Source organism: Muscardinus avellanarius, assembly GCF_963383645.1.
Source record: "Muscardinus avellanarius genome assembly, chromosome: 8".
NCBI classification, from domain to species: domain Eukaryota; kingdom Metazoa; phylum Chordata; class Mammalia; order Rodentia; family Gliridae; genus Muscardinus; species Muscardinus avellanarius.
The window spans coordinates 58,881,701-58,996,145 of NC_137794.1; the positions used below are offsets into that span (position 1 = coordinate 58,881,701).

At 36.6% G+C, this 114,445-nt stretch overlaps 1 protein-coding gene across 5 annotated transcripts; it reads right to left on the reverse strand.

The window, feature by feature from the left end:
* Window positions 1-22,197: 22,197 nt before the first annotated feature.
* On the reverse strand, window positions 22,198-114,173 carry HACE1 (HECT domain and ankyrin repeat containing E3 ubiquitin protein ligase 1; the record flags this gene model as incomplete). Of its 5 annotated transcripts, XM_080700199.1 has the most annotated exons (24): window positions 22,198-22,300; window positions 22,771-22,884; window positions 25,079-25,149; window positions 25,426-25,524; window positions 28,996-29,127; window positions 39,131-39,327; window positions 40,027-40,176; window positions 47,358-47,445; window positions 47,627-47,724; window positions 47,820-47,931; window positions 54,525-54,612; window positions 55,053-55,121; window positions 55,612-55,946; window positions 64,188-64,338; window positions 65,901-66,007; window positions 67,196-67,297; window positions 67,479-67,575; window positions 74,917-74,999; window positions 88,111-88,242; window positions 92,366-92,441; window positions 105,340-105,444; window positions 106,549-106,638; window positions 107,561-107,615; window positions 114,098-114,173. In XM_080700199.1, the coding sequence occupies 24 exons, from the start codon at window positions 114,171-114,173 to the stop codon at window positions 22,198-22,200; spliced, it is 2,730 nt and encodes a 909-aa protein (XP_080556325.1). The 5 variants fall into 5 exon arrangements, with proteins under 5 accessions (XP_080556325.1, XP_080556326.1, XP_080556327.1 ...); XM_080700200.1 differs by lacking the exon at window positions 88,111-88,242; XM_080700201.1 differs by lacking the exons at window positions 74,917-74,999; window positions 88,111-88,242; window positions 92,366-92,441.
* Between the last annotated feature and the right edge of the window lie 272 nt (window positions 114,174-114,445).

Consider the following 114,445-nt stretch of genomic DNA (forward strand, 5'->3'; position numbering starts at 1 on the left):
GGTAACATTACTACTCCTGGACCCTAAGCAGTTTTTAAAAAGACTACCTAGTCTTTATAAAAGCAAAAGTATTAGAAATCTAAATGTTCATCTTAGAGGCTAGATCAGACAAATGTGCCACCAAATATTTATAAATTTTTTTTCTTTTTTGTAGTACTGGGGATGGGACTCAGAGTCATTCTACCTCTGAGCTACACTCCTAGACCTAATTTTATTCTTTATTTTGAAACAAGGTCTCACTGAGTTGCAAAGGGCCTCACTAAGTAGCTGAGGCTGTCTGCGAACTGTGATTCTCCTGTGTCAGCCTCCTGAATGCTGGGATTATAAGTGTGCGCCACCACACCCAGCTATAAATAATTTTAATGACTTGAGGCATTTATTTTCTAATGGCATGAGAGATGTTTAGTATGTTGTTTGGCATAAACAATGTACTAAAATGCACCTAGGAATGGTGGCCCACACTTGTTAACCCAGCATTCGGGAGGCTGAGACTGGAGGATCTCAGTTCTCAAACAGCCTCAGCTACTTAGTGAAGCCCTTTGCAACTATGTGAGACCCTGTTTCAAAAACAAAAAGACTAAAAAATAGGGCTGGGGGGTATAATTCAGAGATACAATGCCCCTGGGTTCCATCCCCAGAATCTCAAAAAAATTGAAATATATAATTGTGTGTGTGTGTACACCAAAATACAAAAACATTCTATATATACAATAAAATGCTATGTTCTTTATGAACTCAACAATGCAAAATATGCATTGAGGGAGACTGAGTGCAGCTCATGGTAGAGCCCTTGCCTCCCTTGGGAAAGGCTCTGGGTTAGTTAGATCCTCAGCACGGCAAAAATAAAATAAAATAAAAAATAAAATAAAATAAAATAAAAAATAAGTCGAAATAAAAATATATCAGGAAAGATTAGAAGGATATATAATTGTTGGTTAGCAGAATAATTATTGCTTTTTCCTACTTAGTACACTAATTATGCTTCCCAGGTTTTCCCTATCAGTTAAGTACCACTTTTGTTTTTTAAAAAAGAAAAATTAGGAGGAAAAAAAGTGTTAATTCAAATAAGTCTCCAATTGGTAAGATTTTAGAAAGCTTGTTAAAGCAGTGCTAATTATCAGGCAATGTAGAAACAGAACTCTGTGGGCAAGGGAGCAACTCCATTTTTGACTGTTTACAAAAGACTTTAATTAGGAGAGTTATTTTAAGTGAACCACATTAATTTAATTAACTGATTAAACTTATAAAATTAAAAGCTTTGTGATTACAAAAATATTACTTATTACAGCTATGACATTTTATAGAGTCAGTGGAACCTATTCCTACCACTATTTTCCTGGATTAAAAATACTGGCTATTTTTCAATATATACATATTTTTTTCTATAATACAAAAAATAGTACAGATGTATGATTTAGAAAAAAAGTGGGGAAAAGCTATGTAGTGGAAAAGTCCATCCCATCTTACAACATTTTTTCCAAATATAGCAAGTCCATCTCCCCAGAAACTTTCCTTGCCCATACCCCCATGTATCCTATATTTCACACTAATAATTTCTACACACCTTGATTTATTGTACTTAATAAGCCTGAGAAACATTCACATATCAGCATACATTGATCCATTTCATTCTTTTTAAACATTAATTAATATCCTACTCTGTGGGTACATAACATATAATTAGCACTCTACAGAGGGACACTGAGATTATTCCCAGTTTTTCTTTATCGTAAACAAAGATCAACGGTTATGTACATGTTACAAATCTGGTATTGTCAAAATGCCTTCCAAAGAATTTCTGTCCATTTGTACTCCGGGGTGACATCTCTGATCAGATTGATTCCATAGGGCAGTCTGAGAAGCCTTCAATGACTAGAAAAGCAAGATGAATTAGAGAAGCAGGCTCAGGGGAGACAATGGCAAACCGGAGAGCACACTCATTCAAAGCAGCAGCTTTCACACAATTCCAGTAAATGATACTGCCCTGTAGTGCATACCCAATGTTGTCAGGTTGTCCAGCTTTTCAAAAGAAGTCAAAAACCTGCATGAAACTAGATTTGTTAGTGTTGGCCATTCACTCGTGACAAACAAAACACACTTGCTTAAATCCAAATCATTGCTTGAGCCTTCAACTTGTTGCCCAGGCTTTAACACTTGCTTGCTTCCCACCCCACCCAAAACCCTGTCACAGCACCAGGGGCTGCATTTGCCAGATTGTCTCAAAGCTCGGATTTCCTTGTGTTAGATTTTGGGTTTGGAATTATCTGATCTACATTAAATCTGGGAGAGATTTTATTAACCATGTGATCACTAGGCCCTCAAACTATTTGCATAATTTAATCTGTGCTTTCCCAGATATTTTAGTTAGTTGGTTTCCTACTGTATGCTCCCTTGTCTTCCAGGTTCAATCCTTGAGAGCACCCTGCATCTTTTTTCTTCCTTACATGCAACTGTCATGGTTTAGGAGTCCAGCCATTTTCCTACTACCCAATGGGGAAGAAAACTTTTCCAATCATTTTTCTATACTGTTGGGCCCAGTTTCTTTATCCCAGAGAGACCATCAAGGAGATGTCACCGTATGTAAAAAGCAAAGAGCCTTTATTCAAGCTTAAGCTTGGGTGCCTGACATAAACTGACACAGCGGTTCAGTACGGGAACCCTGAGCATACTTTGGTTTTCGTTTTTATACCCTTTTAGACAAAGAGCCTCTATAGATTGGACAGTTCTCATGACCTTAACCATGATTGGCTTAGAAGACATTTAGGTTTAGCTGTTCACTGGGGATTGGTTATGGTTACTCGCAGGCAGTTGTCCTTGTACAAGGGTCTATGTTTGAACATGTTTTCCTTAACTTCCTGGAATGTTAGGGAACCATTAGCCCACAGAATGTCATCTTGACCCTAGTCAGGGGGTCCATTAGGCAAGGCCTTAGGCAAGGACGTCCTGTTTTCCAGTTACTGCCCAGTTCCTTCAGCATTCCTTTTGCTTATCCAATTAATTGCCATCTCAATACCACCTTGCACTTGATGTACCCACCTACTTACAGAAGAAACTGTGTAGAGGGAATACATTCAAAAGACTTTCAGTGTCCAATTTAAATAGTATCTTTAATCCATGAAAAATCTTTTTTTTATTTTTTATTTTATTTATTTATTTATTTATTTATTTATTTATTTATTTATATGTTGGTGGTACTGGGGTTCCTGGAAGCCCTTCTACCTCTGGGATACACTCCTAGACCTATTTTTTACATTTTTTTTATTTGGAAACAGGGTCTCCTAAGCCAGCGCGCACGGCTGCCTTCGAACCTGCGCGATCCTCCTGTCTCTGCCTCCCAAGCGCGGGGATTACAAGCGTGCGCCACCACGCCCGACTCATGAAAAATCTTTTTATTTTAACTATGTTTTTCTAGTTATAGAAAGAATATATGAAAGAATAAATCCTAAAATTGACAGAATTATATTTTAAAATATTCAAATTCATGAGATATTCAGTATTTTATATTCTTTTCTACATAAATACTTGCATAGAAACCAATCTGACAATGCCAATATACAATATGCTTATAAGAAATAGATGTTGCTGGGCATGGTGGCACATGCTTATAATCCCAACATTTGGGAGGCTGAGACAGGGGGATCGTGGTTCAAAGACAGCCTCAGCTCCTACTTAGTGAGGCCCTTCGCAACTCAGTGAGACCCTGTTTCAAAATAAAGAATAATATATATATATATATATATATATATATATATATATATATATATATATATGGCTGGGAGTGTAGCTCGGAGGTAGAATGCCTCCAGGTTCCATCCTCAGTACCACAAAAAAAAAAAGCAGGTGTCTATAAACATCAAAATTATAGGCTATTGTTATCCATGTGAAAATACAGAGGCTGTTAAATTAAATCTAGCCAGGAAGACTGTACTTGGGCGCTAGGTAACTCAACTGAACACATAACTAACCAAAAGCCTAACTAAGGAGTATACTTTGGAATCAAAAGCTGCGTCCCAGCCAGGACAGCAGATGAGCTTCATTCAATTGCAGGTGGTCAAATGTTTGCACTGTTCAAATAAAACAAGCACTTACCTATAACCAATCAAGTTACCTCTTCTCTCCTTTCTGGTTTTGTCCATAATTCTTTCCAACTACATGGTCCACTGGAGCTCTCTGAACTTATTCTGGTCTTGAAAGCTGCCCTATTATAGAATTAAAAATAAAAGCAAGTTAATAGCTTTAAAACTGGATTTGTGTTAATGCTTTACCAGTGTGAATGTCCTGTTGTAACTGATGGGACCTTCAGGACCCACTGAGGAATAGAGGAAAGGTGTCACTGACTGCTCTTGAGGTCACTGTCTTCCTCACTGATCCCTGAGGTTGTTGTTATGGTTTGAACTGTTATGGTTTAGAAAACTGTCCCTGGAGACCTCTATTAGGCTCCCAGAGACTATTCCCATAAACCACGGGTCCTTGTCCAGACTAATGATAAATATGCAATAGTCTGGACTCTTGCTGAAAACTTAAATGAGTTTACTAGTACAAAGATGGAAATAAAGAAAACAGGTACAGCCCTATATTGTTACAGAATAATATAGGAGGGTGACCTGAAACAAAGTCACCGGAATACAAAATACACAACAGCTTTTATAGACATAAAGTCCTCCATCTTGCTCTCCTACATAATTCTATGACATAGGTCTAAGTCTGCTCCTTAATTTTTTCCACCTAACTATTGGTCTATGCCCAGTTTTCTTTGTTTAAACCAGAATGATAAGCCGGACGTGGTGGCGCACGCTTGTAATCCTCGTGCTTGGGAGGCTGAGACAGGAGGATCACACGAGTTCGAAGCCAGCCTCAGCTACTTAGTGAGGCTCTCAGCAACTTAGTGAGACCCTGTTTCCAAATAAAATATGAAAAAGGTCTGGGAGTATAGCCTGGAGGTAGAAAGCCTCTGGATTCCACCCCCAGTACCACCAAAATAAAAATAAAATAAAATAAAATAAAATAAAATAAAATAAAATAAAATAAAAACAGAATGATTCACAAGGTCAAGGGCCATGTGGTATCTGCTCTCCTTTCATGAAGGTCAATCCCTTCCTCCCATCCACTTGGGAATCCTTAGCCAGATATCCTTTATTATGCTAACCTGTCTTTAGAATGTGAAAGTCTGAAGTCCCACTCCACTATCTACTTGCTAATTACTTTTAGCCAAGGTACTTTTGCATGATAACAGCTACCTGACTCCTGGCAGTACTCATGCCCTACCAAGCCCTTCCCTTTTACACGTCTGCACTCCATTTTCTACAAACTGATATTTTTTTAATAACCAAAACTTCTTTTTCTAATCTTTTTAGGTCATTCCTAAAAATGGTACAGTTCTGATTATGTTCCCTGGCCTGGATGCTTGCTTTGCATTGAGCTCCCTGATTTTCAGGTTCCCAATTCAGGGTTACTTTGTACTTTGAGAGATCACATGTCTTGGGGTAAATACCAGGGGGTAGTTTGTGCTGTGGCACAGTATATGGTCTTTGGGGGTTTGCAGTGGCTGATGAGTTACTAGCAGGTCTCTGACTGGGTTAGACAAAATTAGCAGTACATGGCAGTTACTGCAGGAGGATTGTGTGGTCTACCTTCTGTTTCCTTTCCTTGCACACTTAGATACAGGAAGTTCCTTGGCCAAGTTAGTCAAAGGAATCTTAGAGCTAAAGATACAAGTTGACTGGAGGGTATGATTTGAGCATGTAAAAGCTATTAGACTCGCCACCACCAAAAAGTAAGATTCTCATGAAGAGAATAAGGTAGTCACAGATGGGTTAGTTGTCATTTGGTTAATGTCTGCAAGAAGATACACTGTGAAAGCATCGCAAGACCCTAACTTGTGGTGTTTCCCTCTTAAGTTATCAAGCTTTCAGGGACCCAAGACCTAGTGTAAAAACAAGGTCCTTTATTCCTAAAGATCCAAGCATTTTGCCTCTTGATAAATGTGTCTTTTTCATGTATAATAATTATGGCCTCTGGAGCTGCAAATATTTACAAAGGAGATAAAATCTTGAATAAAATTTAGAATTATGATAGCCAGTATATGGAATGTTCCAGAGAGTAACACTGAACTTTAAGAAGTACATTTTACAATGAGGGTGCCATGGTTTGAATGAACGCCCAAAGTTCATATGTTGAAAACTAAATCCCATTTCCCTATGTTAATGGTATCTGGAGGTGGAATCTCTGGAAGGTTATGAAGATTAGATGAGTTTCTAAGGGTGGGACCCCAAGATGTCATTAGTGGCATGTAAGTAGAAAATTCTGAGATAGCACACTTGCCACATGGTGCCCTCTACCATGTTATGATCCAACAAAACACTCACCAGACGCTGAGCTGATGTCAAAGCCATGCTTTTGTATATTCCAGCCTCCAGAACCAGGAGAAAAATAAGTTTCTATTTTTTATAAATTCACGGTCTCAGGTATTTTATTATAGTAACAGAAAACAGCCTAAGACACAGGGATCCTGAATTTATCTCACCCAAGGACACCTATTGATGTTCAGAAGCTTCCAAAAATATTACAAACTATGTATTGTCTCTTTTAAAAGACTCCTTATTAAAAGGCAAACAGATTAAATGATTAGAAAAATAGAATCTGCTAAACTTTTCACTTAGTTATTAAGATGAAAGAAAGCTAAAGTATATTTGGTTGTCTGTCAAGTAAGTTTGCTTCTTTGTAAGAGCCCAAGGCATAGAAAATGATTTCTGTGTCCTATTTATTAATGAGCACTGTCCTGAACTCAGTAATCTATCTAAAAATCAGAAATCAAATTGAAAAGACCATCCATGGAACTAAATTCCAAAATACAACTTTCTGGCATTTAGTTAGGTATTTTGAAAAGCTTTGTAAAACATCCACATCTATAAAGGATGTCTCCCTCTCTACACCATGAAGAGAAGGAGGATTAAGTCACTAGAAACTCTTACAATGGAGAAGGCATTCATTGGCTTAAATTTAACAAGCCTTACCTTGCTTAAGGCGCTTTTTCTAGCCATTTTGTCTTAACTAGGTAAATATCCTTTTCTTGCTTTGTACAAATTGAAATTTCAGCTCTATGCTTTTGAGATGTAAATTTTCTACATTGTTTCACCCTAGAGTCATTCCTTTGGAAATACAAATTTAAGACTGCCTGGCTAACAATTGCTTAGGGTAATGAAATAAGTAATTGAAAGACTGATAGTCTAAAAGGGGGAGAGAAACCATTTTTAAACTAACAAATGAAAAATTATAATGAAAGATTTTAAGATCTACTTCTATTTTTATTTATGTCTATGTTATTTATATATGCTATATATCTATTTTGGGTGATGATGCCGAGGTTCATAAAAAGCTCATAAGTGCTTATGCAAAGTATGGTTGTCCTCTCTTCTCCAAGGGCATAAACTCTGAGACCCACAGTGAAAACCTGAAGCCACAGATTGTAAACCTTATGTATTACTTGAACCCAGATGCTAAGAAAAGCAGGTGCCATTAGAAACAAACTCCTGCATCTATGGAGAAGAGAGAGCTGCCATTCTTTTAAAAGATTTAATGTACTTTCAAAGTTGTTCTTTCTTCTTCTTTTGGCTAAAACTAGCCAGAGGCGGTGGTATGTCCCAGCTCTTGGAAAGCTTAGGAAGAAATATCCTTTGAGTCCAGGAGTTTAAGACAAGATTGGAAAACATAGCAGGATCCTGTCTCAAATATAAATAGATCGCCGGGCGTGGTGGCGCACGCTTGCAATCCCCGCGCTTGGGAGTCGGAGACAGGAAGATCGCGCTGGTTCGAAGCCAGCCTTACTGGTTTAAGAGACTCTGTTTCCAAATAAAAAATATAAAATAGGCCTGGGAGTGTAGCCCAGAAGTAGAAAGGCTTCCAGGAACCCCAGTACCACAAAAAAATAATAATAAAATAAAATAGCCGGGCGTGGTGGCGCACGCTTGTAATCCCCGCGCTTGGGAGGCAGAGACAGAAGGATCACACAGGATCGAAGCCAGCCACGCGCGCTGGCTTAGGAGACCCTGTTTCCAAATAAAAAATATAAAAATAGGTCTGGGAGTGTAGCCCGGAGGTAGAAGGGCTTCCAGGAACCCCAGTACCACCAAAAATAAAAATAAAAATAAATAAATAAATAAATCTCTTTGGAAAGACTGCCAAGTCACTCTGACTCTCTTTCCGGAGACTTAATTATACATAGCCCATTATTTTTTTATATTTATTTATTTTTGCGGGTCTGGGAATGGAACCCAGGGACATTCGACCTTCAAGCTACACCCCCTGCCCTATTTTTTATTCTTTATTTTGAAATCGGGTCTCACTGAGTTGCAAAGGGCCTCACTAAGTAGCTGAGGCTGTCTGCGAACTGCGATCCTCCAGGTCTCAGCCTTCCAAATGCTGGGATTACAAGCGTGCGCCACCACGCCCGGCTTACTTAGCCCATTATAATACTGCTTTGGTCTTGCCTAGCAGCATTTTTCTGTTCTGAACACGCGCTCCACGACCTTGACCTGAGCATGCTCAGGAAAGGTCCCGCCCCTACATGCACTTTGCTGTACTAATACCTATATGCGCCTCAGTAAAATTCTTATGGCTTCTTTGTTCAGGGAACCAAAAAATAACCTCAGTGTGCTCCTTATTTGCTGTGAGTAATACAACTTTTTTCACTCCATCTCCTGGTTGGGCTTTTTGGCTTTGTACTCACCAATATGTGAACCCATTGTGCTGAATTACACAAAGACTGAAATACTGGGACAGTAGAATAGTAAAAGAAACTAGTAGATGGGTAACAAGGATGATTCATCTCCAGATGGGACGGAGCAGGATGGTGCAAGGTTTTGGAACAAAGCGTAATTTAAAACCTATACAATTTTTTTTTCCTGGAATTTCCAACTTAATATTTTCAGAGCAGGGTTGACCTCAGGGTAACTGAAACTATAGAAAACAATGCTATGGATAAGGAGGACTACACTATTATCTCAGGGGGAAAAAAAATAAATGAACCCACATATTTTTCTGGTTTATATGGGTTGGGTAAATCTTTGGTAAATAAGACTGCTTTAATATTGTTGGCTAATGAAAACAGCTTTCTTCTAAGTTGTCAGAAAGAAATAAAAATAAAAGATGTGTTTAGCTTTAGAGTTCTTGCTTTGATGATGACTGCCTGACATCTAGACACCGTAAAAATTGTTAACAGGGAAATAACCTGAGATGATGGCTACTTTGAATACTGTCCTCAGGACTATTCATGAGTAAATCAAGCAGTCATTAATAACAAGTAAATTAAATAAGATGTAAGTGGGGTAAAAGTTTATAAATAAACTTTTTTTTTTTTTTTTTTTTTGCAGTAGTGGGGATGGAACCCAGGAGCATTCTAACTTTGAGCTCCACCCTCAACCCTGTTTTTTATTCTTTATTTTGAAACAGCATCCTACTGAGTTGCAAAGGGCCATACTAGGTAGGTGACCACGACCTACAATCCTCCTGTCTCAGCCTCCCAAATGCTGAGATTACAAACATGCACCACCATGCCTAGCTAATAAATAAAATTTTAAACATGGATTACAGATTTTTTTTAGAGTTTTTTTTTTTTTTTGGTTTTGGTTTTGCACTGGTGATTGAAATCAGGGGCATTCTACCTCAATGCTATATACCCAACCCTATTTTGTTTTTTATTTCAAAACAGGGTTTCACTAAGTTGTGAGGCTAGCCTCAAACCTGTGATTTTCCTCTCTCCGCTTCCCAAGTACTGGGATTACAGGCATTTGTCACCATGCCTGGCAATGGGTTGTATTTTATATTTACCTAAAGCAAACCATTTTAGTAACTCATCCTTTAGAATTGTGTTAAGTTGAATGATTAACGCTTATTGACTATCCAGGTCATTTCCCAATAAGATAAAAAACTGAAATATTAATTGCTGATATTAATCTTATTTTACTTTTGGCTTCTTACATTTTATTGGAAGATAGAATATGTTTGGTCTGTTAGTAAATATATACTAGTCTACATGGAAAAACTAGAGCATGGGATGGGTAACTCAAAGTATTTGTCTAAAGCCGGGCATGGTGGCACACACTTGTAATCCCAGCGCTTGAGAGGCCGAGACAGGAGGATTGCACAGGTTTGAGGCCACCTCAGCTACTTAGTGAAGCCCTCAGCAACTTAATGAGATCCTGTTTCCAAATAAAATATAAAATAGATCTGAGAGTATAGGCCAGAGGTAGAAAAAGTCCCTGGGTTCCACCCACAGTAACACACACACACACACACACACACACACACACACACACACTTATTTTCTGGGGTTTTCACTAAAAATTAAGGTTACCAAGAATAAAAGTTCTAACTCATATATAGGAATTAAAACAACCCCTTCATTTATGTTCCTAGTAAGTGAAACTTAAATAAAAGATGTTTTTTTAAGAGAAAAAGAGTAACTTTTGTCCTGAAGTAGGATGACTGGTTGTTTCAAAATGACAAAGATGGAAAAGAGTGGCTAGGCATTGTGACACACCCTCATAATCTCTGTACTTAGGAGGCGGAGACAGGAGGATCCCAGGTTCATGGCCAGCCTCAGCTACTTAGTGAGACTCTCCATAACTTTGTGAGACTCTGTTTCAAAATAAAAAATAAAATAGGGCTGGGGATGTAGCTCGGAGGTAGAATGTGCCTCTGGATTCAATCCTCAGCACCACACACACACAAAAAAAGGAAAAGAGTAAAACAAATAACTAGAGGAATATGAAAAGGATGTTGAACATTGGTGGAAGATGAATTTTGTGGAATTAATTTTTTGTAATGTTCTTTTTCAGTAGTGCATTATAGTTTCACATTATAAGTTATGTTAAAAATGACATACATGCACACAGCATTTGGTGGGTACCCCCATCTCCCTATTTCCCCCCTTCTCCATATAGAGTTCTTGTAATGTTGGAATTGAGTTGGGGGTTGCAAAGGAGGCAAACACCAGTCAAGCTATTAAAGGCTTCTTTAATCAACTGGGACCTTCGAGCGGGATCTGCCAGCCATGGGCAGAGTCACGAGGTCAGCAGAGTTACATGGTCGGCAGAGTTATGCGGCAGAGAGGAAGTGAGGGTATCTATGTAGCTGGGGTCTTGGGGTGGAGCTAGTGGCGCAGGAATGCTGGTCCTCTCACGATATCTGGAGTCTCATGATGTCTGGAGTCTGCCCCATAATGTTGGGAGTCTCGTGGCATCTCTGTTCTGGCTTCTGGGGTTCCACCTCTGTCCACGCTGTGGGGTCCCATGGGGAAGGGAGAGACCCAACCTATCGTCCAGCCTTTTGGTGATATTGGGTGATGACCAAGTCCATAATGACTTCCTGCTGTCAGGGGGCATCGTAGGCGGCCCCTTGGGCAGGAGAGGTTAGGCCCTCTGGAAGTGGGCAGGTGGGAGTATGGCTGCAGTGGGAGTTAATTGGAGGTTCCCTGGATGGCTTGGTAATGCACGTTCAAATAAACCTTAACAGGAGAGGAGTTATGGCTGTATGGCATCCAGAGAGGGAGAGCACTGTACGATATAAACAGGTGGACCTGCTGAAATAAAAGCATTAAAGAGAATTATGCTGAGAAAAATGGAGCTTAGTGGGACCCAACACTGCACAGGAGAATCTGTCATGGGGCTGTTATAATGGAGCCCTTTTTTGCTGAGTAAGGTGATGCCAGTTGGGGTCTCCCAGCAGTTTGGCTGCAGAAGGTATGGTGAGGATCACTGTAAAAGGCCCAGTACACTGTGGTTGGAGATGTTTTGGTTGGAGCAACTTGAGGAGGACTTGTTCTCCTGGCTTAAAGGCCTTGGTTGCTGGGTGTGAAGCTGCTTCTTTAGTCCCAGGTTGGGAAAGATATTGGTCAGCATGTTCCCTAAGGAAGTGTCTGAGAAAAGATTAAGTAAGGGAGATAGGAAGACAAGGTAAGGGGATACAAAGGGAGAAAGTGATTAAGCAAAAAAGGCCATACAGCAATTCAAAGGTGTCCATGAAGGCAGAGTTTTGAGGGGTGGCCTGTATGCGGGCCAGAGCCAGTGGTATGAGTTCAGGCCACAACACCCGCAGCTCCAGGGAAAGTTTTATTAGATGGTTGTAAAGAATCCCATTCATTTTTTCTACTTTTCCTGATGACTGTGGTCAATATGGAATGTGGAGCTTCCAATAAATGCCAAGGGCTTGTGCCACCTGTTGAGTAACCTTAGAAATAAAAGCTGGTCCATTATCAGACTGTATGGAATTAGGGAGTCCAAACCAAGGGATGATGTCCGAGCATAGAGCATTGGCCACTCTGCTGGTTGTCTCATCCTTTGAGGGAAAAGCCTCTACCCAACCTGTTAGGGTGTTGCCTCTCATTTGGTGGGCAGGAAAGAGGGGCAAAGGCCTCCTTGGTAGAAACAGCAGTACAAGTAGAACAAGAGGGACTGACTTTACTAATCAGCTGTGGCAAAAAGGGAGAAGGCTGTTCCAGTGGCCTTCCTGGCTACACACTGGGCATGCTCTGGTTGGTGGGCGTGGCCTTGCCACACTTGAGGCAGTCTGCTGGAGGTAGTTGGTGTTGCTGTCCTCCACCCCTAGGTGGCAATCCAGAGGGCTGAGCTGCCACTGCTGTCCGCAAGGCAGCTACCAGGGATCTGCTTTTGGCAAAGTCGAAGTGTACACCCCATTTAAGCCTGTTCCTTCCTCTTGGGAATTAAAGACTTTAAATGCCGTATTCACCAAATCTCAGATAGGGGTCTGAGGGCCATCTGAGGGCATTTGACCTCCAAGCTACACACCCTGCCCTATTCTTTATTCTTTATTTTGAAACAGTGTCTCACTAAGTTGCAGAGGGCCTCACTAAGTAGCTGAGGCTGTCCTCGAACCCCAATCCTCCAGTCTCAGCCTCCCCAATGCTAGGATTACAAGTGTGTGCCACCACGCCCAGCTCTCTTCAGCCTTTCTCAATCTTTTGAAAAGCCTCCTGAAGCCAATTAAGAAAAACAGCAGGGTTTTCATCTGGACCTTGGGTGATTTCCTTAAGTATATTGTAATTAACAGCCTTATGGGAAGCAGCCCGCATGCCATCAAGAAGGCATAGTATCATATGATCTCTTATTTTTAATCCCTCACCCCTACCATTTGGAGCTGGCTGATACAAGCTGGTGACCATGCATTGCCACAATGGGGCGATCAAGATGGTGACTGTGACATCACCAGGTAGCAACTAGGAACCATCACAAAACGGCGGCTGATGGGGGAGAGTAGTTGAAGGAACAGAAGCCTGGACATAAAGCACTTCCGACCATTTACCAGACCCCTTACACGTTGCAGAGATCAGTCAGGGTATTAGAATCCAGAGTTCCATTTTCGGCCCACTGTGACCCATTATTTTGGAATTCTGGCTTCCCATGTCTGATCCACGGGTGAGAATGAAGAACAGAAAAAGGACCAACATTCAGAAACGGGGGGTCAAGAGGGTGGGAGCTACTCCCTTCTCAAGACTGGAGGATGACCTGGTCGTCCAGGAGGCCCTGACCCAAAGAGCCCAGTTGTCACTGAGTCTAACACATGAGTGGTCCCAGTGGACCAGAGGTCCCAGTGGACCGGAGGACAATGAGTCACCAAGCGCTTGGATTTTAGATCCCAGTGGACCAGCAGAAAGAGAGGACCCAAGTTCAGAAAGGAGACAAGAAGCTGGAACCTGCTGACCAGAGGAAAAGAAGGAACTTACCCTGTTTGAAAGTGGGAGTGGTCGGTCCAATTAAGGGTTGGAGAGTCCAGGTTTCTGGGAGTAAAGAGGAGGGCTCCCGAGGGACTCACGGAAGCTCAGGGAGGGGGGAAAAAGAGAGATAAATAAATAAATAAATAAATAAATAAATAATAAATAAATAAATAAATCCTCTTGGGTTTGGAGGGTTTCAGCACCAGATATAACATTGGAATTGAGTTGGAGGTCGCGAAGGAGGCAAACACCAGCCAAGCTATTAAAGGCTTCTTTAATCAACCTTCACCTTCGGCCGAGGTCTGCTGACCATGGGGGCAGAATCACATGGTCAGCAGAGTTGCATGGTCAGCAGAGTCACGTGTCAGAGAGGCAGTGAGGGTATCTATGTAGCCAGGGTCTTGGGGTAGAGCATGAAAATGCCGCCCTCTCGCAACATCTGAAGTCTCACGATGTCTGGAGTCTGCCCTGTGATGTCAGGAGTCTCGCATAATCTCCACTCTAGCTTCTGGGGTTCCACCTCCTGTCCCCGCTGTGGGGTCCCACCAGAAAGGAAGGAACCTTACCTATCATTTCTGAGATTGATGTTGGCATATACATATATGTACACAAAGTCAATGGTAGTATTGTGGAATGGATTTTTATGTGATCAAGCTGGCTAAAATTAGGACAGAATTAAAGTTTTCTAAAAATTGAACATTAATATAAAAAAGTTAAATGATAAACATTTGGTTCTCTGTCCAAACAATGTTTCCTTGGGGTACTGATCTGCTCTTAGCAGAAAATAGAAAAGGTTTTTCCTTTACCATTTAGGTGCTAACCTAGGAAACAAAAGTTATGTTTTATCAAGACGATTCCCAGCCAGGTGTGGTGGCCCTTGCCTATAAGCCCAATATTTGGGAGGCTGAGACAGGAAGATCACAGATTTGTGGCCAGGCTTAGCAATTTAGCAAGACCCTTTACAACCTAGTGAAAACCTGTTTCAAATATAAATAAAAAATAAAACAGGGCTGGGGGTTGTAGCTCAGAGGTAGAAAGTCCGTGGATTCAATCCCCAATACCACTATCAAAAATAAAAGAAAAAAGAGAGATAAATCCCTAGGTTTTATGTTATCTTTATTAAGTCTTTGATTACTTAAGAAAATTGAGTCTTCTCAATTATAACACTAAGGTTTTCTCTTTATCTGTGTTTGCTTTTAAATAAGGCTTTTAATTATCACCTTTGTTAGTGAATGACTATTGTTCATAATAACCTATGATCATATTTTGGCCAAATGTTTTAAACATTTGGTATTTTTTATAAATTTCCCAAAACCAAATTCTAAATTAATTTTTTTAACCTCAAATTAACTTTGGGATTATCTAGTTTGACTCCAGAACAAAGGACATACATAAGGCGAGACCTTTTAAAAGAAAGATACTAATTATGTTTGAAATGATAAATTATATGAAAAGCAGTGTCAAGTAGTAAGTACTGCTAAGCCTTCTTTGGGTTATACTTAAATGACTTCACTAATAGGCTTCAAAAATCATATGAAATTCATAGAAATATATTCTTGGTATAGCATTACTAGTCATAATTCTAATTATTTTTAAATGTTGTAAACAAAAGATGAATTTCCTTATTTTGTTATTCAGTCAGACTTTTTTTTATTGCTATGACCAAATTACCTAACAAGCACAACTTAAATGAAGAAAAGTTTATTCAAGGCTCGTGATTTCAGAGGTTTTAGAAAGTTCCGAAGTCAGATCATAGTCAGCTGGCTTGTGGTGGCAGCAGGGCTTTAGGGCATAGCAGAGGAACAGTGGGGCCAAGGAAGGACAAGAGACAGATGTAAGCCCAAGGCCACACCCCCAGTGACCTGCCCCCTCCTTCCAGACATGCCCTCCTCCTCAACCTGGCTGCATTATCTTAACTCATGAGGTTTGGGGGGACATTTTAAATCCAAAGCATAACATTATTGTAATCAATTCACCAGATCTTGAACAATGGCCACTTTAAGTCTTGTTGTCTACAATTAATTGCTTTATTTTCATATTTTCTGGAAGCTTTTTGCAGATAATGCTTAATTATCTTCAAGAAGATCATGGAAAGTATTATGATGATTATAGGATTCTGATAACTTTAAGATCATACAATTGGATGGAGTAATCTCCAGAACTCCAAAGAAAATGACTGGTTTTTGGTTTTTTTTTTTTTTTTTTTTTTTTTTTTTGGTGGTACTGGGTTCCTGGAAGCCCTTCTACCTCCGGGCTACACTCCCAGACCTATTTTCATATTTTTATTTGGAAACAGGGTCTCCTAAGCCAGCGTGCGCAGCTGGCTTTGAACCTGCGCGATCCTCCTGTCTCTGCCTCCCAAGCGCGGGGATTACAAGCGTGCGCCACCACGCCCGGCCTAGAAAATGACTGGTTTTTAAATTGCTAATCCAAAGTCAAGCAGAACAATACTTAATTAGATACCACTTTACCCAGATTTTTATGCTAAGTCAAGCAATACTAAAAGTGCTGTTACCCAATTTGAATGAACTTTGTTAAGGATAATCTAAGTCAAATTATCTATGGTAACCTATTTAAAAAATAGTGCTGCCAGGTGTGGTGGCGTACGTTTGTAATCCCAGCATTCGGGAGGCTGAGACAGGAAGATCACGGTTTGTGGACAGCCTCAGCTACTTAGTGAGGCACTCCATAACTGAGACCCTGTTTCAAAATAAAGAATAAAAAATAGGGCAGAGGGTGTAGCTTGGAGGTCAAATGCCCCTGGGTTCCATCCCCAGACCTGCAAAAAAGAAAAAAGTGGTATGCATTGTTTTCAAATTGAAGAAATAAAACTGATAGTTAAGAGGATATAAATTCAGGATTAGGTCAGGACTCATGGAGGGTTTGGACTCCTACCTGGTCTTTCCTGAGTCTTTAAAACTTTCATTTCTAAAAACTCTTCAGTCAATGACTTATGATAGGAAAGACAAAATGGCCCCAATTATGAAAATAATACTAGTATAACAACTTTTCTCGGTTATAAGCAATCATATTCACAGCCCAATTGTACCAGGACACTAGGTTATGTTGCAAGCAGGCCAAAGAAAGTGCTCAGAGACAGCATGTGAAACATAAATTGAGGAAAGCACACAAGAGATCAGTGACAGCTCCAAGGTACATTCAGTGTTGATAAGCTCAAGAGACAGCGCCTCTGTCCCTCAAGGCGCTTTGCCAAGCGGCCCCTCCTCTCCCTCACGGTGGCAGCCAGCTGGACTAGTGACATATATCCTTTCCATGGAGCTCTTAGTTCTAGGCCTGTTCCCACTCAGAGAGGGCACTTATATGTTAGGCTGCAAAAGCGTGACATAATCAGCATTAGTTCCTTAAGTTATATGATCAACATCTCAAAAAGAAACTGTCTGGCATACATGAGGGCAGCTTTCTATATGCAACAATAACTTGCCTTAGTTTCCAGCGTGTGTGAGAGAAAAACAGCATTCAAGATAATGTATATTTTTGGATTCTCCAGTCCAGGCTTGTTCTCATTGTCCCTTAACTTCACTAGGTTTTTGGGAATAGAAAAGGGGCACTTGGGGATGTGGTATTTTACTGTCACCCTTTTCTTTAGGGATGATAGTTTGTCAAACCCATAATCCTGGACAGACAAAACTGTAATACATTTCTGCTACCTGGTAAGTCATCTGAAAATTTATAGCAGGTTGTGGCATCATTCAACAGGCACTTTCAGTACATGGTTTCTGATTATATAGCAATTTTTCCATGTAGGAAGCCTGATGCTATAGCAGTAACTAAAAGTTTATTTAGAAATGTGTTTCTCTTGTGGGGAATTCTTGTTGAAATCAGTGATGTAGGTATTCATTTCACTGGATAAGTCGTAAAACAGTTAAATAAGACATTTCAGATACAATAGCTCTAGGCAAAGCTAACTCAATGAACTGGATTGGCTTGGTGAAAAGGTACTGTAGGTTGACCCATGGAAAACCGAAGTCAATCCCTTACAAAACATTCACTGAGAAATCTAAGTCCTGAATAATAAAATCTCATGAGTCCCCCACTCTCCTAAACTGACGTGACCAAATGATACAAGGCTTTAATGCATTATACCAAAGTGTACTTTCACCAGGAAAAGGGAGCTTTTCATTTCCCCAAATGAAGACAAGTTATTCGCGATCTAGAACCTGGAGACTGAGGCTCCCAAAAATATCAGAGAAAGACTGCCCTTGATCCCCACTGGAAGGAACCACACCAAAATTTTTCTCACCACCTGTACTGCAGCGAAAATACAGGGCCTCAAAGTTTATCTGAAACTTCAGAGCTCCCAAAGGCCTCCAGACTCTTGGAACTGTATACCTGGCAGAGACCTTAAGGTGATGCTGACCAAGGAAGTTTCTCCCCAGAAGCAGATGGCATTCCAGACAGGAACAGCTTTCCAAAAACACAGATTAAGGCTTCTGCCGTACCAGACGTCTTCTTCTTTTTCATTTTCTGCTGTCATAATTCTCTCCTTTTTCCCTACAGAAAATCCATGGAACCATAATTCATGTATGGCTCTTGTGAGAGCTTATACTCTAGCAAAAACCAAAGTAATCATCTCTTTCCTAGAGAGCTCACTCTTGAAACCAGCGGAGTATAAGAAGTATAAAGTTTAAAACTAACCCATGAATTGGTGAAAAATCTCAAATTTTTATGACCAACCAGATCTCCCAAAGTGACAAGTTAAGTCACCCTCCAAAAACCAGGTGTGATGATGCATGCCTGTAGCCTAAGCTATTCAGGAGGCCGAGGCAGGAGGATTACGGAGACTAGCCTAGGCAACTTATAGATCCCCATCCTGAAATGATTAAAAACATTTAAAAATTTGTTTAAAGTCACCCTCCAAAAAAAATGACAATTATATATGCATTTTAAAAATACTTATTTGGGTTAGGGAGGTTAAATGAGAGGTAAAACATGTACTTAGTATGCACAAGGCTATGGGTTTGATCTCCATCACCAAAACAGAAAACAAACAAACAAAAAAAACTAGTAAAACATCATGCGGCTTTCAACCTACTTTTTATTTGAGAGTTTATGTGTGGTATTGTACATTCCCCAGCTTTGCTACTATAAAAAAGCTGAATTAAAAAGGTAGCCGATAGGCCGGGCGTGGTGGCGCATACTTGTAATCCCCACGCTTGGGAGGCAGAGATAGGAGGATCGCGCTGGTTCAAAGCCAGCCTTGCTGGCTTAAAAGACCCTGTTTCCAAATAAAAATATAAAATAGGTCTGGGCGTGTAGCCCGGAGGTAGAAGGGTTTCCAGGAACCCCAGTACCACCCAAAAAAAAAAAAAAAAAGGTAGCTTATACCGTTTTATGAAACACCACCATCAAACACATTAAGGAAATTTTTCAAATAAATAGAATATGTGATGTGTTTACTAAAGCAGCTAAAAGTTGGTCTGCAAGCATTCTAAGTGGTAGAAGACAAGCCTGTTTTTCCCAAGGTTTTCTAACTTTTATGTTCTAGAAAGTCTCTAAGCTATATGACTTGTGTTGACATCTTTAAACCCAACCATTCTATCATGAATTACAGGTACTCAACCAACATCACACTCTGAACCAGACTATGACCAGCTGAATTCAAATACTATTGAACTGTCTATCGTGTCTAAGTTTAACTTTGATTGGTACAGTTTATAGGGGCTTTTGTTAAGGAGAACACTTCAGTTTTTGGGGATTATTCTTCTGGTTGTCATCATATAGTCCCTCTAGTGCACCTTAATTTAATATTAAAATCCTCTTAAATCTTTTATTTTTTTTTGTGTGTTTGTGGTACTGAGGCTGGAACCCAGGGTCATTCTACCTCTGAACTACACCTTCAGCTCTATTTTTTATTCCTTATTTTGAAGCAGGGTTCAACTGAGTTGCAAAGTTTCTCACTAAGTAGCTAAGGCTGTTCGTGAACCAAGATCCTCCTGTCTCAACCTCCCAAATGCTAAAATTATAAGCATGTGCCACTATGCCCGGCTTCCTCTCAAATCTTAAGTATTTGTACACAGTCATTCATTGAGTGTTGAATTTTACTTCAACTAGATTGGTAAAAATATATGGTGTGACTTGTGAATTTCAATATTGAGACCAAGTAAGGCCATTCACAATGGTGATAAAGAGTAGTGCCAAATGCCCAAAGTTTTGGTCAAACTCTCATAACTGAGAGGCTAACAAAAGGGAGAAATTGTTATATTTGGCCTGAGGAAGCCTCTGCAGTTGGACCCTTATTCAACAATCTACAAGCTTAATACACAAATTCACTGAAAGTCTAACCTAGGAATGCCCAATCAACTAAGTCCTGGTCAATACAGCAAATGAGCTTCAGTCAGTCTCACTTGACCAAATGTTTAAACCGTGATCAAATAGGCAAATGTCATCCAGGTGTTGTGGCGCATGCTGTAATCCCAGCATTCCCAGGCTGAAACAGAAGGGTCATGGTTTGAGGACAGCCTCAGCTACTTAGTGAGGCTGTGAGACCCTGTTTCAAAATAAAAAATAAATATAAGGCTAGGGGTGCAGCTGGGAGGTAGAATGCCTCTGGGTTCAATCCCAGTACTGAAAGAAAGAAACAAACAAAAAAAAACCCAAAAAACAAAACAAAAAAAAAAAAACAGGCAAATGTAACCAACAAGGCTGTCTCTGTACCCCATTTCCACTTTCTGTTAATAAATGCTTTTCAATTACATGGCAACCTGGAGTTCTTTGAACCTATCTGGTTTTAGAACTGCCTGATTCTAGAACCACAAAATAAAAGGCAATGAAGATCTGCAAAACTAAATTTGTTATAATTTTTGCTTTTTAGCAAGGTAATGACCTCTTTTATTATTAATTCTTTAAAAATTAAAACAAGTGTGGTGGCACACACTTGGAATCCCAGCATTCAGGAGGCTGAGACAGGAGGATCATGGTTAGAGGATAGCCTCAGCTACATAGTGAGGCCCTTTGCTACTCAGTGAGATGCTGTTTCAAAATAAAAAGTAAAAAAATAGGGCTGGGGGGTGTAGCTCCAAGGTAGAATGCCCCTGGGTTCCATCCCCAGTACCACACACACACACACACAAAATAAATAAAACAATATTAATTTCAGGTATTGTAAATAAGGCACCTGAATCTCAATTTTAGAGATCATAATTTTAAAGAATTCCTAATTTTTCATATAATCTATTGAGACATCTTTTAATATTAAAAAAAAGACAGAACCCAACACAATATAATAAAGAAACCTTTTTTATATTGTTTTGAGTCCTGTTTTGTTACTTTCAATGTGTATGTCTCTTGACAAGGTATCACTGGACAAATACACTGGCTGATCATATGAGAAAATCAGCACATGTAGTGCCAGGAGAAGTCCATCAACAGTAATGCTACTAGATCTACTGTTAATTTCTAGCAGCAACGTCCTTAACATTACAAATGCCTCCACTAGCATTTCTGTATCTGTGTGTTCCTACCTATTAAATACATGCCATAACTATTCGTCACACTGTAACAACTCCAGTATATCCTCTCCAAATTAATAAACTTATTAGTCCATCCAAAAATTCAAAAACCTAATGCTCTGTATTAGGAACACAATACTTGAACATATCATTGTAATAAAAAAATTAAAAATAAAACATTATATATTTAAATTATAATCTACACATCAGGTTTACTTCTTCAAATATATCATCAGAGCTCACAAATAAATGTAAAAAATATGATACAATATTCTATTTTAACTTTACCTTCATTATAAATTAAGGCATCAGAAAAACTTTAGAGATAATATATACATATGAAAACTGACCACTGAAAGATGCAAATAATTCATTTAATATAGTGTAAGCGTTAATATATAAATTAAATGTCATTTCATCAGCTGTTAGTCACATCAGTCTAAATTTTACATTATTTATTAAAATACTAAAAAGCTAAAAAAATCACTGCAATATAGATACAATATGGGAAAATACATATTTGTGGCTTTATACACAATCTAAATTAATCCATCCTGGAGAATAGTTTTCCAAATATAAATGGCACTTTACATGCAATAGAACATACCAGCTGGATGTCCTCATATAATTTAATATATAAGAAAATAAAGAGAAAGTACCCTTTTAACATGACCATTACATAATAGAAGTAGAAAGTAGAATAAGAGTCTGCCTTAACACAATCTTAGATAAGATTAAAGAAACAGGAAAAAGAACAGTTTCTGTTACTTAAAGATTCTTTAAAATGAAGTCAACTGTGATTTTATATTTTCTAATTGTATCACAAACAGAGAAAACATAAAAGGAAAAAGAGAGAAACAGAAAACCTGATCCTTTATGAATTTTAAACATCAGCCTGCCTATGGGTTGCATTTAGGCTGTTCTGCTGTTGACAGTTTCCTAAATTACTTCTGCCACTCTGAAGGTGCATCAGTAGTCAAATGAGTCTTCCAGACTTTACTATGCCATTGTGTAACCATAGCTGCCACAATGTAGCGCCACAAGAAGTCTGTCCTTCAGTATTTCTTTACTTGGGTATTCAGGTAGCTTGAGCATGTTGATGCTTTAAAAGAAAAATACAACACCATTAAACAGAAAATCTATGAAATTCTGATTGTTTTATCTAGCAGGGAAAACACTACTCATAACATAAAACCACTCTCAAATTTGCATTCAAATTGGAAAACCCTGAAGTAGTATTTAAAAAGAAGAAAAAAGCTGCTGCACTGCAGTTTCTTTCAGCATGCAAATGTAGCAGAATAATTACCTTTCAGCTTAAAATAAGTGACATAACAATCTAGTTCAAAGTAAGGTGTAACTCTGTTATACTTATGAGAGTGGAACTTCAGTGAAACTTGGACAATATTCAATTAAATTTTACATAGTTAGGGTTTCCCCAAATATTTTCCCTAACAATGATTGCAAAATTCTGAATAGAGATCATAGTTGAGGTTTTCCTTTTAACACAGCAATACAGTGCTTAAAAGTAACCGAGACAATTCACAAGCATTTAAACAAACTCATTAAACTTACCATGTACTTGAAGTTGGTAAAAGATTTGGGGTATATGGCACAGCAGCAATTGTAAAGTTTTGCAGTCCACTTCCACCCATGATATTAGCAAACCCACCATGCGGAACCCTGGAACTAAGGGTTTGAATCATAAGTTGCAATCATGAAAGGAAAATGTCTTTGTTTGACAGATAAATTTACAGTTCTAAGTTAGGTAAAAATACACTCAGCTCTAGAACAATGACTAGAATACATTTTTGAGTCTGCAGATCTCCAGCTCATTCCTATAGGTTGCCTTATGGCCAGTTACTCAAACTTTCATGAAGATACCCTTCCACAGGTCCATTAGCTGTGCTATACGTTAAAATAGCCACAGCACAAATCTCTATATGACATATTTATATCTGTATCCTTGGGGTTAGTAAAATGTCTTGCATGTAGTAGCCATTAATTATTTGCTAAATAAATGAATGTTTGTTTGATTGCTTCAAGCAAAAAAGGCTCTTACATGTTGCAATCCAAATGGTTTCCCTCTTGGTGAAAAAAACATATGGCCCAAAGCTATTTTTGTTCTGTTTCTCTAACAGTGGAAAAGCTAGAAAATTTTTTACGTTTCTCTTTTCAGACATTCAGAATGTAGTATTTTTTAAATTTCATTAAGAATAAGAAAACCACAGGATTCACAAAATTTGATGCATACTACATCACTAGAAATTTTTATCTTGGGTACATAGTGGTAGAGGATATAATTACAACTTTTCAAGTACTATATATTTGAAATTAGTATTTCAAATTCATCTGTGTATGTATCAGGATTAAAATGATTCTGGGAAAATCTTTTGTTGCTTTTTAAATGAGATACCATAGGCTCAGGAGGTAGCTCAGTGGCAGAGTACTTGCGTAGCAGGAGCAAAGTCCTGGGTTTCATCCCCTAGCACTACAAATTAAGTAAATGAAACAATAATAATAATGATAATACTAAGTAAAATGCTATATTTGTTTTTGGATAAATTAGAATGATAACAAAGAAAAAGAAATATTTATCACATAAGTACTAAATGTATACTTAAAGAAAGAAGTATGACTAGAATTGAAAGTGCTTTCTAACATACAATTAATACAAAACATAATTCAGTCTGCTTAAGAAAACTGAACTTCAAGCCAGGCGTGGTGGTACACACTTGTAATATCAGTACTTGGGAGGCTGAGACAGGAGGATCTGGGATTGCAGTCAGCCTCAGCAACTTAGTGAGCTGGTGTTTCAAAATAAAGAGTAAAAAATAGGGCTGGAGGTGTAGCCCGGAGGTACAATGCCCCTAGGTTCCATCCCAAGTACTGAAAAAAGAAAAGTTGAACTTCAAATAGCCAAAACAATCTTGAAAAAGGACAAAGGTTAGAAGTTCATATATCCTAGTTTCAAATGTATTACACAAGTTTAGAAATCAACACAGTGTAGTGCAGGCATAACAAAAGACATAGAAAACCAATGAATGGGCACAGAGCCCCCAAATAACGCCTCATATACACACTCAAGTCAATTTTAACAAAAATGTCAAAAACATCTGATGAGAAAAGAGCAAAAATGTGTTGGAAGAACTGGATACGAAAGAAAGAGAGGGAAGTAGATGGGCCCCATACTAATATAATCACTTGACTTTATGCTAAGGTTGTGATTCATTAGGCTATATGCATGTACAATAAAAATGAAATTATCTTTGGCTGTGCACTATGACACGTGATTATAGTGTAATATTATAACAAATAAAAAGGACATTCTGTCATCCCTCAATATCCAGGATACTTCCCCATAGCAAAACCTGTGGCTGCTCATGTCTTTCATTTAAAATGACACACTATTTGCATATATTCTATACAAGTTAAAAGACAAATGAAAAACTGGTAAACATGTTTTTTCAGAATGTACTAAAATATAGAGAACACTTAAAACCAAATTTTTAGCCAGGCATGGTAGTGCAGGCCTGTAATTCTAGCTACTGGGAAGGAAGGCAGGAGGATGGCAAGGCCAAAGCTAGCCGAGGCAACTTAGCAAAACCCTGTCTCAAATATTTTTTAAAAGGCTCAGAGGAAGCCACTCAAGAGGCCATGAGTTCAATCCCCAGTACCAAAATAATGGGCAAAAAATTAAAAAGCATTTACACTACTACAAAGAAACTATACACCTGATAAGAAATTTGACACCTTGTATTGATAAAAAAAATAACACTAAATCTTATCATTCCCCGCTGATATCAGTATTTCTGTGGTTGTTTTCTAAGCCATTAAAAATTAAATCTTTCTGTGTTATCATAAAAAACACTTCACTTCTTACCTGCCAGTAACAAACTGCAGTAGCAGAACTCTCTCTTCTTGAGTAATGTCTTCCACAACTTCCCAGAACCACTAACAAAAAAAAAAAACCTTAATTCAAATTTCAGAGTAAATGTATACTTATTAATAACAGAGAAATATGCAAAATTCATAAAACATTTTATTCGATGAAACTCATTTATCAAAGATGATTTCATACAAAGCTTCCATATGAAATATTCCCACAAGAAAAATTTAGAGGAAAACTTTACTTTGTTAATTAATGTAGGTTTTCATCCGATAATGCTAAAAAGTTTACAAAATTAAATGGCAAATTTAACTTCATTCTAAGCTCTAGAGAGACCTTACCTGAATAACAGGATCTTCTCTTTCATAGCCACTTGTGTATTCTGTGTTTTTTATCCAATCACTCACATCAATTTCTGGCATGCCAGAAAGCAGCAGCTCCTTTGGGGAAGGAGAAAAATATTTCATTAATCTTCTTTGGAAAAGAAACTTATTACATTTAAATAGTAAATTTGCCTTAATTACAAACTAATCCCATATAAAACTAATTTATTTTTGTGACAGTTTCTGCATGTCATCAATAACAAGTACTCCATGGACGAGAATCCTTGATACAGTAGATTCAAATATTGTGGGATATAGAAATGTCTCCACATTGGTACAATTTAATTAAAAATGTAAAAAGAAATAGTAGCCTATATGTTCATACATAAACATAGGCAACAACAGTTTTATGTGCAATAATAATATAAACATTACCTTTGGCTAACTTTATGATTTTCTTTACAACTATGTTAAATTCTATCAGGAGATGTATTTTCAACATAAATGTGACAATAAGGACCAGAATAAATACTGGATTAAACAAAAGAGAAAATTCAGCAAGAATTCTTTATCCTTGGGGAAAGGGAGGTAATAGTTTTGCTTTGTTTTTAAGGATTTAGTCTCTTAGAAACTCTATCCTCTTTTTTCTTTTTTTGGTGGTACTGGGTTCCTGGAAACCCTTCTACCTCCGGGCTACACTCCCAGACACCTAGTTTTTTATATTTTATTTGGAAAGAGGCTCTTAAGCCAAAGTGGCTGGCTTCAAACCTGCATGATCCTCCTGTATCCGCCTCCCAAGCACAGGGATTACAAGCGTGCGCCACCACGCCCGATAATTCTTATCTTTAAAGTCTACTTTCCTCAAAGTAATATAAAGATGTAATATTTCATAAGGACTTGGGTGTGTGTGTGTGTACATGGGAGGAAACGTAGTGATTTATGCGTTCTAGGCAAATACTTGTCCTACCACTGAGCTACAACTCCAGCCCTCCTAATATCTCCTGTTTTTTTTTTTTTCAGGAAGATCAAACAAATATACACAAAATCTCAATGATATAACTAAAAGTGAAGCTAAGAATGATAAAGTATTTGCCATTATGTTTTCCAAGGAATAAGAGAACATGTAAAGAGCTTGTCTACATCTCTAACAACCATGTTTCACAGCCGGGGACATTTGCACAGGGAGATAAGGCGGTGGCTGCCTCTACACACTTACACAGCAATCCAGAGCAGCATAGTTTGTCATAGCTGGGACACAACTACAGCAACTACTATTTAACATATGCCTACGTAATGAATGCCTAGAAATTCAACCATCTATAATGCATGGTTAGAAATACATTTGGCTTAATTTCAAATATAATACATATCCATTAATATAACTCATATAAGCAAAAACTATTCTGCTGCAAGGGATCCAAGACCAAACATTTTAGAACTACTCATAGGGTGTGTTTTATTCTTCTTTGCCACAGTATTATAAAGTACTCTTACTGGATGCAGATGTTCTAGTCGGTCTCCACTGACCACCCCCAAATACATTCTTCCCCTTTGGGTGCACTATAGACTGGTTTCCTCATTTGCTAGCTTCAGACTGACATGCCACAGGGAGATCTGGAGGGCACTCTCTCCCTGCTCCCTCCCTGCTTCAGAACAACTCAGCAGGAGTCTGTCCCCAAAACTACAGCTACCACTGGGGTCCTCTCCTTGGCAACTCTGGCTCTGACAAGGCTTTTCATACTAGTTCTCCCATCTCTGTCTTCAGTTCTTCATGATAAAGGCTTCCTACCTTTTCTAATCTCTAAATGCCTCCAGAGAACTTATTCTTTATAAACATCCCTGTGATAGGCCCTTTGTTAAAAGTTTCCTAATTTGAACCAGTTGGGGAATTCTGCTCACTGGGAGGACCCTGATACATATCTGCCAAAATGGATTGAGGATGAATTTTATGTGTTTTTTACTATTCATAAGTTTAATCCTTTTCCCTTCTAGGCTGAAGATAAGCTTTCAATAATTTTAAATATGCTTTGTTAATAATTATGAATAAAACAACAGACTATATTCTCAAGAAAATTGAAGGGTTTTGTGAATATTATATCATTTGTTATGATTTCCTATGAAGGAGAAGGAAAATCCTTATTATTCTACTTAACAACTGGGAAGAAAGTTATTAAATTGACCAACAAATATGTACATGGGAATTTCACAATAAAAAGTACATATAACAAAAACACTGTAAGTCCTAAGTAATAATGACAAAAATGAAAAAGAAAATACCAAATACTAGCTGAGAATATAGAATACCCACACGCCTCACGTGCATTGAGGAGAGTCTAAAATTGACACCTAACTCTGGAAACTATTTGCTGACATCTACGAAAGTGGAAGTCATACACACCCTATATCCCAGTAATTCACTGCAAGATGCACATATCTACTACAAAATGTGTGTGTGTGTGTGTGTGTGTGTGTGTGTGTATGTTCTCAAGACAAACATTAAAATGTTTATAGTAGCATTCTTTCCGATAACCTGGAACTAATAAGAACCCACTAAGTGTTCATCAAGAGTAGAGTAGAAAGGAGCTGGGCGTGGTGGCGCATGCTTATAATCCCAGCATTTGGGAGGCTGAGACAGGAGGATTGTGCTTTGTGGACAGCCTCAGCTATTTAGTGAGGGCCTTTGAATCGCAGTGAGACCCTATTTCAAAATAAAGAATAAGAAATGGATCTGGGAGCGTAGCTTGGAGGTAGAATGCCCTTGGGTTCCATCCCCAGTACTGCAAAAAAATAAAATAAAATAAAATAAAATAAAATAAAATAAAAAGGACATGGAAGTGTGGTGGTGCATGCTTGTAACCCCAGTACTTGGGAGGCTGAGACAGGAGGATTACAGGTTCTCAGCCAATGCCTCAGCTACTTTAGTGAGGCCCTCTGCAACCTAGTGAGACCCTGCTTCAAAATAAAAGAAATAAAATAGGGCTGGTGGTGTAGCTTGCAGGTAGAATGTCCCAGGTTTCAATCCCTAGTACCACACACACAAACAAAAAGGATAGAAAAGACAAAAGGAAACTGAGATAATGAAATACTACACAGCAATGAAAAAGAACTACTACTACTACTACTACTACTACTACTACTACTACATACGACAATATGTATGATTTTCACAAACAAAAAGCTGAGCTCTTCCCACTGACGTACATTTTTAAATAGGTAAAACTTGTATGATTTCAGAAGTGAAGACAGTGAATACAACTCAGAGAGGGCAGTGACTGGAAGGGGTATGGGAACATCTGAGGTGTTTAATCTGGATACTGACTTCACAAGTGTGTTCAGATTGTTTAAACTCACCATGCTTTATCTCTGTGGTACATGTCTTTTTCTGTACATGTAATTCAATTAAAATGCATCTGATATATTAGGTTTCAAATAAGTACAAACACAGATCTCATAACGAATCTCTAAACATGAATACTAACAAAATGCCTCATGGTACCTTATTCCATTCATTACAGTACTCAACATTATTTGTGAATTGTATAAAGAGTTTTGCACTCTTGTGTAATCAAAGAACATGCTTTTCCTTACCAATTCATATTCATCAAAAAGCTGTATGAGTGAAGGTGGAATGAACATATGAAATCCCTGTAAAAAAGCATTGATCTGAGGCTGAATGGCTCTTGTCATTCGAAGTTCAGTAACAAGCTGGACATACTCCGCCTACAAAAAAATAGGTTGTGATTTCTTTTTGAATTTCACATACTTGACACAACTGATGCAATCATTTGATATATTATTATACAATAAATCAATGCAATCATTTCTCATTTAAGAGGTAAAGTTTTAGAATTGATTTGGCACCAATATTCATACCTCTCAGCAAACGAGTAAAGTACCATTCTCTAAGTTGTTTAGGTCCAAACCCCAGCAATCAGTTGCCCTTGACCTCTCTTACACCCTATGGCAGTGAGATCTGCCTCTAAGAAACAGTCTCAATCTGATCCTGTCTTCCTGCCTCCACGTCCAGCATGCTGGTCCAAGGCATCACCAACTCTCAACGGGATTACTACTGAGACATCTGTTTCCATCTGTGCCTCTCTACTGCTTCTCTCTCCCACAGTCAGGGTGGTTTTTAAGAATACTAATGCATAACTCAGATCACTTAACTTTCCTGCTCCTCGACTCTTTCCACTGGCCTTCTGGCTCTTCACCAAACACACACTCATTCAGGCCTGCATGTCTTTACACTTCTAGGACTTTGACTGGGGTTCTCAATAGAATGTAATCTCTCTGCAGGCAGGGGCTTTGTGTTACCAGTATATAACCCCAGCTCCTAAGGTGTGGCTGCCCCTCTCTAAGTTTTCAACAAGCGTGACACAAATGAATGCATACATTAATGAAATTTACTTAACATAAACTTTGAACTTAACAAAATGAATCATTTCAGCATAATTAATTCAATTCTGAGATAAGGTAAGCTATTTTCATACGTTTCGTTTTAAATTACATATCTTCATTAGAAAATAGTGTCATTTAAAATTTAACCAGGAGACTTCCGGGAAGATGGCGACCGAGAAAAGCGGGGCTTAAGAGTCCCGCTAACAACCAATCTCCATTACCACAAAAAGAGCGCCTTTCATAGCCAGAAAACACCATCACCAGAAAAACAAAAAAACCACCAGGCTCCAGAGAGAAAGCGGACTGAGAACAGAGCTCAGGGCCACAGAGGAGACACACGCGCCCGAGGACGCGGCAGCAGCGCCATACTGCCGGCGGCAGCGGCGAACTAAGCGGACGGCTACAGCAAGCCGAGGTGAGCCGATGCGGGACAGCCAGGCGGGATCTTTTGGCGCAGACAGCATTTAAAGCTCCCAGTGGCTGAGCTCAGCACACGCTGCAGGGATTCAGAGTGGAAATCAAAACCAGAGAAGAAAAAATACGCCAGCCTCATGGCCGAGGGCGTGGCAGAGGCGCCATATTGCCACCGGTGGCGGCAGCAGCAGTGAATTCACCGAGTCCAGTACAGCTACATCTACGTACTCAAGAACAGTGAGTCAAATTGCGGGCCACAGAGGAGAAATCCCAGTATTGTGCCTCCTGGGACTTGACCCAGTGAGGGAGTGGTGGTGGCAGAGATATCACACCATAGGAGAACGTGCAACCTGGCACCCCCCATAGTTTAAAGCAGCCTCTATCGACTCCCTGGGTCGGAGACTCTGTGATACAACCCAGTAAAGGAGTAGTAGGGTCTGAGATAATACAGACTCGAGATCCAGAGCACCTTAAGTGAAGCCATAGTGACCCAAGGGAAGAACCCAGAGAAGGCACAAACCTCCGAAATCATGGGAAAGAGGAATAACACTGAAGTAATGAATGTGCACAACCCCACAACATCAGAACCTGATAAAACAGAAAATCAGAGATTTCTAGAAGATCAAATCAGGAAAATAACTGTAGAAATAATAGAGGTGCTTCGAAAAGAACTCAGAGAGAGCCAAAAAGAGATAAAGGATGCAATTAATGAAGTAAAGGCCTCAATTCAAAGCACAAACAACCGATTAGACCACATGGAGAACAGAATCTCGCTCTTAGAAGATGAGCAATCCAAAAATGAATGCATAGTTTCTAATCTAGAAAAAGATATCCAACAGCAGGAATCTGACATTGAAGAAATATGGGCCCATCTTAAGAGAGCTAACCTAAGAATAATTGGAATAGAGGAGGGAAAAGAAAGTGATACCAAAGGGATCAACAATCTCTTCAAGGAAGTAATAGCAGAAAATTTTCCAAATATAGAGCAAGAGGTTGATACACAGATCCAGGAAACTTATAGAACTCCCTTTAGACAGGATCGGAGAAGAGGATCCCCACGCCATATAATTGTCAAAATGACCAATGTGGAAGCCAAGCAGAGAATCTTAAAGGCAACAAAAACAAAGGGCCAAGTGACATTCAGAGGCAAACCAATTAGAATCACTCCAGACTTCCCAAACCAAGTCATGAGAGCCAGAAGGGCTTGGAGTAACATATTCCAAACTCTGAAAGAAAACAACTTCCAGCCAAAAATTTCCTATCCAGCAAAACTTTCTATCAAATTAGATGGAGAAATAAGAAGCTTCCATGACAAACAGAAACTGAAGGAATTTATGTCTTCAAAACCAGCGCTAGAGAAAATACTCAAAGAGATTAACTACAAAGAAGAAATAGGTAACACTCACCAGAACCAGAGAAACAAGAGTTTCCATCCAACAGACAACTAAGATTGGTTATCTGTGGAGATTCATTATTTATGTTAGTCTTTTACCTATCTCTAAATTGTATTGTTTGCCTTTATTGTTGTTAATTTTTAGGATTTCTAGTTGGAATATTAATATACCTTCAGATATAGCATTTGGAAATATTTTATCCAATTCTATTAGTAACTTTTAACTCTGTTTACATTGTCTTTGGATATACAATATTTTCTTTTTTTTTTTTTTTAGGGAGTTTGTATATTCTTCTGTTGTCTGTGCCATTGAAATCATATCCAAGAAATCACTGCCAATTTCAATGTTGTGAGGTTTTATGACCCAGATTTTCTCCTAAAAGTTTATAGTCTTAAGATTTATATTTAGGTCTTTTATCTAGTTTGAGTTAATACTTGTATGTGGGATTAGGTAAGGGTCCAATTTTATTCTTTTCCATGTAATTATTATTTTTCAACAATATTTAGTTAAAAGATTATTATTTCCACCACCAAATCTTCGTGGAAACCTTGTCAAAAATAACTTGACAATATAGGGAAGAATTTAGCTCTAGGCTTGTATTTAACTCCAATGGTCTATATATCTGCCTTTAGAACAGTACTACACTGTTTCAATTATTGTAGCTTTATATGGTTTGAAATCAGAAAATATACATCTTCTAGCTTTGTTTTTGCTTCGAGATTGTTTTGGGTATCTAGAGTCCATATTCCATATCAGGATAGATTTTTTTCTGAAAAATAAATATATGATAGTTTCACCTAAAAAAAAGAAAAAAATATTCTCTGGTAAGAAAGAAAGCAAAAAGAAATATTGAAATGTTATCTTTAAGTCATCAAAAGCTTGGTATCAGACAAATGAAACTGTTATGTGAGATTATCATTTTTAATTTTGGATAAATTGCTATAATACTAGATGTCAACCACTAAGCCAAGCATGGGAGGGAGGGATGGGGAGAGAATGGGGTGGGGATCGGGTGGGGGCTGAATGGGCGATGTGTGCATGTATGTCTACAAAAGTTTGTATCCCACTATGATGTATGAATACAGTGCACCAATAAAATAAAATTAAAAAAAAAAAAAAAAAAAAAAAAAAATAAAATTTAACCAGTAATAAATATAAATGTATTTTGGCGAAGACCAGAATGAATTATCATATGTGTGTGTGTGTGTGTGTGTGTGTGTGTGTGTGTGTGCATGTGTGTATAAACTCTATCAGATGCTATCATTTACATATTGTTAAAAATTACTTCTATGCCAGGTATGGTAGTATGTGCCTGTAATCCTAGCACTTGGGATTACATACAACTATTGGAACGAATTCTCTTTACCTCTTAAAGACGACAGTGTAATGGGGGATTCCTCACAGCTCTCCCCAACTCTATGTGGCTCCCTCTGCAATCCCATGCAAGGAAAGCGGCCTTCTCTGTTTTCCATCTCCTCCCATCTCCAAATCACTTCCCACCTCCCAGAGGTTCTTCTCCACCATAAAGAAATTAACTAGTTACATTCATGTAGTTTATAGAGTAGAAGACAGAAGTATACCCCAAACAATCAAACAAAAACATACACTAAATTTCCAGGGTCCAACTCAGGAAATAATAGCATACTTGCAAGTGGTGAGAACAGTGATTTCAACACTTGCCCATGATTATCTTTTAGTTTATGTGTGCTCTGTTTACTGGATGTATTAAATGTTTCCACCCCATTCATTCATATATTGCTACATGAGACGCCATGCCTCCTGAATAAGAATGACTTTTTCCCAAGAGGTTTTGTTTTATAATTTTAAAATACTATTGAATACTCATTGTTCAAGATGCTAAAAAACAAGAATAAGACCTGAGAGCTGCTCAAGTAAACTTTACCTATATTAATTGCATTCCGTATCACAATGGTACACATTCTCTTTATATCAATTCCTATTATCTCCTCATAAATTATTTTTCCATTTAATTTTTACACATATACTAATGTGTTTTCCTCACACTTTTTCTTCTATTCTAATATTAATTATTTTCCACAAAATTCCCATTACCTATGAAGGCTCCAAAGTGATCTGCATAAATATACCAAGTATTGTGTATGTTTTAAGAAAACAGTATAAGTGCATATATGATAACCAATCCACAAAACACTGGTATGAAGGGCTAGCTGCACAAATAAACAATAAATATTCAAGTCTAAAATCTCACTTTGCTCGAAGTATGAAAAAAAACTCCTATGTTCTCACTCGAAAAAACTGGTATTTGAGGTAATAGATAAATTAATTGACTTGACTTAATCTATTGTATCCGTAAGTTAAAACATTTTGTATCTCATAAAATTAATACAAATAGAAGTTTTCAATTTATAATTAAAAACAAAAATATAAAAAAAAAACTAAAACAAGATGGAGGTAGATCTTTTTATTCGGCGACACCAAATCCTAGAAAGTCATATCTGTTCCTACTTGAGTTTTACTAATAATAATTTTTTCAGGGCTTCTGTAAAAACATGAGATTTTACAGAAATAAACTGTAGAATTTACTGTATTAAAAAATATGTTAGCTGAGCATGGTGGCTCATGCTTGATCCTAGCATTTGGGAGGCTAAGACAAGAGAATCACAGTTCATGGACAGCTTCAGCTACGTAGTGAGACCCTTTGCAACTTGCTGAGACCCTGTTTCAAAATAAAGAATAAAAAATAGGGCTGAGAATGTAGCTCAGAAGTAGAATGCCTCTGGGTTCCATCTCTGGTAAAAGAATATGGAAAAGAATATGCTAAATAATATGTTAATATGTAGATGTCAGATGTTTTTAAGATTAAGACTATTTCCACACTGAATGAAAAGTAATAACTAAGTCAAAATGCTCTTATAATAAATGAGAAAATAACAAAGCACATAGACGAAATGTGTGAAACATATTTTGTCACTACAGAACAGAACTAAGAGGTAATGAGGTAAATGGTAGAACCAGAGCAACACTACCAGCCATCTGGGGACCATATGCACAAGTGGTGGTCACCCTTTAGTCCTTCCTCTTTCTCATCTTCCCAAATAATTAATTACCAAATTCTATAAGTTCTACATCCTCAAAAGCTTAAAAGCTAAGCCCCATTCTCCATCCTTAATGCTATTGCCGTGCAAAATTCCTGGTGCATGCTCCTCTACACCAGTGTCACAGCCTCCTGTGAGTTGCCCTAACTCAAATATTGCTCCACAATCATTCCTTCAGCCTTCAGAATAACTTCCAAATTCCTCACTGTGGGTGCAGAATCTTCCAGAATTCGGCCCTTGACCACCTCCCTCCATCCCATCTTTTCCCACTCACTCACTATGCAATCTAAGGCAAGCTCCACTCTGATCCACTTGTGGATCCTCAAATATGATGTGCTCTGTGTCATCTCTGTCCCTTCCTGTAAGCTCAGAATATTTCCTCCTCCCTCCCTTAGTCCTACATGACCACTTCATACTTCTCTATAATTCTAAGCTTTCATGTTGCCTTCATTCCCTGAGATCCTGCCCCATCCCTTGCCCACGGCTCCACAGCACGGATTTTACAGTTGGTTAATCCTGTAGCAGTCATAGAATTTATAATATGACTAATGAAAGAAAAAAGGTTTTAGTCTTGTTTAATCATAAGCAACAGAACTGAAATTGAACATCAAGTTTTCTAACTCTAAGTGTCCTTCATAGTAAACCAAAATATAAAACATAGGTATTATATATTAAAGTCACATTATGATTTTCAATAGTAAAATTTTTTAAATGCCAAAATTTTATAATATATACAAAGGAGATATAATAAATAAAAAGAATCGGACTTCCGGGAAGATGGCGACCAAGAAAAGCGGGGCTTAAGAGTCCCGCTAACAACCAATCTCCATTACCACAAAAAGAGCGCCTTTCATAGCCAGAAAACACCATCACCAGAAAAACAAAAAAAACCACCAGGCTCCAGAGAGAAAGCGGACTGAGAACAGAGCTCAGGGCCACAGAGGAGACACACAAGCCCGAGGACGCGGCAGCAGCGCCATACTGCCGGCGGCAGCGGCGAACTCAACAGACGGCTACAGCAAGCCAGGTGAGCCACTGCGGAACAGCCAGGCGGGATCTTTCGGCGCAGACAGCATTTAAAGCTCCCAGTGGCTGAGCTCAGCACACGCTGCAGGGATTCAGAGTGGAAATCAAAACCAGAGAAGAAAAAATACGCCAGCCTCATGGCCGAGGGCGTGGCAGAGGCGCCATATTGCCACCGGCGGCGGCAGCAGCAGTGAATTCACCGAGTCCAGTACAGCTACATCTGCGTACTCAAGAACAGTGAGTCAAATTGCGGGCCACAGAGGAGAAATCGCAGTATTGGGCCTCCTGGGACTTGACCCAGTGAGGGAGTGGTGGTGGCAGAGATATCACACCATAGGAGAACGTGCAACCTGGCACCCCCCATAGTTTAAAGCAGCCTCTATCGACTCCCTGGGTCGGAGACTCTGTGATACAACCCAGTAAAGGAGTAGTGGGGTCTGAGATAATACAGACTCGAGATCCAGAGCACCTTAAGTGAAGCCATAGTGACCCAAGGGAAGAACCCAGAGAAGGCACAAACCTCCGAAATCATGGGAAAGAGGAATAACACTGGAGTAATGAATGTGCACAACCCCACAACATCAGAACCTGATAAAACAGAAAATCAGAGATTTCTAGAAGATCAAATCAGGAAAATAACTGTAGAAATAATAGAGGTGCTTCGAAAAGAACTCAGAGAGAGCCAAAAAGAGATAAAGGATGCAATTAATGAAGTAAAGGCCTCAATTCAAAGCACAAGCAACCGATTAGACCACATGGAGAACAGAATCTCGCTCTTAGAAGATGAGCAATCCAAAAATGAATGCATAGTTTCTAATCTAGAAAAAAATATCCAACAGCAGGAATCTGACATTGAAGAAATATGGGCCCATCTTAAGAGAGCTAACCTAAGAATAATTGGAATAGAGGAGGGAAAAGAAAGTGATACCAAAGGGATCAACAATCTCTTCAAGGAAGTAATAGCAGAAAATTTTCCAAATATAGAGCAAGAGGTTGATACACAGATCCAGGAAACTTATAGAACTCCCTTTAGACAGGATCGGAGAAGAGGATCCCCACGCCATATAATTGTCAAAATGACCAATGTGGAAGCCAAGCAGAGAATCTTAAAGGCAACAAAAACAAAGGGCCAAGTGACATTCAGAGGCAAACCAATTAGAATCACTCCAGACTTCCCAAACCAAGTCATGAGAGCCAGAAGGGCTTGGAGTAACATATTCCAAACTCTGAAAGAAAACAACTTCCAGCCAAAAATTTCCTATCCAGCAAAACTTTCTATCAAATTAGATGGAGAAATAAGAAGCTTCCATGACAAACAGAAACTGAAGGAATTTATGTCTTCAAAACCAGCACTAGAGAAAATACTCAAAGAGATTAACTACAAAGAAGAAATAGGTAACACTCACCAGAACCAGAGAAACAAGAGTTTCCATCCAACAGACAACTAAGATTGGTTATCTGTGGAGATTCATTATTTATGTTAGTCTTTTACCTATCTCTAAGTTGTATTGTTTGCCTTTATTGTTGTTAATTTTTAGGATTTCTAGTTGGAATATTAATATACCTTCAGATATAGCATTTGGAAATATTTTATCCAATTCTATTAGTAACTTTTAACTCTGTTTACATTGTCTTTGGATATACAATATTTTCTTTTATTTTTTAGGGAGTTTGTATATTCTTCTGTTGCCTGTGCCATTGAAATCATATCCAAGAAATCACTGCCAATTTCAATGTTGTGAGGTTTTATGACCCAGATTTTCTCCTAAAAGTTTATAGTCTTAAGATTTATATTTAGGTCTTTTATCTATTTTGAGTTAATACTTGTATATGGGATTAGGTAAAGGTCCAATTTTATTCTTTTCCATGTAATTATTATTTTTCAACAATATTTAGTTAAAAGATTATTATTTCCACCACCAAATGTTCGTGGAAACCTTGTCAAAAATAACTTGACAATATAGGGAAGAATTTAGCTCTAGGCTTGTATTTAACTCCAGTGGTCTATATATCTGCCTTTAGAACAGTACTACACTGTTTCAATTATTGTAGCTTTATATGGTTTGAAATCAGAAAATATATATCTGCTAGCTTTGTTCTTTTTCAAGATCGTTTTGGGTATCTAGAATTCATATTCCATATTAGGATAGATTTTTTTCTGAAAAATAAATATATAAATATATGATAGTTTCACCTAAAAAAACAGAAAAAAATATGCTCTAGTAAGAAAGAAAGCAAAAAGAAATATTGAAATGCTATCTTTAAATCATCAAACACTTGGTATCAGACAGATGAAACTGTTATGTGAGATTATCATTTTTAATTTTGGATAAATTGCTATAATACTAGATGTCAACCACTAAGCCAAGCATGGGAAGGAGGGATGGGGAGAGAATGGGGTGGGGATCGGGTGGGGGCTGACTGGGCGATGTGTGCATGTATGTCTACAAAAGTTTGTATCCCACTATGATGTATGAATACAGTGCACCAATAAAATAAAATTAAAAAAAAAAAAAAAAGAATCAAGTAAGAAAGTTAAAAAAACAAGAGGTCTGATAGATATACTAAAAACCAAAAGCATGTAGAGTTTAAACATTAAAATTCGTTATTTTCTCTATTAGACCTTTTTTTTAGTACTGGAGTTGGAACCCAATGGCTTTTCTACCTCTGGGCTATACTCCCAAATGTATTTTATACTTTATTTGTAAACAGGATCTCACTAACTTGCTGAGAACCTCACTAAGTGGCTGAGGCTGGCTTTGAACCTGTGTGATTCTCCTCTCTCAGCCTCCGAAGCGCTGGGATTACAAGCGTGCACCACCATGCTCAGCTCTATTAGGGCTCTAATACCATGCTGCTAAACAAGAAATAGTAGTTACTGCAAATATCATCTTACTAAGCTTGTATTCCTAATCAAATGCATTTTTCAAAATGCATTTTATAATACCCAATTTATATAATCAAATGAAGAGTATTTTAGACTGCTTAGGAACTGCTTTAGAAATAGCACAAAACTAAGCTGGGCGTGGTGGTGCACGCTTGTAATCCAGCATTTGGGAGGCTGATAAAGGAGATCACAGTTTGCGGACAGCCTCAGCTACTTAGTGAGGCCCTTTACAACTCAGTGAGGCCCTGTTTCAAAATAAAGAATAAAAAATAGGAGTGAGGGAGGGTGTCACTCGAAGGTAGAATCGCCCTGGGTTCCATCCCCAGTACCGTACCGCAAAAAAAGAAACAAAACTGAAATGATCCTTTCTAAACTTTTACATTTAATATATTGTTAATTTAAGTGTTTTTATTGGTTACAAAACTATAACAACATAAGTTTTCGGAGCAAGTGCCAGAATAATTTAGAGTAACTGGCAAACTGTCAGGCCCAAATTACAATGACTAAGGTAAAAATCAAGTACTCACTTTGTTATTTTGTGTCACAAGAATACTTCCACCTCCAGGTTTCAAAGGCACCTCTTCCATTGCTCCAAACACATCAGTCTCAACAGAAAAAGTGAGTTCTAAACCCAGATCACTAATATCATTATCTAAAATCCATTGCAAATTTTTAGCATATTCTGGATCAATAGACGCCACATCTTGGTAATTTACAGGAATACCTAAAAAATGCAAAAACAGCAGTTACAGTCTAAATGCTTCTGGCCTTTCCTTATCTGTTTAATGGTAAAATACTGCCCTCTATGGATACTCTGAAAAACTACAGAATATAATGTAATTCACATCATGTTTTAAACAGATTCTAATTCCTAAATTTGGAAGTGTGTTAAATTAAGCCTGTGTTTCTTCCACATCTTTACAATGTAATTTTTCCTTAAAACAGCTATTCTTAAAACTGTTATAAACTTCAGAAGTGCCAGTTATGTTAATTATACTCATGTTAAAATGAATTATTTGCATTAACATACACTAAAATGTTGGGAGGAGACCCAGAACTTTTAGACAGAATTTTTTTTTTTTTTTTGGTACTGGGGATGGAACCCTTCTCCGGGATACACTAACAGACCTATTTTATATTTTATTTGGAAACAGCATCCCTTAAGCCAGCAAGGCTGGCTTCGAATCTGCATGATTCTCCCGTCTCTGCCTCCCAAGCGTGGGGATTACAAGCGTGCACCACCACACCCGGCAGGACATTTTTTCTAAGAAGCCATTTTTCTTTCCCTCTGGCCTCTAACTGCCTTATATACAGATGGTTCTCAATCAAAATTAAAAGCACCCAAAATCCCACTGTTTATCTACTTGGTTTGTAAGAAAGGCAGTGTAAATTAATGTCTACAGAAATAATAATAGAACCATACCAAGAATGTGCTTGTAGAAAGATCGTGTGAAATAAATATTGACAAGCTGCCTATGGTTCAAAGCTAATCCCAAGATCTGTCCAGCAAACCGGAAATAGTTCAAGTGATCAGGATTTACGTATGAATTACTATTAGGTTGAAACGTTGTTCCTATTGAAATAAATATAAAATAATTAATTTTTTAAGAATGTACATGCAGAAGAGAAAAATTTCAATGCAGAAAAATTAATTCACGTACAGCTTCAACAAAGCTAAGGTTATATTATCATATGCATCCACAGTAATGTTCTCTGTGGTATATATAAGCAGGCAGTAGAACTGGAAGTATAAAAGATAACCATTAATTCACACATACTTATCAGAGCAAGTCTATGTCTAAAATGATTTAGAATAGCCAGGCGTGGTGGCGTAAGCTTGTAATCCCTGTGCTTGGGAGGCTGAGACAGGAGGATCGCACGGGTTCGAAGCCAGCCTCAGCTACTTAGTGAAGCTTTCAGCAACTTAGTGAGATCCTGTTTCCAAATAAAATATAAAATAGGTCTGACGTTATAGCTCGGAGGTAGAAAAGCCCCTGGGTTCCACCCCCAGTACCACAATAAATAAATAAATAAATAAATAAATAAATAAATACTTATTTAGTTTGAAGTATTTAGAATACTTCAAACTAAAAGTAGTTGGAAAAACATTAGAGACCCTGAAAAAATATAGTAAAAGGTCATAAACATACAAACATTCACACATACATTTTCCTAGGCAATGTGACACTAACCACAAGCCATAAACTAGGGTAGATATTGTCTCATTCATCTATATATGTCCAGTACTGTATTAGTTTTTGCTTTTGAAGGAAAGTAAAAAGCTGATAGAATGAAACTAGCTAAACAATTTTAAATGTATAACATTTTTATTTTTTTTAAGGTCTGGGGATAGAAGCCAGGAGCATTACAATACTGAGTGAGATACATCACATCCCTTTTAATTTTATGTGACAGAGTCTCACTAAGTTGTCAAGGCTGGCCTCAAACTTGCAATCCTCCTGCCTCAGTCTCTCGAATAGCTGGGATTACAGGAGTGTACAACTATTCTTAATATATTCTGTCATGGAACTTGATGCCTGTAAGCAATGATCAGAAAAATCACCCGAGTCTGTAAGTCATCCATTCTTCCACAAGGCAAATAATTAAGTTTAAGTAATTACTATTGAGATAGAAGAAACAATGGCAAAAGTAATAGTTATTGATTAGGGTCAAAATCCAATGTAACAAAGCCGGGTGTGGTGGCGCATGTTTGTAATCCCCGCTTGTAATCCCTCCGCTTGGGAAGTGGAGACAGGAGGATCACACAGGTTTGAAGCTAGCTGCACTGGCTTAAGAGACCCTGTTTCAAAATATAAAATAGATCTGGGAGTGTAGCCCAGAGGTAGAAGGGCTTCCAGGAACCCCAGTACCACCAAAAAAAAAAAAAAAAAAAAAAAATCCAATGTAACAGAATATAATTTCACCTTTATGAAATATCCAAAACAAGCAGGGCGTTTTGGCGCACGCTTGTAATCCCAGTACTTGGGAAGCTGAGATAGGAGGATTGCGCAGGTTCAAAGCCAGCCTCAGCTACTTAGTGAGGCTCACAGCAACTTTCCAAATAAAATATAAAATTGTTTCCAAATAAAATATAAAATTGTTTCCAAATAAAATATAAAATAAAATATAAAATTTCCAAATAAAATATAAAATTGGTCTGAGAGTATAGTCCGGAGGTAGAAAGTCCCTGGGTTCCATGCCCAGTACCACCAAAAAAAAAAAAAAAAAGAAAGAAAGGAATATCCCAAACAGGCTATTTCATATATATTCAAAGTAGATTAGTAGTTACTTGAAGCTAGAGGAAGGTTGAATGAGGTATTTCTTGCAAAGTTTCTGGCTTTGGTTGATGAAAAAGTTCTGGAATTAATGGTGATGGTTGTATAGCATAGTGAATGAACAACTGTAGGCTTTCAAATGGGTAAAATGGTAAATTTTATGTTATATAGCTTACTATAAAATAAAGTAACAATGACAAAATCCTAGTGTAATGGAAAACTTAGTATCAAGACCTCACCTTTTTCATGTGTGTATGGAGAGGGTTGAATCTAGGGGCATTCAATTTCTGAGCTACACTATCAGCCCTTTTTATTTTGAAACAGGGTCTTACTAAATTGCTGAGGCTGGCCTTGAACCTGTGCTCCTCCTGCCTTAGCCTTCCAAGTACTAAGCTTACAGGCATGCGCCATTAGGCCCAGCTCCAACACCCCACTTTAACACTCCTTTCTTATGTTTTTTCTTTGTTTTTCTGTGGTGACCACTAACTTGGTTTACAAGTTCACTCATTCATTCAAGATATCTATAATGAGCTCATGCTATATACAACAATTCTAGACACTGAGGCTAAAAGGAAAAAACTGATAAATCTAATGGAAATAGCATCAAAGAAAAATTAAGTGGAAAAGTATTAGAAAGTAAAATGGTCATCTGGAATACCTATTTTTATAAATCACTTTGTGCTTTTATGGTCTTGAATTTATCAGCATTGACACTGGATTAAGTTGTTATGACCTGTTTACTTAGATATAAGGAAACAAATTTCAAAGCTTATAGTTGAATGACCTAAGTAAGCCATAGGCCATGGAGAAGCTTATCATTCACTTTTTTTTTTCTTTAAATACTGGGGTTTGAACCCAGGGGGCATTCTACCTCTGAGCCATACCTTTTTATTTTTAAAATAGGATTTCACTATGTTGCTGGGGTTGGCCTGAACCTGCAATCCTCCCACCTCAGCCTTGTTCTCATGTGCCACCAAACCTTGCTTTGTCATACACTCCTACGTACCTCTGAGAATAATTCCTAGTCATGAGGCAAGACTAGATAGTAAAAGCCAAAGCAAGCCAGGCACAGTGGCACATGCCTATAGTCCTAGTACTTGGGAGGCTGAGATAAGGAGGATCACAGGTTCCCAGCCAGCCTCAGCAATTTAATGAGGCCCTCTTTAACTTAGTGAGACCCTGTTTCAAAATAAAAACTAAAACAGGGCTAGGAGTACAGCTAAGTGGTATAATGCCCCTAGGCTTAATCCCCAGTAACCCCCAGACACACACACACATATATACACACATACACATACACACAGCCAAAGCAAAGCCTTGAAGATAAAGATATTTCAAAGACAAATATAACCATATTTCAAAACTATAATATTCTAAGAATAATCACAAATATTTTTATCCTGTTCAAATAGCAAATACTTAGGGTTACTGTTGAACCCACAATTTTTTTGCTTTTTTTTTAGTACTAACGGTTGAACCCAGAGGCATTCTATCTCTGAGCTACATCCCATCCCTATCTTATTTTTATTTTAAACAGGGTCTCACCAGGCATGGTGGCACATGCTTATAATCCCAGTACATGGGAGACTGAGAGACAAGAATTGCAGATTTATGGTCAGCCTCAACTACTTAGTGAGACCCTCCACAATTTAGAGACCCTAGAGTTAAAAAAAAAAGAGTAAAAAATAAATTAAACAAAGAGTAAAATATAGGGCTGGGGATATGACTCAGAAGTAAAATGCCCCTGGGTTCCAGACCCAGTAAACAAACAAACAAACAAACAAACAAACATCTCACTAAATTTCTGGGGTTGGTCTCAACCTGAAATCCTCCTGTCTACACTTTTGGGGTACTGGGATTACAGGCATGCGCCAGCATACCTGGCTACCCACAATTCTTTCCTCTTTTTTTGTGTGTGGTACTGGGGATTGAACTCAGGGACATTCTGCCTCCAACCTACACCCTTAGAAACAAGGTCTAAGTTGCAGGGGGCCAAAGTTGCTGAAACTGGCTTCAAACCTGTGACCCTCCTATTTCAGCCTGCCAAGTACTGGGATTCAAACATGTACTACCACGCCCAGCCTCACAATTATTTTTGATGACTACTTTCCTCTCCTAACTCTGCATAATTCCTTAACTATCTAATTGCTTTCTGGGAAATTTGAAGTTTTGTGGGGTTTTTTGCAGGTCTGGGGATGGAACCCATGGGCATTTGACCTCCAAGCTACACCCCCTGCCCTATTTTTTAATTCTTTATTTTGAAACAGTATCTCACTAAGTTGCAGAGGGCCTCACTAAGTAACTGAGGCTGTCCAAGAACTGTGATCCTCTGGTCTCAGAATCTCAAATGCTGGGATTACAAGCGTGTACCACCATGCCTGGAGAAATTTGGATTTTTAAAAAGGATAAGGAGAAATTAAAAGAACAAAAGAAAACAGATGTGACAAAAATTTTATAAAAGGAATAATAATTCTTAAAAACTAGTTAAAATAATACAAAAGTTTATGCTAATTTTTTGAGGTACTGGGGATGGAACCCAGCAGCATTCTACCTCCAAGCTACAACCCCAGCCCTTTACTCTTTATTTTGAAACAAGGTCTCACTGAGTTGCAAAAGACCTCACTAAGTAGCTGAAGCTGGCTGCAAACCTCGGATCCTCCTGTCTCAACCTCGCAAAAGCTGGAATTACAAGCATGTACCCCATGCCCGGCTATATTTATGCTAATTTTAAATTCAAAATAAACACAGCTGTAACCTTCACAGCTTCTTGTTTTCACTATTAAAAACTCTTATTATTCAAGTAAATATGGTTTGAGATATTTTTTAAAAAGCTATCATTTATTGATAATTTGTGCCAGACATTGTTTTCAATGGTTTGCATGTTTTATTTTATCATCCCAAGAGCCCCAGGCACCTACAGGATTATTTTATAAGAGATACCAGAGTTCTAAAAGGTTGACTAAATTGACAGATTTTTCAAGGAATAATTTTTTAAAAACTTTTTGTGTTGGGTACACACTGTAATCCCAGTAATCGGGAGGCCGAGACAGGAAAGAGGTTTGCTGCCAGCCTCAGCAACTTTGTGAGGCTCTTAGCAACTCAGTGAGATCCTGTTCCCATGTAAATATCAAATAGGTCAGAGGTAGAATACCCATGGGTTCAAATCCAGGGCTTCACACACACTAGGAACTAAGTGCTCAACCACTGAGCTATGTGTCTAACCCCTGTAAAAATATTCTGAAAAAGGGAATCCTACAGCAAAAAAAAGCATTTTAAAAGAATAATAATACCAGTAGCTAACAATATTTATTATATGATTTCTATATGCCAGGCACTAGGCTAAGTATTTTTACATATCATTACAATTCATATAATTGAATTCTCATTATGTTCAAAACAAAGGTTATCATCATTTTTAAATGAGGATGTTGAAGTTCAGAAAAGTTAACTTTATGGGCTCAATACCAGACCAAATAAGTGGCAATGACAGGATCCATACATACTGTAACTTCAAATTCAACCACTATACTACACTGCTTTTCTACAGTAAATATCTTTTTCTGATTAGTAAACAAATTTATAAAAAATTATTACAGCTGGGGTTGGTGGCACACGCTTGTAATCCCAGCACGTGGGAGGCTGAGACAGGAGGATTACACAGGTTCGAAGCCAGCCTCAGCTACTTAGTGAGGCTCTCAACAACTTAGTGAGACACTGTTTCCAAATATAGTATAAAATAAGTCTGGGAGTATAGCTCACAGGTGGAGAAACCCCTGGGTTCCATCCCCAATACTACACACACAGAAAAAAATTATTACAGACAATAGGTCTACCCAAACATTCCTCATATTCAAGAATTCTTAAATCCTAAATAAAATTTCCTTCAGGAAACCAAACCTAAGAAAATATTTTACCTAGATTTTATTATTAAAACCTAACGAGAAGACTTACATGATTTACCAAAAAAAAAAAAAAAATCAAATTCTTTATAGTTATATGTCTCCACATCTGCTCCATTATAAATCTGCAGTATTTCTGGGTGTGGTGGTAGTACACACTTATAATCCCACTACTTGGGAGTCTGAGACAGGAGGATATTAGGTTCTCGGCCAGCCTCAGCTACTTGTGAGTTCCTCCGCAACTTAGTAAAGCCCTGTTTCAAAGTAAAGAATAAAAAAATGGGGTTGAGGGTGTATCTGGGACGTAGAATGTGCCTCAGTTCAAACCCAGCACCAAGAAAAATAAAATCTGTAGTACTAAGAAATTCTGTCTACTAATGATTCCACATCACAATTGATTTTCAGGTATGAAACTAAACCAACTCAGAGTATGGAACTATAAAGAAAAGAAATATCTAAAATATGATAAACCCAGCTTTAAAGATTAGACCAAAATAATTGCACTTCATGCTTCACTGAACTTAACATAAAAATCATAAAGTAACTAAACTGACCTCAGAGCAAAGAAGCAAAGGTCACAGAGTTAAAGCAAGTAGTTCCATATTCTTAAGTAATTTCAAATACTCAAAGTGTGTTCATGAAAGCCATTACAATATAGGTAAATTCCTGCAGCTTCCTAGCTTCACCGAAGCCCACCCCCCTGCTTGCCACTCCTGAAGTAATCCTATCTATTAAATAGAGATTTACTGCTAGTTTGGATGGAAGCAATAAGAAGCTACAATTGGTGAGAGATTCTTTTCTTATAAAAGAATGTAAGCATGGGGGGCGGGGTTCAGGGAAAAAAGCTATTGTGCAAAGCCTTTAAAAACTAAAATCCCACCTTCACTTATAAATATAAGTCTTTAGAGCCCTTAAATATATACCTTACAGAAAAGAAGTTGTAACCATTTCCATTCAGTCTATAAGATCAAATTACATGTCTATAGGTCACAAGTACCATTTCCAAAAAGAGAGCTGTTCATCTGTATGATATTCTTAGGAAAGAGCTTTTTAGTCCTGATCTCTTAAAAAGACTTAAAATTACCATACATAAAATAATTAATTAAGACTTAAAACCATAACTTTGAGACTTCTGGTTTTTCATAACCAATAAACTTTAAGACTTTGAAACTAAAATGGGTTTAACAAATCTTTATTTTTCAAATAAGGACTTTTATTCTTTTAAGTCCATTTACTAAGAACAGTATTTTTTTTAAATAAAATTTTAACTCAAAAAGAGCAGACTAAAGGACAACATTAAATTGAATAAATTTCAAAGGACTGAGTACTAAATCTTGAGACAAGCATTTGGAAAACAACTGTTAAGAGCAAAGAATGCTACACTGCGTTCCACATATTATTCTACTCCTCCATAGTCATGTGAAAGTAGACCAAAGCTCTGCATTGCAGTTTTCTCTTTTATGACATGGGAATGCCCTACCTAGCTCATCAGGCTACTGTGAAAATCAAACAGAAAATGTATTGAAGTAGTTTGAAAAAAAAAGACAAGTCACAGAAAAATGCTAGACCACACAACTTACCATCAGCTGACTGGGTAAACAATGCATAATCAGGATTCACTATCTCATTAGACAGAATATCAAACCACTCACGCACAACACCTTGACCCTGAGTTCAAGAAAATAAAATTTAGCATCAACAGAAATATAGTGGGAAATTTTTTCTGAATAATAGCAAAACTAAAATCATGTTAAATTTCTTTATCAATTAAATATTAGATTCCATTCAATTGTGTTTCCATCTTTTATATACAGTGATGTCTACCTACTTCACTTATTTTTATACCCACCATGCCTTCTTCTCCATGGAACCGTACAGCAATCCCTTGCTTTAGCTTTGCACAATTTGCTTTTGACACAACTTCACAGCTACTCCTAAAAATAGAATCTAAATATGTAGCATTGGTTAATTCTACATATTAAAATTTACAGTATCAAGTACTTTGTACCTCACATATATATCAGTTTCTTTGTTAAGCCTACCTCTGTGGACCAGCAGAATATCATTTTCATTCACTGGCCTGTGCACCATGTCTGAATCTGGTTGTCCCGAATGCAAATGTTCATAGAACCATTCACAGCGATCTTTAAATGGCTGCCACAAAAGATGAGAGTACAGTATGTTAGCAATGCTTCAGTCAGCTAACCACCAGATTTGCTAGTATACTAGTGCTAATAAATTTCTACTAACAATCATTCGTAGGCCTCTATTTGCAATAAACAGTTATTAGATTTTGTTCTAACATTTCGATCACCATTCACAAATAGGCAGACCTTAGCTAAAATACTTTTGACTACCTAGATAATATATTTTCAAAATTCCTATATTTTTAACAGGAAGAACTGATAAATTAAGTTATATCTAAAAATGTAATATCAAATAACTAACTGAACATATTTATTCTCAATTTCTTTTAAGTCCACCAAAACTTATATGAATGAAGTTTCATACCCAGAAAAATTATAGTGCATGTTCCACTTAATTTTTCATGAAAATAATCTTTTATACTTAACTCTAATTTCTATCCTTAGAAATATAGGCAGCAACTAGAAAGAAACTTGTTAGCCCTCAGTCTTCACTTCCTTCACTCTAAAAATTATAAAATAAGATATCTTGAGCGGTAAAGAAAGTCTCCAGCGTCTAATCATCTAACAGGTGAAGCAAACTGGAGTGATATGTAATTTTTGATTCATCAGAAAGTATTATTGAATACCTAGTATGTGCCAAGACTATAGGTACCATGAAAGGAGTAAAAGTTTCCATTTTAAAAACTGCTTAGTACAGTTAAAGAGATGAAAAAAACACAGAACATAATATGTATATAAAATCAAGTTCTAAATAGAGAAGTACAAATGATAGATACACTAAGACTTTGGAAACTGTGCAGATGAGTGGAATACAAAGGCTTCTTTGAGTGCCAGGCATGGTGGCACTTGTAATCCCAGCACTTGGGAGGTGAAGACAGGAGAATCGTGCAGGTTCGAAGCCAGCCTCACTGGCTTAAGAGACAGTTTCCAAATAAAAATATTAAAAACTAGGTGTCTGGGAGTGTAGCCCAGAGGTAGAAAGGTTTCCAGGAATCCCAGTACCACCAAAGGCTTCTTTGAGTCACAATTTAAACAAGGTCTTAAAGCTCAGTAGGCCTTGCTCAAGCAGGTAAGAAAACGATCACACCAGGTTAAGGGAGATAAAGAAAAGGCATAGAAGGAGAAAGTGTTTCCTTGTAAGATGTGGTAATGGCATTGGCATAACTGGAGTTCTATTCCTACACATGTTGAAGAAATATATTTGTATAAGTAAATTGAGCACTTAAGGATCATGAGAATCAAATAAAGATACAGAGGCCAATGTGGATAGCTAATGGTCAGAGAAGTACCATGATAAACGCAGTAATCACAACATAAACATAAAGACAATTCATCCAGATAGCAGTGGTCAATAGGTATTGGAAAATTAGGTTCTGGTTGTAGTAGAAAAGAGAAACAAGGAAGTAAATCTGAGAGACATTACTCCTCTGAATAAATATGAAAAGTAAGAAAAGATTTCTAGAGATGGAACTTATTAGTAGAAATAGCTTAAAGGGAAAAATGCTTACCCCCCATAACTCACTGCCACACTCCTAGAAGGCACTAGGGGAAGGAACAAATTAGGTTTTATGTGCCCTGAATTTAAAGTTATCGTGGAATATAACTATTAGGAACTTGGAAATAAATACCTGACTCTGCTACAGTTTAGACATTGGAAACAGGCCCATGAGCAAACCTGAAGTGGGAAGGTCCCTTGCTCAAAGGATTAAAGATAGAATAAACAACAAGACAGAAAAAGCTTACGATTACAGGCAAGCACTGAGAATCTGCTTAGTAAACGATACACACAAAAAACAAGGTGATACAATACCACAACAGCTAGGGATTTCAAAAGTTAACTATGATCAATACCATCTACACCACCAAGAAGTCACCTTTCAGGCAGTTTCTAGGATTTAGTTGAGCTAAACTAAATATTAGCTTTATTTTAAAAGACTTTATCACTTTTGTTAGTTATTTGTAAAAATATTAATTTAGATATCTAGTTAATACCTATTCTTTCAGGGAAAAGGACTAAATGTTTCCTTTTAAATGTTAAATGTAAAAAGTATTAAAAATTAAAAAAGGTAAATGTACAATTTTGTCCATACTTCAAACTGCCTTTTACAATTTGAATAAAAGCACTCCTATTAAAATATAGTTTATGTACTACTGTGCATATAAATATGTAATTTTTAGAAAACAGACTGGAATATAATCTACTTGAAATTTTAATGCTGATTATTTTTAAACTTTGGTAAATGACAAAAAAATAAGCAATGTATTTCAAGTATTTAAGCAATGTATTTAAGTATCAGCTTTGAAGTCAGATAAACATTGTTTGAAATCCTGGTTCTGTGACTTACTAAGTTTGTGATCTTAAGGAAATTACTAATCCTCTCAGAACTTTAGTTGTCTCACCTGTAAAATAGAGAAAATAATACCTATTTCAAGGACTAATTGTGAGGATTAAATGAAATAATGCAATATAAAACATAATAATCATAATTATAAATTAGCTAATGCTGATCAAGCACCTATAAGCCAGGTACTGTTTTAAGCACTTTACATGCATTACCACAGGCAACCCTCACAACTATGAGAAAAAGGGACTCTTGTAGCCATTTTATAGAAGAGAAAAATGCAGCACTATGAAGTTGGTCATCTGTGGAAATACTCAACATCCACCATAGTCAATAAATAGGTGTTGTTCTATAACCACTTACAATGTTAAAACTGTCAATAAAAATAACTATGACAATGACAGTAAACTCACTTGCCAGTATAAGACATTAAACTATGTCTTTTATCTATAAAAAGTGAAACAAAATAAAAACAGTAATTTTTAAAAGCAGTTCAAACTGAACATTAAAAGGTACAAACTGCTACCTTCAAAAACTAGTAAAGATATCTACAAGATCAAAGCATGTGAGCGCGCGCACACACACACACACATAACACACACACACACACACACACACACACACACACACATCTACCTACATAGCCAAAGGCACATTTTTGTATATAAACTTTCTGAGTACCTGCATTTCCATATATATATTTCACAAAACAGGACTGATTACAGAGGCTCCTCTTAATAGTATTTGTACAGCAATACAAAATGTCTCTCCCTTTAACTACTGGCCACCTGAAAACCACCAACAGAAGATGGAGTCAATCCTTTAGCAGAGGTAGTTGGTCTTTTATCTTTTTTTGGAAAGAACAGTCTCCAAGTTACAAAAGCTTCCCAAGTACAGTAGAGTAGAAAGTACTTTTTTCCCCTCAATGTGAAAATAAGTTGTTAACATCCTATCCAATTCTCCCATAAATACTTCAGTGTCTGTTTCCTACAAAGAAATTCTCCCAGATAACCAGATAACAACTACCAAAATCAGGAACACTGATATACTACTATGTCTAATCCTTAGACCCCATTTCAAAAGTTTTGTCAATTTCCCAATGATACCCTTTATAAGCACAATGATTCACAAACTACATTTAACTATCCCCATTTCTTTCCATCTCCTTCACTCTAGGGTACAGTTCTTTAATGTTTTCTTAGTTTTCATGACTCTGATACTTTTGCAGATTACAAGTCAATTAATTTTGTCATATGTCCCTCAACTGGAGTTAGTTTAATGTTTCCTCATGCTAAGGGTTAGTGTGTGCAACTTTGGCAAGAATATCACAGAGAGGAGACCACGTTCTTCTTGGTGCATCCTATCAGCACATTGATACGTGGCCAAGCCTCTCTACCATAAAGTTCTTGTTTTCTCTTTGTAATTAATAAATAGTTGAAGAGATAATCTGAGACTATCCCATCCCTCATAAAACTTTCCATTTTAATTAACTAATTTTTTTTCAGTACAGACACATGAGTTTCTATTTTATTTATAGTAAATTGCTGCCTAGACAGTCATTTTGACAAAACTCCATCATTCTTTGAACACTTCTTTACTTTCCTATACAACAAAATATTCCAGGCTCATCTTGCACTTTCCATAAGCCAACCCTGGAATTTGCCATTTCTTTAATGAGCCCTGGTTCATTGAGAATGGTATTAGAAACCAAGATCTGAGTGCTAGTTTTGCTCTAATAATGAAGAAGTAAAAATTGTAAGTACACAGTGATATACCCAGTTACCTATTGCTGACATGGCCCCTTCACTGCAGAATGTCTGCCACCCCATTAAGGCTCTGCCAAATAACTCTGAGCAGCTGCCACCTCTCCCCACATGGACTTCTTTCTCATGCCACTCCAACTCAAATATCCCACCCTAAGCCGCTCTTCTAAACAGACGGCTCCTTACCATACCCTGACTCCAAAACTCTCACTAGGTCAGCACTTGGCATGCTCTCTTTACTTTGATTAGTCCATAAAACCTCTCTAGGTTAGAGTAGATATCTAATACAGATGCTTTTTGACTGAATTTTTCAGAAAAGGAAAAAAGTAAGTTAAAGGCAGAAATAGTATTTAAAACAGAAAATTATCTCTTTCAAAAACTAAAAGCTTCTTTCCTCTAGTATCTCATCTCCTTAAAATAGTCATTAAATATATGTTAAGAAAATGAACTTAGGGAGCTGGTGGTATAGCTCAGGGGTAGTGCTTGCTTAGCATGCAAGAGTGGGTAAAATCTCCAGCACCACAAAAGGGAAGGGGGGATGAAAAATACAGACAATAGCCTTAAGGGTGCTGGGAATGTTGTATTTAGTGGTTAAATACTTGCTTAGCGACTGAGAGGCCTTGGGTTTGATATCCAGCACTGTAATGAGTTGATCGACTGAAAGGAATGTGAAGAGCTGGGTATTAGCACAGAGGTAGAGCATGAGCCTAGCATGCAGGTGGCCCTAGACTCGACCCCTAGCACCTCAACAACAACAACAAAATGAACTTCAGGACCAGGTTTTTAAATTATGGTTCTCCCACTTAGTCAAACGATTTAAGTTTTTTAACCCCTTTGCTTCAATAAAAGTTGATTGTTCTGAAAATTAAATAATTCCTGTAAATCAAACCCATGGTACTGGACCTAAAATTGACATTCAATAAGCAAAAGTTGTTATTATTGCCTTCTCTTTTAACATTGCCATTGTTAAACAGGCATCAAAAGATCCCTGTGAGCCAGGAGTGGTGGCACATGTTTGTAATCCCAGCATTTGGGAGGCTGAGACCCGAGGATCAAGGTTCTTGGACAGCCTCAGCTACTTAGTGAGGCCCTTCACAACTCAGTGAGACCCTGTTTCAAAATAAAGAATAAAAATAGGGCTGGGGGGTGTAGCTCGGAGGTCAAATGCCTCTGGGTTCCACCCCCAGACCTGCGAGGAAAAAAAAAAAAAAGATCCCTGTGCATACATTTACAAAAATGAATTCTTAGTTTTACTACTGAAAGGATCATGCCCTAAAAACATTAAAATCACTTACGTTGTTTGTCATCTTATGATTACAAACCAAACCATAGCCTGCAGTCTATCCTACACATCTAATAAATTATTAGACTTTGCCAGATTATGTCATTTTCCCAAAGCAAAGTTATCAGTGCCTCCTAAAAACCTAGCAAGTAAGTAAGATTCTTCAATCTGGCAATCAAGGCTCAATAGAATACGACAATATGACCCCAATCTACATTTATATAACTGTTTCTCACTTCTCACATGAAATGTCTAACATAATCACTACAGTTCGATACACTTTTCCATCTGCATAAGCCCATACCTTACTAGAACATTTATCCTCCCCTTTATCCCCATTGAAATGTTACTTTTTTTTCCTGTCTTTTCAAAGTCACTTAAAATCTACCTCCTCTGAAATTTCCCTTCACTATTCACAACCAAAATCAGTATCTTCCTCCTTTAAGTTCCTAAAGAATCAGTTAATACTATAATTCTAGTTTATTGGTATATTTATTATCTCCTCTGCTGAATTAGGATCCTGAATTAGGATCTTCTTGGAGAAAAGAAGTAGGATTTCTATTTCCAAAATGACTACCAACTACCATTTATTGAGCCTATACACCAGTCACTCTTCACACTTTATTCTTCACAATATTCCTATGAAATTGGTATTATTATCTCCTGATGAAGACAATCAAGGCTGGAGGATGTTAAGAAGTATGCCTAAAGTCATGTAATTGGTAAGGAACAAAACAAGCTTTGCCCTAACATGCTTCACAAAGTATGAGATATGTGGAATATCTCGCATAATCCTCATAATTGAAAGGTTACCAGATCAAATAAGTTTGGAGGATTAGCAATGCCAAATCAGTATATTTACCAAAGAATTTTTCAAGGCCTTTAATAGGCTGCTGGTGTGTTTTATAAATTTCCAAAAGGGGCATATTTCCCAAGTTTATATGGGGATAAAATTCTTTTCTCAAAGGCCATCTGCCTCATAGGACTAATATTCCATAAAACTCACTTCGTGAATGTGGCAACGTATTCTGTTGTCTTTGCACATAGTAGGCACAAAAGAAGTTTACTCCTCATATTAAAGAAATTACATGTAATTCCATCCCTCTTACTTGTTGGAGGCTTTATGTATAGCAAATATTATACTAAATGATATTTATATTTTTAAAATTAATTTCATTAGATAGACTAAAAACAAGATGAAGAAAATTTCTACCTGTGCTTTTATGATATGCATGAATCTTGACATCAACTCAGGACATTCAAGGAGAAAGTGAAAGTGGTCAAATATAATTTTGGGATTTCTAAAAGAAAAAGAGATTTTGCTTAAGTGGACAGAAAAGATAAGTACCAATAAGTGAAATAAAAATCAGACATAGAGACACTGAAATAAAGGAAAAATATATATTAATCTCCACCTATTATGCTTTCATTTGTTATTGAGTACTTTTTTTTTGTACTTGGAATGTAACCCAGGGACATTCTACAACTCTGAGGTATACGCTCAGTCCTGTTTTATTTTTTGTTTTGAAAGAAGGTCTCACTAAGTTACTGAGGCTGCCCTCAAACCCAGGGACCTCCTGTTTCAGCCTCCCAAGTACTGGGATTACAGTGTGTACCACCACACCCAGCTTGAGCACATTTTTAAAAGTAACAGAAATAACATTTTTTTTTCTGTTTAGATGAAATTGTATACAGAGAGGAAAGGCTGCCAGGGCAGTCTACAAATCCCAGAAAACCTTACCTGTTAACAAAGCATTTTAAAACTTCATCATGCTTGCAGACAAATTCAATGAAGCGAGGAGAAGTCATTCTGGGGGTAGGGGGAGAGTAAAGCAAAAATCAAATTACACAGATAAAAGTTGGTAATGCAGTATAGCAACCAAACTGGACTGGTTTCTAAACCAACACAGGGAAATTGGATCCTCTTAAAATTTTAGAAAATGGAGCTATGCCTAGTCAATTTGCAAAATGAAACAACTTATATAACCTCTCACCAACAGGTGATAGAAACAAGTGACTTAAAGATCTTGAAGTTTTTAACATCTCTGCTTTACATATTTCAAATACTTAATTAAGAAATCTTAACAAGGTAACAGTCACTATTCTATATTCACTATAGACATAATTTATCACTTTCTCCAAAATTTAAAAATTTTTGTACTAGATCTAGATTAGTATAATTACCATTCTAAAGATCAGACAAGAACCTAAACCAACAAATTGTTACTGAAATTACAAAAATAGCATAGCTTTTCTTCATTTATAAAAAAAAAAAAAGTAATAAGTCAAACCCTTCTTACCCTGGAGGCATCTGACAAGAACAGCACATGTAAAAAGCTTGAATGACAGCACTTAGCCGGTTGGCTGTCATAGAAATAACATCCTGACAATCTGCATTGGCTTCCTGTTTCCCTGCAAGAGCATCTGGTTTAGATTCCCCTGTGCCACTGGATAAATTTTCATAGCTCCCAGGTCCTGGAGGTTCAAATGGTGGAATGGAAGTACCATCTTGATCTTGGCCTTTTTGTTTCAGTAAAATAGAAGTGATATCTGTAGAGTCCTTTCTGTTTTTCATCAATTCTGTAGCTATTAAAACTAGCCATTCATCTAATGAGTGCCAAAGCAATTCCAGAGGCTAAAAGAAAATGAAATGTTTTTAAACATCACTCAAACTATATGATTAAAAAAAAAATCCCAGTCAGACATATAGTACAAAAGAAAATTCACTCTAGATACTTGTTTTCCCAAGTTACTTTGATATGATGCTTAAAGTGAAAAAAGTCATATAAATGATAATTTCTTCATTTATAGCAAAAATTTAATTTGCATGTATGGATTCCTGTGAATAAAGAGAAAATCAAAATCTAACCAAAAGTGCCATAAGTAATCTTTCCTCTTTTAATTTTTAAACATTTAGTTTTTAAACTATACTTTTAAAATCTTCTAACATTTATCATAGGGGCAATGTCAACAATTCTCAAAAAAGTAAAAAAAATTTTTTTCAATTAGTGATTAAATTCTGTTTCCAATTCTGCAATTATGTCAATGAAACTGACACAGGTGCATTTAAATAGATACAAAATTGTAATCTAGAGCTTACATATTATACTAACAATTATATAAAAATATCAATATTATATAATTATATGTGATATGATTATGTAATATATATTTAGGTTTTTATAGGGTTCCACATCTGGGACAGCACAACAAAATGGGCTAAAACTATTAAAATTCCCAGAGTCTAATTAACAGTTTAGTTTAAAATATCCCATTTTGTATTTCTATAATTTTGATAATTTATGGCAAAATTTTAAAATGTGACAATATTTATATGTTTAATAACACATATACAATATATGCTTGCACATATAATTAATCTCTAATCATTGGTAATTTTTTAAAACAAAAAATATAATTACCAAACGTCCATCAAAATATTCATTAGCAAGTTGTGTTGTTTTTTCTTATGTAACTGGGGATCAAATTCAGGGCCTTGTGCACACTATGCACACATTACTGCTCAGCTACTCTCCCAGGCCCTAGCAGAGTCTTAATTCCAAATAAAGATAAACAACTAAAAAACTTAAACATATTTTTCTAGAATTTTGTGTGTGTGTGTGTGTGTGTGTGTGTGTGTGTGTGTGTGTTACTGGGGGTGGAACCAGGGGCTTTCTACCTCCAGGTATACCCTCAGACCTATTTTATACTTTATTTGGAAACAGGGTCTTACTAAGTTGCTGAGAGCCTTACTAAGTATCTGAGGCTGGCTTCAAACCTGTGCGAACCTCCTGTCTCAGCCTCCCAAGTGCTGGTATTAGAAGCATGCGCTACCATGCCTGGCTCTATTTTTCTAGAATTTTAAATATATCTACTGAGAATAATAAAATGTCTTATATGAAGTAATAGCAAATAACATTTTATTTCTTAAATTGTATCACAAATGCCAGGCGTGGTGGTGCATGCTTATAATCCCCGCACTTGGGAGGCGGAGACAGGAGAATCGCACAGGTTCGAAGCCAGCCGTGCTGGCTTAAGAGACCCCGTTTCCAAATAAAAAATATATATACAAATAGGTCTGGGAGTGTAGCCCGGAGGTAGAAGGGTTTCCAGGAACCACAGTACCACCAACAAACACACAAAAAAATTATCACAAATGTACAACAGAACTGGATAAGAAGGTAAAATATAAACATGGTAACTGGTTTTCAAACCAGCAGAAATATAAATGCCCAACTACTTCATTAAAAGACCTCCTAGAATATTTTTATCTCAAATAAAGGTCAACAATTCAAAAAGGAGTAGAGGCTAAACAGTCCTCATTTTAAACACTATTTTATTTTATTTATTTATTTATTATTTTTTGCGGGTCTGGGAATGGAACCCAGAGGCATTCGACCTCCGAGCTACACCCCCTGCCCAATTTTTTATTCTTTATTTTGAAACCAGGTCTCACTGAGTTGCAGAGGGCCTCACTAAGTAGCTGAGGCTGTCCGCAAACTGCGATCCTCTGGTCTCAGCCTCCCAAATGCTGGGATTAAAAGCGTGAGCCACCACGCCCGGCTCTTAAACACTATTTTAAACATTCCTCATTTTAGACACTATGTTAAACATTCCTATTGAGAATGATGAGCTTTCTGTAAATGAATATAAAAAAATATTACTTTGTGAATCTTATGATCGCAGACTAGTAAAAACTAGACTGTGCTTCAGAAAGATCAATCCTTAAAATACTTTCAGAAATTTAACTTTTAGAAACCACTACAGAAAGAGATCATACAAGCATATTTGGATCCTTAGAAAATATTTAAATAACCTGTTTTACCAGGAAATTCTTCCCAATTATTATCTAACATTACCTTCACTGAATCTTCAGCTTTTCCTTAGATGTCTATAACAATATCTTTCTGAAAATAGGTTAACTATTGAATTTTCCAAATAATTAAATCACCACAGTTTTTCTTTTACACATTAGACCAAAAAGCAAAAATAAAACAAATAATCAAACTATCATACTATGATCAACAAAAACCAGTTCACTCACTCAACAGAAATGCACTAGGGAAACAGGAAAGCAGTTTTTTTCTTTTCATAAGAGAAACTAATTATATTCTAGAGGTTGAAAAGAGTACCCCTCTCACTCACACAGAGGGCTTTTCCATAGTCAGGCACAACAGTCAGGATCCCTGCTGCTTAAGGAATGGCTTGAAGTACCAGATGCCGTAAATGATGGTATGATACCTTTACTGAAAATATCTTAGTATTCTCATCACAAACCAAGTATGAACCTATAGTTTCTTTTCATGCACAAAACATTAAGCTTGCTGTAGAAGATGAAAAAGAACTTTATGTTTGCAAACTACTTAGCTTTACATAAAAAATGAACTTACAACATAGGTGATCATGTAAAACTACTTGAAGCAAAGAAAAAGGAATAATTGCTCTCTAAATGGTAATAAAACCTAGATAATCAACACACTGGATAAAGATGAAGCCCGAGACAAAAAAAAAATTATATATGCTGATCACACAAATAAGCATGGATTCTAAACCTGTTACAATCCCATTTTCAAATACTGACAAGGTATAAAAATTAAAGATAAACTTTGAATAATTCAAAAATAACATCAAAGGAAAAATGGATCTGTGTGAAAATGACAGTGACAAAGACAGTAAAGGCTAGTTTTCAATAAAGGACTACAGCAAAGAATTAGAAGAAAGTGAAAAAGTGCGCCATTTTGTGCCTTTTAAATCACTTTTTCTTTCTTCAATAACACATGCACTAAAACCAAATCCCAAATCTGAGGTGACTTTATCTAGGAAATTGTCTTTCTTTTTTTTGTGTGTATGGTATTGGGGATTGAACCCAGACAATTCTACCTCCACCGTACATCCCAGTCCTTTTTATTTTTGTTTTGAAACAGGGTCTTGGTAGGCTGCTGAGAGTCTATGTTTCTAAAGCTGTCTTTGAATTGGCAATTCTTCTGTCTCAGCCTCCCAAGTACTGGGGTTAACAGACATGTGCTACTATGCCAGGCAAAAAGATCTCTCTGAAGATCTATTCAGAAAATTAATTCATCAATCACAAACGAAAATAACTTTAATTTCTATGTGTGGCAGTAGCCACAGACAAAACAATTAAAATAAGGTTTCGAAATTAAACTATTGCGGGGGTTGTAGCTCAGTCACACAAAGCACTTGCCCCTCCTATGTGCAAGGCCAGGTTTCAACTCCAGCATCATAAAAATAAATAAATAAACAAACAATTGCATATCTTTGGTGCTTTTAATATTCCTAAATTAAAAATACTTGAAATAGGGTAGAAAACATTATACATAACAGCTGTTGCTGAAAAATGAGTCCATACTATGAAAAATACTAGATACTGTGAAAATACTGCTTTACTTCATATTATCAAATCATCTCACCACAAGATTAAGCTTCTATGCAAAGTAACAATAACAGGTCAATCATGTATGATTTATAAACATTTTAGTTACATTTCAAACTATAATATATAATTCCAAACTTACTGGGTAATTCCTTAAATATTCAAGATGTGCTGAAGTAAGATGGAATTTTGATAGAAAAACATTACCAGCCGGGTGTGGTGGTGCACACTTGTAATCCCTGCGCTTAGGAGGCAGAGACAGAAGGATCGCGTAGGTTCGAAGCCAGCCTTGCTGGCTTAAGAGACCCTGTTTCCAAATAAAAATATAAAAAATAGGTGTCTGGGAGTGTAGCCCAGAAGTAAAAGGGTTTTCAGGAACCCCAGTACCACCAAAAAAAGAAAAGCATTACCAACTTAGGTTCATTTATTTAAGTACTTTGACATCTTTGCAACTTGATAATGTCAAATGCCATAACCTCCCCCCAAAAGAAGATCTTAATGCTATATTTCTCAAATTTTCTTGGCTTCTGAATTTTCCAACAATTTTATGAAACTATCAAAAGACAAAAAAGGTATATTAGGATTCAAAATGCCAGCTGGGCATTGTGGCACACCATGTAATCTCTGTACTTGGGAAGCTAAGATGAAAGGATCGCAGGTTCAAAGACAGCCTCAGCTACTTAGTGAGACCCCGTTTCCAAATAAAAATATAAAATAGGTCTGGGAGTATAGCTCAGAGTTAGAAGACCTCTGGGTTCCATCCCCAGTACAAAAAAAAAAAAAAAAGCCAGAGAGGTGAGGTGGTGTATGCCTATAATCCTAATACTTGGGAAGTCTGAGACAGGAGAATTGCAGGTTCAAGGACAACCTCAGCAAGGTAGTGATACTCTTACCAATCTAGCAAGACCCTGTTTCAAAACAAATAATAAAAAAGAATAGGGGTAGACCACCCCTGGGTTCAATCCTCAGTACCACCAAACAAACAAATTTAAAAAGCCTAAACTATCTTCCCTAAACTCATACCTTCAAATACTCCAAAGTTCCAAAGGTGCTAGATAAAAATCTCATAACACTGAAAAAATGATTAAGTGTTAAAATTAACTTAAAGGACTTCTAAAATAAATCAGAAGACTAATAACAGGATGTTAAACAATTTCACCTACTAAAAACACATGGCCTATAAACCCATTCATTCTTAATGAAAGACCTATTAGTTAATCCTAACAATAAAGTGACATTTTAGAGTACCTAATGAAAGGGAAAGTAAAGTTCAACCACTACCTAAGACGAAATGTGGTAAAAGTTAAAATGGTATTTCTAGTCTAACATTGCAGCAATTCAGTGAACAGTAAAAATTTTTATAACTTTAATCACCCTACAATGAACAGGAAACCTTATGTGTATGGATAGCAATGTACAGTTTTACTTTTATCCTGTTAATGAGGCAGATCATTCTGCCATCTTCATAAAGTTGTATGGAAAGAAACTAATAAATTTCTTAAGAGTTAATTAATACTTGTTACTGTTTAAAAGAATTAGGTGTTAGGTGTTTTTTGAAATAACAAGTTCAAAAATTAAAAGAAAAATGGTCAAAGAAGCAAGAGTATTTGTCAATGATATAGAAAAATATCCTTAAAAATAAAAATACTAACAAAATAAAATGGAAACAAAGAAGTGGACAGACAGATGGATAGATGGATAGATATATATCTATCATAGATATACAACTAAAAACAAAGCCTGAGCCAGGCATGGTGGCACACACTTGTAATCCCAATACTTGAGCGGCTTAGATAGGAGGATTGCAGGTTCACGGCCAGCCTCAGCTACTTAGTGAGGCCCTGCACAACCTAGTGAGACCCTGTTTCAAAATAAAAAATCAGGCTGGAGGTATAGCTCAGAGGTAGAATGCTCCTGGGTTCAGTCTCTAGTACCAAAAAAAAAAAAAAAAAAAAAAAGCCTGGAGTCCATACAAAATTTAAAAAAGGACATTGATAGCCTCTTCTACCCTGTATGTCTATACTGACTGCCCAGTTAGAAAACTGACATTTAGCCAGACTCGGTAATACATGCCTATAATCCCAGTTACTTGGGAGGCTGAAGCAGGAAGATCAAAAATTTGAAAACGTATGATATCAGCAAGTTGATGAGACCCTGTCTCAAAATAAAAATAGGAAGAGTTGAGAATATAGCTCAGTGATGGAGTATTTCTGGTTTTAATCCCTAGTACTAAGAAAAAATTTTAAAAAACATTTAAATCAAGCATTGAAATGCTTATAGAGAGGCATTTAATCACCACTTATCAAATGCCTTAGCACTTATTTTCTGGTATCATTAGCAAGAAGGTTGCAGGTTCAGATTTTAACTAAAACAAGCACCTCAGACAATACTGAATATAATTCATACCAAATTAGGTACAGTGACCATATATATACTTGCCTTGATTTTCTATTTATCATTATAGATGAAGAGAAAGGATGAACTGAAAGTAAAATCAGGGGTCGCGTTAGTCCTAAGAGAGTGAGCCATGCCAGAACACATTAAAAACAATGTGATGTGAATAAGCAGCAAAACTCACTAGAAACAGCAGTGACAAGAGTAGATCAATAATTCAGACTGAAATTTTACAGTGACAGTAAATTGTCAATCCTAATTATTGTTGAAGAAAATGCAAAGTGAAAACTAGTCTGAATTAAAAGAAGATGTATATTTCCTCACTTCCAGAAGGTGGCACAACAGCAAGGGGAAAAAAAAGAACTATACACATAATATAGCTATAAACATATGTATATAGCTATAAACTTTCCAACACCATTTTTAACAGACAGTGAAGTAAATAGATGGACAGATGTATACAGATAGTTACCATTCTAAAAAACTATTATGTCTATTTTTTTTTTTTTTTTTTTGGTGGTACTGGGGTTCCTGGAAGCCCTTCTACCTCGGGGATACACTCCCACGGGCTACACTCCCAGACCTATTTTTTAACATTTTTATGTGGAAACAGAGTCTCTTAAGCCAGCGAGGCTGGCTTCGAACCAGCGCGATCCTCCTGTCTCCGCCTCCCAAGCGCAGGGATTACAAGCGTGCGCCACCACGCCCGGCTATTATGTCTATTTTTAATATTAAAAAGTACAAAAAGGCTTGCAAGCCACTGTCAAAAATCTTCAGAATCTTTTAACATAAACTATTAATTGGGTTTCAGATTTTACAAAACAGTGAAACTATCAATCGAATTAGTTTTCAAGGAAGTGGCACATAAAAGCAGACTGTGTGTGTGTGTGTGTGTGTGTGTGTGTGTGTGTGCATGCGTGCGTGCGTGTGTGCGCGCGCTAGGAATGGAATCCAGGGTCTTTCTGCCTCCAAGCTATACTCCAGTCCTTTATTCTTTCATTTTTTTTTTTATTTTTTCATCTTTTGTGGTACTGAGGATGGAACCCAGGAGCTTTCATCCCCCGAGCTACAGTCCCAGGCCTATTTTTTTATATTTTATTTGGAAACAGGGTATAAGTTGCTGAGAGCCTCACTAAGTAACTGAGGCTGGCTTCAAACCCGTGTGATCCTCCTGTTTCAGCCTCCCAAGCGCAGGGATTACAAGCGTGCACCACCATGCCTGGCTTATTTTTTTATTTTGAAACAGGGCCTTGCTAAGTTGCAGAGAGCCTAAGTAGCTGATGCTGGCTTTGAACATGAGTACAAGCATGTGCTTCCATACCCTTCTCTGCCTTGGGTTTTATATGAAATTATTCTTCCAAAGATTCCATCTATGTGTGCTTGTACAAAAGAAGCAATACAAAATATTTTAAGAAAATATCTCAATGATTCTTCCTTGAAGTGGTCTCAGTAATTAACTTTTTTTTTTTTTTTTGGTGGTACTGGGGTTCCTGGAAGCCCTTCTAACTCTGGGCTACACTCCCAGACCTAGTTTATATTTTTGAAACAGGATCTCATACGCCAGCACGGCTGATTCGAACCTGCGCGATCCTCCTGTCTCCGCCTCCCAAGCGCAGGGATCACAAGCATGCGCCACCACACCCGGCAGTAATTAACTTTTTTACTGGGTGTTAGTACACCCAGTAAATGAAAGTAGCCTTACATCTAAAACACAGATACATGAATACACATAATAATAAATTTTAAGAGAAACTGAGTATTTTCTTTCCTTTCTAGTTAGAAATCTTAAAATGGTGCTACATATTACATTAAAAACATATAATTCGATAAAATTAAACACTAAATATCTCAACTCTCAAAATAAAATATGAATGGAATAAAAACTTTATATGTTTAGAAAAATATAAAAAGCTTGCCAGTTAAACTCTGTCTTGATTAGACAGCTAAAAGGAGCAATGTATGCCTAACTTTAATAAAGTGATAAAGGTATGGACCAAACTTACGTTCTGTTCATGATGTTTCTGACTAATGAATGCATGACATGTCAAATTCATCTCTTTAACATCTAACAATATCATATCTTTTTCTAACCTTGAACACCTGGCTTCTTGGAGTTTTATTCCCATTGTAGCCCATATCGATTCCGTTACTGGGTGAAGAGGGACCAATTCGAAAGACATGACAAAATATTCTCACAATCCTTAAAAGGCTCTTCATTTGAGCATCATAATTGCTAGATAGGCTAAAAATCAAAATTAAAATATGAGATTAGCTGTAGTAAAACAAATTATATCTTCAAATACTTATTTTAATGCATTTAATCTCACTGGCCATCAATTTCATAATATAACTAGGTTAAAATTCCTTTCCTATCATGATAGGAGACAGAATGGTTTCTTTAACAGGTAATAAGTATACATTATTTGGACAACTTATGAAAGGATTACTAATTTTAAGCACCCAGAATATAGCAATAATCAAAGCATTAAGTGTGAAGAAAATTAACCCTGTACAACAGTTGGCATCTTGAGGAAGCAACTCCAAGGGAAAATCTAACTTTCACTTCCAAAAGTACATTTATGAATTAAATTAGTTGTCTAGAATTCTGAAAACATTTCAAAGAAAAACAATGATATAAATGTTTTATGTTCTTAGGACAAACTAAGAGACTGAAACTCTCTGCCAACCTATCCATAACTCCTTTCCACCAGAATAAGAACCAACTGTCACATATTGAACATTCAAACTGAATACTCTTAAAAGTTATCAACTCTCTGCATCGGAGTTATTCTCTAAATAATCGGTTATGAGTCCACATAAATACAGAAAATATGGCTCTCCATAAAGAAAAAAGATGACAAGCGTAATTAACATTAAATCATACTTGAATATAAATTTTTTGACAGATCAGAAAGCCCTTCAGAATGCCATCTTATATTGAGATTGGCCATCAATACAAATACCAGTCATTACTCTTCAAAGACAAACTAGAAGTTCAGCTAAATTTGTACTGAATCTAATGCTATATCTATTATTCTATAAAACTACTTTTATTTTTTAACACATTTTATAATACTTTTTTATTTTTTGGTGGTACTAGGGATAGAACCCTTTTACCTCTGGGCTGCACTCCCAGAACTACTTTATATTTTTATTTGGAAACAGGGTCTCTTAAGCCAGTGCAGCTGGCTTCGAACCTGTGCAATCATCCGGTCTCCGCCTCCCAAGCGCGGGGATTACAAGCATGTGCCACCACACCTGGCATAATACTAATTCTTAAGAGCTCCTTAGTCCTAGCTGGAGTGCCTAATTACATACAAAGAAATGTAGATGCAGGACAATATGATCTATTATTTCCATTAACTTAGTGATACGCCATTAAAACCACAGAATCTTCTGAAAAGAATAAAGAACTGAAGTAAGCAGGACAGATGAGGGGGGGAGATCTTTATAATGAATCATGGGAATACAGTGAAAGGTTAAATATTAACCTGTACTCACTGGTAGAAATTAGTGATTAAGACTCCTAAACTACTTCCTGGATTCTTCTTTCTGACTAGTCTAAGTAATCATTTTATAAAATTCCGAACACACATGCCAAAATTCATTTAAGTATGCTCAAGTTTCTTTGGAGATGGTGAAGTCTCTTTTGTAATAGTTGATTACTCTGGTCCTTTTAAACACAACACACAATAAGTCAGAAAATTTTTATAACATTTATTACTGACAAAAGACATCTAACCAAATAAACTATTCAGAAGATGAAACAGACACTGCAATTTACTGATTTACTCCAACACTTACCTAAGCAGTTTATGACCATTTGTTGTAGCAACTTCAGCAAGGCTGGTTAGAATTTTTAGGTATTGGTTTTCACTTTGCTGGGACAAATGCTCCAGAACTTGCCTTAACTAATTTTTTTATAAATAAAAAATTAAAATAAATTAAAATTTTTTTTAAATTAAATATTAGCAAAACAAATAGCTTAAAGCCATTCAGCCTGCAATCCTGCATTCAATCCCCAGTACCCTCACCCCCAAAAAATTACCCAGTAAAAAACAATAAAAAATACTGATAGAACAAAAATCACTAAATATCTGTATGGAAACTTAAAAGAAAAAGAATTTTAAACTCTACAATTTTTCTAAGAGTGCAGCTAATACAGTTCTCAGGGACAGGGTGCAGCTCAGCAGTGGGCACTGGCTTGGTATGTCTTTGGGCTTGATCCCCAGTAAGCAAAAAGCAAACATTAAAAAAATCAGAGCTCGCTGGGCATGGTGGCACATGCTTGTAATCACAGCATTTGGAAGGCTGAGACTGGAGGATCATGGTTCACAGACAGCTTTGGCTACTTAGTGAGGCCCTCCACAACTTTGTGAGACCTTTTTCAAAAAAAAAAAAAAAAAAAAGGGCGGGGGGTGTAGCTCAGAGATCGAATGCTCCTGGGTTCCATCCACAAACCCGCAAAAAAAAAAAAAAAAAAAAATCAGAGCCCAATATGCTAATGATTACTCATCAAAACACAATATTCCTCCTCAGAATTTTTTCCTCTAACTAGAGGGAATAGTCATCTAAAGGAGATAACAAAGAACCAAAGAACAGAAGATGTAGAGGGCCAAATATTCACACAAAGTTTATTAATTATTACATATAATTATCCCTCTGTCTCCCAGGAGATTGATTCTAGAATCCACATGGTTAGAAAAATCTATAGATGTTCAAATTGTTTATATAAAATGTACAGTATTTATATATAACCTATGCATTCTTTAAATCATCTGTAGAATTATCATACCTAGTACAACATAAATACTGTATAGTTACTATACCATTTTTTCTAAGGAATTTAAGAAAGAAAAAAGCCTATACAGGTTCAGTACATGTACAATTATTTTAATATTTTTGATCCACAATGGTTGAATCAGTGGATGGAGAACCCATGGATACAGAGGGCTACTAGTAATTCACACTTGCTGATAAGCAAATTTGTTATTATATATTTGCAATAATAAAATTATTAAGTATATTTGTAAAATATCACAAATGCTAAGCATGAATAAAACTTGGTTATTTACAAACTACTAAAACAATTATATTACCATGTTTTCTCGGAGGTCTTCATTCTGTGTCATTTGAATAATAGTCTGGAAAAGCCTAGGGTGATACTGAATTAACACTTCACAAGTCTCTCCATATCCACCCTGAAAAAAAAGACTTAAAATTATTCAGGTTTAAAAACAAAGTTCCTTTTAAAGATCATCTTCTTCAAAGAATAAAGTCTCTGCACTCATACTATCTATCACTTAAGAAAAAAATGATTTTCCATTTTAAATTTCTATCATGAAGACTATATGTTGAAACAGAATGTATGTTGAAACATACCTGTACACACAAATCCAGAGGGGTTACTCCATTTTTATCTGGCAAATATTTGGCTCCCCGTAATAGAAGAATCTGTGCTGTATCTCTTTGGCCATGGCTGTATAGAAATAGAATCAAGTTAAAAATATTTTTTTTACTTAAAGTCTTTCTCTATGAATTATGGATAGTTAATATGAAGAAACAGAAGATTAACAATTCAAACAATTAAGCCAGGAAGGTTTAAAGTATATCCTCAGTAGTCAGAAAAAAATTTCACAATGTTAAGTCATACTTTCACTATATAGATAAGAAAGTGATCTATTAGCCAGCATGGTGGCCCACAACTGTATTTCAGTACATGGTAGGCTGAAATAAGAGAATCACAGGTTAAAGGCCAGCCAACATTTTAACAAGACCCTCAGCAACTTAACAAAACCCTATCTCAAAATAAAAAATAAAAAGGGCTTGGGTATAGCTTAAAGGTTAAACACTGCTGGGTTTAATATCCAATACCAAAATAAAGTGATCTATTACATTTTAAAATTAAATTTAGGTCATCTTACCTGTAATATATCATGACATTTTGAAGTAAGTGTTTCTCAGACTTCTGGTTAACATTTTTCCTTCCATTTACATCCTAATCCCTTTCTTAACTCTAGTCTGAGTTCCTTTCTACCACACACATCCAAGTTTCTAGACTTCTTAGTCCAAAAGAACTTAAATAGTTAGAAGATAATTATATCTATGGCACTTAAGTACTTTGTTTAAAAAAAATGCCTGGGTATGGTGGTGTATGCTTAGAATCCCAGCTACTTGGGAGGTTGAGGGAGGAGGATCTCAGCAAGTAAGACCTTGTCTCAAAATAAAAAAATTAAAGGGCCTAGGGTATAGCTCAGTAGTAGAATAATCTGGGCTTCAATCTCTAGTACTGCAAAAGTAAAAATAAATTAACTAACTGATTTTTTAAAAGGAAAGGAGAAAAGTATCAAGTAAGAACTAAATGGAGGAACATAAATACGAGTTACGAGCAAAAACTAACTTTTAATCTTCATTTTATCTACCTACTAAGTTTGGCCTCTGTGGACAGCTATTCAATCTACCCTAAAATAACTTTCCTATCAACATGCCTTTCTTTGATTGCTCTCTTTCTTGTAGAAATAAAATTAATAACTACCACTCTTTCAGTTAGGACCAAGCTACTTTGGAGGTAGCAACCACTAAACTCTAGGTATTGTTATATAATGACCTCATCTGACTCTAGACAAAGGCAATTTTTTAAAAATTACAATACAGAGACATTAAAATTTAAGGCTGACTTTAAGAAATCCACAAAGAACTCATATATTTTGAAGGTCATCTAATATAAAACTTTTGGTTGCAGATGAGAAAAACAACCAAACTAAGCACAGGGAAAACTAGAACCAGGGCCACGAGTGGTGGCCCACACTTGTAATCCCAGTACTTGGGAGGCCAAGAGAGGAGGATCACAGTTTCACAGCCAGCAATCAGCTACTTTAGTGAAGCCCTCTGCATCTTAGAGACCCTGTTTCAAAATAAAAATAAAATAGGAGCTGGGTGCTGTGGCACATGCTTGTAATCCCAGCATTTGGGAGGCTGAGACAGGAGGATGCGGGTTCATGGTCAGCCTCAGCTACCACTTAGCGAGGCCCTTTGCAACTCAGTGAGACCCTGTTTCAAAATAAAAAATAAAAAATAGGATTTGGGGTATAGCTCAGAGGTAGAATGCCCATGGGTTCCATCCCCAGTACCACACAAAAATAAATAAATAAAAGTAAAAATTAATAAAATAGGGCTGGGGTTGTCGCTTGGAAGTAGAATGCCCCTGGGTTCAATTCTCAGTACTACAAAAAAATAACAAACAACCCTAGAACCCAGGCCTCTGAATTCTTAGCCAATACTCTTTCCACAATAACATTACCTAAAGAGGCATGCCATTTCAAAGAGAAAGACTACACATATTTCTTATAAATTTTAAAAATAAAACAGAAACGGTGATACTCATTTTATTCAAGAAAAATGGCACTGTATAAAAAATACTTGATAACCAACTAGAATGAAACTTTTTTTTGCGGTACTGAAGATGGTACCTAGGGGCTTTCTACCTCTGAGCTACACCCCCAGCCCTATTTTTTATTCTTTATTTTGAAAGAGGGTCTCACTTGAGTTGCAAATGGCCTCACTAAGTAGTAGCTGAGGCTGGCCTTGAACCGCGACCCTCCTATCTCAGCCTCCCAAATGCTGGGATTACAAACATGCACCACCACACCTGGCTAGAATAAAACTCTTTTTAAAAAATATCCTGGAGGACTCAAGATGGCAACTTATAGTGGGAGAACAGAATTCTAGGGCACTGAGATCTGCAACTCAACCACTGAGAAGGCTACTTCTCGACAAGGGAAGAAAAGCAGTAAATAACTCAACAACAACAAAATAAATGCTGAAAAGCAGCAGGACCAGAACCAGAATAAAGAGACCTATAAAGTGCTCCATGGGTCTCACTTGGGAAACAGACAACAGAGACCAGTGCAATCCTATCTGGGTCAGTCTACACAGAAGAGCTGGCAGCTGCCAGCATTGCGGCTTCCTGCACACATTCCCTTCCTGCTAGACCTTAGGCCTTCAAGAGATCCCAGATGCAGATAATCAATTAACATATTTTGGGGTGTAGCATAGGTTCAAAGCCAGCCTCAGCTACTTAGTGGGGCTCTCAGCAACTTAGCAAGACCCTGTTTCCAAATAAAATATAAAATAGGTCTGGGAGTATAGCCCGGAGGTAGAAAGCCTCTGGGTTCCACCCCCAGTACCACAAAACACACACACAGAGAGACTGGCAATGTAGATCTAAAAAAAATTATAATCCACTACATGCTGCTTGTAAGAAACTCACCTTACAGTCAAAGATATATGCAGGCTAAAGGTAAAAGGATGGAAAAAGATATACCATACAAATAAAGATCAAAAAATAAGCAGAGATAGCAATTGCTGATATCTAATAAAACAGAGTTTGAGCTAAAACATATCAGAAAAGAGAAAATAGGTCACTTCTTTTTTTTTTTTTTTAACAGTACTGGAGATTGAACCAGAGTCATTATACCTCCGAGCTACACCCCCAGGCCTATTTTTTATTCTTTATATTGAAACAGGGTCTCACTAAGTTGCAGAGGGCCTCACTAAGTAGCTGAGGCTGGCCACAAACCTGGATCCTCCTGTCTAAGGCTGGGATTACAAATACTGGGATTACAAATTTAAACCACCATGCTCAGCAGCAGGCCACTTCTTATTAATAAAAGGAACAATCCAGCAAGAAGACATGATGATAGTAAACATTTATGGTCCAAATGTAGATGTACCCATATTTGTAAGACAAACGCTTCAGGACATCAGGTCTCAAGCAGGCCCAAATACAATAATATTGGGAGACTTCAACATACCACTCACACCCCTAGATTTATCTTCAAGACAAAAGATGAGTAAAGACTCTTCAGACCTAAAAAACAATTTAAAGCAAATGGACCTAATGGGTATATACAGAATATTTCAACCAGCAACAGCTGAATACACATTCTTCTCAGCTTGTGAGGTAGAGACAGGAGGATAGTGCAGGTTTGAAGCCAGCCTCGCTGGCTTAAGAGACTCTGTTTCCAAATAAAATATAAAATAAGTCTGGGAGTATAGTCCAGAGGTAGAAGGGTTCCATCCCCAGTACCACCAAATAAATAAATAAATAAATAAATAAATAAATAAATAAATAAATAAGGCTGGGGGTGTAGCCCTGAAATAAAATGCTCCTGGGTTAAATCCTCAGTGTATATGTACACACACACACACAAACACACAGTCTGCCTTCAAATGAACCATGGACCATATTTACCATTCTTCTACAGTGATGAATTTATTTTCTTGTTTTACTTCTCATTCCAGATTAGCTTAAATACCTTGTTCAAAGAGGGCTAATGTTTAATAGTTTAAAACTTAATGATGGCTTAGCGTGCACAGGCCTGGGTTCAATTCTCAGCACCAGAAGAAAAAAAAATACAATAAGAGCAGAATGTACTTCTAAAAATAATCCTTTTACCACATTCCTATGCCCAGACTAACTATGAGAATGCAAAACACACTAACATACCTGTATTTCATTGACTACATAAATGTCATTGTTTTGTATATTTTTCAAACATGTAACTGCAGTGATTCATTCATTCAAAAACAACTGCTAAGCATTTAAGTACAAAATACTGTACCACACATTAGATACAAAGTGGGGAAAATAAACATAATTCTTATTTGACTGAAGTAGGAGAGATAGACTATAAACAAGCAGATAAACAATTATGTTATAAAATGCTACAAAGGAAATGACTATGAAACTGTCATAGAAAATTTAAGAAAGCCTTGTGAGAAATTGCTTCCTAAAAAATTACAGTGAAGCAGCAATATTAAGAAGAGTATAATTGCCGGGCGTGGTGGCGCACGCTTGTAATCCCCGCGCTTGGAAGGCGAAGACAGGAGGATCGCGCAGGTTCGAAGCCAGCCGCACTGGCTTAAGAGACCTTGTTTCCAAAAATAAAAAAATAGGTCTGGGAGTGTAGCTCGGATATAGAAGGGCTTCCAGGAACCCCAGTACCACCAAAAAAAAAAAAAAAAAAAGAATAGAGTATAAAAAATAAATAATAAAAAATGGGAGTGTAGCTCAGAAGTAGGAAAAGAAAATCAGAGACCCCAATAAGAAGCTAAACAAGAAGAAAGGTCTAAAACAAACCTCCAGCAAGTGATACAAAAGAGGGGGAAAAAAATTCCAGAGATCTCTAAATATAAATATAAAAGCCTAAATAAATATTACAATTCACATACAGTCAATTCTCCTTATCTATAAGTTCCATACCCATGGATTCAACCAACCACAGACCCAAAATGTAGCCAGGCCTACAAAAAAAAAAAAAGTCTGTATATGTTCAGTTGCACGTGCACTGAACATATACAGACTTTTTTTTCTTGTCATTATTCTCTAAATGATATAATACACCAACTATTTACCCAGCACTTATATTTAATTAGGTATGACAAGTAACCTAGAGATTATTTAAAGTATACAAGAGGATGTGTATACGTTAAATACTATGCTAATTATTATAAGGAACCTGAGTGTTAGAGAATTTTGGTATCCATGGAGGCATCCTAGAACAAATACTCAAGGATACCAAGGGAGGATTATAATAAAAATTTAAAAAAGAATCACTATAGTGTTTTGTGTACTGCTACTAAGCACAAATTACATTTATCTAAGCATGTGTGTGTGTGACAGAGAGAGAGAGAGAGAGAGAGAGAGAGAGAGAGAGAGAGAGAGAATGAGAATGTATACCGGTGCATGTGTGCACATGTAAATGATAATTATATTATTTCTTAGGTAATTAATTTTTAATATACTTTCACTGATGAAGTATAATTATACAACATAATTAGATTCAGAATGATATAAATATACATGCACACAGCACATGATGTTTTTTCCTTCAGATCCAACCCTGTTCCATCCTATACATATTATTGAGATTGGTATCGATAACTTCATATATAGAAACAGCATTATTTGAACTACTTCAATTACTGAGTATTTTCTCCCCTCCTACCTCCTTCCCCAAATCCCTTTCCCCTCTTCTACTAGTATCTCTCATTTATCTGAACTCTTTTTTGTTACCTAATTTCTCTCTAGCTTCCACATATGACCCTTCATTTTCTGAGACTGACTAATCTCACTCAGCATAATATACTCTACTTCCATCCATTTTCCTGCAAATGACATAATTTTGCTTTTCTTTATGAGTGAATAAAATTCCATTGTGTGTGTACACCACACTTTTGTAATCTATTCCTCTATTGACAGATAGCATGGCTGGTTCTATAATTCGGCTACTGTGAACTGTGCTGCTATAATCATGGATATGCACTTACAATTATAGTATTCTGATTTCAGTTCCTTTGGGGAAGATATCAGGAGTGGTATAACTGGGTCATATAGTGGTTCCCTTCCCAGTCTTCTGAGGAACCTTAATATTGACCTCCACAGCAACTATACTAATTTGCAAATCCACCAATAGTGTATAAGATTTCCTATTTCCCCACATCCTCACTAACACTTACTTATTGTTTGTATTCTTGACAATTGCCATTCTAATTAGAGGTAGAGGGAATCTCAGTGTAGTTTGGATTTGTGTTCCCATGATTGCCAATGATGTTGAACATATATTTACTGGCCATTTGTATTTCTTCTTTTGAAACATGTCTATTCAGTTCAACTGCTCATTTTAATAATTTTTAGCATTGTTTTTAAGCTTTGTATATTCTAAATATTTGTCCTCTATCAAAGAAGCAGCAGTCAAAGATTTTCTCCCATTTTACACACTCTCTCTTTAGACTCTTTCCTGATTGTTTCCTTTGCCTAAGACTTATAAAGAGTTGGATTTTTATGAAGATACCAAAAGCATATGCTAGAGAATAGATATCTTTTCCAAAAATAGTGCTGGGAAAATTGTTTATCCATATGTAGAAGAATAAAATTAGATCCCAATCTCTTACCCTGCACAAGAATCAACTCAAGATGGATCAAAGACCTAGAGATTGGAGACTTTGCAATTACTAGAAGAGGGCAAAGGACCAACTCACCAACATATAGAAGTTTTGGAAACTTCCTTGATAAGATCATCAAAGCTCAGGAAATAAAAATGAGAATCAATAAATGAGATGGCATTAAATGAAAAAGATTCTGTGCAGCAAAGGGAGTGGGTTTCTTGTTTTGTTTTGTAATTCTGGAGATAGAACCCAAGGCTTTGTACAGGCTAGACAAAAAATCACCGAGCTACAATTCCAGCCCCTACTTCTTACTATATCACCATTGCCAATAACAATGAATGGCATAGTGAGTACTAGCTAAATGTTTGCTGTATGCATGAATGAATAAGTGGAAAAAATATATAATTCAAAAAAAGAACCAACAAAGCAGTACAAAATTAATATATACCTTAGTATCTAACAAGACTGATTTAATAATTTTTAATAATTATAAACACAGAATAATTACACAAAAAAAACATAGCTGTGGACCAAGACGTACTTCAATAGTTTATCCCAAAAGAATACCTGGTTACTTAATATAATGACCTACAGAGATTACTGAATTATTGATTTGTCTTAAAACTGAAATTATCAAATTAATCTAAAGTTCATATCTGTAACATAAAACCACTGGCAATTAAATATAATAGAAAATACTTTCCATTATATAGTTATGTGACCAATCATAATGCTATTTATATATTTTTTAAAGCATAGCAAATGTGGGCAAGCAAGAGGGAGCTAGAAAATATACAGAAATATTTGTACTGGGAAACATTGTAGATTCACAACATTTAATGGGTGAACACAAAAATACAAACTCTCATACCTGCAAGCAAAGTACAATGGAGTGGCTCCTGATACATTTGGCCTATTAATATCAGCACCACTGTCTAGCAAGCACTGCACTGTCTGGAAGAAAGAAAAAAAGAAAAACAATTAAAACCAGAGAAACAAAAGACACAATTATCAGAATTTTAATTCTTATAAAAAAAGTTAAGCTTTAAAGAGAAAATAAGTAGGCATGTGACAATAATACTGGTTGATCAAATTAAACTGTGATAAGCTCACTGACCCTCTAAGGCACTACATGATAGAAACTGTGTTAACCTGGAAAGCCTCTCAAGCAGCACTGTATCAAGGGCAGACAGACGTGTCTAAGAACTCTGAAATGTAGCTAGTACAGCTAAGGAATGGATTTTTTATTTTAATTATAATTAACCTAATCCAAATAGCCACATGTGACTACTGAACTGGGCACTATTACTTTAGATATTTGAATTTAAGCCAAAAAATTTTAACTTCTAAAAACAAAAAAAAATTGATACTAAATTATAACTCTCCCAAAGTCAATGAAAATAATTGTTAAAGTGCAAAATGTTTAAAAACCTAACAAGCCCTTTTCCTATGAATAGTAGACAATATTGGCTCAGCTTCTCTGGTAGTTATTCATATATACTTTGTCCTTTGAGCCTTACACCTACAATCATTTGACTTATAGTAAAAAGAAATTAAGCTAATATAAAATCTTAATAGTATATATTTGATGATTAGGAATAGGTCAAAGCCCAACTAAAGTCCTTTAAGAGTATATATTTTCTGGTTCTAGTCCTACAATCCTCATTTGGGTTTCTCCTGCAGAAAGGAAGAAAAATGTAAAAATATAAACATTATTGAACTTGACTATTTAGTATTAGTTCTGGATTGACACACATGTTCATCATTATTGATGTTCTAAAATCTAGTAAGTTGACAACATAATCAGACTATAAACCTGCACAAGAACAAGAAAGAACACAGCAGCATCCATAACTAGAGAAGCCAGCAAGTTTTCAAAAGATAGCAAAGCAAGACTAGTAACTGACTCCATAGATCAAAGAAAGCTGAAGTCCAAGTAAATGCAAATGGAGATTCTAATAAGAAGCAACCAAATCTCAATACAGCACACAAACAACACCAGAAACAGCACAAAGAATTTCAGTATCAAGTACCTTTGAAAATAGAATAGTTGGGTTGGGGATGTGGGTCAGTGGTAGAACACTTGCCTAGCATGCACTAAGGTCTTAGGTTCAATGCCCAACACCATTCCCCACCAAAACAAAAAGTTATGTGGAGCTAAAATCAGAAGGAATACTTCAAAGACTATTTAAAAAAACGGATTCTCTGATTCTTACTAAGACCCTTCCTCCTAATTCCATACCATCAGTCATCAATCATCCTTCCTTCTATTATCTCAAAGAAAGCAAGGCCTATTCTCTGGACAAAGTGAATATGGAAGCTCAGAACTGGCAGACAAGAAACACAGTTAAGAGTAAAGGTTGAGGAGCCATGGTAAAAAAGAACTAATTAAGTGAAAAACTTCCAGCCCCATATTTCACTTGGCTCCCCAAAATCCAGCACCCAGGCTTTAAACCTCAATTAGGAAAAGTTGAGTTTCCACTCTGAAGCCTGGCACCAGAGTCTGAAGTAAGTGGCACTTTAGGGTCCCCAGTGAAACACTCCAATTCAAGCCAACAGGTCCAATTTCAGCAGGGGTTCTAAATAAGGGCACGTTTTCCCCATAAGAGGAAATTTGGCATTGGCAGAAAATATTTTGATTATTGTCACTAGGGAAGGGAGGGTGCAATCGGTAGATAGGAAGCAATGGTCAGAAATATAGCTAAACATCCTACAATGCATAGGACAACTCTCACAACAAAGAATTATCAAGCCCAAAGTATCAAAAATACCTAGATTGAGAACCCTAGTGTATAGTGAAGCCAGTTCACATGCACAATGAATGCTTCCAGACAACATCTTAATTACTCGCCATGACATGAATGGACGGAAAATATTTAAGACACAAGTAACACAGCCCCCTGACTTGGAAAACAAAAAGAAAAAAAAAGGATTTGGGCAGGTGTGGCGGTGCATGCCTATACTCTCAGTACTTGGAGGCTAGAGCTAAAACTGCAAGTTAGTGGCCAGCTAGGCAACTTAGTGAGGCCATTTTAAAAATATAAAATAGGGCTGAGGTGGCCGGGCATGGTGGCGCACGCTTGTAATCCCCGCACTTGGGAGGCCGAGACAGGAGGATCGCGCAGGTTTGAAGCCAGCCTCGCTGGCTTAAGAGACCCTGCTTCCAAATAAAATATGAAATAGATCTGGGAGTGTAGCCCAGAGGTAGAAGGGTTCCAGTACCACCAAAAAAAAAATAGGGCTGAAGTGTAGCTCAGAGGTAGATCACCACTAAGTTAACTCTCCAGTACCACAAATAAAAAGGGGAAAAAAGGGGGGAGGGATGATTAAATTCATGAAACAAGAACAGGAATTTGAGATAGAAATATTCAGACTAAAAGAAATTTAAAATATAACAGAAGAAATGACAATTCAACCAAAGTTTAGAAGGAATGTTTAGGAACTGAGTAAGAAACCATAATGAATAAACAGGTAAAGTAGAAAACAGAAAAGATGAGAAAAATCAGTGGATCAATCTAGAGTTACAAGGCGGGAACTGAGCATAAAGAAAATGAAGAAGGGGGGAATCACACAAGAATCAAGAAATAATACCAAAAAATTCCCAGAACTGAAGGTTCTGAACTGTTAAATTTAAATGATTCAGTTCCCACTTTTTTTTTTTTTTTTTTTTTTTTGGTACTTGGGGTTGAACCCAGAGGCTTTCTACCTCCGGGCTATACTCCCAGACCTATTTTATATTTTATTTGGAAACAGGGTCTCCATACATTGCTGAGAGCCTCACTAAGTAGCTGAGGCTGGCTTTGATCCTCCCGTCTCAGCCTCCCAAGCGCAGGGATTATAAGCGTGCGCCACCACGCCTGGCTCAGTTCCCACTTTAATAAAGAAATGTCAACAAAGCAATGTCAAAGAGAGATTTCACAACAATAATATAAAATTCTAGTGATAAACTGACATTAAGCTTCTCAACAGCAATGACACTAAAATCTAAAAAGTAAAAAGCCTTTGAAATTACAAGGGAAAATTATTTAAAATGTAGAATTCTGTAGTCAACCATGTTGTTATTCAAATATATGATATAAATGAAAAACTTTTATTTAAAAAGTTTTCATAAAAATATAAGGCTTTAAAATATAGTATTTATATGTTGCAACTTGAATTTACTTCTACCCCAAATAAACTCTAAAGCTTAGGTAATAAAAATTTTGTTATGAAAGTGTAGCTCAGTAGTAGAATATATGCTTATCATGTACAAGGGCCTCAGTTCAATCCCTAGCACTCCCTAAAAAAAAACTGTATAAAACTGTATAAAGCTCTATAATTCCTTTAAACTCATACAAGTAGCCAAATACAACCTTCAGGTATTAGAACAAGAAGCCTTTAGATCACTATTTGAGTCTATGGGTCATGGCTTTCATCTCTCTGATTTTTGACCTAGTAGCTGTGTCTGTATGGTTTCAAAACAGGAGATGGATAGCACCAATACTATCTTTATTATTATAGATATTATAGACAATAAGCCTTCATTGCTCAAAAGGCTAAGAGATAAAAGTAAATACAATGAAAAAATATTAATTCACAAACCAGAGGGAAAAAGTAAATTATTAGCAAAATATACTAAGTTAAAACTATAAAGTAAATACTATAAATATGCATAACACTTACCCAGATACTATGCTAAAAGCATTTATCAATTTGCTTACTATATCCTGTGAGGAAGATGATATCCACTCTACTTCTACAAGCAGGAAACTGGATTTCAAAGAGGTCAGATACTTTGCACCCCAACACACAGTGAAGCAGATATTAAAACCTAAGCCTATATTCATAATCATAATTCTAGTTACTAAGTAGGAATTCTAATTTTTCTGAATATAGGTCACTTAATAGTATTAAGGCAATCTGACATGTCTTCATGAAGTATATTAAATGAAGATAATCTACTAGCTCCCTGCCAAATAGATACCTGTCAATCAAGCTCAAGTGTCTCAACAACTACTGTTTAGTTTTAAAATAAAGCCATTTTTAAAACCATATACTTTTTATAGTGCTTCTCTATTTTTATTTATACTGTAAAGTTAACCAAAAATTCAGCCATTAGACTAACAAATTCCTCTACTGTTTTCAATAAGTTATAAGACAAACTTCAAAAGAAACATAGCAAGAAAGCACGATTTACATATGAACTGTTCCATTTCTGTCAAATCTTTGTGAATTCTACAAAGACATAAAAAATTTCATGTTCATCAAATCTTTGTATCTCCTATAATGAAATTAAAAATTCTTTTTTTTTTTTTTTTTTTTTTTTTTTGCGGGTCTGGGGATGGAACCCAGAGGCATTTGACCTCCGAGCTACACCCCCTGCCCAATTTTTTATTCTTTTTTTTTGAAACAAGGTCTCACTAAGTTGCAGAGGGCCTCACTAAGTAGCTGAGGCTGTCCGTGAACTGCGATCCTCCTGTCTCAGCCTCCCGAATGCTGGGATTACAGGCGTGCGCCACCACGCCCGGCTAAAAATTCTTTAAAAGAACATTTGATTAAGGCAGTGGAAGTTGCTTATTCTAATATTCTATTTTCTACTCAGAAATCTTTCTGCTTTTATAATTTAGCTTAATTATCCCTGTGAAAATCTTCAAAATATGCAACACTTAAACATATTTTCTAATTTTTTTTCAATACCTTCACTTGTAGATAAAATGTTGCCTAAAATCTCTCTTAGAAATTAGGATTGCCAGGAGTGGTGGCACACGCTTGTAAACCCGGAGCTTGGGAGACTGAGACAGGAGGATCACACAGGTTTGAAGCCAGCCTCAGCTGGTTTAAAAGAACCTGTTTCCAAATAAAATATTTTGTAATAGCCCGGAGGTAGAAGGCCCCTGGGTTCCATCCCCAGTGCCACCAAAAAAGGAAAAAAGAAAAAGAAAGAAATTAGGATTAAAAAATGTATAAAACTGCCGGGCATGGTGGCGCATGCTTGTAATCCTCGGAGGCGGAGACAGAAGGATCAGGATCACGCAGGTTCGAAGCCAGCCAGCCAGCCAGACGTGCTGGTTTAAGAGACCCTGTTTCCAAATTTAAAAAAAAAAAAAAAAGTATAAAATAATTTGAATATGAGGAATAAAATATTGCCTTACAGCACTAAAATGAATAAAAATTCATCAGCTGTTGCGATTGAAAAAATTGATTACTGGTTTCTTTTTGTAAAAGCTCTGAAACAGGAAGGGAAAAGAAATGAAAAATTCAATTATTGATTTAAAGGCATAATAGGAAAAGTAGCAAGAAAGTCACAGGTACATTAATCATAGGGTTTTTTTTTAATTAATCTCCAGTCATTCCTCTGAGGAAAGCAAGTCATGATAATTCAAGTAGAGAAGGAATCTCAGATGTACTCACCTCAATAATTAGCCAACTACATGGTGGTGAGCAGAAAGGGAAAAAAAAGGAAGGTCTACATGGTGTCAAAACAGGACCCAAAGGCTGTAACACGTACCCAACTTACCCTATCACTGTACTATTCTGGTGGTTTCTATTGAGTTCTGTTGAGAAAGTGAGTTCTCCTGGTCCCTTACTACAACTTTAGCTACATAAAATTGCAATGAGGCAGTCATTACAGAGTAGAATTTAAAGACTATACAATCTTCAAAAGTATTACAAAATAAATGCTTCCAGTTATGTAAAATTGCTAATATGTACACAAAGGATAAAACTCAAGTGGAGGTAAAATTTTCTGAGATTTACTAAATTAAAAGAAATAAATAAAAGCTTTTGAAGAAACAATACTACTTAAGGATTTCAAATTATACCAAAACATAAGCCACAAGCTAAATGAAAAGAATAAACTCTGGATTCAAATTTTAAAATTCCTAAGGATTTTCAAATGTAGAGGTTTTCAGCAAATAGATACAAATAGATCAGATACAATCTTTTTTAAGAATCTGAATAATCAATATGTACTCCACTTAAAGATAAAAAAGAAAAAAACGACAGTCACAAATACAAAGAAAATAAGGGTTAAAATGACACTAGAGTTGAGTGATTTGTTCTATCTTTCAACAAAAATGCCATGTCTATTCGTTACAAGAGTGAAAAGAATGAACAAAATTCCTGTCCTTATAAAGTTTACATCATAGTGGGAAAGAAAGATGAAATAATAAAATAAACAAATATACAATGTACTATATGGTAACCAGGATTCTCTATTTAGATTCAATTTATTTTAGAAATTGTCCTGCCCCTGAAACCCTACACACAAGTACATTCTGTGACAATTGTGCACTGAGCAATAAACCATAAAATGTTAAAAAAAAAAAAAACATAGTGAGTGTGACTATACCATGTAGTTTCTCATTTTCAAAATGTTACGGCTTTTCATCTACTTGTAAAAGTTACACTTGACAGTTTATGAGAAAATGTAAACCTATAAAAGCAGACTACTAGAAGTATCTGTGACTGATACCTGATTACCCATATAGCATACATATTTTTAATAACTACAATGAATTGAAATAACTTTATGCACCTAAAATGACATCAAAATAAGCTTTCTAAAAAAATCAGATTTTCAAATTCCCTGCCCAACTCTTCCCTTCATCACCATTACCAAAATCTATTCTCCTAGTCCCTACATAGTCTTATGTAGAACAGGGATTCCTCCTCCTTAGAGAATTATGGAACTTCTTGTGAGGATCCAAAGCATTAGAAAAGGGACTTACTATGGCCCTCAAGTAATCCTTGAGAAACAACAGATTTTCAACAGACTTCATAACCTTTCAAACAACAAAACAGTATCCTGGGTGGAAAACTAATGTACAAAGCTAATGTAGGGTCAATCTCAAAAGTCATTTAATTGAAGGTAGTGACTAATCAAGACCAGCTGTGTCCAATACTCTGCTAATTTCAAAGCAAGAACTCTAAAGCAGCTCTATTGATGTCAACTCTCAAAATAACACTGATCAAAGTAAAAAGGAATAGATTCAGTAATAAGACTATAAGCAAAGGCTAAAGCTGTAATATCATTTGCTAAAAGGAAACTAAACAACCAAAATCATACTTATTTTATGTTTTATTAAATGATTCTGATGACATGATTTATCACAATGTACAAATAATACACTAAGAGAAACTATGGATTTACTAGTAAGTGATGGGTTTATCCAGGGTTTCTTTAGAAGCCTGTTCTCCAAAATCGATTAGGAATTTGAATCTTTATGCAATATCCAGCAGAAATCATTATTATCCAGTTGTATTAAGAAAACAAGAGGGATGGGAGTTCTTTTTATTATTTGCTCACATTTCCCAGAAGTGAATAAAGAAAAAGTTTGGCGCTAAAATAAATACAATTCCTCAATATAAAAATATATTCCAAAATATCAATATACCTTTGTGCTTCCAGGCTGAATCTGATTGTTTTGCAAATGTTTTTAATTAAGCTTGCATGGCTGCCTGTTAACTCTCAGGACAAAAAGTCTGAAAGCTGGCTAAGGATACCAACCAAAAGAACTAACTGAATGTAGGTGAGCACTATTACTAGCAAATTTCAGTCTATGATATCAATATCAAGGAACTGCTTTTAATTTTTACGAGTGTAAATTCACCCAAACAAAGTTTAAATACAATTTTATATTGCTTGAGAAGCTTCATATTCTGTTGCGTAAATTTAAGAATGTAAAGTTTATTCTTATAAAAATGTAATTTATTTTTAAATAAACTGTAATTAGTCCCTAAGCTAATCTTAGGTAATCTAGCACCTAAATTTAGAATAAACTGTAAGATAGTTCTCTAGGGTTTCTAAATCCATGTTATTCCAGGAAGACTATAATCAATCACTTAACAGCAATGCAACATATTTATAAAAGTCTTTTTTTTTTTTTTTTTTGCAGAACGATGGAACCCAGAGGCATTCTACCTCCGAGCTATACCCCCAGTCCTATGTTTTTAGTATTTTTATTTTCTTGAAACAGGGTCTCACTAATTTGCAAAGGGCCTCGCTAAGTAGCTGAGGCTGTCTGCGAACTGCGATCCTCCAGTCTCTGTCTCCTGAATGCTGGGATTACAAGTGTGCGCCACCACACCCAGCATAAGTCTTAAAAAACTAATAAAAATTTTACCAAAAAGTAAGTTGAATTTATGGCCAAGAAAAAAAAAGAGAATTATACCTAAGTGGAATAATGATTCTAAATACACTTTGTGAAAATAAAATTTTAAAAGAACAAAAACAAAACACTGAAGCCGGGCGTGGTGGTATGCACCTATAATCCTAGAAGTTTGAAAGCTGAGACAGGAGGATCTCGGGTTAAAGGACAGCCTCAGCAAGTAATGAGAATCTCATCAACCTAGAGACCCAGTTTCCAAATAATATCAGTCTGGAAGGTGTAACTCAAAGGTAAAATACCTCTGGATTCAATTCCCAGGATCACCAAAAAGAAAAAAACCAAGCCTAACTTCTTGCACAAAAGTAATTAAGGGTCCAGATATCACTCTCTGTCCTATTTTAATAATGGTAGTAACAGTATATATATGCATTGCTATTAAATGTCCTCCAAAGCATTCAGAACACTTTCCTCAATTATATCAGAGTCATACAAAAGATAAATAAGAGCAAGAAAAGAAAGTTCCCAAAGACTACATAACATGTCAGCTGAATAACAAACCCTAAAATGATTTTCTTGTTTTTTGAATCTAGGTTTCTAGTTTAGAACTCTTAAACTCCTGACTCAGCCTCCTAAGTAGCTGGGATTAGAGACATGTACCAGTGCAACTGGCTAGCCTGAGATGACTTTTTAAACTTAATACTGTAGCAGTGTGTGATGGTGCACAGTGTAATCCCATGGTGCACAGTACTTGAGAGGCTGAGACAAAGGGATCATAAGTTTGAGGTCAGCCTCAGAAATTTAGCAAGGCTAAGTTTTTACTTATGTTTCAAAATAAAAAAATTAAATAGGGCTGAGGGTATAGTGCAGAGACAGGATGCCCCTGGATTCATTCCCAGTACCACACACACACACAAAAAAAAAATTCAATAGTCAAAAATGAACCATATTTCTTGTACTGTATGCCTATTAATGCAGTACAATAGCTGATGTAAGAAAATTTATATAAAAATAAAGATTTTAATGAAAATGATCATTTCTTTAATTACAAAAATGATCAATTCTTTCATCTTATCATTTTTAAATAGGAATAGAAGGCATGGTGCTATTATACTTTAAGGACAAAAAAAAATGCACTCTTCCACTGCCCAAAGCACTTTCTCCTAAAAAGATGATGATGAGACCTTTATTTTCCCCTCTCATGAAAGAGATGCCTCTATATGAAGACATGGTAAAGATTATTCAATTTCTTTATTATGACAAAAATAAACCTTCCAAATCTTTTACCTTTAAAGAGAAGTAATGTAAATCTGAAAAGCATTTTTGATCATCAAAGCAAAAATGTATAGTATTCAATTATAAATTCTACAAAGCTTTAGGTTTAGTAGGCAGTTGCTCAAAATCTTTTCATGTACTCCTGAGATTTACTCTAAATTGAGATTAGAAGGCAAATTTGAAATGATTTGTTATCTTGGCTTTTTTAATTTGAAGAACAATATGTTTTAAAGATAAAGTAATAAGAGTTTCTTAAAATATATGCAATCAGAGCCAGGCATGGTGGTGCACACTTGTAATCCCAGCATTCAGGAGGCTGAAACGGGAGGATCAGGGTTCACGGACAGCCTCAGCTACTTAGTGAGGCCTTCCGCAACTTAGTGAGATCCTGTTTCAAAATAAAGAATTAAAATAGGGTAGGGGGTATGACTCGGAGGTCAAATGCCCCTTGGTTCCATCCCCAGACCCACACACACCATATATATATATATATATATATATATATATATATATATATATATATATATATATAATAATTGCAATCAGTATGTGAGCTTTTTAAGCTTAAAAATAAAATCTTGAAACCTGCATGTGCTAATAAGTCTTAATATTAACATATAGTCTGAATTCTTTTCAATAAATTAGTGCAAGAACTGACAACTTTGAAACATTGAAAAGGCCATTCCCAATATTCAACTTATGGAAAGACATATGAAGAGTTTTAAAAATCAGTAGTCCCTACCCTATAATAATGTATCATAATTCATAGACAAGTAAATCATATGCAACCCAATATAAAAGGATATGTTAACACACTGAGATCTAAATAAGTCCCAGAAATTCAAGATTAATTCTGAAACACAGGCAATACCACAACTATCAACATAGACTTTTAGAAATTAGAATTCAGCCTAGAGACAAGACTAATTTTTAAAATTCCTTCTTATCCTAATAGAAAAAGGATCAAAAAGGTACAATGATTCAGAAAAGAGCCAATGCTAAGCATTTATCTGTATATAATCCTTGTAGATAATTATAACTGATCAACTACAACAGAAGGTACCTCTGGAAATACAATCAACCATAAATCAACATGGCCTTTTGTGCCATTTCTCCTCTACTGTATCTGCAAAATCTCACCCTGTGAAATTCATCACTGCAGAGAAGTCAGGCTCCCTATAAATCTTCTGCGCATATAATTGTTCAAAGGCTATGAGGAATTCTCCATTACTTTACCACACCTGCTTTAGGTTGTAAACCATATGGAGTATATTATACTCATACCACCTAATCTTCAATAACTTCAGAAGGAAATTCTAAATCTTTAATGCAGCCTGCAATGCACATGTTTTAAACCAAAATTTTCTTAATAATTTTTAACTTTACACTAGCTCAGGGTAGCTAAAATTAGCTTTTGTAGTTTATTTCTATTTGAATCCCTCTTTTTCCTATAAGGTTAAGTCTTCTGTTTACATTAAAGTTAGTGCTTTCCTGTCCTCTGTAAACTCCCAATGGGATTCATTTTCTAACATGTAGCAGTTCCTTAAAAACCTGGGTCATTGGGGCAGGCATGTGCAAGGCCCTAGGTTTGATCCTCATCACATACATAATTTTTTTTAAAAATAAAATAAAACAGGTCATCCAAGACTAGGACATGTCAGATCACTTTTTTCACAAGAAATACTTTTTTAAATTTAGTAACAATGGCTCAGAAAGCAGGAAATGGTAAGAAGAAATACTCCTTGAAAAAACTGGTTAGTTTCCAGTTAATAAAAGACAAGAAATATATAAATGAACATCAGTGTTCAGAAGTAATTCCAAGAATGAGAAAAAAAGATCCTACATCCCTCCTTTTCACCAACCCTTATTATACAAAAGCCAATGTCAACTTTGTCCTCACTATCTTGTATAAGTACAGTATTTGGAAATTGTGGTCACATGAAAAGCATGTAAACATCCAGGATCCTACTTGCCAAATCAGGGTTAGGGAAAAAAGTGTTTCAGATAGAAATCTAGACTCTATGTGAAAATCTATATTCTACAAGGAAATCTCCCAACAAAAGAATTCAGACTTAGAGTTTATACCAAAATAAACATATAAATCTGTAGACATACATACAAATAAGTAAATAAGCTGACTCTGTAAAAATAAGTAAATAAATTGTCTCTGTACTTGTTGGAAGTGACATTTTTGTTTTCAGTTGATCTTATTATTATGGTTAGCAAGAAATTACATTAATGTTAAATATAAGAAATCTTTAGGTAAATGAGATAGAAAATTATAGTAAACTAGAATTGCAATCTAATATCTTAAGCTCTCTATATATTACAGTAAAGTCTCCTCAATGAGGGAGAAAACTTAGTAATTGGATTATCTATACACAGGAATAAAAGATGAATATTGATACAATACAAATGCATGGTTTTAGAAATCTAAAGAATGAAAGAAAATAACTTGTCATTCAAGTACAGAAAAAAATATATAAGTTGACATGAACTATATAAATAGCATCAGTACTCACTCACACTTTTTTTTTTTTTTTTTTTTTTTTTTTTTTTGGCAATACTGGGAATGGAACCTAGGGACATTCTACCTCCGAGTGACACCTCAGCCCTAACTTTTTTTATTTTGAGGGTCTGGGGATGAACCCAGGGACATTTGACCTCCGAGCTACACCCCCTGCCCTATTTTTTTTATTATTCTTTATTTTGAAACAGGGTCTCATTAAGCTGCAGAGGGCCTCACTAAGTAGCTGAGGCTGTCCGCAAACCACGATCCTCCGGTCTCAGTCTCTGGAATGCTGGGATTACAAACGTGTGCCACCATGCCTGGCTAGGATTACAAGCGTATGCCACCAAACCCAGCTATCTAATTATTTTAAATGAGTCTCAATAGCAAAAATGTAAAATGCAGAAAAATTACTTATCACTGAAACTAGAATAGTTTAAGTGTTTAAAATACATGTTAATATACAATATTTTAAAATTTAGTGTGCCCACTGGCACACATTTATAATCCCAAATATTTATGAGGCTGAGGCAAGAAGACAGCAAATTCAAGGCCAACCTGAGCAATTTAGCAAGATCCTGTCTCAAAAGAGAAATACAAAGGGGTAGGTGCACAATGTAGAAATGTAGTTCATTAACAGAGCACTTGGCCTAGAAAGCATGAGTTCTATCCCCAGTTACACAAATACAAAAAGAAATAAGTATATGCAGCTACAAAAATCTATGAATCAGAAATAAAATTGAGCCGAGCGTGGCGGTGCACACTTGTAATCCCAGCATTTGGGAGGCTGAGACAGGAGGATCGTGATTAGAGGACAGCCTCAGCTACTTAGTGAGGTCCTTTGCAACTCAGTGAGACCCTGTTTCAAAATGGAGAATAAAAAATAGGGCTGGAAGTGTAGCTCAGAGGTAGAATGCCCCTGGGCTCCATCCTCAGTACCGAAAAGATAAAATAAAATAGAAATCCAAATTATAAATATTTTGAAGAGTTAAAACACTATTTTGTATTACCTTTTTCTACCTAATCCATATCACATAGAAAATATTTTCTATGAAGTTTCATGTTTGCAAATATGCACAATATTTTTCTGTCAAATTTAATTTTCCCAAAGATGCACAATGAAAATATGTACTTTTCATTAAATCAGAACATTTTTAAAACAAACACAACTGAAAAATTCTGTGGCTGAATTTACCGTTTTGTGACCATTCTGGCAGGCCACGTGCAGTGCTGTCTGCCCCATTGCATCCTCAACATCAACATCACTGACGTGTTGCACAAGGTCATGGAGTAGCTCTGTCCGCCCATTCACAGCCAGCCAGTGTATCTGTAAAGCCACTGGGTTACTTAATATTTGTGCAAATGTGTTTTTAAAAATAGCAGATTAAATGATGCAGATTAAAGGGTTAAAGTATAGTGGCACACTTCTCAAATGAACATCACTCCCAAACTAAAAACAGTTTAAGCCCATATAGTTTTCCCCTATGTTTTTATATAGAAAAAAAAAAGACATACATCAAAATGTAACCTAGAGAGATGGGCATGGTGGTACATGCTTAAAATCCCAGTACTTGGGAGGCTGAGACAGAAGAATCTCAGGTTTGTGGCCAGCCTCAGCTACTTAGGCCCTCTGCAACTTAGTGAGATCCTGTTTCAAAATAAAAAATAAAACAGAGCTAAGGATATAGCTCAGAGGTGGAATGCCCCTGCGTTGAATTCTCAGTACCACAAAAAAAAGTAACCTAGGTTACACCACCTGTTACAAAATCAAGAATTCAATGGCTCAAAATAGGTAGTATCCAAAAGCCTAAAGATTATCAAATACTTTAATTTTTAGGTGACCCTAAACGCTAAGCATAATTTATCTCTAGAGAAAAGGTACTAGGTATATTCCTTTTCCAGAAGCAAACAAATATGCTTTACTTCTCACATTTATAAGCAGCAAAGATAATCTTACAAAAATAAGATTCATAGGGCAGATTAAGAAAAAACATAAAACACCTATATTGCTGAAAGATAATCAATGTTCAAACTTTGGACTTAGATTAAGTGTTAGAAATCATACTTTGTATGCATAAAGCCATGGGTTCAATTTTCAGCACAAGAAAGAAAGAAAGAAAGGCAGAAAGACAGACTTTGAACTATATATTTTAAAGTCCAAATCCAAGCTTTTTGTTTCTTGTTTGTTGTTGTTGTTGTTGTTGTTGTTGTTGTTTTTGTGAATCTGGGGATGGAACCCAGGGGCATTTGACCTCCGAACTACACCCCCTACCCTATTTTTCATTCTTTATTTTGAAACTGGATCTCAATGAGTTGCAAAGGGCCTCATTAAGTACCTAAGGCTGTCCAAGAACCTTGATCCTCCGGTCTCGGCCTCCCAAATGCTGGGATTTACAAGCATGTGCCACCACGCCCGACTCAAATCCAAGTATTTTTAACTTGATTTTTTTCCAATAAAATATATTAAGATGTCCTTGTTTCAAAATAGTAGACTGAACCATCTATTACCTTCAGCTTCTTTGTAAACCCACAATGCAATGACAGTAAAAGGGTAAAAGTATAGTGGCATACACTTGTAACCCCAGTACTTGAGAGACTAAGGCAGGAGGAGCACAGGTTTGCCTCAGCAACTTAGTGAGTCCATCTACAACTAAGTGAGACCCTGTTTCAAAATAAAAGAATAAAATAGGACTGGGGGTGTAGCTTAGAGATAGAATGCACCTGGATTCCATCCCTAGTACCACACACACAAAAAAAGTATTTCTTAACCAGGTATGGTAGTGCACACCTGTAATACCAGCAAATCAAGTAACTGAAACAAGAGGATCACAAGTTCAAGGGCAGTCTCAGCAACTTAGTGAGACTCTGTCTCAAAAAAAAAAGGCTAGGGATGTAGGTCAGTGGTAGAGCACCCTGGTCAATCCCCAGCACCAAAAGGAGAAAAAAAAAAGGCCTGATTAATGCTTGACAAGGTAGTGCATGCATATAATCCCAGTACTTAGTGGGAAGCTGAAAAAAAAGTCTTGCAAATTTGAATTCAGCCTCAAGTAACTTAAAGAGACCCTCAACAACTTAGAGAGATCCTGTTTCAAAATAAAAAGGGATAGGCTGTAACTCAGAGATAGATAGAATGTCCCCGAGTTCAATCCCAGTACCAAAAGAATTATTTTTTTAATCCAATTAGAAAATAGACAAATTATATGAATTGTAAGAGGATATACAAATGGCAGATACACCTATAAAAAGATATTCAACATTAATTAGGTAAATGCTAATTAAAAGTACAATGAGATATTATTACATATCTATCATAATAGTTAAATTTTTTTTAAAAAGTGATAACACCAAATGCTGGCAACAACGCTGAAAAATTGGATCACTCAAATGTGATCACTGAATATAATGGTAATGCAAAGTATAGTACAAGTGTTTCTGCTGGTTACTTCCTTAAACTAATTAAGAAAGTATAAAATATTTTGAGGTATAGTGGAAATGGATAATGAATAATAGCAAAAAAATTTTAAAAAGTAAGCTGGGTGTGGTGGCACACACTTGGAATCCCAGCATACCGGAGGACTTAGGTTCATGGCCAGCCTCAGCTACTTAGTGAGGCCCCTTTCAACTCAGTGAGATCTGGTTTCAAAATAAAAGAATAAAAAATAGGGCTGGGGTATAGCTCAGAGGTAAAATGTCCCTGGGTTCCATCCCCAGGACCACAAAAAAAAAATTAAAAATTAAAAAGTAGCATTCATATTTTACTTATATATAGATATTTTAAAATTTTAATTAAAATAGCTGAGAAAAATTGCCTAGGGAGAAGGCTTGACGGGGATAAGTTTAGAGAGGAAGGCCAAGAGACTGTTCCTACCACAAGCTTTACAGAATCATTTGACTCTTTAAATATATGCATAAATAATTTCAATAAATAATTTTATCTTAAAATATTTTCTATTTAATCTTTCTTGGAATAAAAAGAAATTAGCAGATAAAAAAATTACATGGTTAAACAGATTATGTTAACACTGGACATCTTAACCTGTCTAAATTGGCTGGTATCCTAAGGAAAGATCTATGACATTTCTAGGGGTTTGTAACCTCATAGAAAAATTCAAATCTAAGCAAGGCGTGGTGGCGCACGCTTGTAATCCTGCGCTTGGGAGGCGGAGACAGGAGGATCAAGCAGGTTTGAAGCCAGCCTCGCTGGCTTAAGAGACCCTGTTTCCAAATAAAAATATAAAATAGGTCTGGGAGTGTAGCCCGGAGGTAGGAGGGTTTCCAGGAACCCCAGTACCACCAAAAAAAAAAAAAAAAAAAAAATTCAAATCTAGCAGGTTGTGGTGGGCACACTTGTTAATCCCAGTATTTGGGAGGATGAGACAGGAGGATCGCAGGTTCACGACATGCCTCAGCAACTCTGCAAGGCTCTTCCCAACTTAGTGAGACCCTGTTTAAAAATAAAAAATAAAAAGAAATTAAACTGGGAGTGTACATCAGAGGTAGAATGCCCCTGGATTCAATCCCCATAATCACAAAAAGAAAAAGAAAAATTCGCAAATCTTAGGAAATTTTTTCTTATGCCTTCCCCCAGAAACAATCTAATCAAAAAGGCCTTGAGAACTGGCAAGGACAGTAAATATTCAATATTCTTTACTCACAAATCAAAAGATTCAAAATCTATAAATTTTAGGAAAAGGTTAAATTCAACTTAATAAACCTTAACATCTCCTACCATGACTTCAAAATAATTGGTCAACTATCATATAACTATTTTATCTCTACTTATAAAATGAATAACGTTCTATTAACAATAACAATTTGGTTGAAATTTCGAGATTTCAACTATCACTTCAGCACTATCCTATCACCTCCCTACAAAATCTATTTAGGTCGAAAATATATTAAACTTATTTTTGTAACAAAAAAAAAAAAGTAACATACAAAATGAATAAAAATACTAGTTTAAGTAAGAGATAACAAACCTAAAAGGATACTGGCCAAATGATTATCACTGCTTACAGGGAATACGGGATATGCTCATTCCCTGTTATTTACTTTTAGCCTTTCTTCCTAGCCATACAGTTTCCTACAGTGAACATATTAAAAGTTCTTAAGAGAACTTAATAAAGACAGCTCTCCTTTAAGAAACTAACAATACACATTAGAAGAAATGCTAAATAGTCCCTTGAAAGTCAGTGACAACAATTAAGAAAATAAACTTCAAAATAAGTGTCATAAACCTAAAAAGGAGAAAGGAGAAGCATGGTGAACCACAACTTTTCTTAAAAAAAACAACGAATAACTATACCTCAAAACATTCTCCATTTTCTTAATTAGTATAAGGAAGTAATCTGCAGAAACACTTGTACTATACTTTGCAGCATTATCATCACATTCAAGATTATTTTCTAAAAACTATTTTTAAATTTTCAGATAAAACAGATAGCACTTACTGCTGTAAGGCCTTCATTATTACAGATGTTGACATCAGCACTGTATTCTAGTAATTTACTCATACATTTCTTCTGTCTGAAAAGAAATAGACAGTCAAAAACAACTGGTCCTAGAAAAACATACAAATGAAAATTATTTTACTGAAATATTAACTATAATCAACATTATTTGATAATATAAGTCTGTATCTGCAATTTCAAACTATATCTGCAAAATATAAATGAACACTCTTTAAAGTAAAATACAAAAGTGTTTCTATGACTCAAATGTAACAGGATAACTAAATAACACATTCAGGCTTTCATATCACCGGGACAAATTCATCATTCAAACTACAGAAAAAATTCTAGTGTTGACTAAATATATGGAATAGTGATCTCCATTAGAAATATAAGAAAATGTGAGTGTAATGTGTGGAAAATACAGCAAAATGTCTCATTCTTGACCAAAAAATATTTAAGATAATACTGACATACAAATATAATCTGAAAATGAATAAAACACATTTATGCAATCCTCTACCAACTTCATTTTTTCTATTTTATTGTAAAATACACACAACAAAATCTTAACATTCTTAAGTGTATACTTCTGTGTTGTTTTGCTAAGCAAAAAGTCTTCAAGGTTCACCCATGTTGTAGCATATGTCAGAATTCTTTCCTTTTTAAAATAGGCTGAATATGTTCCAATATACATATACATCACATTTTGTTTAATCATTTATTAGCTGATGAATACTTGAGTTGCTTCTACCTCTTAGCTTTTGTAAACAATGCTACATAGATAGGTGTGCAAATATTCCTTCAAGAGCTGGGTGTGGTGGCACATGCTTGTAATCCCCGCGCTTGGGAGGCAGAGACAGGAGGATCGCGCAGGTTCAAAGCCAGCCATGCTGGCTTAAGAGACCCTGTTTCCAAAAATAAAAAAGAGGTCTGGGAGTGTAGCCCACAGGTAGAAGGGCTTCCAGAAACTCCAGTACCACCAAAAAAAAAAAAAAAATTCCTTCAAGAATGTTACAGTTTTTATTTACAATGTGCCCCAAAAGTTCATGTGTTAAGCTATGCAGCCAGGTTCAGAGGCAGGGCATGGCTAGAGATGAGTTCCTGAGGCTGTGGCCTTAGGGAATATATCCTCCCTAGTCCTTTCCTGCCACTCTGTTTCTGATACCATGCTGTGACAGCATGTTTTCTTCACCACATGCCTTGCTGCCACAGTTCTGCCTAGGAGCCAGCTGACTATAATAGAGTGAAACCTCTGAAACCTCCAAAACTGTGAACCCAATAAATCTTTCCTCCTCTAAGTCATGCTAGTTGGGTATTTTGGTCACACACGATGGAAATGATGACTAAAAAAGAGACCCAGCTCTCAATTCTTTGGGGTGTATACCCAGCAGAACTGCTAGATCGTATAGTAATTCTATTTTTAATTTTTGAGAAATTAACATATTGTTTTCCACAGTAGAGTTACATTTTATATTCCCATCAACTGCATAAGGGTTCTAATTTCTCCACATCCTGACCAATATTTGCTATTTTCCTTTTTTTTTTTTTTTTTGGTCATTCTAATGAATTTGAGTTGGTATCTAACTAAATTAATTTGCATTTCCCTAACTAGTGATGCTGCACTAATTTCATGTGCCTACTGACCATTTGTATAGCTCTGGAGAAATGTCTAGTCAAGTCCTTTGCCATTTATAATTTGCCTACTCACTTCATTTTGCTCAAAGTTTCTCCCTTTTTTTTTTTTTTTTTGGGTACAGAGGATTGAAACCAGGGGCATCTACTTCCAAAGTATATCCCCACCCCTTTTTATTTTTTTATTTTGAAACAGGTTCTCATGCAGCTGCTGAGGATCTAAATTGCTGAGGCTGACCTCAAACCTATGTTCCTTCTTAGCCCCCAAAGTACTAGAATTACAGGCATGTACCACTGTGCCCAGCTTCCTCTTTAATAAAACCTGTATAGCCAAGCATGATGGCACATACCTGTAATCCCAGTACTTAGGAGACTGAGACAGGAGGATGACAGGTTCAAAGCCAGCCTAAGCAACTTAGTGCAGCTGTCAGCAACTTAGTGAGATCCTGTTTCCAAATAAAAAATATAATAGGGCTGGAGATATAGCTAAGAAGTAGAATACCCCTGTGTTCCATCCCCAGCACCACAAAATAGAGAAGTTTTAAAAAAATGTATAGATGGATTCCTGGAAACTCTATGGAACCTTATACTCCTTTGAAGATTAATTTTCTACTGGGACTGTCCATATGACAATCAACTATCTCAAACACACACAACACACACTTGACTATGCTCAGTACTGAAGATTGAAGAAATATAATCTATGGCATGAAGTTGTTTGTAATTTAACTGTACAAACAGTAATATTTAATATAAAACAATGTATATATTATGTATCATATGCATGTTTTATATACAGTATTAATATATGAGTAAGGCTTGGTGGCCCACTTGTAATTCCAGCCTTTGGGAGGCTGAGACAGGAGGATTCCCCACAGGTTCAAAGCCAGCCTCAGCTACTTAGTGAGGCTCTCAACAACTTAGTGAGACCCTATTTCCAAAAGTATAAAATAGGTCTGGGAGTATAGCCTGGAGGTAGAAAAGCCCCTGGGCTCCACCCCCAGTACCACAAAAAGAAATAAAATAAAATTATATATATACCATATAGATACTAGATGGTATAAGAGCATATACTACATATACTACATAGAGTATATAGTAATATATATATATATATCTATATATATATATATACACACACACATTACTATTTACTCAACTAGTTCATAAAGTTCATACCATGGATTATATCTTACTTCTTTAATCAACTCTGAACTAAGTATATCCAGACACTCTCAATAAATCTTTATTAATTGATACTAGAAGAAAACATAACACTAACCCTCTCACATACAGACTCAGGTAGAGATTTCCTCAATTAAGACTCCTAAAGCTCATAAAACTGAGCTCAATCAATAAAATAGCATCAAATTTAAAAGCTTCTGTGCAGCAAAGAAAACAATCAAGAATGTGATGAGAGCCTATAGAATGGGAGAAAATCTCTGCAAGCTACTCCTCTGACAGAGAACTAATATCTAGGATATATAAAGAACTAAAAAAAAAAAACCACGAAAAAACAAAAAAACAAACCAATCAAAAATGGACAACTGAAGCCAGGCATAGTGGTGCATGCTTGTAATCCCAGCATTATTTTTAGTCTTTATTTTGAAACAGGGCCTCACTATGTTGCAAAGGGCCTCACTGTGATCCTCCTGTCTCAGTTTCCCGAGTACTGGGATTACAAGCATACATCACCATACCTACAAGGAACTTCTTAAAAGAAGAAAAAAAAAACAAATGGCTGACAAATACATTAGCAATCAAAACTATACTAAGATTCTCACTCCAGTTAGAACGGCAATCATCAAGAATACAAACAAAAAGGCCAGATATGGTAGTGCATACCTATAATCCTAGTACTTGGGGATTGAGGCAGGAAGATTGCAGGTTGGAGGCCAGCCTTAGCAACTTAGGTTCTCAGTAACCTAGTGAGACGCTGTTTCCAAATAAAAAATAATACAGGGCTGGGGGTATAGCTTGGAGATAGAATGCTTCTGGGTTCAGTCTCCAGTACAAAAAAAAAAAAAAAAAAGAAATTACAAACAAATAACAAATGACAGCAAGGATGTGAAGAGACCAGTAGAATAGTGAAAAGAGGTTGGGGTTGGGAGGTGAGAGGACAAAGGGGGCTTGAGGAAAGAAACAGAACAAATAAAGTTGTATGTACATACGAATGTGTTACTATGAATTCATCCTGTAAGGGGGGGGGGATGGGTTAGGAAGGAAACACACCAAGTGATGCCCTGTGCATATATGAATATATCACTTTGAATCTCACTATGATGTATAATTACAATGTACTATAACATATATGCATATATTTATACACACACACAAAAGAATTGCTAAAGACCAAGAAAAGCCATCAACCTTCATTCCTTATTAATTCAATATTCAATATCATTTAAGTCAATAGCTAAAATTTTTATTGACCAAATAAACCCTTCTAAAGACCAGACAAATTACTTTTCTTGCTTTCATTTCTACTCCTTAAACAATGTTAAAGGTCATTAAAATCATCACTGACCATGGTGGCACATGCCTATAATTCCAACTACTCAAGAGGCTGAGGCAGAAGGATAGGAAATTCAGGGCCAGCCTGGGCAACTTACCAAAACTCTGTCTCTAAATAAATAAATAAAGGCTAGTTAGGGATGTAGCCCGGGGTTAGAATACCTGCCTAGCATGTAGGAAGCCTTGGGTTCAATCCTTACTATCTCAAAAAAAATGAATGATTCTTAGTAATCATGAGACAACAAATAGTCCTATTAATATAAATACACTGTTTAAAATACATGCATAAAAATTACTAAACAAAATACTAGCAACACACATTCAAAACTATATCAAGAAAATTATACATCATGATCACATAGGGTTCATACCAGGGATGCAAGGCTGGTTCAACATATAAAAATCAACCTATGTAATGCATCACATAAACCAAACCAAAGACAAAAATCACATGATCATTTCAATAGATGCTGGCAAAGCATTTGACAAAATCCAACATCCATTTATGCTAAAAGCACTACAGAGAATTGGAATAAAAAGAACATACCTCAAAATCATAAAGGCAATCTACAACAGGCCCATAGCCAACATATTACATGGGGGAAAACTGTGAGAATTCCCCCTAACAAAGAGGAAAAGAGGAACAAGGATGTCCATTATCACTGCTTCTTTTCAATATAGTACTTGAGACTCTAGCCAGAGCAATAAGGTAAGAAAAGAAAATCAAAGGAGTACAAATAGGAAAAGAATTCAAACTTTCACTATTTGCAGGTGACATGATATTATACTTAGAAGACCCAACAAATTTTTTTTAAAAAAGGCTTACAGAACTAATCCACAAATTCAGCAAAGTGTCTGTATACAAAAACAATCTTAAAAAGGCTCTTCTGGCCAGGCATGGTGGTATATGCTTGTAATTCCCACACTTGGGAAGCTAAGACAGGAGAATCACGCAGGTTCAAAGCCAGCCTTCAGCTACTCAGTGAGGATCTCAGCAACTTAGTGAGACCTATTACATTATAAAATGTAAAATAGGTCTGGGAGTAAAGCCTGGAGGTAGAAGGCCCCTGGGTTCCATCCCCAGTACCACCAAAAAGGGGGGTGGGGGGGGCTTTCTGTAAAACAACCATAAATCCACTAAAAAAGAAATAGAGAAAACACTTCCACTCTGGATATCCCAAACAAACAGAAAAATACTTAGGAATGTACTTAACCAAGAAGGTAAAAGACCTTTACCAAAAAAAATTATAAAACATTGGAAAAAGAGATCAAAGAAGACCTTAGAAGATGAAAATATCTTCCGTGTTTATGGGTAGGCAGAATAAATATCATCAAAATGGCCATACTTCTAAAAGTGATTTACAGATTCAATGCACCACCCATTAAAATTACCAAGGTCATTCTTCACAGACATAGAAAAATCAGTCCTTAAATTCATTTGGAACAAAAACCCAGAATAGCCAAAGTAGTTCTCAGCAACAAAAACCATGCAGGAGGAATCACAATACCTGACTTTAAAGTATAATACAAATAAACATAGCATGGTACTGGCACAAAAATAGATACATAGACCAATGGAACAGAATAGATGACTCAGAAATAAATGCACACACTTACAGCCAACTGATTTTTAACAAAGGAGCAAAAAACATACACTGGAAAAAAGATAGCCTCTTCAACAATGGTGTTTACAAAACTGGTTAAACATATGCAGAAAAGTAGAAATAAAACCCACTTTCTCACCCTACACAAGAGTCAATTCAAAATGGGTCAAGGACTTGGAAATTAGAACAGAGATCTTGAAGCTCCTTGAAGAGGGCATAGGTCCAACAATATAACACATAGGCACAGGTAAAAACTTTCTCAACAAGACTCCATAGGCACAAGAAACTAAAAGGCAGATCAATAAGTAGAATTGCATTAAACTGAAGAGCTTTTGTACAGCAAAGGAAACTATAAAGAACCTCAACAGAGAACCAACAGAATAGGAGAAAATTTTTGCCACCTACTCCTCCAATTGAGGCCTAATATCTAGAATATACAGAGAATTCAAGAAACTCAGCTCTAAGGAAATAAATAACCCAATCAAAAAATGGAAAAAACTAAATAGACACATCACAAATGAAGAAATTCAAATGGCTAATAAATGCACGAACAAGTGCTCAACATCATTAGCAATCAGATAGATGCAAATAAAAACTACCCTGAGATTTCACCTAACTCCAACTAGAATGGCAATCATTCAGAACACAAACAACAACAAATGCTGGTGAGGATGTGGAGAAGTGGGAACTCTAAACACTGTTGGTGGGACTGCAGATTAGTTCAATCACTTGGGGAAACAGTATGAAAGATCCTCAAAAGAATGGGAATGAACCTACCATATGACCCAGCAATACCACTTTTGGATATCTACCCAAAAGAAAGGAAACCAAACTACCAAACTAATACATGTATATCTGTGTTCATAGCTCACAATTCACAATTGCCAAACTATGGAACCAGCCAAGATGTCCATCAACAGATGAATGGATTTTAAAACTGTGGGATATGTACACAATGGAATTTTACTCAGCCATAACGAAAAAACACAATTACATCATTTACAGGGAACTGAATGGAACTAGAGGAAATTATGCTAAGTGCGATTAGTCAGTCACAGAAAATAAAAAATTGGATGCTTTCCTTAATATGCAGAAGATAGGGAGAAAATGGGTGACAGGAAGAACTCTAGACAAAGAAGAAGAAACTATAAGTGAACAAATAAGGCAACCTAACTGAAGGGGATGGGAGGGGGGAGGAAGGAAATTCCTTAATGTACACGACGACGTACATTCACAAACATCAAAGTCAATCATTAAGACAAACATGAGGAGGGAGGGGTGAGGGAATGGGGTGGGAACTGGGTAAGAACTAGTTGGGTGATAGGGACCAATAATCCAAGTGTTCTGTGGAAGCTTGAAGGTGCTTCTATAAGAAAGAAGGGCAATCTAATATTAATGGTGATGAGAGAACTACTAAAGCAGACCAACAGAAATATACTACCTACCACATGACAGTGATAGCTGGGGCAACAAAAGCAGAGAGACAGACCTGCAAAAAGGACAGACTTCTCCTATGATGTCTACTTCAGTGTGGACAAATTTGAATTCATAATCAATTTATATTAAAAAGCTCATTCTGAAAACAGCAGCTACAAGAAATAACCAAGACTCAAGCCATTTAGCAAACATTTACAAAGTACCTATATGTTGTATAAGACACCCATTTGATAAAAACTAAAATATATAAGTATTAAATGGCAAAAAAAAATCTTTAGGAAAGTAGAAAGGCATCCAAATTAAAAAGTGGGTCATTAACTCTTATTCCTTTTCTTTTTGCTGACTTAATAAGTAAATCATTTAACATTTGTCATATTTCACCTTTATTATAGTCTGTCCAATCACTGTTGAGAGAGTGATCAAAACTATTTTGGGTTTTATTTATTTTTTGGTACTGGATATTGAACCCAGGGTTGTTCTACCTCCAAGCTACCCACCCATCCCTTTTTTTTTTTTTTTTTTTGAAATAGGGTCTCACTAAGACACTGAGGGTTTCAAAAGTTGCTAAGGCTGCCCTCAACCTGCAATCCTCCTGTCTCAGCCTCCCAAGTACTGAGATTAGAGGCATGCACCACCATTCAAAACTACTTCCTATGTGATATTTATAAGGCCTTTACTTTTGAAGAACAGTACACTAAGAGTATTTTTAAGCAGACCAAGAATATCTTGATATCCTGTCTTCTGAGTCTAAGATCTATTTCTTGATGCTCACACTAAAATCTATGACTAAGTCTACTACTACAATTACTCTGGACTTTATAATCCCAACCCTGTAGCATGTGTCCTTCTCTGTATGGTTGTTGGCAGAGTACTGAAGTATTTTTGAGTCATGTAACCTTTTCAAAGACCTTTGTCACTATTCTATCACCACCTCGGGTAATGTATCTAAATCTGAGATCGATTTGGCAAGAGAATGAATAATTTACTCTATGATGACATATTATAATATTATCTACTGTGCTAATTACTGTAAAAACAACTGCTTAATAATCACAGTTAGCCTATTAAAACAGTGGACAATTAAACTGGCTCACATGTTAGCTCATAAAATGAGACAGACCAAATAAGGTAGAAAAACTGTCTCCTGCCCACCTTAGATATTACTATAATTCTTATTTATTTAGTTCAATTTTCACCATACATGAAAAAATTTGGCCTCAGATTGATCCAATTATACCCTTATCACTTAGGCAGTTACCTTAACTAGCTAGAATCCAAATTTAGAACAGGAAACAAAAATATCTTCAATATTAATCAAAAGAAGATACCTGATAGGAATTAAATTCCATAAAGAAGTTTCACAATGTTTGAAAAAGTTTATGAAATTTTTCAATGCCTGAATCAAAAACTACTTATTTTCATTTTAAGTTAATGCCAATCATTTTGGTAACATTTCTAAGTCCAACAGAATTTTGATAGGTAAAAATAAGAGGCAGAGGCACACATAAAGATATAACACCTGAAATGCACTGCTACAAAAAAGAGACAAAAAATAATTACAGTAAGACTTAAAATGGGACATAAGAGCATAACCATATTCAAATGATGACCACTATTATCAGGAAGAGGTAAAAACATTTTCTGATTTTTAGAATACCTTTTTTTTTTTTTTGGTGGTACTGGGGTTCCTAGAAACCCTTCTACCTCCGGGCTATACTCCCAGACCTATTTTATATTTTTATTTGGAAACAGGGTCTCTTAAGCCAACAAGGCTGGCTACGAACCTGCCCGAGCCTCCTGTCTCCACCTCGCAAGCACGAGGATTACAAGTGTGCGCCACCACGCCGGAGTAGAATACCTCTTTAATTTTTAAGTACATACTTTATTTAGAAAAATTCTTTTTTGTGTGTGGTACTGGGGTTCCTGGAAGCCCTTCTACCCCGGGCTACACTCCCAGACCTATTTTATGCTTTTTAAAATTTGGAAACAGGTTCTCTTAAGCCAGTGCGGCTAGCTTCGAACCTGCGCGATCCTCCTGTCTCTGCCTCCCAAGCAAGGGGATTACAAGCGTGCACCACCACGCCCAGCTCTTTTTTTTTTTTTTTTTTTTTTTTTTTTTTTTTTTGTGGTACTGAGGGTGGAACCCAGGGGCTTTTCTACCTCCGAGCTATACTTCCAGTCCTATTTTATACTTTACTTGGAAACAGGGTCTCACTAAGTTGCTGAGAGCCTCTCTAAGTAGCTGAGGCTGGCTTTAAACCTGTGTGATCCTCCTGTCTCAGCCTCCCTAGCACTGAGATTACAAGTGTGTGCTCTCACACCCGGCTTGAAACCTACTCTTAACCAGAAACCTTACTCTGATATAGTTCGTTCCCAAATAACTACAAACTGGGTATAATATATTCACCGTCTTTAATTCCAATAATACAATTAACTAAACAAGCAATTTAGGAAATAAGCCATAGAGTTACGAGTATAAAACATTAGCAGAAGGCACATGCATGCATACACACAAACACACACACACACACACACACTCCACATACACAAAAAAAAGGTGGAAATGATGCTTTTCACAAAATGTCATTATAATACACGTAATAGTAAACTTCTTAATATATTTCCATGATAAAAATATTACTGAACAGTTTAAGAAGCTACTAACTATGACAATCATTTTAAAATGTAATGATCTGATGTGTACATGTATTCCTCTACTATCTTATATTCCATTAAGATGTACGGCTACAATGCACCAATAAAAAAAATTTTAATAAATATAAATATCCTTAATAATAAAAAATTTTAATGATCTAAAAGCCAATTTAAGGAAAATAAATATACTTTATACTTTTTTTTCTTTTTTTTTTATTGGTGCACTGTATTCATACATCATAGTAGGATACATACTTTTGTAGACATACATGCACACTTTTCTCAGTCAGCCCCCACCCAATCCCCACCCCATTCTCTCCCTATCCCTCCCTCCCATGCTTGGCTTAGTAGTTGACATCTAGTATTATGGCAATTTATCTAAAATTAAAAATGATAATCTCACATAACAGTTTCATTTGTCTGATACCAAGCTTTTGATGACTTAAAGATAACATTTCAATATTTCTTTTTGCTTTCTTTCTTACCAGAGAATATTTTTTTCTATTTTTTAGGTGAAACTATCATATATTTATATATTTATTTTTCAGAAAAAAATCTATCCTAATATGGAATATGGACTCTAGGTACCCAAAACGATCTTGAAAAAGAACAAAGCTAGAAGATATATATTTTCTGATTTCAAACCATATAAAGCTACAATAATTGAAACAGTGTAGTACTATTCTAAAGGCAGATATATAAACCATTGGAGTTAAATAAAAGCCTAGAGCTAAATTCTTCCCTATATTGTCAAGTTATTTTTGACAAGGTTTCCACGAACATTTGGTGGTGGAAATACTAATCTTTTAACTAAATATTGTTAAAAAAATAATAATTACATGGAAAAGAATAAAATTGGACCCTTACCTAATCCCATATACAAATATTAACTCAAAATAGAGAATAGACCTAAATATAAATCTTAAGACTATAAACTTTTAGGAGAAAATCTGGGTCATTAGACCTCACAACATTGAAATTGGCAGTGATTTCTTGGTTATGATTTCAATGGCACAGGCAACAGAAGAGTATACAAACTCCCTAAAAAATAAAAAAAATATTGTATATCCAGAGACAATGTAAACAGAGTTAACAGTTACTAATAGAATGGGATAAAATATTTCCAATTGCTATATCTGAAGGTATATTAATATTCCAACTAGAAATCCTAAAAATTAACAACAATAAAGGCAAACAATACCCTTTACAGATAGGTAAAAGACTAACATAAATAATGAATCTCCACAGATAACCAATCTTAGTTGTCTGTTGGATGGAAAATCTTGTTTCTCTAGTTCTGGAGTGTGTTACCTATTTCTTCTTTGTAGTTAATCTCTTTGAGTATTTTCTCTAGTGCTGGTTTTGAAGACATAAATTCCTTCAGTTTCTGTTTGTCATGGAAGCTTCTTATTTCTCCATCTAATTTGATAGAAAGTTTTGCTGGGTAGGAAATTTTTGGCTGGAAGTTGTTTTCTTTCAGAATTGGGAATATGTTACTCCAAGCCCTTCTGGCTCTCATAACTTGGTTTGGGAAGTCTGGAGTGATTCTAATTGGTTTGCCTCTGAATGTCACTTGGCCCTTTGCTTTTGTTGCCTTTAAGATTCTCTGCTTGGCTTCCACATTGGTCATTTTGACAATTATGTGGCGTGGGGATCCTCTTCTCCGATCCTGTCTAAAGGGAGTTCTATAAGTTTCCTGGACCTGTGTATCAACCTCTTGCTTTATGTCTGGAAAATTTTCTATTACTTCCTTGAAGAGATTGTTGATCCCTTTGGTTTCACTTTCTTTTCCCTCCTCTATTCCAATTATTCTTAGGTTAGCTCTCTTAAAATGAGCCCATATTTCTTCAATATCAGATTCCTGCTGTCGGATATTTTTTCCTAGATTAGAAACTATGCGTTCATTTTTGGATTGCTCATCTTCTAAGAACGAGATTCTGTTCTCCATGTGTTCTAATCGGTTGTTTGTGCTTTGAATTGAGGCCTTTACTTCATTAATTGCATCCTTTATCTCTTTCTGGCTCTCTCTGAGTTCTTTTCGAAGCACCTCTATTATTTCTACAGTTATTTTCCTGATTTGATCTTCTAGAAATCTCTGATTTTCTGTTTTATCGAGTTCTGATGTTGTGGGGTTGTGGGCATTTATTGCTCCAGTATTATTCCTCTTTCCCATGATTTCGGATGTTTGTGCCTTCTCTGGGTTCTTCCCTTGGGTCACTATGACTTCACTTAAGGTGTTCTGGATCTCGAGTCAGTAGTATCTCAGACCCCACTACTCCTTTACTGGGTTTTATCACAGAGTCTCCGACCCAGGGAGTCGATAGAGGCTGCTTTAGACTATGGGGGGTGCCAGGTTGCACGTTCTCCTATGGTGTGATATCTCTGCCACTGCCCCTCCCCCACTGGGTCAAGTCCCAGGGAGTACAGTACTGGGATTTCTCCTCTGTGGCCCGCAATTTGATTCACTGTTCTTGAGTACGCAGATGTAGCTGTACTGGCCTCGCTGAATTCACTGCTGCTGCCGCCCGTGGCAATATGGCGCCGCTGCCACGCCCTTGGCCGTGAGGCTGGCGTATTTTTTCTTCTCTGGTTTTGAGTTCTACTTTGAGTCCCTGCAGCATGTGCTGAGCTCAGCCACTGGGAGCTTTAGATGCTCCCTGCGCTGAAAGATCCCGCCTGGCTGTTCTGCACCGGCTCACCTCGTCTTGCTGTAGCTGTCCTGTGAATTCGCCACTGCCGCCGGCAGTATGGCACTGCTGCCGTGTCCTCGGGTGTGAGGCTGGTATATCTCCTCTGTGGCTCTGAGCTCTGTTCTCAGTCCACTTTCTCTCTGGAGCCTGGTGATTTTTTGTTTCACTGGTGATGGTGTTTTCTGGCTATGAAAGGCGCTGATTTTGTGGTAATGGAGATTTGTTGTTAGCGGGGCTCTTAAGCCCTGCTTTTCTCAGTCGCCATCTTCCCGGAAGTCCCTTACTTTATACTCTTGAGACAAAAAAAAATCTACACATTATTTTTTAATTTTTTTCCTAAGGCAAATATTGGAAAAATTACAAAATCATGGTAGAGTAAAATATTGTTAGTCATAACTGATAATACAGCTTTCACTATTTTAGAAAATTAAGTATTTACCCATTTCTAGCTGCCAAATGAAGGGGTGTACAGCCTGAAATATCTTGATAGTTAGGATTTGCTCCTTTCTTTAACAGCAGAACCAAGCATTCGACTGATCCACAACTAAAACAATATTAAGAGAAAGTTCAGATACATTCAACACATAACCATACTTGACATTGTTTAATTAAAAAACAAAAATTTTATTTAGTGCTATAAAATTCTATTATTTTTAAATCTTTATTTATCCACAATTTGATTTTAACTTCTGTCATAAATAAATATCCTCTATTTTCAAGATAACATATTCTATTCTAAAAGACAAAAGTATTTGATAAGTTCAAATAAAGCAAAACAAAGAACTAATTTATGAAAGAAGCCAACTTTTTGGCTTTCTAGGAACCAAGTCAATCATGAACAATTAATTTCAATACAGAAAAATCCTGAAAGGAGAATAGGTGTCAATTAGCTAACTGACTGATTACACATTGGGAGATTGTGGATAAAAATCATACTCCCACCTACATAAGAAATTATAAAGCCAATGACTTCATATGTAGTTAACATATCCTGTTTATCCACTATGTTAATGGGATCAAAAGAAAAACTTAGTGAATGCAAACTCTAGGTACATTCAACCCCCACATCTAATACAGAGGCTAAGACAACAAGAACAGGAGATGAGTTCAATCCCAAAGTTAACAATTTATCTAGAGAGAAAATACATGGCACACTATACCCTAAACAAGATAAAGCACTACTTGGCTAGCCGGGTATGGTGGCACCAGCATTGTAATCCCAGCATTCTACCTCTGAGCTACACTCCCAGCATTTGGGAAGCTAAGAAAGGAAGATCTGGGTTCGCAGCCAACCTCAGCTACTTAGTGATGCCCTTTGCAACTCAGTGAGACCCTGTTTCAAAATAAAGAATATAAGCCTGGTGTGGTAGCGCAAACCTATAATCTCAGCATTTGGGAAGCTGAGACAAGAGGATTGTGGTTCAAAGACAGCCTCAGCTATTTAGTGAGGCCCTTTGCAACTCAGTGAGACCCTGTTTCAAAATAAAGAATAAAATATGGAGCTGGGAATGTAGCTCAGAGGTAAAATGCTCCTGAGTTCCATCCCTGTTCTTATCTCTTTCCATAACAACAGTGAGGCAATGCTGACTCAAAGTTTATGATCCTTACTATAGACCAGACTCTTAACTCAAAATATCTTTAGTCTTACTTTGCTGCAATGTGAAGCAGGCTTCTTTTCACACGTCCAAATGCATAATTGACATCGAATTTTGAATTTGATAATAGTTCAGACACAGACCTATACCCCCCAAAAACAATTAAAAGAAAATCAGTATGTAAATTTAATATAATCAATCAAGATAACAGCTCTTTGCTACTTTAACTAATTATTCAAAAGGTTCTGTCCCTTATCAACCAAATAGCAAGGCACTTATTCTTTTAAGAGTAGAAGGCAGCAAGGCAGGCAGCAAAAGATAAACTGGTGGAGACGGTTCCTCATTGCCAACTCAGACTGAGTTGTTACCTGCTCCAAGGACACACAACAGAGTACGCTGCACTCTCCCTAGATTCTGAAGAAACAAATGTGATAGGCTAGCCTGCTCCCCTACCAAAGGTTGAGCCTACCTACTATTAACTTTAGCCAAGTAAAGAAAATCAGACAAAAACATTTTTTAATTATACCAGGTAGGATATTTAAAGTAAAAAATAACTTGTATTTTGTTTAAAAAAATAATTTTTTCTTTCTTCTCATTATAGCCAACTACCCTAATGGCTAATCACAGAACAACTGACTGTTACAAGTGTGAAGACTCACGCACAGACCAGAAAACCATATCTTAAATGTCCCTGTATACCAATCAATAAAAAGAACATTAAAGTAAAAACACATAGTTGCCCTCAGACCTAATCTTTGGCTATAAAGACCAATAGCGACCTCTAAAAGAAACTACCATAATATTTATTTATTTTCTATTTTAGTGGTCAACCAAGTACTTGACAATATCCAATTATTCATTTAGAAAATCTCTTACTATAAAATTTTATGGCTTAGATATGGATCTTGGACAGTCTTAATCCTTATTTTACAACAGAAAATTATAATAGGTTAAATAACTGGTCCCAGGACAACATTTGTGTACAAACTATAGGGTTGGGTGTGTATATAAAACATTTAGAACAATTTATACCTTTCAAAAAGCATAAATTTATCAAACACTTACCTGTGTTGATCAGCCATAACCATTGGCATTAATGTATAAACAGCAGTTTCATTATCTAAGTTTAAAAAAAAAGAATTAATTTGTCTTCTACTTTTTGCACAGCATGAAAGCTAAGATTAGGGGTTTTTTCTTTTTTGCTTTTTTTTTTTTTTTTTTTTTTTGGTGGTACTGAGGTTCCTGGAAACCCTTCTACCTCGGGGCTACACTCCCAGACCTATTTTTTATACTTTTTTTTTCTTTATTTGGAAACAGGGTCTCTTAAGCCAGCATGGCTGGCTTCGAACCTGCGTGATCCTCCTGTCTCCGCCTCCCAAGCGTGGGGATTACAAGCGTGCGCCACCACGCCTGGCCCTAACTTAGTCCTTTAAAATACTCATGCTAAGGGCTAAATGTAGTTCAGTGGTAGAGCACTTGCCAGTATGTATAAGGCCCAGGGTTCAATCCCTAATACCACAAAAAAATGAAAATATAATCTGATACTAAAAGTAGTAGGTTAAAGTTTGAGGAAAAACAAATCATTGCATAATATCAAAGTATCTCCAAAAAATATGAGAAAAATAGTACATTTATATTAAAGAATCCAGAAGACACAACCTTAACTGATAAAGGACAACATCATTTGAAACAGTTCTTATTAGTATCGTGTAACTCCTAACATGATCCACTAAGAAGAGAATACCACTTTTGTGTACTCTTGCTAAAAGTATATAACTCCAATCTAATTATGAGAAAACATCTGACAAACCCAAGTTTAGGGGATTCTACCAAATACCTGACCATGCCTCCTTAAGTCTCAATGCCATGAGACAAAAAAAAAAGGCTGAAGAATTATTACATTTGCAAGGAGACTATAGAAACATAACTAAATGATCTGGTATCCTAGATCGGATCCTAAAATAGAAAAATCCTAAAATAGAAAAATGTGAAATTCTAATGAAATCCTTAGTGCAGTTAACAAGTAGTATTATACAAACAGTAATCCTATACAAGTATTAATTTTTTAGTTTTAATAATTGTTCTATAGTTGAACATAAGAGAAATATAGGTGAAGAATTATGAGAACTCTTTACTATTTATATAACTTTTCTATAAACCTAAAATTACTGGGGAAATTTTTTTTAAAGGAAAGATTGTTATAGATTAAAAGAGATGAATCAACCAAACGTAATGTGTGGACTTTAAATACTCAATCATATAAATCAACTTTAGAGGATGCTTTTGAGAGAAACTAAACATAGATTGGGCATCTGAGCTTAATAAAAAATTATTGTTGGCCAGGCGTGGTGGCACATGCTTGTAATCCCAACGCTTGGGAGGCCTAGACAGGAGGATCGCATAGGTTCGAAGCCAGCTTCAGCTACTTAGTGAGGCTCTCAGCAACTTGTGGTTGAAAAATAATTCAGGTATTTAGAAACACTAAGTTATTTGTAAAGGAGGTGGAAAATGTCATCACCATTTCTTCCCATTTTGTTCATTATTTCACCCTTTGTAAGTAGATACATAAAAAGCAATTTGGTATTAGTCAACATTCACAAGTTCAGTACATTTTATGCATTTAAAAAGAATATAGAAGAGCCGGGCGTGGTGGCGCACGCTTGTAATCCCAGCATTTGGGAGGCTGAGACCAGAGGATCATGGATTACAGACTTAGTGAGACCCTGTTTCAAAATAAAGAATAAAAAATAGGGCAGGGGGTGTGGCTCGGAGATCGAATCCCCCTGGGTTCCATCCCCAGACCCGCCAAAAAAAAAAAGAATATAGAAGCTGGGTGTGGTGGTGCAAGCTTGTAATCCCAGCATTCGGGAGACTGAGAACAGAGGATCACAGTTCGCGGACAGCCTCAGCTACTTAGTGAGACCCTGTTTCAAAATAAAGAATAAAAAATAGGGCAGAGAGGTCAGAGTTCTAATAGCTCAGAGATCTAATGCCCCTGGATTCCATCCCCAGACCCGCAAAAAAATAAAGAATGTATGTTCACAGCTGGCCTCGGCAACTTAGAAAGGTCCTCTACAACTTAGTGAGGCCCTGTTTCAAAACAAAAAATAGGGCTAGAAGTGTAACTCAACAGTCGAATGCCCCTGGGTTAAATCCTCAGTACCCAAAAAAGTACTATTTTGATAAATTTAAATTCACAAATAAGGGCATTGTCTGTTTATAGTTTATTATGAAATGATTTAGTTCAAACTATCATGCTTTAGAAACAGATTTTATTGGGATGTGTGTTACATGAAAGAATGTAATGTCAAGGGGAGCTTAGTGTGTTGTTTTCATTTTCTGGTAGGAATTCATTGATAGAAAACAATTTTACTGAGTTGCAATAATAATTTTAAAAAAACAGAAGATAAAACAAACTAAGAGTATAGACTGTGTGTGTGCGCGTGTGTGTGTGTGTGTGTGTGTGTGTGTGTGTGTGTGCACGCGTGCGTGCACTAGTGATTAGGTTTGGCCCAGGCTCCTACCTATTCCACCACTCTAATGGCACACACTGTAATGGCACACACTGCTTCTTTAAAATGACATCTTTTAGATACCCGGTGGCTTTTCCAGCTATACATTTCTTTCATGGCCTACTTGATTGACATGATTTTGTGGGGTTTTCTGGGTCAAGAGAGTACAGAAACATTTCCACAGATCACCTCAGGCTGCTTACAGGATAACAAACAATCTTATTTAAGTTGCATCTAACTTTATAAAATATAGGTTACAGGTAAGGATAAAGAAATAAATATAACCACAACTATGGTGCCAAAAGGAGACTACCTAAGAAACACTACCCTAACAAAGGATAGAATAAAATTTGTTGCCAGGTGCCTCCTTTCATACTCTGGAAAATACTATGAAACTAGATATATAATTAAAGTTTTCAAAGTGATAAAAAGGTTTAATCTCTTGTTTTATCAAGTATGTTGGCCATTTTTATTATTATAGTTTTCGAAATCAATTACTAAAAGGAAAACCTTAAAGAACAAGGAGTTTGGATTCATTATAGATGCACAATTTCTCAAGTCATCACATAGGAGTGATTTTTCTAAATATGTCATCATTCACATATGTATGCTAAAGTGGGCTCAAATTCTAGTTTATTAAACAAACTACATTTACTTCAAATGCAATAGTTTAAGCTTTTTTACCCACATATGTGAACAACATACACCAACCCTTTAAAGTTCTTTGAGAACCCATATCCATGAAGTAATTTCTCTGCCTTTACCTCTTTTTCTCTGACATGACTATTCACTGTCCAGTATTACTCAAAACCTGCTGTCCACTACTCAATGGTAAAACCCAAGTTTTTGCCATGTCAAGGAAACAAATGTGTCTTCTAGCATCCAAGTCAGTAATCCAACTATCTACATGTTCATACTAGCCACAAAGTAAATTTTAGAGAAAAAGCTGGTTAAAAATTTTACAAAATAATTTGTTGTAATTAGATGCTTACTGATTGCTAGATTTTAATAAAGCAAAATAAATTTCTTAAATTTAGAGAAGCTTAGAGGATCTGTTCAGCCCTTACAATGAAAGCATAACACGATGTTTATAGTACATGATATATTTGAGAGCCAAACTCAGAGAATTCAAAAAGAATTGTCCGAAATTAGAATTAAAAAAATCAAATTTATGGAATGAAAAAATTTATTACAAAAAAATCAACAAGATGCCATTTTTGCCTAGCAACATAGTGAAAAGTTTCACTTTTACTTTTTTTTTTCTGTACTAGAGATTGAACCCAGGGGCATTCTACTTCTGAGGTACACCCCCAGCCCTATTTTTTATTCTTTATTTTGAAACAGGGTCTCATTCATTGGGAGGGCCTAAGTAGCTGAGGCTTGACACCAACAGGCAATCCTCCTGTCTCAGCCTCCCAAGTGCTAGAATTACAAGCATGCAACACCACACCCAGCGGAAAAGTTTAACTTTTAATTATAATACTCTAGTTTTGTTATTGTTAATGGTTATTTTGTTTAATTTTTGTGGTACTGTGAATTGAGTTCAGGGTCATTCTACCTCTGAGCTATACCCTCAGCCCTTTTTATTTATTTTGAAACAGGGTCTCATTAAGTTGCTGAGACTGGCCTTGAATCTGCAATCCTCCTGTCTCACCTCTCAGGTACTAGGATTACAGGCCTGCATCACAATGACCAGCTTGTAATACTCTCTAGTTTCTGAGCACCCAGACTGCTGGTGAAACTTCCCAAGGAGTAAATTGAGATATTGATACCTAAAGCCTTAAATATGTCGACATAATTAGATCCTATTTATTAGTCTTCTAGGAATTAACCCTAAGGAAACAGAAAACCAGACTAAGTCTCAAGTATAAAGTTGCTCCTCATAAAATCAGTTGTAAAACAAAATTAGATTTAACTTTTGCTACATGCATCCTATGAAATCCTTTAAATTCATTAAAGATGTTTATGGGTATAAAAAATATTTGAGGGATTGGAGATATAGTTTAGTGGTAGAACATGTGCCTAGCAAGCTGGAGGTCCTGAGTTCCATGTCCAGCAGCAGCAGCAGCAGCAGCAGCACCACCACACACACACACACACACACACACACACACACACACACACATACACACACACACACACACACACACACACACACACACACGGTTTGCAATGTTTTCTAAATGCAAAATAAAAGACTATATGCAGTATGATTTTTTGGCAGAGAGAAAAAATGAGAGAATGGAAGAAAATAAAGAAAATGCTAACATTGTTTATTACTGGGAGGTAGAATGACATCTCTTTTACTAATTTTCTAAATTTTCTACGATGAAAATATATTACTTTTAAAACCTGTAATCCCAGTACTTAGATGGCTGACACAGGAGAGGATCACAGGTTCCAAGGTTCCAGGCCAGTCTCAGCAACAGAGTGAGACTCTCAACAACCTAGCAAGATCCTGTTTCAAAACAAAAAATAAGGCTGGAGTTATAGCTCTGAGGTAGAATGCTTCTGGGTTCAATCCACAGTACCAAAAAAAAAAAAAATCTAATATTATCAATACATTCTATCTTATATTTATGTAAAAACTATCAAATTCGATCTAGGCACTACAAGTAACAATGTTAATGAAACTGTACACAAAGCCTTCATCAACTGATACCAGTGATCTGAGGTCAGAAAATGAGTAAGAGGGGTATCTAAGTAATAAATTCAAAGGTAGAATTCAGAAAGAATACAGAAAAAGAAAAAGTTGAAGCTGGAAGTCTCCTTAGCTTATTGGTATGATATACAGCTTGAGATGTTATGAGCAGTCACAGGTGTTCCTTGCTTCTATTTGTAAAACAAAGAGTCGCTTTAAGTTTGAGACTAGTCCTTTGGCTTTACCTACACACATCCATTGTTGCTTTAAGATAACCTTTATAGACCTTTAAGGTCTATAGTTAACTCATTAATGCAATCCATAAAAGCTTTCTCTATAAAAGTGTGACTGCTCTCTCAATAAAACATGCAGTTGTACATGAAACTGCATCCCCTGTGTCCTGTGTTCAGCGGCTCTGCCCTTGCGTCTCCAGTGCACTAGACAGACACTTAGCAAAAACCAGATTCTTTTTAAATTAATTAGTTCATACTAGCAAAGTACCAAATACATAATTATTTTTTGACAGTGCCCAGAAATCTTCCCTACTCTGAATCCTAAGTAAAGACTTGGGAAATTTTGTTCAAGAAGATTATTCCCAAAGTCCCCAATGCCAATGTTCTTTCAAGAATTCAAAAGCCTTCTTCCATATAACTTCCCCAGCACCAATTTAAAGAAAGTGTTGAGAAAAAAAAAAAACTATAATAATAAAGAAAAAATTCACCAGTCATAAACCCCTCCTCATTCCTCTGTCACTTGGGCATAAAAAGCAAAAAGCCTCTTGGAGTGATCACTGCTGTCTCCCACTGCCACTAAAACGTGTGAATTTGTGAGGCTGCAAACACGTCTCTTCTCCCCTCACCCTTCTCTTTCTTTATGGAACTCTGACACATTGAACAGGAGTCCTAAACTACAGAAATCATGCCTTATTCCTCTTTATGGGTGCACCCCATAAAGAGGAATAAGTCTCTTAAATAAATGAAGACTGAAGGGAGGCATGTCTATGAAAGAAAAAAGTACGTATGACGACAGGCACAAAATGCTTTAAGAATAGCTGTCTGATGTTTGACAACCTTTAGTTTGTTGTCAAAACACAACAGCGCCCTACATTCAAAATAATAACAACAGTAAGGCTGCTTGACCTCCCTCGGGAGCTTAAAGTAAGCAGTATCTAGGAGCATCTCTCGATCCCCCGCCATCAACAACTGAAAAGTGGCCCAGAAGTGTAACGTTTCCCCGGCCACCCGGCTGGCATTTATGCTCCTTCGCCAAAACCCCTTAGTCCGGAGGGACCGGGGTCCCGACACACCCAGCTCCCCCAAACTCGCCCCGCGGGCCGTGGCGACCCGCCCAGGAGGCCGGGGGTCGCGGCCCGGCCCCTCCCAGCCCCGACGGGCGGGCGGGCGGGCGTCCCTGGGCGGGGCAGCCCGCGGCGGGACCGGCCCCGCTCACCCTCCGGCAGCTCCACGGTGCGCGCGCGGCGCAGCGAGCGCGTCAGGCGGTTGAGCTGCTCCATCGCTCTCTCCATCCTCGGCGCGTCCCCCGCGGTCCCCGCGCCGCGCCCGCGGCCCCGGCGCCCAGCGTCCTACATCCCGCCCCGGGCCTGGCCAGCGGCAGAGAAGCGGGACGCCAGGCCAGCGCCAGGGACTGCGACGGCCGCGGCCCGGCTCCCCGACGGCGGCCGCACAGACGCCCCCGGACCGCCCGGGGACGGCCCGCCCCTCCGCTCGCGCCCTTCCTGCCGCGGCCGCAGCTTCCCTCCCGGGCTCGCGCGGCCTTCTGGGAGCTGTAGTTCCGGGC